Below are 144,179 nucleotides of genomic sequence, written 5' to 3'. Positions count from 1 at the left end.
ACTCTAATATGATTCCAGAAAAAATGAAGTCATTGTATACAACTTAAAGCAAAAGAAAGGGGAAGGATGTAAAGGTGGATGCTTTAATGATAGTCAAGGATGGTTTGATAATTTAAAGCACTTTTGCATTAAAAATGTCAAGATATCAAGAGATGCAGCTTTTGGTTATCAAGAGGCAGCAGATTAGTTCCCAGAAACTATCAAGAAAATCATTGAAGAGAAACTATACTACCAGAACAGGTTTTGAATACAGATGACAGTGTTCTAGTCCAGGAAAAAAAAAAAAAGATGCCAAAAAGGCCATTTATTAGTAAGAAATAGAAGCAAGCACCAGGATTTAAAACAGAAAAGGACAAGCTAATTCTACTGTTTTGTGGGAATGCAGTCGGGTTTATCATCAGGACTGTTCTTATCTATAAAGCTACTAACCCCTGAGCCTGGAACAGAAATGGTAAACACCAGTTTCCAGTGTTTTGGTTGGACAACAAGAATGCATGTGCAATGGGAGCACTTTTTCTCTATTGATTCCATTGATGCTTTGTCCCTGAAGTCAGGAAATATTTTGCCAATAAGGGACTGGCATTCATGATTCTTTTGATGTTGGACAATGCCCCTCAGTACCCAAAACCTCCCGAGTTCAATATGCAAAAGATCAAAGTGGTCTACTCGCCACCATATGAAACATCTCTAATTCAGCCTCTGAATCAGGAGGTAAGAAGGAGCTTTAATGCTCATTACACATGTTACTTTGTGAAAAGATTTGTGAATGCCAAGGAAGAGACCACCGATAGAAATGACATCACGAAAGTCTGGAAGGGCTACACCACTGAAAATGACATCATTGATATTAAAAAATTAAAAGTCATGATTTTGGGTGCAGTGGTATGGGCCTATGATCCCAGTTACTAATGAGGCTGAGGTGGGAGGATAGCTACAGTCCAGGAACTTAAGGCCAACCTAGGCAACATAACATGCCCCCCATAAATTTCTGCTAGAGAAAACTGTTTCCAGAAGTTGTCCATGACTTCACCAGGGTTTATGAAAAAGCCAATCAAGAAAATAATGAAAGAGATTGTGGATATTGCAAGAAAACGTGAATAACTTTAAGATATGGATCTTATACAAATTCAAGAGCTAATTGCACATTAGAGAAATTAACAGAAGAGAACTTGAGATGTGTGCTTCTGAACCAGTTCCAAATGATGAGGAAGAAGATGTAGAAGAAGCAGTGCCAGAGCACAGATTGGCATTATAGTTTGGCAGAAAGATTCTGATTATTCAAAGCAGCTTTTGACCTGTTTTGCAGCAAAGACCGTTCTATGATATGAGCACTGAAACTAAGGGAAATGGTGAAAGACAGATTCGTACCGTCTGGAAAACATTTTAGGGAAATGGAAAAGCAAAAATGTTAGACAGAAATAACTATGCATTTCCACAAAGATACACTCTGTTTGCCTGCTTCTCTTCTGTCCTATTCCACCTCTTCTTCTTCCACCCCTGCCACCCATGAGACTGCAAGACTAAGTCATCCCTTCCTCCTTCTCTTCAGCTTACTCAATGTGAAGATGATGAGGATGAAGACCTTATGATGATCCACTCTCACTGAGTCAACAGTAGATATATTTTCTCTTCCTCATGATTTTCTTAACAACTTTTTTTACTTTAGATTACTTTATATTATAGTATATAACACATGTAAATTAGAAAATATTTGTTAATCAGTGGTTTTTGTTACTAGTAAGGCTTCCTTTCAATAGCAGGCCATTAAAAGTTAAGTTCGGGGGGAGTCAAAAGTTATACACAGATTTTTTTTTTTTTTTTTTTTTTTTTTTGAGACAGTCTTGCTTTGTTGCCCAGGCTGGAGTGCAATGGTGCAATTTCTGCTCACTGCAAGCTCCACCTCCTGGGGTCACACCATTCTCCTGCTTCAGCCTTCCAAGTAGTTGGGACTACAGGCACCTGCCAACATGACTGACTAATTTTTTTGTATTTTTAGTAGAGACGGGGTTTCACCATCTTAGCCAGGATGGTCTCGATTTCCTGACCTCGTGATCCGCCCGCCTCAGCCTCCCAAAGTGCTGGGATTACAGGCGTGAGCCACCGCGCCCGGTCGCAGAATTGCAACTGTATATGCGGGTCAGCACCTCTAAGTATTTCATTGTTGAAACGTCAACCATACATCTCTGTATCTTCCACCTTATATACATTTTCGCAGATTTGTGTGTCTGCCTTTTAATCTGTCCATTATTAAATATAACTAATTTTTGTATTTATACATGCTCTATTTTTATTGTTTCTCAAATTATTGCTTATTGTAGAATAATTACTTTTTGCTCCCTTTACTTACATCCTTCTATATTTGATATAGAATGATTTCATTCTACATTTGATATTTGATTGGTCCAACATCTCAATGTCCTTCAAGATCTAAATTTACAGTCTCTTTTTTTCTGCTGATATGTCCTTATAGTGGCTTGCTTTCTAGTGTATTTTTATACTTCATCTCTCAGTCTAGTTCTTATTTTGAGTGGATTGAAGGAGAAGAATGGCTTCTGTTTCTGCTGCTAGGCAACACACCACATCCAAGACCATGTCTATCCCTCCTTAGATATTTGAGTCTATCTGGCTCCAAGATGAGACTTTCTAACTTGTAGAGGTTCCATGGTTCCGTTATTTTCTATCCTGTTGGTATAGAAATCTGATACAAGGAGACCACACCCCTTCTGGCCACCTTCCTGTCCGTGCAAGCTTTTTACTGCTTCATCCTAGTTCCTTCCTACTCTTGTGCAAATTCTTTCTATAGTAAGCACCAACTCCCAGACATTCTTATCCCTTCTCCTGTCCCCAACACTCAGTCCACTCATGACCCAGCTTCTGGTTCATGTGGGACCAGCAATGCCTCCAAGAACATGTCCTATTAAATTCTGGATGTGGTGGTGCATGGAGTCTCAAGGGGGAGGCTCAGGATGAGATTTTGATTTCATAATCTGGGGTTATTCCAAGTACCAATATTTTTAAATGGTTTGACTGGTGGAACCAATATAGATGAAGCATCTATTACAGGGCCTGGGCCTTGTGAAGCACTCAATATTAAATAGTTACTTTACAAGCATGTTAACATGACTCTCCTACCTAGGAAGCTGCAATCATTTCCTATTGCCCATCTCATCAGTTTAAATACCTTAATGAGGCTGTTATAAATTATCATTGTCTAGATGCATTTAACTCAGAATTTATTTCCCACTGACACAAACAAGCACCTTTTATCTGCTTATCTACTTCAGATTTCCCAGTGGAGTGCCCAGCTGAAGAACAGCACATCATATAGAGCAAGTAATGAGTGAGGTGGTGGGCTGGCTTCTCACCCAGTTCTTCAACTTGTGCTTACCAAGGCATTACAATGATTTTTTTACCTGATCTTCTTACCATAAAATGAAATTAATGCTTATTCAACATACTGAAGTAAAGCATATGAAAAATTTAGAAGTACTTAACCAAAAAGTACATTTTTACATGACCTTGCTTCTGCTCTATAGGTTACGACTACCATAAATGAGAGGTACTGTGGCATGATCTCTACACCTGCCATTGCATCCTAGAAGGTAAGAATGATTAGGAGGTCCCTTCTATACATGAGAACACAGGGGCTGAGAGATGTTAAATAACTTGTCCAAAATCGAATAGCTCATAAACAGAAGTTAACCTCAGAACTATTAGATAGCCAAGTCCACACTGATAAGCTGTGCAGAAAAGAGGAAGGTTTTAGATAAAGAAAACACAAAACAACATGTTATAGTTGATCAGTGCTCTAAGTTGTATCAATCAAAATGTGCTGATAGTCCAAAAATATAAATAAGAAGAGGAGTTGGGTAAGATGAAAGAGTATATGATGTTCTAAGGTTTGGAAATAGGACGGCCAAAACCCAAGCACAGGAATTTTCTGTCTTCTGTGGCAGAGATTCTTATAGTACCTACTCTGTCATGTAAAATAATATTGTTTCACACACTTCACACTGATAGAAGGATTTTAAATCAATACGCACATTTTAAATATTACTTATAGTAGAATTGCTACGTTCATTTAAGATAATTTTCCTTATGTAATGCTATTTTCTGGATACATATTTCAGTCAATAAATTGGTTCCTGTAAGTTATCTCCCCTCTGTCTACCTACTGCCATCCAATGTGGGTGGCGGGTAATTACAGTTCAGTCACTATAAGAAGTGCTTCCTCTTACCAGAACTACGACTAATTTGTGGAGGCTTGAGTGTGTCCTGAAATCAAGAAATAAAATCAAGAAAATCAAGAAAACCAAGAAAAATTTTTATTTTTCCAAATCAGTCTATTATTACTACCACTGACCTTTTTCATTTCAAATTTTAATGTTATTTTAGTATAATTTACATCAAAGAAAATGTACCCCTTTTAAGAATATAAATTGATTATTAATTATATGAGGATATTTAGTATAATATCCCATTTAATAGACAAAGCAATATTGTCACCTCAAAAAGTTTTGTCATGCCCTTTGTTCTCAATTTCCTTCCATTTCCTCCTCTGATAAGTAGTGATTGAATTTCTACAACTATACATTAGTTTTTTCTAATCTAGAACTTTATATAATTGGAATCACAGGATATGTTTTCCTTCCTATATGGCTTCTTTCACTCATAATGAAAGTATAAGTTTTCCATCCATGTTATTGCATATATTAGTAATTTTTTCCCTTTTATGACTGAATAGTATTTCAGTGTATGTGTCTAGCACAAATTGTTTACTTATGCTCCCAAATTGGATATTGAGTTGTTTCCAGTTTTTGACATCTTTCTTTTTGAGGAAATAGGGGGCCTTGCACTCTCATGGCTCAATGTTTACATTCCCAGGACACTAGACTCAAGGTTCATGATTCTACATCCCCATGTATATGGTCTAATCATTGTTTCTGTGTCCTGGATGTCACTTTGGCATGCTTCAACTCAGTGGTTCTTGGCTCTGACTGGTGGGGAGAAACCCTCGTGTGAAACCCTTAAGTAGCAGAGAAAATAAATGAGTCAGTATATAAATTTAAAAGTAAATAAACTAAAGAGAAGTGGTGCACAGACAATGTCTGCTTTCTTCCATGTTACAATTCCTTCCAGTGGCAAGGAGCCCAAGATTTTGTTGCAATCAGATTAGGTCATTGGCAGAGTAAAGACACAAACACCATGAAGAACATCTTAGATTAAAAGCCATGTCATTGTCTTCCTACACAGTCGGTTCTACTTAACCAATGACATTTAAGTCTTAGCCTAGAGCACAGGAAGTAAAACTGGTAGCCCACATGTCAAACCGTAAATATTTTTGTAAATCTGGTCGTTATCCTCCAAAGATAACATAACAGCCCAAGAAAATTTTCGGTAAAAAAAATGATGAATGAAATGTACCGTGTGCATTTTGCTATTAGTCCATCTTCCTTCAAGTTTATTCATGAAATAAATTAGCCACATTGAGTTTATTTCTGGGATAATCAATTGAGCATGTACTGACAAAGGCAGAGACCTCTTCTGGCCTTCCCTGGCTACCTCTGTGTACAATTTTCATGAGTCCTGCAATACTTCATCTCCCACTTCTCCAATTAATTTCTTCTTCTTCTCATTGCTTGGCATATTTTATCATTCTAAATATTCCAGTTACATATTACATACCAGGTTTCATGTTTATCTTTCCCTCTTGAATGTGAGAACAAGGGGGAAAGGATCATAATATGTTTTGACTGAACCCCTGACACCGAGAACCATGTTGTCCACATATATTTGCTAAATGAATGACTGGAGGCACTGCGTGAGGATTCTAACAAAAGATAAACTTAGCTAGATAATCTGCAAATAATCATCCTTGATTATTTTTCTAAACTGAAATATTTGTATTAATTATAGTAATATCCCTCATTATCTGCTTACCATTTGCCTGGCAATGTTCCATTCATTTTTCACATTTTATCTCAATGCTGCTCAAAACTGTGTAGATATGTATACGTACTATTAACAATATTATTTTACAGACAGAGGAACCAATGTATAAAGAATTTCAATATCTTGCCCAGGAAGGTGAGTTTAACATGTTAGATTCGACATTCTGAGTTCAGAGTCTATGCTTTGGGCCTCTATGATGCAATGTCCTTCAAAAGAAAGACATCCAAGATGAGTGAGTGACTCATGGCTCATGCCTGTAATCCCTGCTCTTTGGAAGGCCAAGATGGGTGGATTGCTTGAGTGCTGGAATTCAAAATCAGCCAAGGAAACATAGGGAGAGTCCATCTCAACAAAAAATACAAAAATTAACCAGCCCTGATGGCACTTGCCTGTAGTTTTTAACTACTCAGGAAACTGAAGTGGGAGAATCATCTTAGCTTAGGGAGGTAGAGGCTGCAGTGAGCCATGGGCATGCCACTGCACTCCAGTCTGGGCAACAGAGTGACACCATGTGTGAGAAAACAAAACAAAACAAAAAGCCATCAGGAAAGGAAGAACATTAAATAAGAAAGACTTTAATTTTGGTGAAAAATGTTTACATTTCTTAAAGCAAAATTGCTTTACCGGAACATATATTTCCCACAAGCTTTCCCCAAAGCTGTGAGATGCGGTCAAGGAACAGTGGTTCACATTCTGCAAAGGTTGTGTTAATTTTTTTCCGTCAAGTTTTCGAATGAACGAGAAACTCTTCACTGTGTGAATTTAACTGTACACATACTTTCTCAATCCTGTCTTAATCTCTAAGCCCCATTCTCCTCCTACCCTGATCTATCCAGGGGCTGGTGAAAAAAAATTCCCATTGATACACTCTCTGATGCAGGCTACAATTCTGATTCTTTCTCTGGGAAGAAAAATAAAGATACGCATATGCATGTGCAGTGGGTGTTTTCCAGTATGTGCACACACCCTGCCAAAAAGGAAGGCGAAGCATACTTTCAGTTTCAGCCCACACAAGAAGGGCAGGAGAGAAGAGCCATGGCTGGTGAGTCTTTTACTGTTCCAAGAACAGGTCGCTGGGAAGAAAGAGTTTTGGAAGGTGCTGGCTCTTCTGGAAGCCATAATTAGTATTTGTGGAAGTTTAGGTGAGCAGAAGTGAGGAAAACAGGGGAGAGGGAGGAGAGGGAGGAGAGAAGGAACTAGAAGATTCTTGCAGCCTTTAGAAAGGAAAGGCAAGCCCAGAAAGGTACTGAGGCTTTAGGGGCAGCCTGCTGTCATTTTACAATCTAAATTAAACTCTTACATGTTGAAAGTCTGTGCCAGAATTGGCACAGGAGGAGTACTAGCAGCAGTGGTTCCTAAATGAAATGGGCTATTTCTGCTTCATTACTTTATTATTCAGAGTTAAATAAACAAGGGACATAAGAGGATGATCTTCACTTTCCAGGGACTAATGTGGAAATGGTAAACTCAGTCTTCAGGCCACTCCATGCACATGTATGGAGACTATTGAGGGAAACAAGTAGGACAGCGATACAGTAAGAAGATGGATTACCCAACTGTGAGGAGGGGGACATTTCACTGATGAAATCTAAATGAGGTCACTTTCTGTTGATTACGTGAGAGGAATATGAGACTGTTTTCATGAAGTGAGAAATCCTTGTGCTCCAAACAGACAAGGTCCTGAAGGAGAAGAGAAAGCTGTTTATCGATTCCATGGGTGAAGGTACAATAAATGGTTTACTGGATGAATTATTACAGACAAGGGTGCTGAACCAGGAAGAGATGGAGAAAATAAAACGTGAAAATCCTACAGTTATGGATAAGACCCGAGCTGTGATTGACTCTGTTATTCGCAAAGGGGCACAGGCATCCCAAATTTTCGTTACATACATTTGTGAAGAAGACAGGTACCTGGCAGGGACGCTGGGACTTTCAGCAGGTAAGGGTCAGTGACTCACACTCAAGTTCACCTACGGCCTGTCTTCATGCCTAACATTTGATTTCTTTACTAGTCATATAAACCTGCAGGATATCTTCTTATCTCTGCCTTTCGGTCATATTTCTGTAGCAGGGGCCCTATTGCATGTCCCTTGACTCTCCTTTGATTTTTTTCCTTCAGCCTCAGTGGCCCTCTTCTGATTAAAGTTCATTTTCTGTTCTAAGTACGTGGTAGCTAATTTCCTAAAGGTCATGAGAACTATCTAAAAAGCTTCATACTATATGTTCCAGTGTTCCTGGCAAGGCACAATATTTATTGATTGATTTATTATTTTGTGTCCAGCGTGTCCCTAGGCACTTATGTAGTTGTTTGACATGAGCTTTAGGGTCTGTATTCAAGTACTTTTTATAAATTCTTTTCAAAATTTTGCCCTCTGAGAAGAACAAAGTATATTTAAGTGATGATGATACATTCAGGGAATACATTCAATGATTACAGAAAAGTGAAGATTTCAACCGGACCCTTTCCTCCCATCGCCCCCTTGCATTTTCTTTTGAGTGAGATCACCCACTTGCCTGTTACCAGGCTGCAGATCATACTGGGAGGCCTGGACTTCCACCACTTGCAGCCCTCCTGAGACCTGATACAGTGCTCAGGAAATGAGCTTGTCCATTCTTATAATCCCTTGGACCTACAACATGGTGAGGATCGGAGCTTTGGTGCCCTTGAACATCATTTACTGTCATTTAGTCAGGGTTGTGGGAGGAATTTGTAGTGAGGGGTGGCTTACGCATTGCTGTAAAGTTTTCCAGAGATGATAAGTGGCTGTTTCAATGTTCTTCATCTTTTTATAGGTCCGATACCTGGAAATTAGCTTAGTACACAAGACTCCCAAGGAGGACTTTCTTTCTTCCCAGGTAATGTTGGTTTTAAATGAAGAGCGTTCTTGAACCCCATCTTCCTTAACATTAATTCAGTAGAATGAGTCGTGCTTGAAGGGGCTATGGAGAATTCCCACAGATTTATCATATAATTTTCTTTTTTAATCCATTCTGTTTTTGCAGAAGCTGTTTCCAAAGCTTTACTACTCATATTATACTAACAAATTCTGAATTTGTATCTCAAATTCTGATTACCCAAATAAGTACCAAACTACATTATTTAAGCCTACTGAAATATTCCCCAACATCTCCCAAAGACACCTTTATCTAAACAATTTCAGAGCTGAACATGCCATTCTTCCCCACCCTGCTTCTCTTCCAGTTTTGTGTAACTTGGTTTTTGATGCCACCATCACCAGTTGTTCAAACCAGGAACCTGAAACTCATCTTGGCCCCTTTCCTCTCATGCACCTCCAATATTCAAGCCATGGCCAAGTTTTATGCATTCTTCTCTCAAATTTGAAAATTTCTCTCCATTCTTACTTCTATTATTTTATTAAAGAACTCTTATTCCTTACGTGCCCCCCTTAAAATAAAAGAAACTTACATTTGAAAGCAATTTAGAGGCTAGAAATGCACATTTTTGTCAAGTTCAGATACTACTCTACTGAATTTATTAAGGATGATTACCTGATGAATGCTTTCCTAAATGTTTCACAGCATGGGATACTCACTAAATAACCAAATACTGTATTCTCAAAAATAACTCAAATGCTTTTCTTCAGTTTTTTCCTATTGCTTTCACAAATCTTTACAAAGAAACCAAACGTTTCTTCTACTAAATTATTATTTTATAGTTTTCTCCAACATAATCATTCTAATTAGTTCTTCTCCATGTCCACACACTTCATGCTGCCTTTGTTTATCCGACTGCATAGCAGTTTTTCAAATTTGTTTGCAAAATTAAATATTATTATTTTGCCTTAATAGTTTCTAAAAGATCCTCTGGATATCTAGAACACTCAGTTCTATCTTGAAATGAAGATGACATTAATTTCTTTAACAAGTGCATCACATTGTCAGATTGTGTTGATCTTGTGAGGAAGTAAAAGCCTCAAAGATTTTCTCACATAAACTCTGTGAAAACATTTCCTCGTAGATTTGTGCAAGCAATGTTTAGTGCTATGAATCCATCTAGAGCACACCATGATTTTAGCATTCATCATTCTATTTTATATTTGTTCTAGTTTATGTATTCAATATTCTTGTCCTCCCATATGTATACATTGTAGGAGGAGATGCTGAAGGACGGGAAAAAGGATCATTAAAAAAATATTTCCTGCGTTTACCACTATGTCTATTAGGTAAATAAATAAAAGGATAAACACATCTTTTAAAAATTAATTAATGCTAATTAAGACTCGTTTCCATTAAATTTTATCCTAGGGTTTGAATCTTTTGAAAAGAAATCATATTTTAACAGTTTTATATTATGGATTGACTGTTTCCTGAGTGCTTTATCACGCATGGCCTTGAAAAGCCTTCTCTCTATGTTTTCATCTAAAATGCTTGTAGAAATACTTATCCTCCAATATGAAAGTAGATACTCCCTGTAATGCATACCTAGAAATCTCTGGCTTTAAATGTGCTCCATTAGCAGCAAACACACTCAACTGTGTTAATGATTAGATTAGGATTGTCCTCTAGGAATATATTTCCTCTTTTGTAGCTTCATCCAGAGGTGAAACTATAAGAAGAGGGATGCCACTGTTCATGATGTTCCTTGTCTCTTGCAGCTCCTCAGGCAGTACAGGACAACCCAGCTATGTCCACATCCTCAAGCCCAGAAGGCAGCATCAAGCTTTGCTTTCCAGAAGAACCTCAAAGGATATGGAAACAAAAGTCACAGAGGTGCCATGTTCAGAATACAATAATAAAGTGGAGTGAAAGATACACTTCAGGCAGTTCTGAAATTCAATGGCTTTTTCTTTGAAGCAATTTTATTGAGCGGTTCTGGAGAATCATACTTCTGCTCCCCTTGCATAAAGGATTTCTATATCCTAGAATCCCAGGTTTATGTAAAGAGCTGCAAACTGGAACTCATAAATTATCGTAGTCTTCACCCAGTCTGTCCCTTGGAATTTATTTCCCACTGACACAAATGTCATTTATTTCTCAATGACACAAACAAGCCATTTTGTCTGCTTGTACAATCCAGATTTTCCAGTGTAGTGCCCAGTTGGAAAGAAGCACATCACATTGAACAAGTATTGAAGTGGACTCTGGCTTCTCACTCAATTCTCCGACTTGTGCTTACCAAGAATTGGAGTCAGTTTTTTCTCTTTGTTCCTATTCATAAAATGAAATTACTGTTTATTTAACATATTAAAATGAAGCATAAAAAAATTTAGAAGCACTTTACCGAAAAGTGCATTTTAACGTCACCTTGCTTCTGGGCTATAGCTTATGACTACTATACAGGAGCGGTATAATGGCATGCTCTCTACACCTGGCATTGCATCTTAGAAGGTAAGAATGATTATGAGGCCCCTCCTATATACGAGAACACAGAGGATGGGAGATGTTAAATAACTTGTCTAAGATCCACACCTCATAAATAGAAGTTGACCCTAGGGCTATTAGATGCCAAAGTCCACACTGAAAAGTTGGGCAGAAAGAGAGAGGCTTTTAGACAAAGAAAAAATATAATAACATGTAATAGTTGATGAGTGCTGTAAGTTATATTACACAAAATGTGCTGATAGTCCAAAAACATAACTAAGAAGAGTTGGATAAAGGGTCCATGAACTTCTAAGGTTTGGAAATGGAATGGCCAAAACCCAAGCACAGGAATCTTCTGTCTTCTATGTCAGAGATTTGTATAGTACCTACTCTGTCATTTAAAATGATACTGTTGCACAGACTTCACACTGACAAGATTTTATAACATTATGCACATTTAAAATACTACTTATAATAAAATTTCTAAATTCATTTATTTTGAGATGATTTTACCTTTGTAATTATATTTTCAAGTACATATTTAAGTCAACAATTCGGTTCCTCTGAATTATATCCACTCTGTATACAATTCTCCATCCAACTTGGGTGGTTGGTAATTACAACTCAGACACTATAAAAACCACTTCCTCTTGCCAAAATTTTTACAGATTTATGGAGTGTGTCCAGCCAGAAATCAAGAAAAAAAAAATCTATTATTACAACCACTGACCATTTTTGCTTCAAAATTTTAATGTTATTTTTGCATAATTTACGTCAAAGAAAATGTACCCCCTTTAAGAATACAATTTATTTGTTAAAGACACATGAATATTCTAGTATAATAACATCCCAATGAACAGGCAAACCAATTTTGTCACCCCAGAAAGTTTTGTCATGCCCATTGTTCTCAATCTCCTTCCACTTCCTCCTCAGATAAGTAGTGACTGAATTTCTATCACTATACGTTAGTTTTTCCTAATCTAGAACTTTACATAATTGGAATCACAGGGTATGTGTTCCTTCCTCTATGGCTTCTTTCACTCATAATTGAAACATTTTTTCATCCATGTTATTGCATATATTAGTAATTTTTCCCTTTTATGACTGAGTAACATTTCAGTGCATGTGCGTAGCACAAATTGTTATTTTATGCTCCTGAATTGGATATTGATTTGTTTCCAGTTTTTGACATCTTCATTTTTGAGGAAACAGTGGGGCCTTGGGATCCAGTGGCTCAATGTTTAGCTTTCCAAGACACGAGACTCAAGGCTCATGGCTCTACATTCCCAGATACATGGTCTAGTCATGGCTTCTGTTTCCGGGATGTCACTTTGACATGCTTCAACTCAGTAGTTCATGGCTCTGGCTGGGGAAGAAACCCTCATGTGAAATACTTTAGTTAATAGAGAAAAAAAATGAATCATTTAAAAGTAAATGATTGGAAGATAAGTAATACACAGGCAATTTCTGCTTTCTTCCATGCTACAAATCCTCCCAGTGGCAAGGAGCACAAGTTTGTGCTGCCATCTGATTAAGTCATTAACAAAGTAACGATAAAACACCATGAGAGGTTGGGCATAGTGGGTCACACCTATAATCCCAGCACTTTGGGAGGCTGAGGTGGGCAGATTACGTTGTCAGGAGTTCGAGACCAGTCTGGTGAACATAGTGAAACCCCGTCTCTAGTAAAAATACAAAAAATTAGACAGGTGTGGTGGTGTGTGCCTGTAATCCTAGCTACTTGGGAGGCTGAGGCAGGAGAATCACATGAACCTGGGAGGCGGAGATGGCACCATTGCACTCCAGTGGGGTGACAGTACGAGACTCCATCAAAAAATAAAAAATAAAAATAAAAATAAAAAATGATGTCCTCCTACACAGTGAGTTCTAGTCAAACCCAAACACATTTAACTCTTCACCTAGAGCACAGGAAATAAAACTGGTAGCCCACATGTCAAAAGGTGGATGTTTTTCTAACTCTGGGTCTTTAATCTCCAAAAATATCAAGGTAACAACTCAAGAGAATTTTGGTAAAGAATTTGATAAACATAACATACTGTGTGCATTTTGCTATTAGCCCACTTTTCCTAAAATAGATTTATAAAATAAATTGGCCATATTGAGTTTGTTTCTGGGATAAGCAATTGAAGATGTGATTGCAAAGACAGAGATGTGTTCTGGCCTTCCCTGGCTCCTCTGTCTACAGTTCATGAGTCCTGCAATATTTTGTCTCCTACTTTGCCAATGAATTTTTATTGTTCTCATCACTTGCTACATTTGAACATTCTGAATATTCCAGTTACATATTACATACCAGGTGTATTAGTCTGTTCTCATGCTGCTAAGAAAGACATACCCAAGACTGGGTACTTTATACAGAAAAAAAGAGGTTTAATAGGTTTCATAGTTCCACATGTCTTGGGAGGCCTCACAATCATGGCAGAAGCAAAGGAGGAGCAAGGATACATCTTCCATGGCAGCAGACAAAAAGGCATGTGCAGGGGAACTCCCCTTTATAAAGCTATCAGATCTCATGAGACTTCTTCACTATCGTGAGAACAACATGGGAAAAACCCGCCTCTGTGATTCAATTACCTCCCACCAGGTGCCTCCCATGACACCTGGGGATTATTACAATTTAAGGTGAGGTTTTGGTGGGGACACAGAGCCAAACTCTGTCATTCTGCCCCTGGCCTCTCCTAAATCTCATGTGCTCACATTTCAAAACCAATCCTGCCTTCCAACTGTTCCTCAAAGTCTTCACTCATTCCAGCATTAACCCAAAAGTCCAAGTCCAAAGTCTCTTCTAAGACAAGGCAAATCCCTTCCACCTATGAGCCTGTAAAATCAAAAGCAAGTTAGTTACTTCCTAGATACAATGGGGATACAGGTGTTGAGTAAATACACACATTCCAAATGGGAGAAATTGGTCAAAAGAAGGGGCTACAGTCCCCATGCAAGTCCAATATCCAGTAGGGCAGCCAAACCTTAAAGCTTCAAAATGATCTTTGACTCCATGTCTCATATCCTAGTCATGCTGATGCAAGAGTTGGGGTCCCATGGCCTTGAGCAGCTCCACCATTGTGGCTTTGCAGTGTACAGCATCCCTCCTAGCTGCTTTTATGGGCTGGCATTGAGTGCCTGTGGCTATTCCAGGTGTATGGCAAAAATGTTGGTGGATCGACTATTTTGGGATCTGGAGAATGGTGGCCCTTTTCTCACAGCTCCACTAAGGCAGTGCCCCAGTGAGGACTCTGTGTGGGAGCTCACACCCCACATTTCCCTTCTGCATTGCCCTACTTGAAGTTCTTCATGAGGGTCCCACCCCTGCAGCAAACTTCGGCCTGGACATCCAGGCATTTCCATACATCCTCTGAAATCTAGGCAGAGGTTCCCAAACCTCATTTCTTCACTTCTGTGCTCCCACAGGCTCCACACCACATGGAAGCTCCAAGGCTTGGGGCTTGCACCCTTTGAAGTCACAGACCAAGCTATTTCTTGACCCTTTTAGCCATGGCTGCAGTGGCCCAGGAAGAAGGGCACTAAGTCTTTAGACTGCATACAGCAGAAGGGCCCTGGGCTTGCCCCATGAAAACATTGTTTTCCTCTTAGGTCTCCACTCCTGTGATAGCATGGGCTGCCTGGAAGTTCTCTGACATACTCTGGAGACATGTTCTCCATTGTCTTGGAGATTAATGTCTTGGAGATTAACATTTGGCTCCTCATTACTTCTGCAAATTTCTGCAACTGGCTTGAATTTCTCCTTGGAAAATGGGTTTTGCTTTCCTATCACATCATCTGGCTGCAAATGTTTCAAACTTTTATGCTTTGCTTCCCTTTTAAACGTAAGTTCCAATTCCAAACCATATCTTTGCAAATACATAAAACTGAATGCTTTTAACAGCACCCAAGTCAATTCTTGAATGCTTTGCTGCTTAGAAATTTCTTCGCCAGATGCCTTAAATCATCTCTCTCAAGTTCAAAGTTCCACAGATCTCTAGGGCAGGGGCAAGATGCCACCATCTCTTCACTAAAACACAGCAAGAGTCACTTTTATTCCAGTTCCCAACAAGTTCCTATCTTCATCCGAGATCAGCAGCATTTGGTCAAAGCCATTCAACAAATCTCTAGAAAGTTCCAGACTTTCTTACATTTTCGTATCTTTTTCTGAGCCCTAAAAACTGTTCCAACCTCTGCATTTTACTCAGTTCCAACGTTGCTTCTACATTTTTGGAGATCTTTACAGCAGCACTCCATTACTTGGTATAAATTTACTACATCAGTCATTTCTCACACTACTAATAAAGACATATTCAAGGCTGGGTAATTATATAGAACAAAAAAGAGGTTTAATAGACTCACAGTTCCACATGGCTGGGGAGGCCTCAGAATCATGACAAAAGGCAAAAGAGGAGCAAGGACACGTCTTACATGGATGCAGGCAAGAGGGTATGAGCAGGGGAATTCCCTTTTATAAAACCATCAGAACTCATGAGACATTAATTATCAGGAGAACAGCGTGGAAAAAAATAGCGCCTATGATTCAATTACATCCCACCAGATACCTCCCATAACACATGAGGATGATTACAATTCAAGGTGAGATTTGGGTAGGGAAACAGAGACAAACCATATCACCAGCCTTCATGTTTGTCTTCCCCTCTTGAATGTGAGACCAAAGGGGAAAGGACCATGATATGTTTTGACTGAACCTCTGGCACTTAGAGCAATGTCATCCATATATGTTTGCTAAACGAATGACTAGACGCACTGCTTGAGGATTCTAACAAAATGTAAACTTAGCTAGATAATCTGCACATAATCATCCTTGATTATTTTTCTAACCTTAAACATTTGTATTAATTATAGTAATATCACTCATTATTTGCTTACCATTTGCCAGGCTATGTTCCATGCATTTTCCACATTTTCTCTCACTTAATGCTCAAAACTCTGTAGGTACATACTATTAGTAAAATTATTTCACAGACAGAGGAACAAATGCATAGGGAAGTTCAATATCTTGCCAAGGAAGGGAAGTTTAAAATGCTAAGTTCAACATTCTGAGTCCAGAGCCTATGCCCTGGGCCTCTATGATGCAATTTCCCTCAAAAATAAACCCTCTAGGATGGGTGGATGGCTCATGCCTGTAATCCCAGCTCTTTGGGAGACCAAGGTGGGCACAGTACTTGAGCCCAGGAGCTGAAGACAAGCTTAGGGAGACCCTGTCTCTACAAGAGATACAAGTATTAGCTGGCCATGGTGGCATGTGCCAGTAATTGCAGCTACTTGGGAGGCTGAGTTGGAAGAATCATCTGAGTCTGGGAAGTGGAAGCTGCAGTGAGCCAAGGTTGAGAAACTACATTCCGGCCTGCATGACAGAATGATACCCTGTATCAGAAAAAAAAAAAAAAAAAAAAAAAAGAAAAGAAAAGAAAAGAAAAGAATAAGCAATGTGAAAAGAACCTTAAATAAGAAAAGCTTTAATTCTGGTGAAAAATGTTTCCATTTCCCTTAAAGCAAAAATATTCCACAGGGACATACACTACCCACAATTTCCCCAAGAGCTGTGAGGTGGGGTCAGGGGAACAGTGGTTCACATAATCCAAAGGTTATGTTACTTTTCTCTGTCAAGCTTTCTAATGATTGAGAAACTCTTCACTGTGTGAATTTAACTGTACACATACTTTTTCAATCCTGTCTTATTCTCCAAGTCCCATTCCCCTCCTACCCTGATCTATCCAAGGGCTGGTGAAGAAAATTTCCCATGGATACACTACCTGATGTAGGCTACAGTTCTGATTCTTTAATGGAAAGAAAAATAAAGACATGCATATGCATGTGCAGTAAGTGTTTCCCAATACATGTACAGGCCCTGCCAAAAAGGAAGACGAAGCATACTTTCAGTTTCAGCCACACAAGAAGTGAGGAGAGAAAAGCCATGGCTGGTGAGTCTTTTACTTTTCCAACAACAGGTTGCTGGGAAGAAAGAGTTGTGGAAAGAGCTGGTTCTTCTGGAAACCATAATTAGTATCTGTGGAAGTTTACTCGAGCAGAAGTGAGGAAAAGAGGGGAGAGGGAGGAGAGAAGGAACTAGAAGATTCTTGCAGCCTTTAGAAAGGAAAGGCAAGCCCAGAAAGGAACTGAGGCTTTAGGGGCAGCCTGCTGTCATTTTACAATCTAAATTAAACTCTTACATGTTGGAAGTCTGTGCCAGAATTGGCACAGGAGGAGTACTAGCAGCAGTGGTTCCTAAATGAAATGGGCTATTTCTGCTTCATTACTTTATTATTCAGAGTTAAATAAACAAGGGACATAAGAGGATGATCTTCACTTTCCAGGGACTAATGTGGAAATGGTAAACTCAGTCTTCAGGCCACTCCATGCACACGTATGGAGACAATTGAGGGAAACAAGTAGGGCAGCGATACAGTAAGAAGATGGATTACCCAACTGTGAGAAGGGGGACATTTCACTGATGAAATAAAAATGAGGTCACTTTCTGTTGATTACATGAGAGGAATATGAGGCTGTCTTTATGATGTGAGAAATCTTTGTGCTCCAAACAGACAAGGTCCTGAAGGAGAAGAGAAAGCTGTTTATCGATTCCATGGGTGAAGGTACAATAAATGGTTTACTGGATGAATTATTACAGACAAGGGTGCTGAACCAGGAAGAGATGGAGAAAGTAAAACGTGAAAATCCTACCGTTATGGATAAGGCCCGAGCTGTGATTGACTCTGTTATTCGCAAAGGGGCACAGGCATCCCAAATTTGCATCACATACATTTGTGAAGAAGACAGGTACCTGGCAGGGACGCTGGGACTTTCAGCAGGTAAGGGTCAGTGACTCACATTCAAGTTTGCCTAGGGTCTGTCTTCATGCCTAACATTTAATTTCTTTACTAGTCCTGTTAATTTGAAGAAAACTTTCTTATCCCTGGCTTCAGGGCTATGTTTCTGTAGCAGGGTCCCTATTGCATGTGCTTTGACTCTCCTTTGATTCCTTTCCTTCCTCCTCAGTGGCCCTCTTCTGATTATTCATTTCCTGTTCTGAGTATGTGGTAGTTCCTTTGCTGAAGCTCATGAGAACCATCTGAAAAGCTTCATGCTATGGGTTCCAGTGTTCCTGGCAAGGCAAAATATTTACTGTGGACTTACTTTTATTGAGTGCAAGGGGTCCGTAGGCACTTATATAGTTGTAAAGCCACATGAAGCTTTAAGGTTTATAATCAAATACTTTTTGTAACTTTTCTCTAAAATTTTACCCTCCCAAAAGAATAAAATATAATTTAGTGATGGCGATACACTCAGAGAACATACTGAACGTATAGAAAAGTAAAGATTTCTAGTGGCCTCATTCCTCCAGTTGCCTGCTTGTATTTTCTTTGAGTAAGATCACCTGGTTGCCTGTTACCAGGGGGTGGATCACACTGTGAGGCCTGGAAATTCTCCACTTGCAACCCTCCTCAAGCCCAATACAGGGCTCAGGAACTGATCTGGCCAAATCTCATGACCACTTGGACTACCACGTGGTGAGGATGAGAGTTCTGGTGAATTCCCAGTCACTGGTCTCTGTGGCACTTCCTAAAGCCACCTTCAGAGGGAGATGTTCTTTGAAAGCAAAAGCCTTTTGTTCTAAGGGTTAGGGAAAGGTTATGCCTGTCTAAGTTGACATTGCAGATGTTTCTGTTTTCATCTATATGTAATAAACACGTATTTTTCTATCAATGCCTCTTTCATTTTCTACCTCCCACCACTCTCTAAATTAAAGAACATCTTGAACAATATTTAATGTCAGTCAGTCAGTGTTATGGGAGAAATTTTTAGTGGGGAGTGTTTTACAGATTGGGGTATAGTTTTCCAGAGATGATAAGTGACTAATTCAATATCCTTTATCTTTTCATAGATCAAACATCTGGAAATTCCCTTAATATGCAAGACTATCAAGGAGTACTTTCTTCCTTTCCAGGTAATGCTGTTTTTAAAGGAAAAGCATTCTTTGACCCCCATCTTCCTTGACATTAATTTTGTAGGATGAACCATGGGTAAATGGGCTATTGGGAATTCTCATAGATAGGTCATACAATTTTCTTTTTGTAATCTACTCTGCTTTTGTAGAAACTGTTCCCAATGCTTCACTATCCTTGTTTATATTAAAAATTCTGAATCTGTGTCTCAAATCCTGATTACCCAAATAAGTACCAAACTTCATTATTTAAGCCTACTGAAATATTCACTCCCATCTCCCAGAGACACCTTATTCTAAACTTTCCCAGAGCTAAACATGCCGTACTTCCACACCCTGCTTCTCTTCCGGTTTTGTGTAACTTGATTATTGGTGCCACCATCACCAGTTGTTTAAAGCAGGAACTTGAAACTCATATGGGACCCTTTCTTCTCATGCACCTCTAATATTCAAGCCATGGCCAAGTTTTATACAGGCTTTTCTCAAATTTGGAACCGTCTCTCTATTTCTACTTCTATTATTTTGTTAAAAAACTGCTATTCCCATAGTGCACTCTTAAAAAAAAAAGGAAACTTACATTTGAAAGCAATTTAGCAGTTAGGAATGCAAATTATTTATCAAGTTCAGATATTACTCTACTGAATTTATTAAGGTAGGATATCATGAATATTTTCTTAAACGTTTCACAGCATGGGATATTCAATGTATAAATAAATACTGTATTCTTTACTATGAAAAAATAGCTCAAAAATAACCTATAACTACTTACATTTAGTTTTTTCTATTGTTTTCACACTTCTTTATGAAGGAATCCAACATTTTATCCAACAAAGATTATTCTATAATTTTCTCCAATATGTCTAATTAGTTCTTTTCCACATCAACACATTTCATGCTGCCTTTGTTTATCTAACTGATTGTATAATCGTTTTTCAAATTTGTTTTTAGAATTAAATATTATTTTTTGCCTTAATAGTTTCTAAAAGATCCTCCACATATCTAGAAAACTTGTTTCTATTTTAAAACAAAGGTTACATTAATTTCTTTAACAAGGACATCACATTGTCGGGTTGTGTGGAACCCGTGATGAAATAAAAGCCTCAAGGATTTTCTCACATAAACTCTGTGAAAGTATTTCCTCATGTGTCTGTGCAATGAATGTTTAGTGCTATGAATCCATCTAGTGTGTACCTTGATTTTAACATTTATCATTGTATCTTCATTCTAGTTCATATATTCAATATTAATGTCATTTCATATGTATACATAGAAGGAAGAGATCCTGAAGGACAGGATAAAGATTCATTAAAAAATATTCCTTGTGCTTAATACCATGTATATTAAGTAAATAAATAAAAAGATAAACATATTTTAAAAAATATTTTAGTAGATTTAATTAAGACCTGCTCCCATTAAATTTTATCTTAGGGTTTGAATATTTTGAAAAAAGTTTATATTCTATTTTATCTCACACATTGTTTGTTTTCTGAGTGTTTTATCAAGCACAGACTTGAAATTTTCCCTTTCTATGTTAGTATCTAGAATGTTTGTAAAAAGGCTGATCCTGAAATATGAAAGAAGACACTTGTAATGCATACCCGGAAATCTCTGGCTTGAAATGTGCTCCATTAGGAGCAAACTCACTCAGCTGTGTTAATGATGTAGCTCAGGATTGTTCTCCTCAGAGTGCATTTCCTCTTCTGTTGGCTTCATCCGTAGGTGAGGCTGTAAGAAACACAAAGCAGAACAAACAGGGATGCCACTGTTCATGATGTTCTTTGTCTCTTTCAGCTTCTCTGGCAATGCAGGACAACCCAGCTATGCCCACATCCTCAGGCTCAAAAGGGAATGTCAAGCTTTGCTCCCAAGAAGAAGCTCAAAGGATATGGAAAGAAAAGCCGACAGAGGTGCCATGCTCAGAACACAAGGATAGAGTGGGGTGAAAGATACACTTGAGGCAGTTCTGAAATGCAGTGGCTTATTCTTAGAGTCAACTTCATTGAGCAGTTCTGGAGAATCATACTTCTGATCCTCTTACATGAAGGATTTCTATATCCTAGAATCCAAGGTTTATAGAAAGAGATCCAAATTGGATCCACTTCCTGGGTAAATCACATCAGCGATGGCATCTATTGAATGCTTTTTATGAGTGGGCATTGTTCTAAGCATTTTGCACATGATAATACATAATCTTTTACCTTAAACATACCCCATTTTAGAGATCAAGAAGCTAAGACATGGTATTGTTAAATTTTTGTCAAAGAAAAACAATCAGAAATTGGAACAATCAGCTTTAGAATTCAGTATTTTTGCTTCAAAGCTCGTGCATCTTTCAAAATCCTACCTATCAAGAACAACGAAGTCAGCTCAGCTGCCATCTGGGCATTTGCAATGTTCATGCATACTCCTGAAGCAGCATTCAATTCTGTTCCCCCTTTTCAATGTATGGTTCATAGGCTTTGGTATCTTGATAGGACTAAGGAAGGGGAAGCTGTCATAAACCAGCAATGGAAATATTTAATTGGAGAGAACAAGGCTGTTCATTCAAATTACATTTCCTACAGATTTATCCAATAATGGTCAAGTCAGTCCGCACACGTCTTGCTCTCATTATCTGCAATGAAGAATTTGACACTCTTCCTAGAAGAACTGGAGCTGAGGTTGACATCACAGGCATGACAATGCTGCTACAAAATCTGGGGTACAGCGTAGATGTGAGAAAAAATCTCACGGCTTCGGTAAGTTCTATTATACAACAGAAACAATGGTCATGCCCTTCGTATAACTAAATAATATTAGAAAGCTTGGTTATAAGACCAAGAAATGTCATCTCTTGATAATCTAAAAAACAAACTTGCCTTGAGAGAGTGCTGGATACTACATGGTCCCTTGTAACATAAAAGTCATTCAGCACAAGCCTGGTATAACTGAATTGGGAAATGTTTTATTGACTCAGTAATGCTACTGTCTCTCTACAAGATAACTCTCTGGATGACTTCCTATAACACTTTCCTTCACCTTTCTTGAAATTAAGACTAAAATTTTTTTTGGCACCCCATTGTTTGTCATGGAATCCTTTAAGAAACTGCTTAAGTATTTATTTATTGGCTTTCCAAGGTGCCATGATAGTTAATTACATAGTTGAAAATCAGTGATATGGTCTCTTTCAGGAAATGACTACAGAGCTGGAGGCATTTGCACACCGCCCAGAGCACAAGACCTCTGACAGCACCTTCCTGGTGTTCATGTCTCATGGTATTCGGGAAGGCATTTGTGGGAAGAAATACTCTGAGCAAGTCCCAGATGTATTACAACTCAATGCAATCTTTGAAATGTTGAATACCAGGAACTGCCCAAGTTTGAAGGACAAACCGAAGGTGATCATCATCCAGGCCTGCCGTGGTGGTGAGTGCTGAGGCCTTTGAGAACACCAGACATTCAAATACTACTCTGTATGCATCCAGGAATTTTTGGTTTCTTTTTATTTGTCTTTTAATGTCAAACAACACGTACTATCAGTATTCCAGATTGCAGCTTCTGTGAATTGAATGGCTAGTTGGTAGATATTTGTTCTATATTCAAGCTTGAGACTTTGATGTTTGGAAATTTTTACAATTTGTTTGATGGTTAGAAAAGATAAATATTGTTGAAAAGATTGTAACTGAAATGTATGTGTGTATTTGCATGTGAATTAATGATGGAGCAAACACATTAATAAATATCATTGAACAGAGGCTAGCAGGGAAACATCATCTTCTCAGCCATCGATAGGTAGTAACAAATCAAATTGTGTCTTTCCAGAGAACTATGGTGTGGTGTGGTTAAAAGATTCAGCAGGAGTTTGTAGAAAAATATCTTTACCAACTACAGAAGAGTTTGAGGATGATGCTGTTAAGAAAGCCCACATAGAGAAGGATTTTATTGCTTTCTGCTCTTCCACACCAGGTAACAGGTTTCTATGCAGGACATCTTTGTTGGGGCTATCAATACACAAAGTGACAGTCACCCACTAGAGGTGATGATTAACAACTCAAGACCAACTCAAGCTTTGTTCCAAGTTATACACACAATTCCCTTTATCCAAGAGATCAATTTTACATATCTATTCAATGCATTACTAATTAGAGAAGTCATCTATGTTTCAAAATATTTTTGGCAATTTGAGCGATAACAGAGAATTAAATGGAAGACAGTATGTGCTGTAGTACATCAGAATCTGCCTCTCCATAGAAAACTCCACCATGTTGAGATCGTTCATTCGTCCAATTTGCCCAGACATCAAATACTTATAGGAGAAGAGTAGTAGCAAGGTTCCGAAAAGTAGAAGGGCAAGCAAGGCACTTTAGGGCTCTAAATTTAAGTGGGTTTTACCTGGAAGCATGAAGCATACAAGACAGAATATATTTGAATTTTTCTAAATGTTTAGAAATTTTCTAAATGCTTTGGAGTAAGAATCTTGCTATTATTGACTGACCCAGACATTTAGTACTTTGTAAAACAACTCCACTAGTTCCTCCATGGGCTTTCATTGAATTGATCACTAATATGTGAATATAAATACTATTTTTCTAAGGATTTAATAAATTAATATGCTTGAAATATTGGAAATGACATAAAATAAAGCACACATTAAAGAACTGCTATTATTTAAAATGTATTTATTTGATAACTTAATTCAGTTACTTTTCTAAGCAAGATTTAGATAAAAATTATTTAAATCCTTTCATTCACCATGTTTGACAGTTTCCTGAAAGGACTCCCATTCACTTGGTCACCTCTAGCCCAAAGGCCCTGCCTCTGCTCAAATAGTTAAGTTTTCTAAAATATTTTCTAAAATGAGATATCTTCTTTCAGAAGAGGTTTGGTTCTGTATTGTGTTGAACATGCCCTGATGTAGAACTCAATAATTTTTTTCCTAATGATCAGAAACAATGACAGCACCCAAAAACACCATACATTTTCAGCCTGAGTACATATAGTAGAGTTTAACATTAGACAGAACTGTTACTTAGTATCTTTTGATCCCAGCCTTCCACATGACCTTCACCACTCTCTAAGTAGCTCTTTGCAGGCCCCTGGCTTCTCGTCATCAATCTGGCTGATTTATGTGTCCTTCTTTTCTTTCACTTTCCTTACTCCTCCCTTCCAGATGACTGTCAGAAACTCCAATTTAGTTATCTATAACTTCCATGTTAAACCTATCTCTACATTCTGCTGTGCCAATCCCAACCACATCATAGTGATCTCCTGAAGAAAAATAATTATCTACTTCCTTAATTTCACAAAACATTTGCAGAGACATCTGTCTCCACCGTATCTTTCACTTACTTCCTTTTACTAGAATAAGTCTCAGTTAAAGCCTTCATTTAGCTGAGATGACTGTGTTTCTAAATAGAATTTTATTATCAATATATACTTTATGACCATTATAACTGGCTAAAATGTGTCATTAAAGCATGTGTCTGTCATTATATACAGAGTTATTGCTGCTGTTTTTCTCTTATGCCTTTCTTTGTATAATTTTATGCCTTCATTACTTCTGTGTCTACTATGTAGTAAATTAATATTGCTTTTCTTTAATATTTCTCTTCTTCATAAGAACTTTTTCCCTCCAATATAATACACTCATTTCCTTATCTACTCCTTCTAGATTTCTACTTTTGTTCTGTTTTATGATTTTTATAGTTAACTTTTTGTGTGTAAATATCTTACTGTCAATGTTATTTAATTTTGATTAATTTTTTATGAAGTATATAAATTAAGAATTTAATATAATTACCTGTAGACTGAGTATTGCACATCCGGGGTTATCTCAAACACTTGTGTGACCTCAGGTACCACTTGTGTATGGAATTATTACCGTCCCCTGTACAGCTGAGTCTACTAAATATCAGAATGCATAATTAACTTAAATCACAGTCAGTAATACCACTTTGGAAATGTACATTTAGATATTTTGTTTCCAAATCCCAATCACTCCCCTCTACCGCATTCTGCCTTTTCCTTATTTGCTACTAAATTTATGATTTTAAACATCACTCAGCTGGAGTAGAAATATTAGGGTTTCTTCTCTTTCTTCAGGCAAGAGCTAGTCTTAAGATTTGAAATGTGCTTTATCAACAGATAACGTTTCTTGGAGACATCCCACAAAGGGCTCTGTTTTTATTATAAGACTCATTGAACATATACAAGAATATGCTTGTTCCTGTGATGTGGAGGAAATTTTCCGCAAGGTAGGACTCTAGAGGATGCTATTTTCACTCTACTTCCCTGAATGCTTGACTATTGCAATTGGAAGCATAGAAAGCAGATCCAGACATGTTTATCTTCCAATAATACCCTTTTTTTCCAAAAGAGTTTTGGAGTTCTTTGGAGAGTGGACAAACCTGGGAGCCAGATCCAACCTGTAATGACACCCACGGCCTTGAGAAAACAACCATTTAGTTTCACCTGCTCTTGCCCTTCAGAGACAAATGAATGGACTCTAATTACCTGTGTCTCTCATGGCTATTAGATCCAGCGGCAGATTTAAAATGCCCTGAGGAGGGTCATTCAATGCTTACATACATATATGGCTATACTTGTTGCAGATGGAAGTACTTTTTGTTTTTGTCACTTATTTTGCTATATTTGTTGTAGTTCTTTGGCACAACTCAAGAAGCTCTTGGAAAAAAAAAACTCAGCAAAAAAAATGGGCTACAGACTTTCCTTACTCTTTTAGGTTCGACTTTCATTTGAGCAGCCAGGTGGTAGAGTGCAGATGCCCACCACTGAAAGAGTGACTTTGACAAGATGTTTCTACCTCTTCCCAGGACATTAAAATAAGGAAACTGTATGAATGTCTGTGGGCAGGTACACGTGTATGGTCGGGAGTGTGGGAAGGCTGAGGAAAGGGTACTGACGTCCATTTTAGTCAAGAACTCTAGGTCTACAGACTCAGAATCATTAATCCCAAAATTTGAATTTTGAAATGCTCTAAAATCCAACACTGTGTGAACGCCTGCATGATATTCAAGGGAAATGTTTATTGAAACATTTCAAATTATAGGTTTTTGGATTGAGGATGCTAAACCAATAAGTATACTGCTGAATTCCAATACACAAAAATATCTGAAATTTGAAATATTTCTGGTAGCATGCATTTCAGATAAGGGATAATCAAGCCATAATATGATATACAGAAAATACTGAAGTAATGTCTTTCTTCTGGTCAGTGCAGAGCATGTTCCTCTTCTCCCAAAGTTTCTCATTTAGACCCCTTCTGAGATTCAGCTGACTTTGGTCCACAAGTGGCTGTAAGACTATGAACCCTCACTTTTAGATGTTTCTCTCCTTCACCTCAGCAGGGTATATTTAAACATAGCATGTGGTCTTTCCTTTTAAAATTGTATATGTTCCCATTGGTGGTATAACTTTATAACTTGCATGTCTTTAACACAATGCTTTCCTATGTTTATTTTTTTTTTTATTTCTTTTTCTCATAGGAAGTGAAGAGATTCTTCTGTAAAGGTTTTTGGAATTATGTCTGCTGAATCATAAACTTTTTTTGAGCTAATAAATCTGTTAGAAAAATGAAAACTTGTCCTCAGTTTTCTCCCACACTGAAGAAACCGGGATTGGAACTTAGAGCGACTAAGGAATTTAGAGTGTTCGACTTAATCTGTCAGACCCGAACTGGCTATTGGCACCTTTCTTTCCCAGAACTTAAAGTAAAATAAAATATAAAAATTTAAAAAAAGGAAAATCAGACTTACAAACATAGCAATGTTATTAATTACTTTCTTGAACAAAAATTTATTTTGTGCCATTTTTAAAAATAGCAAAATAATTTGCTGGGCTTTCTGCTTTGGGGATGCGATGTAAGTTACAGCAGGTGTCTGACTTCAAATAATTTAGAGTTCAGCAGGAGAGACGGGGGAAGACAGCTAGTTTTGAAAGTGACAGTGTAATGTGATAAGAAACTTTTCCCAAATCCCAGAGTTTACTACTGACCAATCCATGAACAGAACTTGCATGTTTCTACCCTTTGCAAAAGTATTTAAGACAAAGAAATCAACCCTAGACCCTCAGTAGTTCACAGACTCCTTGAAAAGGTAGGACAGCCATCCAAAATGAAGCACTTGGCAAATGGCTCATGGCACCCTGAAGAAAATCTAGGATACATGGTGTGCACAATGAAGTCCTGGTATGGTGCAGAGAAAATGAGTTTGGGGTGAAATCACTCACTCAGTGATGTTAAGATTTAGGGATGATTCAAAGAACTACCCCTTTACTTGCAAATATGAGTTTTTTCTAGTATTAAACATATTAAATGAGAGTTAATTTTTGACTTTTTAAAACCTTCATAGTTGAACACGTTACAGTCTCTCTCTCTCTCTCTCTCTTCTTTTTTGCCTTTTATTAACTGTTTTTCTGGGCATATTTCTTCTGTACTATCATGCATATTCTACTACAACCTGAGACTACATCTGTATCAGTCTTTGCTCAGAGAATATCAAAAAGCAGAAGTGAATTACCACCTTAAGTAAAAATTAACTGTTAAAGCAGTTTTAGTCAGTAGAAGAACAGCATTCCAGGAAATAGTTAAGAGGATTCCTTCAGAACTATCTCTAATCAAAGGATAAGATGACAGGGAGATGGGGAGGAGAAGACTCCATCATGATTCCTCAGCACAGTTTAAGCAAGAAATACATGTATTGAATAAACAATGCTTTCCTTATTTCTTTTTTGTTGTTGTTGTTGATTTTGTTGAGTGTCAGTTGGTTGTAGGTGTGTGGCTTTATTTTGGGGTTCTCTATTCTGTTCCCTTGGGCTATGTGTCTGTATTTTGTACCAGTACCTTCCTGTTGTGGTTACTGCAGACTTCTAGCATAACTTGAAGTCCAGTAACGTGATACATCCATCTTTGTGAAAAGCAGTTTGGAGATTTACCAAAGAACGAAAAAAAGAACTATCATTTGTCCAAGCATCCCATTACTGACTGAATCCTCAAGGGAAAATATATTGTTCTATCAAAAAGACATGTGCTTTCAAATGTTTGCCACAGCACTATTCACCACAGCTAAAATAATAGAATTAACCCAGGTGCCCATCAATGGTGGACTGGATTTTAATAATGTGGTACACACTTACTATGGAATATTACACAGAGATAAAAATGAAATCCTGCTCTTTGCAGCAACATGGATGCAACTGGAGGCCATCATTCTAAACAAATTAATGCAGAAACAGAAAACCAAATATCACATAATCTCACCTGTAAGTTCTAGCTAAATACTGTGTACACATGGACATAAAGATGGGAATAACAGGCACGGGGAGCTACTAGAGGGAGGAGTAAAGGAAGAGGGCAAGAACTGAAAAACTATGTACTGGGTGCTATTCTCACTACCTAGGTGATAGGTTAAATTGTACCACAAACCTCTGCATCACATAATATACTCTTGTAACAAACCTGCATATGTACCCCTGAAACACAAATAAAAATTGAAATGAAAAATAAAGAAACCCAAATCATACAAAATATTTGGTTAATTCTTATGGGAAGATGTAAGGAAACTAGTTAGATTTTACTCATTCAAGACATGTGTTTTTAGATGAGTAGAGGTAGAAAAACTGACAGATCAGAAGAGAAGGATGAATAGAAGATGTGGGGCTATGGAGAGAAAAGGAAAAAGAAAACCAGGCTGAAGTTTCAACCCACAGAACAATGTTTTGTTATTTGTACTTTTTTCCCCAGGGGAGAATCTAGAGTTCAAGACAAGAAAGCCAATTTGCTGACTACAGGGCACTTTCCAGTAATGAAACTAGAAGTTCCCAGAAGCAGCTTTGTAATCTGTGATCATATGTTCCCACTCCCTGCAATAAGGAAATACCTGGTGTCTTTTAATTCTGAGTCTGAGTCAGTTTCCAGTGCTGTACGAAGAGACAGAGGCTGTTAGCTATGGCTGGTGAGTCTGGGGTCCTTTTCTGACTAGCAGCTGTGGACTTGGGTCTTAGAAAAACCTTGATTTATTGCTGTGTGACAGGCAGAAATAGCAAAAGGAAAATCAACAATAGTGTGCATACTGAATCTTTCTCTTATTGGTGGTATGTAGTTTGAATCATGAGACCCTGTGTTAGAGACACTGAAGAAGAATATGTTCTCTAGATGTTTTCAAGCCAGAAAAAAGCTAATTCCTTTCCTTCAGCTTCTGTTAATCAAAGAGAGGGTAAGGGAACACGGAGTAAGTTATTTGTGTGAGAAAACTCCAGAAATTTCTAAATGCACTCTGAAATCTTCTCTGCTTCCTTTTGATTCCAAATTAATCCTCCAGACTAGGAACCTTCTCTGCATAATCAGATCTGAGAGCCTCTGTGTTCTCAACGTGTTGTCATCTCTTATCTTGAATTACGTTATTGGTCTGTTTACAGTGATTGCATTTTTTCCACCTTTCTGTGTAGTTCTGGTACTAACTATTGTAATATTTCTTAGGTTGCTATCATAGACTTTTAACTGGCTTCCCACTCCCAAAAACTTCACCCTTCAGTCCATACTGTACACTAATTTCAGGCCAACTGTCTTATACACAGAAGCTGAAAAAGCCTATGAGTTGGAGTCTTAGGCTACTCAAGCAGCTGCTATTCCAGCAGGTCATATTGCTTCTTTGGCTTCATTCTCCTCATTGGAAAAAGGAAGAAACTGGAATAGATCAGTGTTTTCTAAACCTTATAACATATATGAATAATCTGCAGTCACATTTAAAAATCAGATTACTACCACCTTCCCAACCCTGAATAGCTCAACCTTTTTTTTTTTTTTTTTTGAGACGGAGTCTCGCTCTGCCGCCCAGGCTGGAGTGCAGTGGCCGGATCTCAGCTCACTGCAAGCTCCGCCTCCCGGGTTCACGCCATTCTCCTGCCTCCGCCTCCCGAGTAGCTGGGACTACAGGCGCCCGCCACCTCGCCCGGCTAGTTTTTTGTATTTTTTAGTAGAGACGGGGTTTCACCATGTTAACCAGGATGGTCTCGATCTCCTGACCTCGTGATCCGCCCGTCTCGGCCTCCCAAAGTGCTGGGATTACAGGCTTGAGCCACCGTGCCCGGCCGAATAGCTCAATCTTTACAGTCTATAGACATTTATTAACCTTTAAAGATCTGCCGACAATTCTTATGAAGCTAGCCTGGCATAGGTTCTTCTGCAGGTTAGCATTATTAGCACAGTTGGTGTCACCTCTCATATGCTAGGGATCTATTAATGTAATTTTCTTACTCAGCAGCATATGTTGACTCCCTATTGCCTTTTTAAAAATATCTAAACTTTCAGATAGGTGTTTCTGTCTTTCAAAATATACTTATTCATTTTTCCATTAATCACTCTGAGGCACGATTTTTAAGTTAATAAGAAAAAAAAGCAAATATTGACTGTATTTTACTTCACTTGTACTTCCTTGCTATTGATTTTCTTTATTCCTTTGATTCTCCTGTAGCTTAATTATCCCCAAGGTTTACGTCTCACCTCACAAATTTTTTTTTTTTTTTTTTTTTTTTGAGACGGAGTCTCGCTCTGTGGCCCAGGCTGGAGTGCAGTGGCCAGATCTCGGCTCACTGCAAGCTCCGCCTCCCGGATTTACTCCATTCTCCTGCCTCAGCCTCCCGAGTAGCTGGGACTACAGGCGCCCAGCACCTCGCCCGGCTAGTTTTTTGTGTTTTTTAGTAGAGACGGGGTTTCACTGTGTTAGCCAGGATGGTCTCGATCTCCTGACCTCGTGATCCGCCCGTCTCGGCCTCCCAAAGTGCTGGGATTACAGGCTTGAGCCACCGCGCCCGGCCTAACCTCACAACATTTAACTGAAACTCCTAAAATGCAGGAATTGCTTGGTTTTAAAATTTTTTTTGTGTATTTTATGATACTAAAAAGCAGTTGGCCAGGGAGGAGTAAGTCAAATTCATAGCCATGGCTACCTCTTTGGCCGGGCAGGCTGACTTTACCGGTCATAGACTGGAGTCAGGAGAATCATTAGATAATAGATAGGAGAAATTGAAGAGTGCTAATCAAAAACAAGTTAAGTGGGTCAATAAATATAAATAACTATGTGTAGTTGGTCTTTGTTAACTAAAACTAGTGAAAAACAGTACCCTATGTAAAAAGTGCAAGAACATCACATCACTTTGCCTAGGACCAAAACTGTTCTCGTTGAATTTGGCCTCTAAATTATTCCATTCGTTTTTATTATCACTGCAACTTCAATTCAGTGATTATTAAAATAACAAAAAATAATCAATAAAAACTTTCAAAAAAAAAATCCTGTGTGATAGGTATCTCATGCACTCTCTCTGACTGAATATTTAAAACCAGTCAGTTAAGTCTGTGCGATTATTGCCATTTGATAGTTGAGGAAGATGTTTAGAAAAGCACTATGAAATTTTCTTTTGGTCTAATGTCTCTTGAGAAGAGTGACTCTAGGCTGGCCTGACTCTTAAACTCGACACTCTAATGTTCTGTCAATTTTCTGCAAACAAACATCTTCTAATGGGGGCCCTATCTCTGATCACGCCCACTTTAGTCCTGGCTGCACACTTCAGTACTTTCTAAAGCCCAGTTCTCCCAGCTTCCTGATTACTTTAGACACCCTAAAATCTTTGTGTTTCTTCCCACACTGCTCTCTCTGTTAGGAGACCAGCCCTCACTTGTCCAAGGGGCCAATTCCTCCTAGTCTTTCAGGTCTCTGTGCCAAGCTCTCCCTTCTCTGGACAACTATCTTCTACCTGAGACACAGTGTGCTCATGCTTTTTTGGGGGCATCTGCTTATTATTTATATCCGTATAATGATTTTTATTTTACTTATTTGTATATCTCTCTTTCCACTTGACTGTAAGCTTGAACGTGTAAGAATACTTCCTCAAAATGGTACCCTTACCACTAGCAGAGTATTTTTCACAAACTTTTGCTCACTAAATTTTCCAGAATGAATATGCCTTTCTTCTGCTTGAAACTTCCAGTGTGTGCTTATTGTCTATTAAATAAAATCAAGCTTACTTACCTTTTATTAAATATTCTTCAAGAGTTGGGCCATACCTAAAATTTATTCATTTGTTTCTACATTCACTCAAGTAGTGATTCAGTAGATAATTATTAGACTTCCCTTGAATGCCAGAAGTAGTGCAGGCCTAGTTTATGGCCACCTGCCCTCACAGAGCATAAAATCTAATGGTGGATGCTGAGAATTAGACTGTAAATCACAATTAAAGGTAAAAAAGTATGCTACCCTAAAGAGAAACAAGGTGCCCCAGGGACATGTACCTCTGACATTGTCTCCCCTCAGAGAATCAGAGTGTTGCTTGAAAAAAAAAATGTCATCCCGTCTTAGACTTGGAGAATAAACAGAAAGCATAGGAGAATAGGAAGCAAGGAGAAGGTAGGAGACTGGACCAAACATTTAAAAAGGAGCAGAATATTTTAATTGTAGTGAGCAAGGTGGGGACAGTATCAGAAGATGAGGCTGAATGAGAAGGCCTAGGTTAGAATAAGCTGAGAGGTTTCATGGACAAATCTAGATATTGGAACACTCTTCATTGTGAATAATAGAATAGTAGGGAGAAAAAGAAGATGTATAAGGTTCTTGGTGTAATTAAGAAAGAAAGGGTGTTGGCCTGAATAGAAGTAATGAACAATTAGAATTAAGAGTAGTGGTCAGATTCTGAAAATGTTTACTAAATAAAATCAGTGCAGTGTGAATTGAGTTGGGGAATAAGACATAAAGAAGGCAGAAGAAGTTTAATATCATAAAGTTTTGCTGCCTTCCTGCACTTGGAAGTTAGTTATTATTTTTTACTGTATGGAGGAGAAAATGAAGGCTGGAAATAGAAGAAAATTAGCAGTTCAATTTTAAAAGTTCAATTGAATGAGGCTGTGGGATAATTTTAAGTGATGTCTCATTGTTGGACATATGGGTTTCCATACAGGATCCACATCTGGGCTGATCTGTAAATTTGAGTAATTTATTTATTATTTTAAACTCATAATTGATGCTATGAGAATTTATAGATTATGAAAAGAGGATCTCAAGTCAAACATCTTGAATTGTTTTTTATAAAAATTATTTTATTTATTTAATCGGAAAATAAATATTTTATATACTTATGTACAAAATGGTGTTTGAAATTGTAGAATCCCTAAAGGGCTAAATAACATATGCATTATCTCATATGCTTATCTTTTTTTGTGATCACAGCACTTAAAATTTACACTGTCAAACAGTTTTCAAGAATACATCACTAACTATAGTCACTATGTGGTGCAATAGATTTCTTAATTTCTTATTTCTCTTACCTAATTGAAATGTTGTTTCCTTTGATCAACATCTCCCCAAACTTCCTGTCTTCTCCTAATCACCACCATTCTACCTTCTGCTTTTATGAGTTTAACTTTTTTAGAGTCTACACATCAGTGAGGTCATATAGTATTTGTTTTTTGGTGCCCACCTTCACTTATTTTATTTAATATAATATTATCCACGTTCATCAATGTTGTCACAAATGACAGGATTTTGTCTTTTCTCTAAAGCTGAATACTGTTGCATTATGGTATTTTCTCCATCCATTCATCCATGTACAGATACTTAGGTTGATTTTATATCTTGCCTATTGTGAATAATGCTGCAATCACAATGGAAGTGTATATGTCTTTTCAACATACTTACTTAATGTTTAAAATATATACTAAATATTTGGATTGCTACATCATTTTTAACATTTTTAATTCATTTTAATTTTTAACTTTTTGAGGAGTTTCCTATTGTTTTTCATTATGACTGTACTAATTTATATTTTCAACAACAGTATACTAGAGTTCCTTTTTCTCTACATCATTTCCAACACTTGTTATCTTTCTTTTTATATAATACCCATTGTAATCACTCTAACAGGTGTGAGGCAATATCTCACTGTGGTATTAATCTCCCTAGTGATCAGAGATGTTGAGCATTTTGTATATACCTGTTGTCCGTTTATGCATCTTCCTTTGAAAAATGTCTATTTTGGTCCTTGATTCATTTTGTAATATTTATTTTCTTCCTATTGAATTATGTTTCTTATATATTTTGAATATTAATGTCTTATCAGATATATGGATTCAAATATTTACTCCTATTCTGTTGGTTGTCTCTTCACACTCCTGTTTCCTTGGCTTTGCAAAAGCTTTTTAGTTTGATGTAATCTCGTATCTTAATTTTGCTTTCTTTTCCCATGTTTTTGGTGTTACATCCAAAAATCATTGTCTATACCAATGTCATTAAGCTTTCCCATGTTTTTGTGTAGTAGTTTAATAGTTTCAGTTATTAGGCTTATGTTTTTAATCCATTTTGAGTTGATTTTTTGTATATGATGACAGATAAGGGCCCAATTTCATTCTTCTGCTCTTGGATATTTAATTTTCCCAACATCATTTATCGAAGAAAATGTCCTTAGCCTATTGTGTGTTCTTGAAACTTTGTCAAAAATAAATTTACTACAAATAACTGGGTTTATTTCTGGCCTTTTTGTTCTATTCCACTGTTCTCTGTGTTTGTTTTTATGCCAGTACTATGTTTGATTATTATAACTTTGCAGTATATTTTAAAGTCAGATTGTGTGCTGCCTCCAGTTTTATTCTTTACTCAAGAATGCTTTGGCTATTTGAATTTTTTCATAATTCCATATGAATTTTAAAGTCGATTTTCCTATTTCTGTAAAAAATGCCATTGGAGGTTTAATAGGAATTGTATTGAATTCATAGATTTCTTGGGTAGTATAGACATAATAATATTTTCCAATTCATGAACACAGGGTATTTCTCCATTTTTATGAATCTCATTCAATTTCTTATGTCTATGTTTTATAGTTATGAGTATATACGTCTTTAACTTTTTGGTTACATTTATTCCTTATTATTTCCTGAAATTTTTTTATAGCCATTATCAATGAGATTTTTATTATCCAATTTTTTAGCTTGTTGTTATTATAAAAATGATACTAATTTTTGCATGTTGTTTTTGTATCCTTCAACCTTTCTGCATTTGTGTATTAGTTCTAACAGATTTTTGGTGGAGCATTTAGGGTTTTCTTAATATATGTAAGATCATGTCATTCATAAACAGGACACATTAACTTCTTCCTCTCCTATTTTGATGTCTTTAAATTCTTTCTGTTGTCTAATTCTTCTGGTTAGGATTTCTAGAATAGAAGTGGTGAAAGTGGGTATGTTTGTCCTCTTTCTAATTTTTGAAGAAAAGCTTTTATCTTTTTACCACTGAGTATGATGTTAGCTGTGTGTTTGTCATATGTGGCATTTATTGTGTTGAAAACCTCTTTAGGTTAATTGCTTATCATATTTCTCCACATATTCATTCAGTCAATACTATATTAGTTTACTAAGCATGCAAATAAGTTAAACAGAACTTCAGAACTCAGATAGAGTAGACATTCCATAAACTAACCTGTGTACTCTTTGCAAATCTTCACATTCTCTGTTCCGACACCTACCTAGCATTTAAAACCAACGTTTTTGTTTTGTCTTCTAAGAAGCCTCTGTAAACTCTCCTCCTGGAATTTTCTCATCTTTTCTGAATTCCTTAAGCATCTTATCTGTGTTCTCTTAAGAAGCTTTCCATCAACTGTCATGTAATGTAGTTTGATGACTTAAGAGTTGGGGCTCTGGATTCTGAACACTTGTACTTCTGTTCCTACTCCGGAGTTACTATATACTTTGTTTTCTTTTCATAAGATTACACTCAATTTCTTAAGTAACTTATCTGTATATGTTTCCTTTTCCATATAAAAGAGCTTAATATACATTTTGCATGGGGTTTTTGTGAAATTTCAGTAAAACACTTGACCTCATGGGGGTTCAACATGTATTAACTATTATTACTGAAAACCTGTCATGGTTAACTCTATGGAATGTGGTGTAAAAATAGTATTTGAAACCTAATTCATGTGATTTAGGGCAACCTATTATTTAAATGATTTATAAAATTGATAAAATAATAAATATTCTACTGGTTTATTGTGAGGGTCCAGTATACTACTATTTGTAAAATACTTAGAAGAGAGATTTGTAAATAATAATGATAATTACTGATGTGATATAATAATAATAAAGATAATTACTGATTTATTGTATCACTTTAATAATGATAATTACTGATTTATTGATTCTAATAATAATGATAATTATTGATTTATTAAATCATTATAATAATGATAATTACTGACACTATTAATAATCGTGATAATTACTCATATGATATAATGATAATGATGATTGTCATTGCTTTATATGAATCCATTTTCAATCACAAAAAATACATAGGAGATGTTACATTTATTATATGCTATTAGGTAACTTTTTCTCCTGTTTTGTAACTTCCATGTGTCTTTCTAATAATGGTTGGTTCATTATTGACATATGAACTCAAGATAACCTGGAAAATGAGTCTGGTACTTCTGGGCCAAAATTTTGTTCAATGTCCTGACATGTTTTCTTTAGAAAATGTATTTTGTGTGAAAGCAATCCTTATATCTAGATGAACTAGATAACAATCTTCATAGAGTTAACTGAGAAGAGAGGAGATATCTGGCTTTTCCACATACAATCTGCTTAAATCATATCTCTTGTATTGAAATAAATGATTTATTACTTTGATATATATGTATATATCATATATATAAGTATATATATGTAGATATATATAGATATATATAGATATTTCCTGGTAAAAATTTGAATTATGCCAAGGAGTAATACAATAACTCAGTGTCATATTAATCTACTATAATATTTGTTAAATATTTTCAGTTCTAAATTTTGGTTTGAAAAAAGACGCTAAAGAATTAGGTATCCAGATGCATTTACCCACTGAATGATTAAGTTGGATGCTTACTTATGTATTCAGCAAGCAGATTAAGTACTTTTAAGCATTTTGAGCAGAAAATTCTTAATTAGTACTATTGGGTATAGCTTGTGTGTTAAAAAATGCAAATTCAAAGATACAGTTATTTCACAAGGAAGCTAAATACAGAGAAAAGGAAAGATCCTACAGTCTAGTAGGAATAATTTACAGTCTAGACAAGAGAATGGACTGTCCTGGATGCACACATTTCAGGTAGATCATCATGAGCTTTGAGCAAGAGAAAGAGAAATCTGAATACAGTGGATGATCAGGAAATTAGCCTTAGGCCCAATGCCGCAGAAAGGAAAAAGACAAGCTATAAAAACCAAATTTAAATGGCAATGAATTGTTAAACACAGCCTGGTAGGAATTTGATGGGTCAGAGAATGCTACGGGTACAAAGAAATAGTGAGTATTTGTTGAAGACATGGTAAGACAGAAGGTATTTTCAAGGATGTTTCACATAACAGAGTTTTGTCTAAAGCAAGGGCAAAACTCTTTAAGCTATGCCCATATTTGAAGGAGTCTTTATATTCCTGACAGAAGACAGCTGCAAAAAAAAAGGCCATAAGAATTTAGAAGCTCTGTTCAAACGTGCCCTTCGGAGTAAATCAGATAACTCGGTGAAAAAAAGATTTCCCAAATTGAAGAAAAAGAAAAAACATGATGCCAAAACTGAAGACAGGCCCCTCGTGACAAACCACATGCCAAAGGACAACATGTCTGGACAAACATCTATGCAGACCCTATCTACTACGAATCAAAAGTCGACCGGTGTAAAAAGTAAGACTGGGTATTTTACAACGGATATCTCCAATGTTTTAGAATCTATTCAATTCTAAGACCCATGTAGTGACTTCTGTGATCCCCCATCCTACCTTTATGAAACTATCATTTTCACTAAACCTATAATTTTTCTTTCAGGGACTACCTTGTCTTTTGTGGGGTGGGATCCAGTTTCCAATTGGCTAGAAGGCTGAGTCCTTGGGTTCAGACTGTGCATGGAAATAATTAATAGTAGAGGCTTGTAGTAAGACATACTCAAACCTAAACCTAGATTCTGTCATTAATCTATGTGACTGCCTGCATGTATCTTAACTTCTCTTGCTCCCGAATCATCAGTCTTACTGCCTATGAAATGAGGACAATTTCAGTACCTTCTCACAAGACTGTGGAAGGTTAGGAACATTGTGCTGGTAGGCATCAACATGCCGGCAACTCCCAAGATGTTAGCTGTCATCCAGAACTCTCCTCTGAGCTCCAGACTCATTTAGCTCTAGATGCATTTTCAACAATTCTGCTCCAGTGTTTCATTGGCTTTATTAAACTAATTAAATACTTTTTCTTCTAAACAAATTTGTTCCAACTTTAACCCCTTTCCATTTTAGTAAAAGAAACTAATATATATCAAATTTCTCCCACCAGAATGCAACTGGTTGCTTTACCAATGACTGGCAGTAATTGGTAGAAGGACAGGCACAACAATTTATCACTGATATCTATATTTTCCAATAAAATTTCAAATTAAGCTAAGGTGTAGTAATTAACCTGATGTCACATAAATTCATCATGCTAGATTGGTTGTCATATTATTTTCAATTTCAAATTTTGATTGAGGAAAAGATGCTAAAAAATTAGGACTGTAGATGCAATCATCCATTTGTTCATTAAGTCATGTATTCAGCAAGCATGCTAAGTACTTTTAAGCGTTTTGAGCACAAAGATGTTAATGAGCACAAAGATGTGGGTATAGGATGTGTGCTAAAAATGCAAATTAAAAGGTATAGTGTTTTCCCCAAGGAAACTAACTACAACAAAGAGGCCAGATTATATAGTTTAGTAGTATTTACAGTCTAGATAAGAGCATGGACTGTCCTGGGAGTGTGCCTTACAGGTAAATCATCATCATCATGAACTGGGAACAAGAGAAAGAGAAATATGAAAACAGCAGGTGACCAGGAAGTTAGCATTACGCCCAATGCCACAGAAGGGAGAAGAAAAGCTATAAAAACAAATTTAAGAGGAAATGAATTGCTAAGCACAGTCTGGTATGAATTTGATGGGTGAGAGAACTCTGCAGGTGCAAAAACAAGGGTGTGTTATTCGTTGGGGACATGGTAAAATAGAATGTATTTTCAGAAGAGTTTTATATTACAGAGTTATGTCTTAGGTGAGGGCAGAACTCTTTAAGCTGTGCCCATAGTTAAAGGAGTCTTTCTCTTTCTGACAGAAGACAATCGCAAAAAAGAAATACTTAAGGTGTTGGAACACCTGGGCAAAGATATGCTTCATGGTGTTTTTCATCATTTGGCAAAACACGATGTTCTGACATTGAAGGAAAAGGAAAAATATTACAGTGTCAAAATTGAAGACAAGGTAGACTCTGTGCTAAAGCATGGCATGGCTCATCAAAGGTTTATCCAAACCCTTCTCAATATGGACCAAAGGATCACCAGTGTAAAACGTAAGGCTACATCTAACACAATAAATATGTTAAATTTTCCAGAATATATTCAACTCCAAGGCCCATGCAGTGTTATCTGTGATCCTCCTACACTTTCATTTCTAAACTCTCATTTTCAGTAAACATGTCATCGTCCTGTTAGAGACCACCTTATCTTTTATGGGATGGGAACAAATTTCCAATTAGCCAAAAATCTGTGTCCTTGTGTGTAGACTGTGCACAGAAATAGTTAATAGGGGAGATTTTTTAGTAGGGGATACTTAAACCTAAAGTTAGATTCTGTCACATGTGAACTATGCAGCTTCAGGTAAGTTTCTTAACCTTCCATTCTCCCTAGTCATCAGTCTTACCACCTGTGAAATGTGGACAATTCCAGTACTTTCTCACTAGACTGTCTACAGCTAGAAACATTGTAATGCCAGGCACCACATGCCAACAACTTCCAAGATATTAGCTCTCATAACTCTCTCATCTGAGCTCCAGACTCATTTAGCTCTAGTGGCATATTCAACAATTCTGTTCCAGTGTTTCACTGGCATCACAAAACGAATACAGCTAAAATTAAACGCTTTGTTTTCCAGAATAAACGTGCTCCACTTTTAACCCTTTTCCGCTTCAGTAAAAAGAAGTAATATGCACCAAGTTTCTGCTACCAGAATGTAACTGGTTTCTTCACCAATTAATAAGAGAAATTAATGGAGATCCTGGCACATAGCAGATACCTAATTAATGTGTGATGAATAAACAAATGAAGTGTATGCATGCAATAAAGAGTGCTTTCTTAATTATTATTTGGGCACCACAAATTAGAATTTTCCAATGCTTACTCATTTCTGTGAGTTACAAAATTATGATCAGGGAACTACTATAAAATGTTTAAATTTTATAACAGTTCAAAACCTTTGACACAGATTGAATTATCAGAATTATTACAGCCTAAATATTCTCAGATTAATGTTTCCCAGGGATGAACTCAATTTACCATAGACTTTAAACTGAAATCTTCAGCCCTGAACTCCTACAGTTTACCAATAATCATATATGATCATGAACACAAAGCAACATAAATTGTTCAAACGTCACTACACTAAATAAACTCCCTTTCTCTATGGGGAAAGTTTCCCCTCAACAAAAACCACATGCTAGTATAGTTGTCCAAGGTTTTAGGCAAGGATGCATTCTTATTAGTATTTAAACTGGTCTTTTGCAAGTATTTTCCTTTTCCTCAAACCTGGAATGGCAGGGGGAAAATATTCGTTTTAAAAAATCAGAGATAATGCAGCAAATAGGAATCATATTTGTAGCAATAAGGGCTTCAAAATGATTTTAGCAATCCCAGATATCATATATGATGAGCACTAAACTATAAACTCAAATAGCCTATCTGATCAGCAGAGGCTGTGGCAGGAAGGAGGCAGCTGCAAATCCCTGCAGCAGGGGTCCAGTGGCTCCCTGCACTCTGTCTGCATTTGGATTCTCCAGAAAGATCGATCCCAGAACACTCTGAGTACACTGGCCCAGCATACCAGGAAGCTGGGTGGGCTGGGCTATTAGAAGAGGTACAGGCCTTGGACAGGTCTTTGGATATGATTGTAATTCTGAGGGTTTCCAGCAGAGCATTGGATTCTGGAGCGCAGGATAAGAAGAATCCTAGCTATTCGTTTGTTATTTAACAAACTGTTGTATGTACACACACACACACTTATGTACACACATATATATACACACACACACATATATACACATACACACACTATATACCAATGATGTGATTTAGTCAGAGAGATAACCATGTAAGTCCCTACGTGATGTGAGAAATTGCTTTTCTGATCCTGTACCACTCCACCACTCCCTTTCTTGTGTCAATGTAAAGAGATTGTTGAGCAGATTCCTGAGAGATTCCTGTTTCATTAAGATAACAGATAAGACTCAAATTGAAATTTTTATCTAAACTCCTGATGTCCATATTACTTCTTGTTGCCCTGTCAGGCTAATAGAAACTCTCTTTGGAAGCAGATTGTACTATAATATATATTATTTTGTAATAAAATAGTATTTTTATACTAATTCTATTACTGGATATAAGATAGAATTTCTGTCTAATTTCTAATTTTACTGGAAAACACCTGTTCTACACACAGACACATAAAAGTCATTAGGAGATGACTGTTAAGTTGGAAGTTCTCCAAACCTTTAAACAGGAAAACATACCCTCAGACCAGGAATATCCCAGGACCCTGGATGTCTTCACATTGGCAGAATTTTCTGAAATGAGAAGAAAAAGCATCTGTCACTGTTTAATCTATGAAAAAATAGATGCTTAGAAGGTTTGGTTTCCTTACACACTTATAACTTATTGTATTCCCAGAACTCAGGCTTTTATCATACACTTTAGCAAGACATTTACTTTAAAATATTTTTTAAAATGAACAGAAACAAATGATAGAAATATAAAAAATACATGAAATATTACAAAACAATGCAAATTTTATACAGAATAATATTACTTTACTGATGATTCCTATGTCTTGGTTGGATCACTTAACCAAGCATAAAAATATGCCCGTCCATTCCTTTTATGAAAAGAAATCTTCTTATTAGATCTTAGTAAACTTTTCTTCTAGTTTGTATATGTAAATTCCTTTTTCTTTTCCAGAAGGAGGGCTCAATAATCTCCCAGTTTTTTGCACAATATCGGTTAAAAGAGATCAATATTACATTTCACAAGGGGATAGATCAGAATTACTCAGAAGCAAACTTATCCAAAAGAGATGTATTATTTCCTCACATTATAAAATATGAGTTGGACAGTGTTGGCTGCTCCAGCAGTTTAGAGACAAGATGTCCAGAGTTATGTCAGAATCTCATACAAATATTTGTCCCTTTGACCTTGGACACAGTACTATTGTCACTAGACGACATTTCTTCATAAATAGGTGACTTCACAATTTGTTGAAAGATAGCTGAAGCCTATTTCCTCTAGAAAAATTAGTAATTAACATAAAGGTTGCTTAAAAAAGACCAGGATGGTACAGAATTCAATATTCTGTTAAGTGTTTGCTGTATGCATATATCTGTATGTAGTGTGAACTAGAAGGGGACTATCACTCCAAAATGCGATGTTGTCCCATCCAGTTTTGTAGCCACTAGACAGATGTAGCTATTAAGTATTTAACTTGTGGCTAGTGACACATGTTGAAATAATAATATTTTGAATATATTATTTAAATAAATACATTATTAAAATTATTTTTACCTTTTGTAAATGTGATATTAGAAAATTTAATATTGCACATGGAACACACATTGCATTTCAAATAGATAGCACTCTGACAAGTATTAGCACACTCTTGCCCCGACACAGCAAAAAGTCCAAATAAATGAATGAGTACCCTAGGGTAAAACCACTGGAAAAATCAAACTGTTTTTCAGAATATAGAAAAGCCAAATTTAACTCTAAATCATCAAGATTTTTTCTCCAGAATAATCAGAATCTATAACTGCATTTTTTTTCTTGGTGGGGTTGGGGGAGATCTGCTTTCTCTGTCAGGGAATTCCCGCAATACATTTCCTTAAGCTGGAAATTAGGTACAGCTATAACCCCTACATACAAAGAAGTCTTTTCCTAAGAGTTCTCTCTCTCTCTCAAAGTTCTTAGGTGATAAATTCGGTCACAGGGGCAGAAGCCATAATTTATTTATAGCCATAATTTTATTTATTATTATTATTATACTTTAAGTTCTAAGGTACATGTGCATAACATGCAGGTTTGTTACATATGTATACATGTGCCATGTTGGTGCTGCACTTATTAACTCGTCATTTACGTTAGGCATATCTCCTAATGCTATCCCTCCTCCCTCCCCCCTCCCCCATGACAGGCCCCAGTGTGTGATGTTCCCCTTCCTGTGTCCAAGTGTTCTCATTGTTCAATTCTCACCTATGAGTGAGAACATGCAGTGTTTGGCTTTTTGTCCTTGTGATAGCTTACGGAGAATGAGGTTTCCAGCTTCATCCATGTCCCTTCAGAGGACATGAACTCATCCTTTTTTATGGCTGCACAGTATTCCATCGTGTATATGTGTCACAGTTTTTTTAATCCAGTCTATCATTGATGAACATTTGGCTTGTTTACAAGTCTTTGCTATTGTGAATAGTGCCACAATAAACATATGTATACATGTGTCTTTATAATAGCATGATTTATAATCCTTTGGGTATATACCCAGTAATGGGAAGGCAGGGTCAAATGGTATTTCTAGTTCTAGATCCTTGAGGAATCGCCACACTGTCTTTCACAATGGTTGAACTAGTTTACAGTCCCACCAACAGTGTAAGTGTTCCTATTTCTCCACATCCTCTCCAGCACCTGTTGTTTCCTGACTTTTTAATGATGGTCATTCTAACTGGTGTGAGATGGTATCTCATAGTGGTTTTGATTTGCATTTTTCTGATGGCCAGTGATGATGAGCATTTTTTCATGTGTCTGTTGGCTGCATAAATGTCTTCTTTTGAGAAGTGTCTGTTCATATCCTTTGCCCACTTTTTGATGGGGTTGTTTTTTTCTTGTAAATTTGTTTGAGTTTTTTGTAGGTTCTGGATATTAACCCTTTGTCAGATGAGTAGATTGCAAAAGTTTTCTCCCATTCTGTAGGTGGCCTGTTCACTCTGATGGTAGTTTCTTTTGCTGTGCAGAAGCTCTTTAGTTTAATTGGATCCCATTTGTCAATTTTGTTGCCATTGCTTTTGGTGTTTTAGACATGAAGTCCTTGCCCATGACTATGTCCTGAATGCTACTACCTAGGTTTTCTTCTAGGGTTTTTATGGTTTTATGTCTAACATTTAAGTCTCTAATCCATCTTGAATTAATTTTTGTATAAGGTGTAAGAAAGGGATCCAGTTTCGGCTTTCTACATGTGGCTAGCCAATTTTCCCAGCACCATTTATTAAATAGGGAATTCTTTCTCCATTTCTTGTTTTTCTCAGGTTTATCAAAGATCAGATGGCTGTAGATGTGTGGTATTATTTCTGAGGACTCTGTTCTGTTCCATTGGTCTATATCTCTGTTTTGGTACCAGTACCATGCTGTTTTGGTTACTGTAGACTTGTAGTATAGTTTGAAGTCAGGTAGTGTGATGCCTCCAGCTTTGTTCTTTTGACTTAGGATTGTCTTGGCAATGCAGGCTCCTTTTTGGTTTCCATATGAACTTGAAAGTAGTTTTTTTCCAATTCTGTGAAGAAAGTCATTGGTAGCTTAATGGGGATGACATTGAATCTATAAATTACCTTGGGCAGTATGGCCATTTTCATGATACTGATTCTTCCTATCCATGAGCATGGAATGTTCTTCCATTTTTTTGTATCCTCTTTTATTTCGTTGATCAGTGGTTTGTAGTTTCCTTGAAGAGGTCCTTCACATCCCTTGTAAGTTGGATTCCTAGGTGTTTTATTCTATTTGAAGCTATTGTGAATGGGAGTTCACTCATGATTTGGCGCTCTGTCTGTTATTGGTGTGTAAGAATGCTTGTGGTTTTTGCTGATTGATTCTGTATCCTGAGACTTTACTGAAGTTGCTTATAAGCTTAAGGAGATTTTGGGCGGAGACAATAGGGTTTTCTAAATATACACTCGTGTCATCTGCAAACAGGGACAATTTGAGTACCTCATTTCCTAATTGAATACCCTTTATTTCTTTCTCCTGCCTTATTGCCCTGGCCAGAACTTCCAACACTATGTTGAATAGGAGTGGTGAGAGAGGGCATCCCTGTCTTGTGCCAGTTTTCAAAGGGAATGCTTCTAGTTTTTGCCCATTCAGTATGATATTGGCTGTGGGTTTGTCATAAATAGCTCTTATGATTTTGAGATATGTTCCATCAATATCTAATTTATTGAGAGTTTTTAGTATGAAGGGCTATTGAATTTTGTCAAAGGATTTTTCTGCATCTATTGAGATAATCATGTGGTTTTTGTCTTTGGTTCTGTTTATATGCTGGATTATGTTTATTGATTTGTGTTTGTTGAACCAGCCTTGCATCCCAGGGATGAAGCCCACTTGATCATGGTGGATAAGCTTTTTGATGTGCTGCTGGATTCGGTTTGCCAGTATTTTACTGAGGATTTTTGCATCAATGTTCATCAGGGATATTGGTCTAAAATTCTCTTTTTTTTTGTTGTGTCTCTGCCAGGCTTTGGCATGAGGATGATGCTGGGCTCATAAAATGAGTTAGGGAGGGTTCCCTCTTTTTCTGTTGATTGGAATAATTTCAGAAGGAATGGTACCAGCTCCTCCTTGTACCTCTGGTAGAATTCGACTGTGCATCTGTCTGGTCCTGGACTTTTTTTTGGTTGGTAGGCTGTTAATTATTGCCTCAATTTCAGAGCCTGTCATTGGTCTATTTAGGGATTCACCTTCTTCCTGGTTTAGTCTTGGGAGGGTGTATGTGTCCAGGAATTTATCCATCTCTTCTAGATTTTCTAGTTTATTTGTGTAGAGGTGTTTCTAGTATTCTCTGATGGTAGTTTGTATTTCTGTGGGATAGGTGGTGATATCCCCTTTATCATTTTTTATTGCATCTATTTGATTCTTCTCTCTTTTCTTCTTTATTAGTCTTGCCAGCGGTCTATCAATTTTGTTGATCTTTTCAAAAAAACAGTTCCTGGATTCATTGATTTTTTGAAGGGTATTTTTGTGTCTCTACCTCCTTCAGTTCTGTTCTGATCTTCGTCATTTCTTGCCTTCTGCTAGCTCTTGAATGTGTTTGCTCTTGCATCTCTAGTTCTTCTAATTGTGATGTTAGGGTGTCAATTTTAGATCTTAATTTATATTTTGTGATATCCCACAGCTCTTCTGCAAATTGAGGCTGGACCACCTGAGTCAGCAGAATCTACAAATACTCTAATACTTTGTCCTCATGAAGAATTCCTGAGACGGTGTAAAGAAAACCATGATGAGGTGCCGTGCTCTCTACATGAAGTGGGGAAAAAGAGAGAAACAACTGCTTTCACTAAATGCACATTTTTAAAAATGGGGTCTTGCTCTGTTGCCCAGCCTGGAGTGCCATGGTGTGATCATAGCTGACCGCTGCCTTGAACACATCGGCTCCAGAGATTCTCTAGCCTCAACTTCCCAAGTAATTAGGACTACAGATGCACACTACCATGTCAGGCTGATTTTTTTTTTTTTTTTTTTTTTTTTTTTTTTTTTTGTAGAGACATAATCTCACTATGTCACCCAGTCTGTTCTCCAAATCCTGTCTTCATGAGCCTTGGCCTCCCAAAGCGCTGGGATTACAGGCTGGAGCCACAGTACCAGCCATAAATGCAGAAATACATAAAGCAGTAAATGATGAGGGGGTGGTGACAGTGGTAACCTTTATGATAGATGCTTTCAGTAGGCAAGGATTCATATGGCTTCAAACAGACACCAATGCTCTTTCAACCCATGATAAAATGTAGCTTCCTCATTTTTATCAATTATTGATTTTTGTATCTATTTGGGATTTACTACCATTTCAGATATAGTCACAAAATAAAAATGTTTATAAGATAACATGGCTGAGTAGTAATTGTTTGTACTCTAGTTGAAAAGCCTAGACATAAAATATATTTGAAAAGTATAATTAAATCTTGAAAATCATTGTAAGTTTATGTTTTTAAAATAGTACCAAAATAATCATAATACAGAAGGCAAAGAATATTTGCTATATTTATTTTTACTGGAGTCAATGACAACATCTCTTGGTTTATATGAAATTTGATTTGAACCTGAATATAAGAAATGTTTGAGTAGGTGGAGAAGAAAAAGGAGAAGGAAGGGGGTAGGAATTATTCAGTTTCCTCAAGATTCTTGAGTGATCATTCCAGATATGTCCCAGTTCTTGCTCTGGGCTCTAGAGAGAGGAAAGTTAAATAATAATTTCAGATATGTCCTGGTTCTTGGTCTGGGCTCTTGAGAGAGAGGGGAAGGCAGTGTCTTCTGATAGAGTTTAGAGAAGGGGGCAGCTGCATGAAAAAAGCAAAATAATGAGGCATATGGAGGTTGAAAAGAGACTCAGGTAATCAAAGTTGCTTCATCTCCATCTCCTGCAGATCTATCCAATAAAAAAGAGAGAGGACCGCAAACGCCTGGCTCTCATCATATGCAATACAGAGTTTGATCATCTTCCACCAAGGACTGGGGCTGACTTTGACATCCTGGGGATGAAAGGGCTGCTTCAGGGCCTGGGCTACAATGTGGTTGACAAAACGAATCTCACAGCCAGGGTAAGAACCCCTAAGCCATCTCACACTCACCCATGGGCAACATACATTCTTCTAATCATTAGTTAGCTTTATAGAAGTTCAACAAGGTTTAACAACCTCTGGGTTCATGTGTGTGTGCGTGCGCACGTACACGCACACATGCACTAGCAAAAGAAACTATTGGATACATAAATCTGTGTCTCTTCTGAGCCTCAAATACCCTCAACTCCATAAAACTAGACAAAATATGATTGGGATGTATTTTCACAATTATTATTGAGTTCCAGTAAGATCAGGTGATTGGGATGTAGTCCCAATATTTCACAGAAAGTCACAGAGTAATGTGTTTTTGGCATGAGTGCACTTTTTTTTTTTTTGAGACGGAGTCTCACTCTGTCACCCAGACTGGAGTGCAGCAGCATGATCTCAGCTCACTGCAACATCCACCTTCCAGGTTCAAGCAATTCTCCTGCCTCAGCCTCCCAAGTAGCTGGGACTACAGGCGCCCGCCACCATGCCCAGCTAATTTTCTGTATTTTTAACAGAGATGGGGTTTCACTGTGTTAGCCCGGATGGTCTCGATCTCCTGACCACGTGATCTGCCCACCTCAACCTCCCAAAGTGTTGGGATTACAGGTGTGAGTCACCATACCTGGCACAGGAGTGCACTCTTAAAACAAATATTAAATCCAAACTTTGGGGCCAAGAGCTTTTCCTGACGCTGTGGATAAGTCTGTAAATGATACAAGAAGCTTCAAATTTACAAGGATCTAGGTTAGAGTGGAGGTAAAATCTCACAATATAAGCAAAACCGGACCAATTTCAGAGAATGAGTGTGTGTATGTGTCTGTATAAGAATAAGAAGAGAATCCAAAATAAGCAAAAAGAAAACTAAAAGGAAACATGAGAGGGAATGTTGGATGGGGTGTGACGTTTTTGGGTTGGTCCAGAAAAGCCTCTGAGGGGAGAGAACATAGGAGTTGGACTGAACTACCAAAAGGAATGAGATGGCTCTGGGAAGATGTGAATGCAGTGCCTTCCAAGTAGGGGTAGCTACCTGTGAAAGAGCTGAGCTGAAAATGAAACTGGCACATGTGAGGCACAAGAGAAGACCAGTATGACTAGAGATTGAAGCAGAACAGACATAATGTAAGGGTAAGAATGGTCAGGCAAGAAGATTGATTTTATTCTAAGCAACGTACATTGGATTTTACAAGGACGGTGGTGTGATGCATTTATAACACATCACTCTTGTTAGGAAAGGAGAGACAAGATTGAGATTTTAAAAAAGTAATATAAGTAACATATAAAAATATACAATATATTAAGAAGACAGTGCATGGTGCATCAGCAGGGAGAAAAAGTAGGAACCCACAGCTCCCCTACGAAGGAAAAAATAAAAAAAACAAAAAACATAAAACAGCTGTCATGACTGAGTAAGCACTATGTGAAGCACCGTGACCCAGATGTCACATATTTTACTTGTTTCACTCATGGTAAATCCAGGACATCCTATTAATTGTGATGCTTCTCTGACTGAAGTTAGACATTGCTCTTTTACAGAAAATGGAGTCAGAACTGAGGGCTTTTGCTAGGCGACCAGAGCACAAGTCCTCCGATAGCACGTTCCTAGTGCTCATGTCTCATGGCATTCTGGAGGGAATCTGCGGAACTGCACATGACGAGAAAAATCCAGATGTGCTGCTTTATGACACCGTCTTCCAGATATTCAACAACCGAAACTGCCTCAGTCTAAAGGACAAACCCAAGGTCATCATTGTCCAGGCCTGCAGAGGCAGTGAGTGCTGGGACTGAACATCTAACAGTTGTGAAGGTGTATGCAGAGGATTTTGATATTTAGTTTATATTTAGGGACAACAGTCTTAGACTCCATCTAGTGCAAATAAAGTACAATGAATTCTAAAGAAACTCTACCTAAGGGTCTGGTATAATGAGAAATTGTCTCATCAGCGGAGAAATTTCTGTACAATTTTATCCACAGTAAGCCGTGAGGGAGATCACCAGAATCCCTAAATCAAAGTTAAACAGAAATACTGAAACTTTGGAATGGAATCATTTTCATGATAGCTTGATTTGTAAATGTTTTACAGACATTTTGACATTATGTGCTTTCTGAAGAATTTGCACTTGAAACTGAAGTTATCATGTGAGACACACACCCTATTTATTTATAGTTGTTGAAAGGAAAATGAGTAGGGAGTTAAGGAAACTTGAGGGGTTTAAGTCAATCTTCTCTCTCTCTCTTTTTATTCCTGACTTCCAATTGCCTCATGACTATTGGGATGTATGTTTTGTTTGTTTTTTAAGAAAGCAGAAATAACTTAACTGAAAACTGGTAATGACATGATAAATTCACTGTTAATTGACACATTGTTGAATGACACTAGAGACGAAGCAAAGTGTGTGTGTGTGTGTGTGTTTGCATGTGTGTGGGTCTGTATATATGTATTAAATTAGTTAAAAGAACACTGAAAAATAACAAGGTGGGCAACTGTGATAGCCATGGTAAGGGAGGCACAGCAGTGTATAAAAAGTTGATGCCTCTTGAACCAACCCAAATGCCCATCAATGATAGACTGGATATAGAAAATGTGGTACATATATCCCATGGAATACGGTGTAGTCATAAAAAGGAATGAGATCGTGTCCTTTGCAGGAACATGAATGAAGCTGGAAGCCATCATCCTCAGCAAATTAATGCAGGAACAGAAAACCAAACACCTCATGTTCTCACTTATAAGTGAGGGTTGAACAGTGAGAATACATGGATACAAGGAAGGGAACATCACACACCGGGGCCTGTCGGGAGGTCGGGGGGAAGGGGTAGGAGAGTCTTAAGGCAAATACTTAATGCACGTGGCTTAAAACCTATATGATAGCTTGATAGGTGCAGCAAACCACAATGGTACACATATAACTATGTAACAAACCTACACATTCTGCATTTCTATTCTGGAACTTAACGTAACCTAAAAGACAGAAAAAAAGAAAAGAAAGTTGATGTATCTTTGATGTCTCTACAGAAAGACGTGGGGAACACTGGGTCAGAGATTCTCCAGCATCCTTGGCAGTCATCTCTTCACAGTCACCTGAGAACCTGGAGGAAGATTCTGTTTGCAGAGTCCACGTGGAGAAGGACTTCATTGCTTTCTGTTCTTCAACACCACGTATGTGTCTTTTAGCAACAGTAAAAAATGTGGGGGTGCTGAGGACACCTTTGAATGATCCTATGAAATCAACATAGGCCCTAGGCAACAATGAGTTGAGAGAATGGTGTGTGCTCTCTATATATTTTGCATGATCTTATGTGTGCTGTGAGAACAGATTCCTTCCCCCTCCCACACACACATTTTAAGAAATTGTAGTTTTATTATAAGTGTTACACTTTACAGTCAAAGGTATGCCAAATATTATAAAGCAATACAATACAAGTAACTGCATTCATCACACACCATGTAAACAGAAATTATGGATTCTGTTTTTTTATCAGATCCATTTAACATTTTGAATATAAGTTTTATGGATCCCAGTACTGGCTGTCTTTCCAAATGAGCAACTTCAAGCCCTCTTCTACATACATTCCACTTGATCCTACAAAGAGCAATGTTATTGAGTGTCCAGATAAAAATGTGAATGCCCTTTAAAAAAAAGTAGGAAATGTTAGGGTGGGGCTAATTAGGTCTAATTACAGGAAACAGTGGTTTGCATTTCACCTCTAGGTAATCACCCTAAAGGTCTTTACATTTTACTCTTTCCAAGTTGTAAATTTTTAAGTCTTATTTTTAAACCACTTTATGGAGGCATAACTGACATACAAAAACTGTACATATTTAATGCATGCAACTTAATAAGTTTGAAGATTAGTACACACCCCTCAAATCATCACCCAAATCTATGCTGTAAATATCTCTGTCTCCTCCAAAAGATTCCTCCGGCTCTCTATTTATTATTATCATCATTCTGCAAGGGTGTGATAAGGATAATTTATATAAGATCTACTCTCTTTACAAATTTTTAAGTGTATAAGACAGGATTATTTACTATTGGCACCATATTATACAGTATTTTTCTATGATATTTTAATCTTCTGTAACTGAAACTTTGGATGTGTTCATCTATTTTGTTTATTGTATGGTAAAAGACATCATGGTGCAATCTGTAAACAATCTTGGAACCAGAAAGCAATTTTTTGTTGCTTCCTCACTGAACCTTTATTCATCCTTCTGGGCTTCTGTTCTTTCCTTTGTAAAGTGGAACAATTCCAGTTATTTCTCAAGACCCCTTTTCTAAGCAAAGTGAATGAACATGAGGTCCATAATAGAAAGTCAGTTCCAAGAATCAAAATACAATCACTATGCAATCTCTTGTAATGTTTACAAGCTGTCTTTTTTGTTCAACCTTTGCCAGCTTTTCTGTTTCCTCTGTGTGAAACCTAAGTAAATGTTAGGTTATAAGGGATTTCCATAAATCTATCAAGTAAATTCCCAAGCTATGCAAAAACAAAAATATAAACAAAAACATAGTGAAAGTCGTAGCCCAAGGTATATCAGTCTGTATCATCATAGATAACATGTCCTGGAGAGACCGCACAAAGGGCTCCATCTTCATCACGGAACTTATCACATGCTTCCAGAAATATTCTTGGTGCTACCACCTAATGAAAATATTTCAGAAGGTAAGCTTCCGTTTCCTTTTCTAGTCATTTATTTATTTGCTCAGAAAGAATTTATCATTATTCCCTAATTGAATGAAAATGACACACTTCTTCAGGCAAGCAAAAGTAGAACGGCACCTGATTTCTGTCATTCAGGTGTTTAAAATCTGGTTTAGAGAAAGAAATTGTCAATATATCCCAGAAGAAGAGCAAAGTAAAACAAAATAATATCAGCTATAAGCTTCACGTTTTGGGTTGTAAGTTATTAAAATTCAGAGAATAGAAAACACTTTGAAATAATTTTGATTAATTTACTAAATGAATAAAAACTGGATGGAGGTGATGGACTTCATCCTGATAACAAAGGGGTAAATGAGGTTTGCATGGCTTAAGACTACCTAGGACTCACACTTTTGTGAGAGATATGGATACTGGAAATATGGGCTGACAAAAAAATGTGTAATTACACATTGTGGTAGAATTCATAAAGGCATGTAAGAGGGAATAAAAAAGAAATCACTCTTTCCATGGAAAAGGGCAGAAGGGAAGGTTTACCATTCCTTGCCCAACTTGGGACCTTCCTTATTCCCCGTCCTTCCTACTTTATTTTCTCCACAGTTCTTACCTCCTCCCACTAAGCATATATTAATAGTTTATTTATGTGTCTGTTTTTTACCGTATTTACTCACTAACATGCAAACTTCAAGAAGGCGGGGATTTGCTCAGCACCTCAATATGCCTGACATATAGCAGACATTCAATTAATATATATTGAATAAATAGATGCATAAATGAATAGATAAATGTTCCTTCTCTTTTTAAGGGAAAATAGGATTGGTATTAACACAGGAAAGTGTGGTTGTTTCTAAATTAAAAATTGTAGAAAACAGTAAAACTCCTGTGGGAAGAAGAATATATACCACTGGCGTTTAAAGAAGATTGTACCATAAATTGAGACAGGGTTTCTGTGAATAGAGAACTGGGACGTTAAGTCCTTTTGGATGATTAGGAATGAGACATTGTACTTTTGAGGGTATTCCTGGAAAAAGACTAGAAATACTGGATTTACGGTAAGCAGGATCTCATTGATCAGTCCTTGCATAAGATTTCAGGGGTCAGCTTGGTGGTGTCGGCATGAAAGTTGTTCAGTGTTCAGGCCTTAAAGCAAGATTCTGGGATTTAATTCTACTTAAATTGAAGAATCAGCCTTGGTGAGGGTTGAAAGTACTAAGTCTTCCATATCCAGTTCTCATGAGCATATCTCAAGGGATATTTAATTGATTTCCACATCTGTAGGTCAAAAATGGAAAATAGAGAAAATGGAGGTTGAAAAGCCTTGACTAGGCATGCAGTGTTTATTCTGATGTAAAGTGTACAGTCTGACATGGGGTGTCAATTCTAAGAGGTAGGGTAGCAGTGTTAAGGAGTTGGAATATCCATGGGCTTGGTCCTATCAACCCTGGAAGCTGTCTTCATTCCAGGTATTTCCTGGTTCATGGTGCAAAGTGTTTTCTGAGAATCCAAAATCCCTTATATCTCATCTACTGTTTTTTCTTTTAGGTACAGAAATCATTTGAAATTCCAAAGGATAAAGCCCAGATGCCCACCATAGAACGAGTATCCTTGACAAGAGATTTCTACCTCTTTCCTGGCAATTGAAAATGTAAGTATTGAGAGTTGTTGGAGGGTGAAATAAATGAAAGAGCTATATTAGTGGTGAAGTTCAATGACCAATGACAGCTGACTACTTGTATGGTCAAGTTAGAGTTCTTTATTGACGCAGTCTGGTGAGAATTTATGTGCTCTTTTTTTATTCTACTTAGATGCATTTAGTTTCCCCCAACTATATAATCAATCAAGGAGGTAAGGAAAATTGCAGCAAAATGTAATACACAATGAAAGTCCTACATTAGTAATTATTAAAATAGTAATGTATAAACGTTACCATTATTAATTATATTCATCGATCTCTCATACACTCCCTCTCTTTGTCTCTCTCTCTGTTTCTCTCCCACCTGCCACACTTAGTTACCAACATTGCATCAGACCTTGAACAAAACAGAGTAAACACAGGAGCTAACTATGGGGAAAGCAGGGCTTTGGTCCTCTGAGTGCACGTATCACATTACTGTTGTTGACTTTCTCCTTAGTTCAGCTAAAGATGGGGTCCTTGTCACACGACCATGAGAAATTAGACTCACAGACAATCTGAAAGGTGAAGACGGCAGGGTTTATTGTGTGAAAAGGAAAAAAAATGGGAAATGGACCCTTCACAGAGCCAGAATCCTGCTAGTGCCTTTCTGCCTTGCAGTTTGAATACCAGGTACCACCCAGGAAGAGGAGGGGCCAGGCTTCTCCCTGCTGCAAATGGCATGGACTTCCCAAGGCTCCACCCCAGTGCACATTCTTCCCAGTGCACAGGCTGGTGGGAAGTTCTGCCAGGGAGAGCTTTTTACTTGGCTCTCTCATTACTGACATTCAGCCACAGTTATTGGACAGTAGAAAATACATGCTCAACTGTAGGTATTTTATTCAGGAAACCTTCCTTGAAATAATGAAATTAGAATAGAGAATGGACAGAGTTGGAGAGTGAACCATGAGGTTCTTATGCAGGAAAAGTGTTCCAGCACAGAATATAAGGGCAAATGCCCTGAGGCAGATAAATGCTAAACATGTTTAAAAAGAACTACAATGAGACAGTGTGACCAAAAGAGAATGCAAGTTAGGGAAATGACAGAGACAAATTAGGAGAAACAGTGAGGAGCCTCATCACATTGTGCTTGAACATCACATGGTAAATCTTTAAAAAAATATTATCTGAGTAGATAGGAAAACCTTCCAGTGCTTTGGAAAAGAGAAGTGACATAATTTAATTCAGGTTTCACAAAGATACTCCTAAGTACTTTTTGCTAAACAGTCACAGAGGTCACAGATGGAAGTCAAGGGAAATGACAAAAGCGTATGGCAGAAGATGGAAGAAGAATCATAATGAGGGATGGGATGAAGGCAGTGAGGGATAACCATCTTGACCTTCTGTCCTTTCTCTCTTCTGCAGGAAACCACAGGCAGCCCAGCCCTCTTCTGTCAACACCAAAGAGCACCTTTACCTGTATAGCTTGCATATTCAACATTTGGTGTTTTGATAAAAGTAAAGATGGTATCTTTTTAGATTGTATGAACTGTATATTTTTAGATTCTCTAATAGACAATATAATTTCCATGAAAATGGTGGACAAGTGGAAATGAAGTGGAAGAAGCTAACTGGATTTTCGAGTTTTATGGCTGATGTAACTTCTATACTTGGCTGATGAAGACGACTGGCTGTGACTTACCTCCAACAATAGGATGAAAGAAGATGGTGTCTAAAAGTATAAGAAAGATACCACCTCATACCCATTAGAATGACTCCCATCAAAACATACAAACAAATAGAAAATAACAGGTGTTTGCAGGGATGTAGAATAATTGGAACCCTATGCTCTGTTGGTGAGAATGCTAAATGGCACCACTGTGGAAAACAGTATGGAAGTTCTCACAAAAGTAAAGCTAGAATTATCATAGGATCCAAACTCCACCTTTGGGTACATACCAAAAATAATTGAAAGCAGGGTCTCAAATATATATTTATACACCCATGTTCATGGCAATGTTGCTCATGTTATCTAAAATCTGGAAGCAACAAAAGTATCCATGGACTGAAAAATTGATAAGTAAAATATCATATATAGATATACTAAAATGTAATTTAGCATAGAAAAGAGGGAAGTTCTGACATATGCTAAAATATAGAGGAACTTTGAGGACATTATGCTAGGTAAAATAAGCCCTTCACGCACACAAAAATACAATATGATCACACTTATATGAGGCACCTAGATTATCAGATTCACAGAGACAGAAAGTAGAATGGTGATTGCCAGGTGCTAGGGCAGGAGAAAATGAAGAGTCATTTCATGGTTATAAAGTTTCAGATTTACAAGATAGAAAGAATTCTGGAGGTAGATGGCTGATTGTTGTGCAAAATTATGAATGTAGTTAATACTATTTGGCTGTACGCTTAAAATTGTTAAGCTTGTAATTTTGTTATGACATTTTACTATGATAAAAATTGCGAAAATATAATGATACAATTGAAAGCGAGAAGGTATGAGAGCAACATTAATCAACTTACATAGAGAAAATTTTAGCTACTGAGCAACATTGCTGAAAGAAGAAATTATGGTTAAATATATTATTGTTTCACAATGAATAAAAGGTTTGAACATCATGACATCATCAAATATTAGGTAGAATAGACTAGATATGTGGCAATGTAAGTGAGCTGCATCTCATTTTTCATATGAGGTAGTCAATGGCATTGTTTATGTTTTATATATCAGGAAACACAGAGCTGTAAGAGTCATTATTGAAAATTCCAAATGTTACTGCCAAACAAAACAAAACAAAAACTATTGAAGGAAATTACATCTAGTGTGTGGGACTGAAGGTGGGAAGAGTTGTACTGGGAAATATGATTTTTGTTGTATTCTTTTCTGTACTACGGACTGTCTCATGAATGTATTACTTTGACAAAACATTTAAAATTATATTGAATTGACACTTTTAATAATTTATAGATGTCCAAAAATCAGATAGTATTGAATTTTAATGTGTTGGATTTTTAAAGGGTTTGTCATATGTTGTGAAGCAAAAATTAAACAAATGGAGCAAATTGTTGATAATATAATATGATACTGGTGCTATAAGGAAAAAAGGTATAGGTAAATATGTGTCTGCCAGTTATTTATTTCTGGGTATCAAAACACCCAAAACCTCAGTAGTTTAATGCAATAAGCATTTACTATCGTTCACAAGGTTACCAGTTAGTTACGTAGTTCTTGACTCTGCTGAGATTATCCATGTGTCTGAGATCACCTGTGCATGGGGTAGGCATCTTTACTGAAAGGCTGGGATCTCTCATATGTTTGGAAAGCACATGGCTGGAAGCTGGTCTAGAATGACCTTGGCTGGGGCAATTAGCCTCTTTTCCACATGATGTGTCTTATCAGCTAGCAATGTAGCTCAGGCTCATCCTAATTTAGTTTCAAGTGTCCACGAGGAAGAAGAGCACCAGGCTTTGTAAAGCCTGAGCTGGGAATTGCACCAGATCCTTCTACTGCATTATGTTGGCCAAAACCAAATCATAAGACTAGTTCAGGGTTGAAGCAAAGGGCAAGGATACTAGGAAGCCAATGATGAAGGAAATCAATAAAATCAGTAATGTATTAAGTGTTTTACAAAAGCATAGAAAAAATTCAGAAAGATGCAAGCTAAACATATAACTGTGGTTACCTTGTGTCAAATTAAAGTGTGTGGATAATCCTTTTCCACTTTACAAACTTTTCTGTTGTTTAATTTCAGTGGCAAACCTATATTTATTATTCAAAAATGATTTAAGTATCAGCCTTTTGTATATTTAATGAACAAAAATACCCAAGTGAGTGTGAGAGATAAACAATACCCCAATAGACAAATGAACAGAACTGGAGAGAGAAGAAAAGAGATCACTTATGTGACTTTTTGAAATAGTGAACGGAGTATCACTGGCAGCCTTGAGTCAGACTCTGTCCCCTCACCTTCCAAATGAGGGATGGGATTGATTTATAATGAGTGTAGAAATATTCCCTCCTCCTCTATGTTTCTGAACAGTTGAGTAGGATTGATACAAGGTCTTCCTTAAATGTTTGGTAACATTCTGCAGTGAAACCAGTAACTCACAAGATTTTCTTTGCTGGAGTACTTTTTATTACAGCTTCAATCTTGTTACTTGTCATTAACTTGTTCAAGTTTCGAATCTCTTTATGGTTCAATCTCAATTGACAGGTTGTATGTGTCTAGAAATGTATCCATTTCCTCTAGATTTTCTATTTACTGGTGTATAGTTACTCGTAGTAACCACCAAAGATCCTTTGAATTTCTGCATCATCAGTTGTAATTTATCTTCTGACCGTTGTATTTATTGGGGTCATCTCTCTTTTACTGTTAATCCAGCTAAAGGTTTGACATTGTTGTTTGTCTTTCCAAAACATCAACTTCTTATTTCATTGATTTTATTCTTTTCTTCTTCATTGATTTTGTTTTTTTCTTCATTCCAAATTTATTTACGTCTGCTCTGATATTTAGTATTTTTTTTCTGTGAATTTTGAGTTTGGCTTACTCTTGCTGTTCTAGTTATTTAAGATGCATTGTTAGGTTATTCAGTTCAAGTTTTTCTTCTTTTTTTGATGTAGGCACTTATAGAAATTCAAAGCACTTATAGCTCAGAATTTCCCTCTTAGTAATTCTTTTACTGTATCACATAGGTTTTAGTATGTTGTGTTTCTATTATCATTTGTTTCAAAAAAAATTTCCATTTCCTTTCTAATTTCTTTGTTGACCCACTGGTCTTTCAGAAACATATTGTTTAATTTCCATGTGTTCGTATAGTTTCCAAAATTCCTCTTGTTGTTGATTTCTAGTTTTATTTTATTGTGCTCAGAGGAGATGCTTGATAATATTTCAATTTTTTTGAAAACTTAAAACGTGTTTGGTTACCTAACATATGGCCTATTCTTGAAAATGATCCTTGTGCTTAGGAGAACAATATGTGTTCTGCAGCCATCGAATGAAGTGTCCTGTAGGTATACCAGTTGCTCTATAGTGCAGATGAAGTTTAATTTTTTGTTGTTAAGTTTCTGTCTGAGAGATCTGTCAAATGCTGAAAATAGGGTGTTGAAGTCACCAGCTATTTTCACATTGAAGTCTATCTCTGTATTTAGCTCCAATATGACTTGCTTTATACATCCAGGTGCTACAGTGTTGTGTACATATATATTTACAATCATTATACTCCATTGCTAGGTTGACCTCTTTATCATTATATAATGACCTTCTTTGTGATTCCTTACAGTTTTTGTCTTGAAATCTATTTTGTCTGACATAAGTGTAGTTACTCCTCTTCTTTTTGGTTTCCACCGGTATGAAATATATTTTTTCATCTTTTTATTTTCAGTCTATGCGAAGTACATTTCTTGGCAATAGATCATTGAGTCTTATATCTTCATACATTCAAGCACTTTATGTCTTTATGGTAAGGAATGTAGTCCAGTCATACTCAGTGTTATTCTTGATAAGTAAAGAATTACTCCTGCCATTTTTTAAATTTGTCTACCAATACTTTGAATGCTTGTTTTATGGTCTTATCTTCCTTTTTTCCTTTCTTCTTGTACTGCTTTTAGCAAAGTTGACCTTCTCTTGTAGTATGATTTAATTTTTTGCTTTTTATTTTTTGTGTACCCATTGTATGGATGCCATGAGGCCTGCAAATACTATCTTATAACTCATTATTTTAAACGGATAACAGCTTAATACTAATTGCATAAACAAACAACCATGGAAAAAGAAAACTAATGAAAAGTGTATACTTTAGTTGCATCACCCCAATTTTTAACTTTTTGTTGTTTCTCTTGATGTCTTAGTGTACTGTCTACATCTTGAAAAGTAGTTGTAGTTATTATTTTTTACTGGTTTAGTCTTTCTAGTTAAGAGATGTTTACACATCACTTATTAATTTGGAAAACATTATTTTACTCCAATTTTTTTATTATACTTTAAGTTCTAGGGTACATGTGCATAACGTGCAGGTTTGTTACATATGTATACTTGTGCCATGTTGGTGTGCTGCACCCATCAGCTCGTCAGCACCCATCAACTCGTAATTTACATCAGGTATAACTCCCAATGTAATCCCTCCCCCCTCCCCACTCCCCGTGATAGGCCCCGGTGTATGATGTTCCCCTTCCCGATTCCTCAAGGATCTAGAACTAGAAGTACCATATGACCCAGCCATCTCATTACCGGGTATATACCCAAAGGATTATAAATCATGCTGCTATAAAGACACATGCACACGTATGTTTATTGCGGCACTATTCACAATAGCAAAGACTTGGAATCAACCCAAATGTCCATCAGTGACAGACTGGATTAAGAAAATGTGGCACATATATACTATGGAATACTGTGCAGCCATAAAAAAGGATGAGTTTGTGTCCTTTGTAGGGACATGGATGCAGCTGGAAACCATCATTCTCAGCAAACTATCACAAGAACAGAAAACCAAACACCGTATGTTCTCACTCATAGGTGGGAACGTAACAATTTTACTCCAATTTTTGACACATATTTCATCCACTGACATTGCAGGTCCCTGGAATTAATTCTGGAGCAATATTTAAACTTGGTTCTATATCATCATCATTGTTATTCTTGTCATATATGAGATTTTCTTGATAAATCTGAAAACAGTGGGGAACTACTTTATTCTGAAATTTAAATATGAAATCAGCAATAAATATGATAGTGCAAAGGTAAGAAATGTGATATTAATAAATAAGTCTGAAACCTAAGAGACTTGGCAAACTGAAGGAACATAAGTACACATTTGAGGAAAGTCTATGTCTAGACAGACATTGAAATAAGAAAAAAGAGTCACAGAGGCAGGGTGACAGTACCCATTCCTCTTCACCTTGTGGGAGACAGCCTTAGACAAATGATAACAAAGCATTTAGTGATAGTGAAAGTATGCAAAGGGTTGTGTAATCAATGGACTTTGAATACTTTCATCCATAAAGAGAAGTATTTCCTTTAAGCTGGAGTTATTAGCTTGATGACATTACAAGCTGATTTATCTAATTCCCCCTCATTTGACTCCATATCCACTTAGCATTCTTCTGATTATACTTTTGGCCAGGTTGCTGAAAGAAAATACCTTACTATATTAATGCAAATATTCTATTTCTTATAAAAGTTATATTTCTCAAAAATAAATTAACATTTTGGACTTATATAACGGTTTCTTAAGCACGTTAAAATCTCCACTGATAATGGGCATATCTTACATTACAGACTATAGTATATTCATTACTAACAAGCAATATCTCCAAAAACACAGTCTACCAACCTTCTTTTAGGTAGAGATGAACATACATTGGGCTAAGAAGATCAAATTTTCTATTTCTTTTGTGTTTTGTTTTTTATAGTTATTTAATTCTTACATTCTTAATTATCATTATCATCAGTAGAAAATACAAGGGATAAGGTTAACAAGAGTTAGTATTTGTTAGTACCTACTATTTTATTCCATTTGGACAGCTAGAACAAAATGCCATAAACTGAGTAGCTTATAAATGACTGAATTTTATTTCTCACAGTTGTAGAGGCTGGGAAGTCCAGGATCAAGGCGTTGGAAGATCTAGATCTGGTGAGGGCCCACTTTCTAATTTCTGTCTGGCATCTTATAACTCTGTCCTCACGTGGTAGTAGTAAAGAGCTACCTCTCTGGGGTCTCTTTTATAAAAGCACTTATTCCCCATCCTGTGTCCGAGTGTTCTCATTGTTCAATTCCCACCTACGAGTGAGAACATGCGGTGTTTGGCTTTCTGTCCTTGAGATAGTTTGCATCAGAACATCACACACCAGGGCCTGTGGTGGGGTGGGGGGAGGGAGGAGGGATAGCATTAGGAGAAAAACCTATTGTAAATGACGAGCTAACGGGTGCAGCACATCAACATGGCACATGTATACATATGTAACAAACCTGTACGTTGTGCACATGTACCCTAGAACTTAAAGTATAGTAAATAAATAAATAAATAAATAAATGCGCTTATTCTAGTTATGAAGGCTCTGCTCTCATAACCTAATCGCCTCCCAAAGGCCCCACCTCCAAATGCCATAACCTTGGGGGTTAGAATTTTAATATATGAATTTTAGGGGGAAAATAAAGATTCAGACAATAGCACCTAGCCTCTACTGGAAAGCTTGCTTCACACAAAAAGGTAAAGAAATGCTGTGCCAAGAAGCATAGGTTCTCATTTTTAGATACATTGATCTGCACTCCAACTTGGGTACTTTCCAATTGTATGATTTCACAGGTTATTCTACAGCCTAGAGTCTTATTTTCTTCCATAAAACAGGAGAAATAAAGGTACTCATCTCATGGGTCTGGCTCTTAGAATGTGGTAGGATTGCACCCATCTCCTTTCAAGGTTTCTATAGCTACATAGCTTACTTTCACTAACGCCACATAAGCAGAGGTAATATGTGAGCCTCTATTTGAGAGAATGGGTTGAAAACCAGAACACCATCTGTTAGTTACCGTTTCTCTGCCATGGTAAAGTCATGTGTCAAAATGGATCTTCCATCATTCTAGTTCTCGAAAAAACTGCAATGATCAGAGCTCCCTTTTGACTACATTAGGCAGAAAGTTAATAGTAAACCTGGTGATATTTGCAGCCTATGTATTTTGATTGATATCCTACTGATAAATAGAACTCCAACCACAAAATTGTCTGATTCTTTTTTTTAAAAAAATGATTTTTTAGTCTCTATATTTTGTCCATTATTAAAAACAATAATTTATTTAAGGCATTGTGCTGAACATCTGCTATACAAATTGAGAAAAATCTCTCTAGTACATGCTTTCATGGTGCTTTCAAACCTCAGAAAAAAATTACATGTCAGAAAGTATCTACCCTCTGGGAAAGAATATAAAGCATCTTTTTATTAAATGGCTTAATCAATATTTACTATAGGAGATCAAATGGAGGGAAATATTTGGATTCAATTCGTCAGAGAAATCTTCAGGACGCAGAGGATTAGTAAATTGTCCTGAGTAACATGTTTTAGATCTTCCATAGCAACTTCTTTGCAGTTGAAATGACCAACTGATTAATCCAAGTAGAGGTCTGAAATATCCTTAAGTAATTAGGCTTGTCCCCTCAGTTTCTGCAGTTGCTATGACAGAAACCTACCAGACTTAAAGGAGAATGAGAGTTATGGAAAAGACGCACTGAGATGACCAGCAAGGGAAGTAAGAGGTTCCTGCAGCTGAATTGTATACCCACAGGTGCAAAATGAGTTTAGTGAAATTTGTCACTGAAATTTTGAGACCATTTGTTATATGTCAGTATTGTGGCCATAACAAACTGATACATTCTGAGATGTAATTTTTGAGGCTTCTAAATCTGTCAATAACAGAACGTGGAATTTTTCCTTGGTACTGAACAAGGCTGAGGCAGATGTTTCTGAAGTCTAAGACACAAATATGGTTTCTGCCAAAGACTCTGATTAGTCTTACGTATAGTTTAACTTGTTTGGGATATTAAGTATCCTATAAATAGGTCTGTATTTTTGCACTTTAAGGCCATATACTTTTTATAAAGAACAAAACGCTAAATGGAAGTGTGGAGCATGGCATACTTACAAAGTTTTTGTGATGGAATTAGTTCCCACAAAATCATTTTATAAGTGTTGAATGTAATTAAGAAAAAAAAAATGCAAAAATTAAAACAAGACAAGCAAAAATATATATTTAGTATCATTTGACTTTTTTCTGATTTGATTCAGAATAACTTTAAGAAAAACAAATATTTTTTAGTTAAATTTTGTGCACTATGGGGGAAACAGGATATGTTTAAATTTACGTAAGTGCTTTTTTAAGAGTACAGTGGCACATACTCTTTAAATTCAATACAATCGCTGCAATAAATATTGAATATTTCAAACAATAAAGGTGCAAAATGAACCAAGTAATGGTCACGTGTCTGGGGACACATGCAAAATGCATCTTTTTTTTTTTTTTTTTTTGAGACGGAGTCTCGCTCTGTCGCCCAGGCTGGAATGCAGTGGCCGGATCTCAGCTCACTGCAAGCTCCGCCTCCTGGTTTACGCCATTCTCCTGCCTCAGCCTCTTGAGTAGCTGGGATTACAGGCGCCCGCCACCTCGCCCGGCTAGTTTTTTGTATTTTTTTTTTAGTAGAGATGGGGTTTCACCGTGTTAGCCAGGATGGTCTCGATCTCCTGACTTCATGATCCGCCCGTCTCGGCCTCCCAAAGTGCTGGGATTACAGGCGTGAGCCACCGCGCCCGGCCGGCGAAATGCATCTTATGTGTGCCATTCGCTCACTAATAGATTTCTTAGGGAAACTAGTACTCTTATCTCGTTTATATAGTTCCTTGAAAGGTATAAAGAGTAGCATTTATGATTTAGCTACCCAAATATCTTCAAAAGGTGACTGTCCTTTATTCATGTAAAAAAGAAATCAAGTCATATAATAATAATTTCTGTGCCTATAGTTTGAGTACTGTTTTTATTCCTTAGAACTATTCTAGTGAATTACTAATAATAGTGTTTTCTAGGCTACTTAAACCACTTTAACATCAAAGACTTGTTGGGCGTCTAGTATTAGTCTAAGTATCTTTGACCCTTCACAAGAACCATGAGACTATATAGAACTCTATAAAAACCAAGTTCCTGTTTTATACATAAAATTTTCTACTTTACCTGTCTCCTTGCATATCTAATTGGTAGCTCAAATTTAAGGAATTTAAAATAAAATTTCTAATTTCTCATTATTTTTCTTTCTCTGAGTCCTTCCAAAACAAGCTTCTTAAGCCCATTCTTTCCCAATTTGATGATGGCATCACTCTCTGCTCAGCTGCTTGAGGAAAACTAAATATAATAATCACATACACAGCAAAACTTTCCATTTGTTCTCTGCTCTGGCTAAACATATTTCTTCTAGTTCCCAACTCAGATAGCTTCCCCAGTTATATTCTGTCTTATTACCCATCATATATTTTCTAGAACTTATCTGAAAGAAGAGTTCTATACTTATAGCTGTTAAAGGAAGCTAAAATTGCATATAAAGCCTGATACACATTCTGAAGGATTGTTCAATTTAGTTGCAGAAATACAGTCTAATAAGCAAATTCCTTTTTTTCATTTTTGTTTTGTACATGTAGTTGTGTGCTAAGACTAGGCTAGAAGCAGGACATATGATGCACAATTAAAGGAGACATGGTTACTAAACCTTATGGTATTTACAGTCAGGCCATAAAGGCAGCATTTATGCTTCTTTATTTTTCACATTTGAAAAATGAAGGAGTGCAAATCAAGGGTAAAAGAGGAACATTCTAGACAAGAGAAGCAGTGTATATGGGGAACTTACAGACAAAACAGAGCTTCAGCGAGAGGGCTTAGTAACTGGAACACAGTGTCAGGAGAGATGCCAGCAGAGAGGCTGGGGAGTGAGGGAGGGACCAGAATATCTGAGGCCTTATATGTTCCTTCATACTAATCATGATAAGAAATTCTAGAGGGCTGTAAGTAATAAAGTGATAAAATTTTCATTTTTAAAGAACCATGCTGAAAGTTCTGTGGGGAATGGATTATAGCACAGCAAGAGTGGATATAGGGGGACAGGTTAAGTGCTAGTACAATATTGCAAACCATAGGTGATAATGGCAGCCCTAAAAGAACCAAGTAATAAATGTTAACTCCATATTATTGTTATTATTATTAATTGAATTTCCACTTTGCTTGCAGTGTAATAGTATACGTCATAGAGATATAGGTAGGGAATAGAGGACATAGTATAGAGAATAGTGAATGGTTGGGACAAGAAATTCACATAGTGAAGTTGACAGCATATTTGCCTGTAACTTTCATGTACATCACAACATTCAACTTATAAAATGATCTAACACATGTGTCTTGAGTCCCTCTGGACCATGGAAATTTCACTAGTTCACTAGAGGGGAGATTTTTAATATCAGTGTGAAACAAATTTGAAAAAATTTCAGAAACATGTTAAGGCAATATTATTGACTTTGCACAAATATCTGTCATTCTAGGATGAAGAACACATTCCTATTAACCTTCTCCTTTAATATAAGCATTTAAATTAAATATTTTATCAGGAAAAAAGGAAAGACTAGTCAAATGCTTTTTCAAGTTTATATAACTTAAGTAAAATCTTTAATAAATAAGCTAGCTTTAAAATTATTGGTAAAGTAAATTAGATTTGACTTAAGAATTGCCAGCATACATTTTTCATTTGCATTTATTAATCAGGAAATTTCATACTTATCCCTGCCAAATACCAGAAGGTATAAAAATTTGGCATAGGAGTTATAAAACTGCAAACCAAGCCCAAAGCAGAATAATCTTTGCTTCCATAATTTTTAATAAATAAGACTTTTATATTGGTTTAATGAAAATAACTGCATCTTAAATTCAGTAATATTGCCATAACTTCTAATCTTGTGGCTTTAGACAATCTAGTTCACAGGCAGTAGAGAGGTTTGTTTTGGGAAAGTGCTATTATCACCTTTGCTTCAAAACTAAACTATAAACTAAGTTCCTCCCAAAGTTCAGGAATGATCAAGGAAAGCTTGGTGGTTAGAAGCAAGATAGAGTTGGTTAGGTCAGATCATTTTCACTGCCCCAGTTATATTTTTGCAGATGGTGATTTTATAACTTTAAATTATGATTATCACAGTTTTCAAAAATCATCTTGGTAAACAATTAAAATAAAATAATTAGGTAAACGTAATGGGATAAATACTTGTAAGCAAACTTGTCATAATTTAGAATATAAAGTTAAATTAAATTATAGATACTTCATTATTTGGGTATTTTCCAATAAATATATATTGTAAGGAAACCAAATATGCTCCTTGAAAAAAAAAAGTTGAACAAGTTTTGTCCAATTCAAAGCTTATATAAAGGTTATGTATAAAACAAGGTAAAAGGAACCAGGAAATAAAAAGGGATGTAAAGAAAGTTATGAAAATAAAGAGGGGTTTTTTTTTTTTTTTTTTTTGGTAAGAAAGCTTACAGAGGAATAATTTTATATGTGAAACTTGTATGATAAATTCAGTCCTAAAATAAAATGACTGGTTGTTTAAGAAGGAGGAGTATTGAAGACAAAATAAAAAGTACAAGTATGTCGTGAATGGCAGTGTAAGTCACAATAAGAGGCTTTACAAGAAAAAAACAAAAATGTTAATACGATCAAATTGTCATATTATTATCAAGTTTTGGATTTTTTTGAAAAAATCTGAGATTAATTTTTTTTTTTTTAGTTAAAGTTATTAGTTCCACTTACCCTTCTGTATGTGCTTTTTAATGTCCTTGTGACATTGAGTTACTGGGCTTTGACTCTTGGGTCTAAAAAGGACACCACATCCTGCTAAATCTTAAACACTGACAGCAATTATAGCCTCATCTGCAGGCCCTATAAAAGATGCCAATAAATATTAACTGCATTCCTGAGACACAGGGTCGTAAATTAAAGACATTCAACTCCTCAAGGCCCAAGAACTCACAGAAGTGGTGGATGCATAAGATTGTAAGGGATGATTTTGAAATATAAAATAAACTCAGTTTCTCTATAAGTTATTCATGAATATCAAGGGCACACTGATACAACATCTGTATATGAATCCCTGTGTAAGAGGAATAAGGTTTTTTTGAAGCATTAACCAATTCCTTAATAAAGGTTATAAAAGAGTTATGAAAGTTATATTTTATGATGGAGATTAAATTTTATAGATTGTTTACAAAATTTTGAAGAACAAACGTAATTGGTTTCATTCTGTTTTTATTAGGGCTTCTTGCTTGGAAAATTAAGTCTCTTGTCTCAAAGAATGATGTTTTTTTCTTTTTAAAAAAATCATTCAGTTATCACTTTGGTTAAATGAATCACTTTACAATGATTTGTAATCCTATTTTGTGATATTGAGTGTTTTAAGCCTTTTATATTTGCCAAACTTTTCAAATCAAATTATAAATTATGTTTTTTCTGACCTAATTAATCTTTTTCAGATATTAGTTACCTGAAATTCCAAAAATGAAATAATTAGGCTTATTTTCTATAAAAAGTATACAGGAAGCATTGTCAAATATGAAATGCTGTTTGGTTTTCTTTGAGCAGTATTTGTATAAATATGGTATGCGTTCCAAAACTGTGGGAAACTCCTATAATTCTAATATAGCTTAGTGTATATTATCAGTAATAATCATAATTGTCATGGTACAATTATTGTGTGCCTCAGTGGTAACAAATTTCCTTGTCATTTGTGTCTTTTGACTATGGATGCCTTAAAATTTTTTTCATCCATGGACAATTGTTGTCTTGTTGTAGTCCTCTTGAGAAGGCAGTTTTATAATCAGTTATAAAACTCTAACCATTGCTCTTAAATACAGATTTCTGGTATCTTTGGAGATTATGACATGAGAATAAAGGAAAAATTTTCAGGACTTGTGGAGAGCTAAAATATTAGTGAGTATCATGCAGAACAGGAATTAACTGCATGGACTTAACTAATCTTTTTAACTTTTTGCTTAAAATGTTTGCTGATTGTTTTGTTTTTCAGAGTCTTAAAATATTTTTTTGAGATATTGACATCTTTTAACAATTTAGTATACTCCGATGAAGAAATTTGGAGTATATTTATTTCTCTCTGCTTGATTTCTCCAGGAATTGGAATCTATTTGTGAGTATTCTTAACTTATGGCAATACATTTATTCTCATAAGTACCATAAGAATCTGTTTTCATTTGTAACAAGACACAATTGGAGGAATTGGTGAGTTTACCAAGGATTTCATTGGGAAGGTGTGTTTTCCTTTAAGGAATCAAACTTGACTTCAGCAGCCAATATGCTCTTTGTTCACACTGACCCTGTATGGGGTTCCTAACCTGTGGTAAGTAAAAAATGTCACTTTCAGACAGGTTCAGGAGCCCTAAGTTTATCTTTGAATCTCAATAAAAGATGATCATCCAACTCCTAGATATATGATGGCACATATCTGTGATTGGGATCAGCTTTAAAATTGTCTTATCTGATATTCCTTCTATGAAACAAAGTTCCATCAAAGCCAATTTTAAAACCTATGTAAAAAGTAATTATTCTTGCTGCATTGTATACAAATAATTAAGCCAAATGTAATAAAGCAAATCAGTCCTACTAAGATTTGTCTTTAAGGACAATGGGAAACTGGAGAGAGAAAAATTATGTTTCAAAAACTAAAGTACAACTGTTGTTAGATTCTAATCTTGCCTAATGTTTTTCAATTTTTATTATTTCTAAAGTTTGGATTGAATTCTAATTTTTTCTTGGCTACAAGTCTTCAAAATAACGTTTTCTATTTTTTTCTTTTTTTCCTTTTTTTTCATTTTTGCTAATTGGAAGTCACTGGAAACTAAGGTGTGCTTTCTTAAAGCCCTATGAATTGACACTAGACAACTTAAACTTCCGAAGAAAATAGCAGTCACCTATTTACATACACAATCCACTTTCATAACTCCCTACTGATGAACAGACTTCAGAGTAATGTGACCTATATCAGTTTTCCCGGAGTGTTCTTTTGTTTTTTGTTGTTTTTCTCCCTTCTTACTCCTGTTTTCTGTTACAGGACATGAGACTCCACAACCTGCTAAAAATGAGCTTTCAGGACATACTGTCTAGGAATGAACCATCCTAACCATAGGATATCAGATGAATTCTAGCCCAGAGACACATTTTCTTCCAAAACGCTTTATCCAAATTATTTCAAAAGAGGAGTGGGGCATGTGAAAGAAAAATAAATCTTGGGGCCCCCAAATCACTCAGCTAAAAGAAAAAGTCAAGCTGGGAACTGCTTAGGGCCAACCTGCCTCCCATTTTATTCAAAGTCACCCCTCTTCTCACTGAGATAGATGTATATCATCTGAGTACCTCCTTAGGAAAGGATAATCAGAAACTCAAAAGTGCAAATTCATCTCTCACCTATCTGTTACCAGGAAGACCCCTCCTCGCTTTAAGTCTTCCTGCCTTTTCTTCACACTGTCCCACATTTCCAGACCAAATGAATGTAATTATTACATATACTGATTGATGTCTCATGTCTCCCTAAAATGTATAAAACTAAACTGTTCCTCGACCACATTGAGCACATATCATCAGGACTTCCTGAGGCTCTGTCATGGGTGTAAGCATCCTCAACCTTGGCAAAATAAACTTTCTAAATTAACTGAGACCTGTCTCAAATTTGGGGATTTCACAAAGCCAAATCTTTTCTTTCCAGATAACCATGGGGTGGTATGGTTACAAGATTCATTACAGGCCTCTGGAAATATATGCTGACCAAATCCAAAAGACTTTCAAGATGATGCTATCAAGAAAGCCTAGCTGGGGAAGCATTTTGTTGATTTCTGCTCTTTCATATCAGAAAATGTGATTCCACACAGGATATCTTTGTTTGGGCTATCGATGCAGAACCTTACACCAACCCAGTAGAGCATGGATACCTGTGTTGAACTTCAGATATGATTTTTGAAGAACGACTAAAGCTTTCCTCCAACTTATACACTCAATTCCCTTTATTAATGGAGACCACATTTACATACATATTCACTGAAGTAGTAATGATTTATCTCTTCTATGGTGCAAAATACTTTCCGGGAACTGTGAGCCATAACAGAGAATTCAATGGAAAATGATCTATACTGGAGTACATTAGAATCTGACTCCACACAGAAAAGGTCTGCAATGGTGGGATCATTCAGCAGTCCAATTTGCCCAGACATCAAGTATTTATAGAATAGTAGGAGCAGAGGACAGAGAAGCAGAAAAGCAAGCAAGGCACATTTGGGTCCTACTTTAAAGTGGGGTTTTCCTAGAAGTATGAAGTATATAAAACAGTATGTCTGAATAATTCTAAATGTAAGCTTTGGTGTAAGAACCTTGCTTTTATACACTACACAGCCATTTAGTATTTGGTAAATTCATTTCACTTATTTAACTTCTCTGGGTTTTCTTTGAGTTCCTTACTAATATATGTGAATATAAATATCATTGTTCTAAGGATTGAATGAGTTAATATATGCAAAATATTTAGCATGACTCAAAGTAAAGAAGACACTAAATAACTGCTATCATTAAAGATGTTTCTACTTTGTAACTTAACTCAGTTACTTTCCTTATCAATATTTAAATGAAAGCCATTGGAATCTTTTCATCTACCATGTTTGGCAGTTTTCTAAGGACTTGCACTCTCATGGTCACCTTGGTCTGAAGGTCTTGGCTCTGCTTAAATAGTTAAATTACATATTGTCTATAATGAAATGCCCTCCTTCAGGAGACAGACTGGTTCCACATTGTGCCGACCATATCCTAAGGTAGAATTAATTTTTTCCATGATAAAAAAACAATAATACCACATAAAAAAACCCATACATTTCCAGCTTGAGTCAATTAATAGGCTGTAATATTAGATGGAACTGTTATTTAAAATCCTTTGAGCCCAGCCTTCCATATGACATTTGTCTATGTCACTATAGCCCATTGTAGGTCACTGATTTCTCAACATCAATCTTGGTGATTTCTGTCTCTTTCTTTTCTTTCACTTTCCTTATCCCACATTTCCAGATGACTATCAGAAACACCAGTTTAGTTATCAATGACTCCCATATTACACCTAACTCCACGTTCCACTGCATAAATTCCAAGCACATCATCGTGCTCTCCTCAAGAAAAATAACCATCTATTCCCTCAGTCTCACAAAATATTTGCAGAGACACCTGTCTCTATCCTATCTCTTACCTACTTCCTTTAATTGGAACAAGACTTAGTTAAAGACTTTCTTTAACTGAGATAGCTAAGGTTCTAAATATAATTTTAATTTATTATTCAATATATTTTATTACTGTCACCTGTGACTAAAAGATTGGATTAAACAAAGTGTTCATGATTATATACAGAGCTATTGCTACTGCTTTTCTCTTACACCTTCCTTTGTATAATATTTATATGTCTTCATTAAAACTGTGTTAAGTACATAATAATTAATCTTTCTTCTTTAATATTTCTCTTCTCCATAAGAACTCCTTTCCCCTAATATCACGTAATTTTTTTCCTTATCAATCTATTCTAGATTTGTACTTTCGTTCTGTTGTACCATTTTTGTATTTAGTTAACATTTTGTGTAAATACTTTAGGTGAATATTATTTAATTCTAAATAAAATTATTTTTGAAGTATGTAAATTGAGAAGCTATTAATAGAATTACTGCATAGAGACTGAATACATGTCCTCTATTATCCTATGCACTTTTGGTGCTTCAGATATATTTTGTGTATAAATTGTTATCCTCCCCTGTATAGATAAGGCCATTGCATTTCAGAGACCATAATTAACTTAAATCACAGTCCTTAAATACCACTCTTGAGATGCACATTTAAGTATTTCTTTTCCAATGCCCAGTCACTCCCCCTACCCCATTTTTACCTTTCTCTTACTCTCTACTAAATTGATGACTTCTTGAACTCAAGGACTACGCCACCCTAATATCTGCACCATATAGAGCATGCTTGTCAAGTATCAGTAAAAATGTACTCACTGAATTTTGAATATATTCACTGGAAAGACAATGTAGTGTATAGAAAACAGAGTGAGTTCCATTACATGCCTTAGCTGACTTTGAAAAAACAGTATTTTGTGCCTTTCTTCAGGCAAGACCCTGTCTTGAGATTTGTGATGTTGTTTATTCACAGACAGTATTTCTTGGCAACATCTCACAGGGGGCTGTCTTTTTACTATGACAGAAGCTCATCACTTAGTGACATTGACAAGATGCTTCTATCTTTTCATAGGACATTAAAAGAAGTAGGCTGTATGAATGTCTGTGGACAAATGTGTGTATGTGTATGTTGGGAGTTTGAAGAGGGAGAGGAGTACTGAAGCTTCATTCTGGTCAAGGTGTCTAGTTCTAAATGTGTTATTCCTCATCCAAAATTTCAAAATCTGAAATGCTCCGAAATCTAAATTTTTTCCTATTACCTCCCACTTTTTTAAATCAAAAAGAGACATTGAATAGTCCTCAATAATTGCTAGGTTTAATGCCTTCATTCCATGAAAGCAGTAAATGTATCCCTTATGGATAGTAAGTTTATTTAAAAAATAATTCCAACTTTTATTTTCCATCAAGGGGTACATGTGCAGGTCTGTGACCTAGGTATTTTGCATAATGCTGTGGTTTCGGTGTCGATCGTTCCTGTCATCCAAGTTGTGAGCATAGTACACAATAGTCAGTTGTTCAACCCTTGACCCTCTACTTCCATCCTCCCTCTTATTGACTCCAGTGTCCATTGTTCCCATCTTTATGTCCATGTGTACCCAATGTGATTATTCATTCCTTTTTTGTACCCATTAACCCTTCCCAAATTCCCCCAACCCCATACTATGCTTCCAAGCGTCTGGTAACCATTCTTCAACTCTCTGTTTCATTGAGTTCAATTATTTTAATTTTTAGCTCCCATGATTAAGTGAGAACATGTGAACCTTGTTTCTGTGCCTCACTTATTTTATTTTATTTAACCTAATGACCTCCATATCTATCCATGTTGTTGCCACTGACAGAATCTCATTCTTTTCTACGGATGAATAGTATTCTACTATGAGTAAGTACCACATTTTCTTCATTCATCTATCTGTTAATGAACACTTATTTTGCTTCCAAATCTTGTCTATTGTGAATAGTGCTGCAATAAACGCAGGAGTGCATATATCTCTTTGATATACAGATTTCCTTTCTTTTGAGTACATACACAGCAGTGGAATTGCTAGCTCATATGGTAGCTCTATTTTTAGTTTTCTGAAGAACCTCTAAAGTGTTCTTCATGGTGGTTGTACTAACTTACATTTCCACCAAGAGTATATGAGGGTTCCCTTTTACCACATCCTTGCTAGTTCTTGTTATTCCCTCGTTAATAGATAAAAGCCATTTTAGCTAGCAAGAGATGATATCTTATTGTAGTTTTGATTTGCATTTCTTTAATGATAATGTTGTGCACATTTTCACATACCTGTTTGCCATTTGCATTTCCTTTTTTGAGAAATGTCTATTCAGATCTTTTGCCCATATTTAAATCAGATTATTAGACTTTTTCCTATAGAGTGATTTGAGCTCCTTATATATATATATGGTTTGTAATCCCACGTCAGATGGATAGTTTGCAAATTTTTCTCCAATCTGTGAGTTGTCTCTTTGTCGATTGTTTCTTTTGCTGTGCAGAAGGCTTATAACGTGATGTAATCTTGTTTGTACATTTTTGCTTTGGTTGCCCATGCTTCTGAAGTGTTACTCAAAAAATCTTTCCTTAGTCCAAAGAACTGGAGAGTTTCTCTATATTTTGTAAGAGTTCCATAGTTTGAGGTTGTTGATTTAAGTCTTGGATTCATTTTTATTTGATTTTTGTATATGGCAGGAGGTAGGGGTCTAGGTTCATTATTTTGCATATGGATATCCAGTTTATTTTCAGTACCATTTATTGAAGAGACTGTTCTTTCACCAATGTATGTATGTTCTTAGCACAACTGTCAAAAATGAGTTCACCAATGGAGGCTGCAGAATAGCAAAGAGTGCTGCCTGCTCCTTCTTCTGGAAGCTTCTTCCCAGAGGGGCACTAATCTGATGCCATTTGGAACTCTCCTGTATGAGGTGCCTGGCGACCCCTGTTGAAAGGTCTAATCCAGTCAGGAGGCCCGGGATCAGCAACCCACTTGAGGAAGCAGTCTGGCTATCCTTTAGCAGAGCTAGTGCACTGGGCTGGGGGAATCCCCCTTGTCTGGATCACTGACACTCTTCAGAGCCAGCAGGCAGGAAGATTGAGTTGACTGAACCTGAGACCACAGTAACCCCTATCCGCAGGTGCTCTGTCCGAGGGAAATGAGAGCTCTGTCTGTAAACTCCTGGCTGGAGTTTCTGGAATTCCTGCAAGGATTTCTTGCCGGGCGAGGAGGGATGGATCTCGGTCCCACCTAAAGAAGCAGTCTGGCCATGATCTGCCACAGTCGCTGTGCTGCACTGTGAAGACTTTTGCCCAGTCCAATCTGCCCAGCCTCCATAGCACTGGTAGGGGAAAACCGCTGATAAGAGCTGCAGTAATGGCAGTCGCCCCTCCCCTGTGGAACTCGGTCATCTTTGGCCCACTCCAGGCTGCTATGCTGGCTAGAGGGGATGCTAATCCAGTGGATCTAAGCTTGCAGGCTTCTGTGAGAGTGGATCTGCTGAGCGAGGCCATTTTGCTCCCTGGCTTCAGCCCCCTTTCCATGGGAGTGGATGGGACTCTGCCTCACTAGAGTTCTGGGAGCTGCTGGACTATGTAAAAACTCCTGCAGCTCAGTCAGTGCCTGCCCAAACAGCCGCCGACCAGAACAGCAGCCCTGGGTCTGCCCAGTTTTGTGCTGAGACCGAAGGCCCTGATGGTGTACACTCACGAGGGGAACTCCTGAACCCTGGATTGCAAAATCCTGGAAAACACAGTAGCCCGGGAGAGCAACACAGTTCCTCACTGTCTCCCTTGCCTGAGGGAAGGAAGTCCCTTTGTCCCATGTAGCTCCTGGGTGAACTGCCACCCCACCCTGCTTTTCTTTGCTTTCTGTGGGTTGCACCAACTGCCTAGATAGTCCCAGTGAGAGGATTTGGGTACCTCAGTTTAAAATGCAAACATCACTCGCCTTGTGTGTTTTTCTCTGTGGGAGCTGCAGACTGGAGCTGTTTCTACTTGGCCATCCTCGCCTTTTTCTTTCTCCTTTTACTAACTGTTCTTCCAGACATATCACCTTTGTAAAATCAAACATTAATTCTACTATAGCCTGAGCCTCCTTCTACAATCAGCTTTCATTGAGGGGATGTCAAAAAGCAAAGGTGAACCTTCACCCTCAGTAAAATTAAATGCTATGGCCACCTTAGGTAGTAAAAGGAAAGCATATCAGGGAGTAGACCACAGGGTTCTTTCACCCCTATCTCCAATAAAAGGTTAAGACCACAGGGAGACAGAGAGGGGAAGACATCGTGACGATTCATCAACACAGTTTAAGCAGGAAATATGAACTATTTGGTTAACTCTTATGAGGAAATGAAAGGAGACTTGTTATATTAAACTCCTTCAGGATTTGTGGTTTTATGTGATCAGAGAAAAAAAACCTGACGGATCAGGAAGAGAAGAGACAGTTGGATAGAAGAAGTTAGAGTGGCCACAGGAAACAAGAAAAGAAACAGGCTGAGGTGTCAAACCACAGGACAATGTTTTATCATTTTCATTTTTTTTTCACCATGTCAGAAACTAAATTCCAGTAACTGCATGCCAATTTGCTGACGAGAAGGCACTTCCTGATAATGAGCCTGGAAGTCTGAACGGCAGTTTCACAATCTGTAATTACATGTTTCCGCCCTTTACAATAAGGAAAGACATAGTTTACTTTCATTTTTGAGTCTGAGGCTCTTTTCAACGCTGTAGAAAAGGACAGAGGCTGTTAACTATGGCGGGTGAGTCCTTTTCTGACTAGCAGCTTGGGAGTAGGATCTTAGAAAACACTTGATTTATTGCTCTGTAATAAACACAAGAAAGGAATTGAGCCACTAGCACACATTCTGAATTCCTTTTCTTACTGATTGTGTGTAGTTTGAATCATGGGACCTGTTGTTAGAGATATTGAAGGAGATCATATGTTTTCCAGATGTCTTCTAGCCAGAAAGAAGTTAATTCTTTTCTTTTAGTTTCTGGTAATCAAAGGGAGGCTAAAGAAAGCCAGAGAAAGTTATTTGTGTGTTCTAGAAGTTTCAAAATGCATTCTGAAATATTTCTTTTGGTTTCAAATTAATTGCCCAGATCATAAACCTTTCTCCCAGAATCAGATCTGAGAGCCTCTGAAGTGTTACCCTCTTTGACATCTCTTATTGTGAATTACATTTTTTTTTCTGTTTAAAGTGATTCAATTTTTTCCCCTTTCTCTTTGTTCCTGGTACTGACTACTTTAATATAATATTTCACGGATTAATATCACTGTTGTTTTGTTTTGCTGTTGTTGTTGTTTTTAACTGATCTCCTTCTCTCCAGGACTTAACTCTCCAATCCATTCTGCACACAACTTTCAGGTCATCTGTCTTATACACAGAAGCTGAAAAAGCCTAAGGGATAGAGTCATGAGTTACTTAGGCAGCTAGTATTCCAGCAGGTAATATGCTTCTTTGGCTTCATTCTCCTCGTAGGCAAAGGGAGAAATTGGACTAGATCAGTGGATTCTAAACCTTCTAACATATCACAGTAATCTGTAGTCATATAAAAAAGTCAGATGACTATCCCCTTTCTCACCGTGAATAGCTCAATCTTAAATACCCTGTGGGCATTTATTACCTTTGAAGATTGCCACATAATTCTTATGAAACTGACTTGACATAGGTTTGTGTACAGATTAGTGTTATTAGTAAAGTTGACCAGTAGTTAACACTCTCTGCTTACCTGCTAGTGATCTATTAATGTAATTAATTAACTTTGCTCAGGGACATACAGTGGCTCCCTATTGCCTTTTTTTTTTTTAAATATTTGAACTTTCAGACAAGTTCTTCTACCTTTTGAAACATGTGTATCCATTTTTTCCATTAATCTTTGTAAAGCATGATTTCAGCTTCATAAAAAAATACTGTATTTACTTCACTCATATTACCTGGTTGTTGAGTTTCTTTACTCCTTTGATTCTCCCTGTAGAACAATTCTCTCTGAGGTTTATGTCTCACTTCACAACATTTAACTTAAGCTCCGGAATCAAGGGATCATTAGATAAAGATAGGGGAAATTGAAAGCCACTAGTCAAAAACAAGTCGTGGTTTGATAATTATAAACAACCAAATGTAGTCAGTTATTGCTACCTTAAACTTCTGAGGAATTGTATCTTATAATATGTTTAAGTATTACATCACTTTACCTGGAACCAAAACTGTGGTACTGATGAGTTTTTCCCTCTAATTGATTCCTTCCATTTTTTTTTTTATCTCTGCTGCTTTCATTCAGTGATTATAATAACAAAAAAAAATCTATAGTAACCGTCTCTTTAAAAAATACTTAGCATATGATAGCTATTCCATGCACTCTCTCTGATTTAATATTTAAAATCAATGAACACAGTTGTGCTATTATTGCCATATTATAGTTGAAGGGGATACTTAGAGAATGCCTTCAAAATATGCTTTAGGTCAAAAGTCTGTTAGGAGGAGTGGTCTCAGGTGGGCATGACTCTCAAACTCTGCTATTACTCTACCTTTCTGCAAACATCTTCAAATACTTGCCCTGTCTCTGATCACTGCCACTTCAGTCCTGGCTTCATATTTCTATTTTTTCTAAAGCCCAGCTCTTCCAGTTTTCTGGTTACACCAGACACCCGCACATCTTTGTGCTTCTTCCTTCACTGCTCTCTGCCAAGAGACCAGCCCCTAGTTTTCCAAGGGCCAAATTCCTACCAGTCCTTCAGGTCTCAGCGCCAAGCCCTGCCTTCTCTGGACAGCTATCTTCTACCTGAGTCACACTTTGCTTATGCTTTTCTTGAGCTTCTGCCAATTATTTACATTCTTATAATATTTTTCATTTTACTTATTTGCATATCTATTTTCCCACTTGACTGCAAACTTTAAAGTGTACAAACATACTTCAAAAGTGGTACCCCCAATACTAGCAGAGTAAGTTTCAAGAATTTATGCTGATTAAATGTACCTGAATGGACAGGGGAATGAACACGCCTTCCTTCTGTTGAAACGTCCAACATGCAACTATTGTCTACTAAATGAAATCAAACTTACCTGATTTGCTATTAAGAATTTGTAATCGCCAGGCGGGTTCACCTTGCCCACTGCTTAGAGCCAATTTATAAAGACAGGGGAATTGCAATGGTGTAAGAATAATTCACACAGAGTCGGCTGTTCGGGAGAGGGAAGTGTTATTATTACTTAAATCAGTCTCCCTGAGCATTCAGAAATCACAGCGTTTAAAGATAATTTGGCAGGTAGGGACTTGGGAAGTAGGGATTATTGATTAGAATCATAGGGTGTCAAAGTGAGATTTTCTTGCTGTCTTCTCTTCCTGGGTACGATGGCAGAACTGGTTGGGTTAGATTACTGCTCTGGGTGGTGTCAGCTGATCCATTGAGTGCAGTGTCTGAAAAATATATTAAGTGCTGATACTACGTTTTAAAAAGTGATATTATCCCTGGGAGCACAAGGGGGATGTTCCGACTCTAGGAGCCAGAGGCTGCATGATCCTTAAATAGTAATTTTTAATCTTGTAGCTAATTTGTTAGTCCTGCAAAGGGAGACTGGACCCCAGGCAAGAAGAGTGTTTTCGAGAAAAGGCTGTTATCAGTTTTGTTTCAGTCAAACCATGAACTGAATGTTCGGCCTATACCCAGGAATGAATAAGAACAGCTTAAGGGATAGAAGCAAGATAGAGTCGGTTAGGTCTTATTTCTTCACTGTTGCAATTACCTCAGCTACAATTTTGCAAAGGCATTTTCAATCCCTCCGTTTGGGTTTTCTAATAGCTTAATCTGAAGGTGTAGGCTATGAAGATGGGAAAAGGCCATCAAACACTCTGGCTTCTTCCTGCTGACAGGGGACATGGTGGAAATTAGAGTGAACCTCAAGGTGAGAAGAATGGAACCACTTTGCAATTGTATGAGCACACTCATGCAGGACTGACTGGGTTTCCAATGCTTGCAATGCAAAAACATTAGTACGCTCCTCTGTAGTTTTACTGTGATATTTAAGCCAATAGCCTCCTGTAAGGTAAATAACAAATCCTAGGATGAAGAGGACAATTCTCAATTTTAAAAGCAAAGGTTTGAAAGCATTAATTTGGGGACTTCTAATCCACAAAGAATTTAGGACTTAGTCCAAACTGTAGAAAAAACTCAAGGACAACTAGCAACAGATGTATTTATATGTTTTCTTTTGAAGCATAATTTTTCTCTCCAGATCCCATTTTTATTAAAAATAAATTATGATAGAACTAATGTGTTTACCAAAATAAGTTTTAGTCTTATTGTAATAAGCTTTAGTCTTATTGGCCCATTTGCATAAAGTGCAATAAGAATAATTATTTTTTATTTAAGCTGTTTATTGTTTAAATTGGCTTTGATGGAACTCTGTTTCATGAGGAATCTCAGATAAGACTTTTTAAGAGCCGATCCCAGCCACACATTTGTACCCTTAAATACCTATGGGTTGGGTAAATTCCTTTTCTCTCAAGGTCCCAAGATAACTTGGAGCTCATGAACCTGTTAGAAAGTGATATTCTTTACTTACTACAGATCAAAAACCTTGTACAAGGACTCTGTGTAGACAAGGTATGAGGCCAGATTCCCCAAAGGCCTTTTATTGACTGTATAAATCAACTTTGATTCTTTAAGGGAAGTGTGCCATTCCAGTCAAAGCCTTGGTAAAATAACCAATTTTTCCAATTGTGTCGTGTTACAAAAGAAAATAGATTTTTATTGTACTTACGGAATTAACCATGTTGCCATAAATTGAGAATACTTACAAAGAGTTTCCAAATTCTGGAGAAATCAGGTAGAGAGAAACAAATATGCTTCAAAATTTTTTCACAGGAGTGTATTTTACCTACTTGTTAAAAGTTGCAAATATCTCTAAAGAAATAAGTTATCTTGACTCTGAAAACAAAAGGATTGGTAACTTTTAAGACATCAGCTCTCTGTAAGAGTCCTGGAAGTTTCATTTTTTTCCTCTATTCCAATAGCACAATTTTTAAAGTTATCTGAGACCTGCACTCAGAGTCCTATATCTGATTATTTACTGTCTTTTGAAAAGGACCAAAGCAAGACAAAATGTCTGTGGATGACAAAAGTCTATAGACCCTATTAAAGCCACAATCAACTAGGAATTTTGCTTACTTCTGTGGCATCCAACAATTTTTACATAACAATAATTACTAATAATGTACACTAAATAATATCAGAATTATAGAAGTTAATATAAATACACAGAAGACAGAAAATTCAGTACTTGAAAGATTTTTTATTTGCCGGTTGTTAACCGGATTACTGGCTTCAGAGGGGAGCCCTCGGAGGAACGAGGCCAGAAAAGCATGCATTTTTTTCCGAGCCAAATAAGTAGCCACGGCTGAAGGCAAAGACAGATCTCCAAAATGAAGGGTGCCATTTTATACTGGACCCTTGATCCCCAAAAGGAGGGAAATATTACTGCAGAAGAGAGCACAGTGCTTCTAACCTGCATTTTATTGCAAGGCAACCTAAAGCCAATCCGCCCATTTTGAAATCAGGCCATCTCCCAAGGAAGTCTCATCTCTCAGTCAGTTATGGGGATGTTTCCATATCTTCCAGGGCATCCAGAGCATGCTTCTCTGATTCAAGTGTGCAAAGAGCCAAGTATCCCTCTGAAAATACTATTAGCCATCCCTTAAAGTATATTTCCTACCTAGTTATTACATACCAAAGCTCTCTCATAATGCAAAGTAATTTCTGATATCCTCAAAACTCAAACTGTCAGACAACACAATGCAAAACAGAACAGAGCCTTTGATTTTGAGAGGGATCCATCTACTTTTAATTCCTTGGGTGTCATGAAGAAAATAGAGGGTTTTTTGTTTGTTTTTTGTTGTTTGTTTTTGACGAAATGGGGTCTGCGGTGCCTCCTCTGGTTTTTCCAAGGAGTCCCAGGCTATCAGAAGTTATCTTAGGGCCTCTCATGTGTGCATTGAGTGGCAAGACAAAAAAATGGAGAAAAATAATTCAGTTGACTAAGAAGAAAAAGACATTTTATGGCTAAATGAGATCCAAGAAGAGAAAAACATTAAAGCCTTTTAAAATTATCCATAACTTGTTTATTCACTTTTAATTAAGCTGACTTTTAATCATAGTGCTCTTTAAAAAATCCTTTTAAATTTCTTATTACCCAACTTTAGCCATGTGGCCAATATTTCTGGCTTTTGAACTTTACCAAAAGTAACCTCCCAGGCGCTTCAAAGACATGGTAAGCAGTTTCTTTTTACAAGATTTAGAATTTCCCCAAGGTAGTTCAGAGAAAGGAAAATTCAAGAGAGGAAATCAGAAACTATCCATGGAGTTTTGGGGGAACCTCATTAAATGGCAAAGTTATGCAAATAGCAAGCCAGAAAGAAATCATTCCAGAAGTCAAGAATAGAACCTGGGCAGCTATTGTTAAAAGGCAAAGTCTTAGCTACTGAGTTACAGTCGTGAGAAGTTTCCATTGCTCTTCCAAGAAGGATACTAGAGAAGCCATTTTTAATGTTACCAAGGTTTTTAACTGCTCAAGAAAAATTTTTAGGGTTGGATGGTGTAAACCAAAAGAAAGTATCCACATTTCGTCACAAGATTAAGATCTTAAGGAGACCAAACAAGACAGAAATTCCATACAGTATTGGTTTCAGGGACCCATAGCAAAGTTTAGAATTGTCCAGCCTGCTGAGCTGGCTTGAAAAGCAGGTTTAAAGGGGTCCTAAATCCATATTATATCCTGCAATACCCCTCTTTCTGTTACAGAACACTGAAAGACAAATTCTTAGCAGAAAATACACCAGATTTGCTACAGGCTAGGACTAATCTTGCAAATTCTTTTTTCTATTAATCAAACCCTTACAGAGAGACAAAGAGTGATATTTACTGTTTACACAGATGGAGAAAGAGAGTGAGACCAGAAACCTAGCTTGTAAGAATTTCTTACTCTTTTTGCTGGCATACCAGATTTCTGGGTTCCCTTCCTCTGCAACTTCCAGAAGAACGGAATGGCTTCTGATCACCCTGCTCACCTCACAATGGTTGTGGGATTCAAGCCACTTTACAAGAGAAAATCACCATTTTCTATTGTATGGAACCATAGGCAAGATTCTTAAAATGCAAGATACTGCCCAACCGGCTGCATGGGGAACTGTTTAACATTTTCCATCCCAGCAGAATTCACATAACAAAACAGACACTAGTCACCTTGTTCAGCACCCAATACCAACCTGGCAAAGCTCAAACATTTTCCTGTTGGTCCCTGTTGTCTTTGATCCACTCCAGATGGGGAGGGATGACCTCAGAACAGTAATTCACAATGGAGTCTCTAGGTAAGGCAAAGAGCAGATAGTCACCATGAGACAGGCCTGTTGAGCTTTCTCCAGGGCTCATCAAATGTAACAGGTAAGAAGAGTTCCCTTGCTGGACTTCCTCCAGCAATTCCATCTGAGATTCCCTCCACATATACAAACACGCACAAAGATGAGACAGACAGAGGGCCTTCCAAATCAGATGATCCCTAACCAGGAACTCTAAGAGTATCCCTTCCAAACTATCCTCCTGTTCTCTGAGAAATCTCAAAATCTTCCTGATTGAGGAGAAGTCTCCTGAACCAAGACTCTTCCTACTAGTTAGAGCCAACTGAGATCCCAGTGGAGCCATACATATACCCTGTGGTGGAGCTACAAAAGATGCCCTGCAATGGGGCTATAGACACCTCATCATATAGCTACAGACCAGTCAAGAGAAGGAAGGAGGCATTAGCAATGCCTAGTATATTCACCAGTTCTGACACCCTGCAATGGGGCTACAGACAGACACCCCACTATGGTGTCACAGAACCAGTAAGGGGAAGGAAGGAGGCATTGGCAGCACCTAGATTACTCACCAGTCCAGACACCTTGCAATGTGACTACAGACAGAAACCCTGTGATAGGGCTACAGTTAGAGGACATCTATCCAGGATTATTTCTCCACTGCAATTAAATGCATGCACACTGGGTTGGCAGTGCCTGCCAGTGGAGACAGTACCAGAACCAGCCCCCAGTCCAAGAGAACTAGGCGGCAACTTGGGCTAGCTTCTGGATCCATCGCTGGACAGGAGGCACCAAACCGCAGACAGGTAGCCACAAAGGCTTTCCCAGTCTGATTTCTTTCACTGTTGTAATTTCCTCCGTTATAATTTTGCAAAAGTGGTTTTCATAGTCTTCAAGAGTTGAACCATACTTAAATTGTATTCATTTGTTCCTACATTGCCTTGACTACTGATTCAGTAAATAATTAATAAATATCCCCTGAATGCCAAAAATAATGCAGGTGTATTTCATGGCCCCTGTCCTCACAGAGCATAAAATCTAACAGTGGATAGTGATAAGTAGGCTGGGAATCACAATTAAATGGAGAAAAGAAAAAAAAAAGGCTGGACGTGGTGGCTTACACCTATAATCCAATGCCAGCAATTTGGGAGTCCAAGATGGGTGGATCACCTGAGGTCAGGAGTTCGAGATTAGCCTGGCCAACATGGTGAAACCCCATTTCTACTACAAATACAAAAATTAGCCAGGCGTGGTTGCATGCACCTGTAGTCCTAGCTACTCAGAAGGCTGAGGCAGGAGAATTGCTTGAATCCGGGAGGTGAAGGTTGTAGTGAGCTGAGATAGCACCACTGCACTTCAGCCTGGGTGACAGAGTGAGACTGTCTCACAAAAATATATAAATACATAAATAAATAAATGGAAAAAAATATGCTACTCTAAGGAGATACAAGGTGCCCTAGGGGCATATACCTCTGACCATGTCTCCTCTGGAAGAATCAGAGAGGATTCCCTTAAGAAAATACCATCTAATCTGATACTTGGAGGATGGACAGAGAACAGTACAAAAACCGGAAGAAATTAGAAACGGGGTTGCTGAAAATATACAGATCCCTAAGAAGAGACTTGATTACCTGGAAAAAAAAGCCATCTAATCTGAGACTTGAAGGTTAGACAGACAGCAGTAGGAAAACAAGAAGGAATGAGAAGGTGGGGGCTGGAAATACAGAGATCCCTAAATAGAAGCTTTCTAGAAACTAAATGAAAGGTGGAACGTTTTGAATGTAATGAGCAGAGTGGGAACAGTATCAGAAGACGAGTGAATGAGAAGGCCTAGATTAGAATAGGCTGAAAGTTTTCATGGTCAAATCTAGATATTGGAACACTCCTCGTTGTGAAGAGTAGAAAGGGTAGAGAGTAAGTTGATAAAGTTCTTATGAATGTATTTCTTCAGAAAGAAAGGATGTTGGCCTGAATAGAATTAATGAACAATTAGAATTGAGAGAAGTGGTCAGATTCCGAAAATATTTAGCAAATAAAATCGATGCAATGTGAATTAAGAAGGGAAATAAGATACAGGGAAGGCCAAAGAGGTTGAATATCACAAGCTTTTGCTGCTTTTTTTGTACATGGAGTATAGGTATTATTTACTAGTATATGGAAAAGAGAATGAAGGATGGAAATGAAAAAACGAACAGTTCATCTTTGTAAGTTGGGTTGAATGAGGTTGTGAGATGCAGTTGAGATACCTCTTTGTATATTGGATGTATGGGCTTCAATACCGACATCCACATCTGGGCTGAATCCATAAATTTGAGGGTGATTTATTTATTATTTTAAGCATATAATGGATGCCATCAGAATGTGCAGATTATACCTCAGGCCATACTTTTAATTTACTTATTTTTTTTATTTGACAAATAAATATTGTATGTATTTTCTATGTGCAACCTTCTGCTTTTATGAGTTTAGCCTGTTTAGATTCTACATATAAGCGAGATAATGTGATATTTTGTCTTTTGGTGCCTGGCCTGACCTATTTTACTTAATACAATGTTCTTCATGTTCATCAATATTGTCAGAAACAATAGGATTTGCTTCCATTTAAAAGCTGAATAGTGTTGCATTGTGTATATAAACCACATTTTCTTCATCTATTCATCTGTCTGCAGACATTTAGGTTGATTTTGTATCTTGGCTATGGTGAATAATGCTGCAATGGAAATAGAAGTTCAGATATCCCCTTGAGACACTTATTTTCAAATTTTTGATGTATACTAAATAGTGGGATTTCTTGATCATATCTTTAGCTCTATTTTTAACTTTCAGAGGTGTCTCCATATAGGTTTCCATAAAGACCATGCTAATTTACTTTTTCTTTTTTTTTGAGACAAGAGTCTCACCCTGTTGCCCAGGCTGGAGGGCAGTCGTGGAATCTCGGCTCACTGCAACCTCCGCCTCTAGGGTTCCAGCCATTCTACTGCCTCTGCCTCCTGAGTAGCTAAGATTACAGGTGCCCACCGCCACACTTGACTAATTTTGTATCTTTACTAGAAGCAGGGTTTCATCATGTTGTCCAGCCTGGTCTAGAACTCCTGACCTCAGGTGATCCGCCAGCCTTGGCCTCACAAAGTGCTGGGATTACAGTCGTGAGCCACCACGCAGGGCCTAATTTATGTTTTTACAAACAGTGTATAAGAGTTTCTTTTTTTCTACATCCTCTCCACCATTTGTTATCTTTTGTCTTTTTGGTAATAGCCATTCCAACAGATGGGAAGTGATATTTCATTGTGGCTTCAATTTCCCTGATGGCTAGAGAGGTTGATCATTTTTCATATACATATTATCTGTATGTCTTCTTTTGAAAAATGTTTATTCTGGTCCTTTGCTTATTTTTAAATCAGTTTATTTTCTTTCTATTGAATTGTGTTCTTTGTATTTTGCATGTTAATTCCTTACCAGATGTATGGTTTGCAGATCTTTTCTCCCATACTGTTGATTATCTCTTTAATCTTTTGATTGTTTCTTTGGCTATGTAAAAGCTTTTTAGTTTGTTGTAATTTCATTTGCACATGTTAGCTTTTGTTTCCTGTCCTTTTGTGTCATATCCAAAAATTATTGTCTAGACCAATGTCATGAAGCTGTTCCCCTCTGTTTTCTTCCAGCAGTTTCACAGTTTGGGTCCTTACATTTATATATTTAACTCATTTTGAGTTTATTTTTGTATATGTTTAGAGATTTTTATTCTTCTGCATGTGGTTATCCAATTTTTCCAATACCATTTATTGAAGAATTTGTTCTTTCCTGATTGTGTGTTCATGAAACCTTTGTTGAAAAGTCAAGTTAATGTAAATAGTTGGGTTTATTTCTAGGTTTTCTGTCCTGTTCATTTGCTCTCTGTTTCTATTTTTATGCCACTATTGTACTATTTGGATGACCATACCTTTGTAGTCTATTTTGAACTCAGGTAGTGTGATGCCTGCATCTTTGTTCCCTTTACTCAAAATAGCTTTGCATATTCAGGGTTTTTTTTTTTTTTTTTTTTTTTTTTTTTTTTTTTTTTTTTTTTTGTGATTCCATATAAATTTTAGGATTTGTTTCTGTTTTTGTAAAAGCTGCCATTAGAATTTTGATAGGAATTGCATTGTATCTTTAGATTTCTTTGGGTATTATGAACATTTTAATAATAGTAATTTTCCCATCCATCAACTCAAAATATATTTCTACTTATTTTTGTCTTCTTCAATTTCCTCTATCAATATTTTATAGTTTTGAGATTTGTTATTATTGTTGTTATTTTTGAGACAAGTTCTTGTTCTGTAGCCAAGACTAAAGTGTAGTGTCACAATTATTGCTCACTATAATCTCAAATTCCTGGGCTTAAGCAATCCTCCCACCTCAGACTTCCAAGAAGCAAGGACTATAGGCACATTGCTACAATGGCCAGCCAACTTTTTACATTTTTTATACAGACAGAGTCTCAGCATGTTGATCAGGTTGGAGTTTTATACTTTTATGTGTACATGTTTTTTTTTTTTTTTTTTTTTTTTTTTTTACCCACTTGGTTAAATTGATTTTGAAGTATTTTTGTAGCAATTTTAAATAGAAATTTATTTATTTTTAAAGACGGTTTATTGTTATACAGAAACACTACAGATTTTTATATGTTGATATTTTTATCCTGCAATTTTCTTGAATCTGTTTATTTGTTCCAAAATATTTTTGTGGATCCTTTAGGGTTTTCTGTATATAAGACCATTTCATTTTTAAACAGGCACAATTAAACTTCTTCCTTTCCAATTTTGATGCCTTTTATTTCTTTTTGTTGTCGAATTGCTCTGGCCAGAACTACGTTGAATAGAAGTGGTGAATGTGAGTATCTTTGTCTTCTTCCCGATCTTAGAGAAAGGGTTTTCAACTTTTCACCATTGAGTATGATGTTAGCTGTGTGTTTGTCATACGTGGCATTTTTTGTTAAAAACTCTTCAATTTTATTGCTTATTATATTTATTCACATATCATTTATTCAGTCAACACTATATTAGTTTACTGAGCACACAAATAAATAAAACAGAAGCCCAGAACTCAGGCAGATTGGATATCCCACAAACTAATCTGTGTATTGTTTGCAGATCACACTGTGTTCCAACATCTGTACATGATGTTGCAAGACTAATATTTTTGCTACCTGTTCTCAGAAGCCTTTGTGATCTCACCTGTTGGAATGTACTAATGTTTACTGAGCCCCTTAAACATCCTGTCTACATTCTCTTAAGAAGCTCTTCACCAACTGTCAGGCAATGTAGTTTGATTCTGAACCCCTAGATTTCAATTCTTATTCCCAGTTACTATATACTCGATGTTCTTTCACATTATTTGAGTTAATTACCTATTATCTTTCATTTTCCATATAAGAGAGGTTAATATATGTTTTACATGGAATTTTTGTGAAATTTCAGTAATGCACTTGGCATGATGAGGGCTCAATGAATATTAACTATTTTAATTGAACCATATTATGATTAACTTACAGAATATGGTGAAAAAAACAAGATTTGAATCCTAATTCATGTGATTTGAAGCAAGTTATTATTTAAATGGTAAATATAAAATAGGGAATGTAATAACTACCCCACTGGCTTACTGTGAGGGTCCAGTATGTTAACATTTGTAAAACTCTTGGTACAGTGATTTGTAAATAATAATGATAATGATAATGATGATTTATATTGCTTTATATGCATTCATTTTTTATTTATAATAAGTACATGGGAGACGTTACCCTTTATTAAGTTAGTTTATGTCAGGTAACTTTTTTCCTGATTTGCACTGTCTAATGTCTTTCTCATAATAGCTATCCAATAAACATTTATGAAAATATTAATTCAAGATAACCCAGACAATAAGGCTGGTGCTTCTGTGCCAAAGCTTTTGTGCAATGTCCTGACATGATTTCTTTAGATGTCATTTTGTGTCAACACTATCCTTACATCTACACAGATTGTATAATTGTCTTCATAGCATTGATTGAGAATTGATAAGATATCCAGCATTTCTCTGTACAATCTGCCAAAATCATATCTGTTGTATTGAAATAAAGGATGTATTACTTTGATATCTATATTTCCTCATAAATATTCAAATTACTGTAAGGAGTAATACATTAACATGGTGTCAAATTAAATTTATCAACTACACTGGAAGATTAGTAATCAGGTTACTTTCAATTTTAAATTTTCATTGACAGCAAGATTCGAAAGAATTATAAGTGTGGATGCACTCATCCATTTATTCTTTAATTTATGTATTTAGCAAGCATATTAAGTACTTTTAAACATTTTGAATATAAAGATGGGGGTATAGGATGTATGTTTAAAAATGCAAATTCCAAGATATAGTTCTTTCACCAAGAAAACTAAATACAGAAAAGAGTAAAAATCATATAGTCTAGTAGGAAGAATTTATATTCTAGACAAGAGCATTGACTTTCTCGGGAATATATATTTTAGGCAGATCATTATCACTATGGGTTGTGAACCAGTAAAAGAGAAAAATGAATACAGTAGATGACCAGGAAGTTAGCATGAGGTCCAATGCCACAGAAGGAAGATGAGAAGCTAAAAGCAAAGAAAAGAAAAAGGAAAAAAAAAGAAAATAAAAAGTATTAAGTGGCAATAAATTGTTAAACAACCGGGTAGGAATTTGATGAATGACAGAAATCTACGGGTACAGGAAGACAGATGGTGAAGTAGAACACACTTTCAGAAGTATTTCACATTGTAGAACTATATCTAAAGTGACGGTGAAACTCTTTAAGCTGTGCCCATAGTTAAAGGAGTCTTTCTATTTCTAACAGAGGGCAACCAGAGAAAAAAGCCACTTAAGATGTTGGAATCCCTGGGCAAAGATTTCCTTACTGGAGTTTTGGATAACTTGGTGGAACAAAATGTGCTGAACTGGAAGGAAGAGGAAAAAAAGAAATATTATGATGCAAAAACTGAAGACAAAGTTCGGGTCATGGCAGACTCTATCCAAGAGAAACAACGTATGGCAGGTCAAATGCTTCTTCAGACGTTTTTTAACATAGACCAAATATCCCCCAGTAAAAAAGGTAAGACTGGGTCTTTTACAATGAATGTCTCAATTTTCCCAGAATCTATTTAACTCCAAGGCTTAAGCAGTGTCTTCTGTGATTCCCTTATCTTTCCCTTCCTCAACTATAGGTTTATTTTCACGAAACCTATCATTGTCCTTTTAGAGACCACTTCACCTTTTGTGGGGTGGAATCCAGTTTACAATCAGATAAAAGGCTGACTCCTTGTGTTTCGATTTTGTACAAAAATAGTTAATAGTTCACACCTTGTAGTAAGGGATACATAGAACTAAACCTAGATTCTGTCACCGGTGACCTATGCGACTTCCTGCAAGTTGCTTAACTTCCCAAGCTCCCTATTTATTAGTCTTACCATCTGTGAAATGAAGACAATTCCAGTACTTTCTCATAAGATCGTCTAGGCCTAGAAACATTATAATGACAGGCACCACATGCCAACAACTCCCAAGATATTAGCTCTCATCTGGAACTCTCTCCTCTGAACTCCAGACTCATTTAGCTCTAGCAGCATATTCAACAGGTCTACTTGAGTGTTTTGCTGGCATCACAAAACAAATACAGCTAAAACTATACACTTTGTTCTCCAGAATAAAACTGTTGCATTTTTATTCCCTTTTCATCTCAGTAAACAGAAACAACATCTACTAAGTTTCTCCCACCAGAACACAACTGGTTTCTTCACTAATTAATAATAGTAATCAGTAGTTTTCTTGGCACATAGTGGATGCCTAAATAACGTAGGATGAATAAATAAATAAAGTGTATGCATTCAATAAATATTAGTTTTCATAATTATTATGTGGATGCTACGAACTAGACTTTTCCAGTGCTTACTTATTTCTGAGAGTTACAAAATATGATAAGGAGAATCTCTATAAAGTGTCTAAAATTTTAAAACTTCTTTTTGGAACTTTCGACCCAGATTGAATTATGTATTATTAGAGGTTAAATATTCTCACACTGAAGTTCACCAGAGACAGACTCAATTCCCCCCCCAGAATTTAAGCTTAAAGATTGAGCCATGAAGTATTACAGATTACCAATAATGATAAATGGTAATAAATAAAAGGAAATATAAATTGTTGAGACCTCACCATATCAAATGAGCTTTTTCAATCAGCACTCCTCTGTGAAGAAGGGGTGTTCCTACCAACAGGGAGCACATGATAGCATGACAGTTGTTCAAGATTATAAGAAGGTAGCATTCTCATTTATATTTAAACTGGTCCCTTCGCAGGGCTTTTTGTTTTTTTGGTTTTTTTCTCAAACCTGGGAGGGCATGGAAACAATCTCTGTTTTCAAAAAGTCAGTGATAGTGCAACTAATGGGAATTAGAGTAGAAGTAATAGAGGCTTCCGAATGGTTTTAGCAAACCCAGATATCACAATGAGCATTCGGTTCTAAACTGAAGTAACCTATCTGATTAGCAGAGGCTGTGGCAGGAATAAGACAGCTGCAGCCCCTCACAGGCGGGGTCTACTAGCTCCCTGGGCTCTATCTTCAGATGGAGTCTCCTAGTGATCCCAGAAAAATTTAGGTACACTGCCAGTGTACCTACAGTGTACCCAGCTCTCTTTGGGCAGCAATCTGTACTATAATATGTACTATCTTGTAATGAAATGATTTGCTTTCATGCTAATTTTAATATTAGATGTAAGATAGAAATTCTATCTAATTTTTAATTTTACCTGAAAACACTGTATCTACACATCCACACATAATTATCATTAGGAGATGACTAAGTTAGGAAGTTCTCCAAACCTGTAAGTGAACTGGAAACAGAAAACTTCGGATTAGAAAACATACCCTCTAACCAGGGAATATCCAAGGATCCAGCATGTCTACGCATTGGCAGAATTTTCTGAAATGGGACCGAAGGTCATATATCACTGTGTAATCTATGAAAAGAGATGCTCGGAAGGTTTGATATTCATACACACTCTTACAAGTTGTTACATCTCCAGAGCTCAGACTGGCTGGCTTTACAAATAGCTGGCTTTACAATTTGCACAGGGATAATTGAAGTTCATTTGTTCTGGAATCATTAAAAATTAACAGCAAAGTTGCTAAAAAATAATGCCTTGAAAGTACAAGATTCAATATTCTGTGGTTTGGTGTATGTATGTATCAGTATGTGTAGTGGGGATTAGGAGGGGATGATTACCCCAAAATGGGATTTTGTTCCATCCTGTATGGGATAACTATTAAGCATTTGGCTTGTGGTTAAAAACCCATGTTAAAATAATACTTTTTATATGTTATGTTAAATAAATGTTATTAGAATTAATGTTACCTGTTTAATTTTACCTTTTACGTGTGATAGTAGAAATTAAATATTGGACATGGAACACACATTAAATTTGTAGTAGATAGCACTCTGACAACTATTTACTCAGTATACTCTTGCACAGACACAATACAAAGTCCACACGGATAAATGAGTATCCTGGAGTAAAACCTTTGGAAAAATCAAATTCTTTTGCCCGTATAAAGAAAGGCCAAATTTAACACCAACATCATCGAAATGTTTTCCCCAGAATGATCAGAATCTATGATTACATGTTTGGGTGGACCTTCTTTTCTATCTTTTCCAGTAGCAATACATCTCCTGATGTGGAATACTAGATATGAGATACCACTAAAACCCCTGTATGTAAAGAAATCTTCTTCCCAGGACGTCTTCCCTCTCGAGCTTCTTAGGTGATAAATTGGGTCACAGAGGCAGAAATCACAATTTATGTTATGTAATATCCTGCAGCTCATCTGAATATGGAGGCTAGAGCACCTGAGTCAGGAGAATCTACAGATGCCCTCAAGCTTTGCCCTCATGAAGAGTTCCTGAGACTATGTAAAGAAAGAGCTGAAGAGGTGCTATGCTATCTGCATTAAACAGCAAAAAAGAAGAGAAATCATTGCTTTCCTTCAGTGCACCATTTCTTACAGCACTAAATGATTGGGGGTGGGGATGGCAGTAACCATTTGCAATACTGCTTTTAGTAAGGGAAAGATTATGTGACTTCACAGTGATACCAATCCTCTCTCAACCCATAATGCAGATCATTTTATCACGAGTTGAGAGAAAATTGGTATTTCTATGGCTCATGTATTTATTCTTGTAATTATTTGGATTTTATGAAAATTGAAAGAGAAGATAGCTGAGTAGTAATTGGTTGCACTCTAGTTGAAAAGTCTAGACATGAAGGATACTTGGGAAACATAACTAAAGCTTGAAAAACAGTATACATTTATGTGTTAAAAATAGTGACAAAATAGCTATGCTTCCAAAGGCAAAGACTTTTGCTGTATTCATTTTTCAATGGAGCCAATGACAACATCTCTTGCTTTGTATGAAATTTGACCTGAACTTTGAACGCTAAGAAAGATTGGAGTAGTTGAAGAAGAAAAGAGAGAAGAAAAGGGGTAGAAATTATCTAGTTTCCTCAAGATTCTCGAATAACCATTTCAGATATGTCCTGGTTCTTTCCCTGGGTTCTTCAGAGAGAGAAAGTCAGTGTCTTTGATGCAAGTTAGAGCAGAAAGCAGCTGCATGAAGACTTAAAAAGCAACATTGATAGGCATAAGGGGGCTGAAAGAAGACTTGAGTAAATTAAATTTACTGCATCTCCATATCCTGCAGATCTATCCAATAAAGGAGAGAAATGACCGCACACGTCTGGCTCTCATCATATGCAATACAGAGTTTGACCATCTGCCTCTAAGGAATGGAGCTGACTTTGACATCACAGGGATGAAGGAGCTGCTTGAGGGTCTGGACTATAGTGTGGATGTAGAAGAGAATCTGACAGCCAGGGTAAGAACCCCTCAGTCGCCACAAACACATACATATTCAACACACATCCTTCTAATAACTACTTAGTTTCAACGAGCTCAACAAGGTTTAACAACGTGTGTGTGTGTGTGTGTGTATGCAAAATGAGAGTACTAGATTGGTAAATCTATGTCTCCTTGGTCCTCCAAATATCCTCAATTCTGGAAAACTAGACTAAACATGATTGGCACATGTTTTCATGTTTCTTATTGAATTCCAAAATCATGTGATTGGGATGCAGCCCCAAGAATCCCCAGAAAATTATAGACTAATGAATGCTAAATGGGAGTACACTTGTAAAACAAATATTGAGTCCTAAACCTGGTGCCAAGAGCTATTCTTAACATTGGGAATAGGTCCGTAAATGAGCCAGGAAGTTCCCAGCCGGCATTCATCTAGGTTACAGTGGAGAGAAACAGTGAAATTTTAAGAAAAGAGACAACTTCAAGCACTAGGTGTGCATGTGTGTGCCTGTAAAACAGTGACAAGACAGCCAAAAGTAAGCAAAAAGAAAAGAAAAATGAAACATGAGACAGAATTGCAGGGTGGGGAGCAATGTTTTTGGGTTGGTTGGAGATGGCTCTGGAAAGACACGAATGCAGTGCCTTCAAAGTAGGAGACGCTACTGTGAAAGAGCTGAGCTGAAAATGAACCTGGCACATGAGAAGCACAAAGAGAAGACCAGTGTGACTAGAGGCTGAAGAAGAATGGACACAGTATGAGGGTGGAGTATGGTCAGGCCAGAAGTTTGATTCTATTCTAAGCATAGTGGGATGGATTTTACAAAGAAAGTGCTGTGTTGCATTTATAACACATGACTCTTGGTAGGTAGGGAGAGAAAAGATTGAGATGGAAAAGAAAAAGTAACACGAGTAACACATAACAATATATAATATACTAAGAGAGTATGTCAGCAGGAAGAGAAAATGAGAACCCACAGCCCCACAGAGAAGGAAAAATAAAACCATAAAACAGCTGTCGTGACTGAGTAAGCACTATGTGAAGCACCATGACCCGGATGTCACATATGTTTCTTGTTTCACTCATGGTAAATCTAGGACATCCTATTCATTGTGATGCTTCTCTGACTGAAGTTAGACATTGCTCTTTTACAGGATATGGAGTCAGCGCTGAGGGCATTTGCTGCCCGACCAGAGCACAAGTCCTCCGATAGCACGTTCCTGGTGCTCATGTCTCATGGCATTCTGGAGGGAATCTGCGGAACTGCACATGACGAGAAAAACCCAGATGTGCTGCTTTATGACACCGTCTTCCAGATATTCAACAACCGAAACTGCCTCAGTCTAAAGGACAAACCCAAGGTCATCATTGTCCAGGCCTGCAGAGGCGGTGAGTGCTGGGACTCAACATCTAACAGTTACGAAGGTGTATGCAGAGGATTGTGATGTTTGGTTTATATTTAGGGGAAACAGTGTTAGACCCCATCCAGTTCAAATAAAGTACAATGAATTCTACAGAAACTCTACCTAAGGGTCTGGTAGAATGAGAAATTGTCTCATCAGTGTAGAAATTTCTGTACATTTTTATCCTGTAAGAGATGAAGGAGATCATCAGAATCCCTAAATCAAAGTTAAACAGAAATACTGAAACTTTGGAATGGAATCATTTTCATGACAGCTTGATTTGTAAATGTTTTACAGACATTTGGACATTGTGCGGTTTGAGAAGAATTTCATTTGAAACTGGGGCCATTATGTAAAACAACATCCCTTTTTCTTATAATTATTGAGGGGAAAATTAGTAAACAGGTCAGGAAACTTTAGAATGTTGTAGTTCAATTTTTCTCCAGAGATTCAATTGTCTCATGGCTGGCTGAGGATGGTGGTTCATGCCTATAATCCCAACACTTTGGGAGGCCAAGACAGGAGGATGGCTTGAGGTCAGGAATTTGAGACCAATTGTCTCATAGCTCATGGAAGCTATTTTTCCAAAGAAAACAGATTTTTTTTTCTAAAAATGGTAAATTCAAGATGATTTCACTATCAGTAGGCACATTGTTGAATGACACTGGAGAGAAAGCAAAGTGGTGTGTGTGTGTGTGTGTGTGTGTATGTGTATTTGTATCTGTGTGGCTCTGTATATATGAAACTAGTAAGAATGAATATTCAAAAAGAACAAGGTGGGCAATTGTGATAGCCATTCTGTGGGAGGCACAGCAGTGTGCAGAAAGTTAATGTCTCTACAGCAAACCGTGGGGAACTGTGGGTCAGAGACTCTCCAGCATCCATGGAAGTGGCCTCTTCACAGTCACCTGAGAACCTGGAGGAAGATGCTGTTTACAAGACCCATGTGGAGAAGGACTTCATTGCTTTCTGCTCTTCAACCCCACGTATGTATCTTTCAGTGGCAGTAAGGGACTTGTGGGCCTGAGGCTACCTTTTGAATGAATCTACAAAATCAAGAATCCGTATGAAACAATGATCTGATAGAATGTTGTGTGCTCTCCACATATTTTACATGATCTTATGTGTGATATGAAAACAGATTCCTACCCCCTCCAAAACACACATTTTTGAAAATTGTACTTTTATTATAAGTGTTACACTTTACAGTCAGAGGCATACCAAATATTAAAGCAACCCAATACATGGAAACCCGTTCACCACTCACCATTTAAACATATGATGAATTCTGTTTTGTTGTTGTTGTTGTTGTTAAGTCCATTTAACATTTTACATAGTGTTTTTATGGATTCCAGGAATGACTTCTCTTTCTCAAATGATCAACTTCAAGTCTTCTTCTCCATATTTCCCATGTGATTCTAAAATGACCAGTGCCATTGCATGCCCTACTAGAACTGTGGATACCCTTTAAAACAAGTAGAAGAATTCAGTGGAATTATCCCACTTTACAGAGGAAGGAATAGAAGCTCAGAAAGATGAAGGAACTCCCCAATGTTCACAGTGAGTAAGCAACAAAAAATTGCTACCAGGCTCCAAAGTTGTGGGGATGATTAGGTCTAATCTCAGGGAACATTGGTTAGTATTTCACTTCTAGGTAATTATCTTAAGGAGCGTACATTTAACTGTTTTTGATTTGTATATTTTTAAATCTTATTTTTTAAAACCACTTTATTGAGGTATGATTGACATAAATAATGGTACATATTTAATGTGTACAACTTTATGAGTTTGGAGATATGTATGTACTCCTGAAATCATCACTACTATCTATGCCATGAACCATATCTCTCTTCTCCAAAAGATTCTTCCACTTCTCTGTTAATTATTATCATCATTCCGTGATTGTGTGTGAGAAGTATACTTAGCATAAAATCTACTCTTTTAGAAAATTTCAAGTACATAAAACAGTATTGGTTACTATTGGCACCATCCTGTACAGTAGATTTTTATCACGTTTTTCATCTTCTATAACTGAAACTTGTCATGTGTTCATCTATTTTGTTTATTATATGGTGAAAGACAGCGTGGCATAATCTGCAAACAACCATAGAGCCTGGTAGCAATTTTTTGTTGGTTACTCAATGTGTGAACATGGGGAAGTTGCTTCATCTTTCTGAGCTTCTATTCCTTCCTCTGTAAAGTGGGATAATTCCGGTTATTTCCCAAGCCCCTATAAAAGCTGAGAGAATGAGCGTGAGTTTTGTAGTAGAAAGTCAATCCCAAGAATCAAAATTCATTCATTGCACAGTCTCTTGCAATGCTTACGAACTGAAACTTTTGGTCACCTTTTGCTAGGTTTTCTGTTTACTTTCTGTGGAAAGTGGGTAAATGTCAGGTTGTAAGTGCTTCCTACAAATCTGTAAAGATAATTCCCAAGCTATGCTTTTCTTTTTAAAAAATTCTCAAAATGAAAATATAAACAAAAACATATTGAAAGTCATAGCCCAAGGCATATCCATCTGTATCATCATAGATAACGTGTCCTGGAGAGACAGCACAATGGGCTCCGTCTTCATCACACAGCTCATCACATGCTTCCAGAAATATTCTTGGTGCTGCCACCTAGAGGAAGTATTTCGGAAGGTAAGTGTCTCTTTCTTTTCTAGTTATTCATTTATTTCTTCAGGAAGAATTGGTCATGATTCGCCTTTCACTTCACAATGACAATCTTTGTCAGGGAAGTGAAAGTAGAGAGGTACCTAGTTTCTATCATTCGGCTGTTTGAAATATGGCTAAGGAAAAGACAATTCCAATATATCCCAGCAGAAGATCAAAGTAAAATAAAAAAAATGTCAACCATAAGCTTTATGTTATGGACTATAAGTTCTTAAGTTTTAGAGAAGGAAAAATATTTTGAAATAATTTTTATTACTTAGTTTATTAAATGAATGAAATCTGAGTGGTCCGCTAGGTCATGGAGTTCCTCCTAGTGACAGAGGGGTACATGAGGCCTACGTGACGTAAACCTATCTTCTAGGACTCACATTTTCGTGGGAGATATGGATACTGAAAATGTGGGTTAACCAACAAATATGTGCTTACAGATTGTGATAGGATCCATAAAGACATGTGAGAGGGAACAAAGTGAAGTCATTCTTTCAATAAAATGTGTAGAAGGAAAAGTTTTCTATTCCTTGCCCAACTTGGGACATTCCTTATTCCCACTACTTCCCATATTATTTTTCTCCATAGCTCGTACCTCCACCCACTCAGCATATATTAATAGTTTATTTATGTGTCTGTTTTTTTTAACCTGTATTTACTCATTAGCATGCAAACTTCAGGATGGCAGGGATTTGCTCAGTAATTCAACAAACCGGGTATGTAGCAGATATTCAACTAATAATTATTGAATAAATAGATCCATAAATACATAGATAAATGCTCCCTCTTGTTTAAAGAGAAAATGGGATTGGCATTAACATAGAATAGGATAAGTATTAGTAAAGCAAAAATTGTAGAAAACAGTAAAACTCCTATGGGAAAAGAAAGATACACCTTGGCATTTAAAGAAGAAATCATCCAGGACCAGCACAGCCACTCATTCCTGTAATCTCAGCACTTTAGGAGTCTGAAGAAGGGTGGAGTGGCTTGAATCCAGGAATTTGAGGCCAGCCTAGGCAACATGGTGAAACCCGTCTCTACAAAAAATACAAAAATTAGCCAGGCATATTGACTAGAGCCTGTAATCTGAGCTACCTGAGAGATGAGGTAGAAGAATCACTGGAGCCCAGGAAGCAGAAGTTGCAATGAGCTGAGATTGCACCACTACCTGCTAGCCTGGACAACAGAGTAAGACCCTGTCTTATAAAAAAAAAAAAAAAAGTACTGAAAGGAGGAGGATGAGGAGGAGGATGAGAAGGAGGAGGAGGAGGAGGAGAAGAAGGAGGAGGAGGATAAAATGCAGCATAAATTGAGACAGAGTTCCTGTGAATAGAGATCTAGGAAGTTAAATCTTTTAAATCTTTTTGGATAATTAGGAGATAGACATTGTACTTTCAAGGATGTTCATAGAAAAAGGAACTGAAAATTCTGGATTTAGGATAAGTAGACTCTTACCAATTAGTTGATGCAGAAAAACTTCAAGATCAGCTTAGTGGTGGAGATATGAAAGTTGTTCAGTGTCTGGGTCTTAAAGATAAGATACTGGGGCTGGGCGCGGTGACTCACCCCTGTAATCCCAGCACTTTGGGAGGCCGTGGGTGGATCACAAGGTCAAGAGTTTGAGACCAGCCTGGTCAACATAGTGAAACCATGTCTCTACTAGAAATACAAAAAAACACAATTAGCTAGGCTTGGTGGTGGGCACCTGTAATCCCAGCTACTTGGGAAACTGAGGCAGGAGAATTGCTTGAACTTGGGAGGCAGAGGTTGCAGTGAGCTGAGGTCGCACCATTGCACTCCAGCCCAGGAGACAGTGCAAGACTTCATCTCAAAAAAAAAAAAAAAAAAAAAAAGATAAGATAAGATAAGATACTCAGATTTAATTCTCCTTCAGTTGAGGAATCAGCTTTGGTGGGCATTGAAAGTACAGAGTCCTTCCTTATCTGGTTTTCATGAACAGTTTCCAAGGAATAACTTATTGTCAGATCTGTAGGTCAGAAATGGAAAATAGAGAAAATGAATGTTGAAAGACGTTGGATTAGCCACAAGGTGTTTATTTTGATGTAAAGAGTGCAGTCTGACAGGGAGTGTTAATTCTAAGAGGCAGGGTGCAATGTTGAGGAGTCAGAATGCCCATGCGCTTGGTTCTATGAAACCTGCAAGCTCTTTTCATTCCAGGTGTTGTCTGGTTCATGGTGCAAGATGCTTTCTGAGACCTGAAAAGAGTCTTATCTCATCTACAGCCTATTTTATTTTTCAGGTACAACAATCATTTGAAACTCCAAGGGCTAAAGCCCAAATGCCCACCATAGAACGACTGTCCATGACAAGATATTTCTACCTCTTTCCGGGCAATTGAAAATGGTTAAGTATTGAGAGTTGTTGGTGGTGTGTGAAATAAATGAGAGAGTGATATTGGTGGTTAGGTCCAGTGACAAATGACAGCTGAGTATTTGGATGGTCAAATTGGTGTTTTTGTTGATATAGTCTGGTGATTATCTGCTACATTTTTTCTGACTTATATGCATTTGGACTCCTCCAACTCTACAATTAATCAGGCAATCAATCAATCAAGGAAGTAAGAAAAGCTGCAGCAGAATGTGATAATGAAAAACTAAGGATAACAATTATTAAAATGGAAACATGCTGATGCTTCCAGTACTATTTATATTCATTTATCTTTCATAGTCTTTCTCTTTTATTCTCCCTTACATACATACACACACACACACACACACACACACAGAGAGAGAGAGAGAGAGAAAGAGAGAGAGAGAGAGAGAGACACACACACACACTAAGTAAGCAAACACTGTATCAAACCCTGAACAAAATGGAGTAAACAAAGGAGCTAACTCTGGAGAAAGTAGCATTTTGATCCTCTGAGTGAGGATGTCACAGCAAATACCACATTACCGACATCCAGGTACCATTACCAGATAGTAGAAAATACATCCTACACTGTAGAGTTTGTGTTGATCTAGGCTCTGGTTCTCAGACTGTTCTCACAATGCAGATCACCAATTACTCAGAGTTGGCTTCTGAATCCTCAATCACAGTCCAGAAGTTCCTTCAAGCTCCCATGTAACTTTTGTTATTATTTTGATTACAATGTTATAGAATGGGTACATTGAGTCTGTACCAAATGATTACTTTCTTCACTCATAACAGCTTTATTTCACACTAGATTATAAGACTATTATCAGTTTCCCTCCAACATGCATACTTAAAATTATATTTTATACTGAATTGTATAAAGTTGTTCTCAATACTTCCAACATTTACTACATAATTTTTTACTCTTGGTTTCTGACACTTTAGTCACAATATTGCATCATTTCAGCATAACAGCTTTCAGTGCCTAATCCATCCAATGGGGCGACATTTGGACATTGAACTGTTTGTTGACCAATATTTGCCAACACTAACTGTGCACCAGGTTCTGTTCTAGATGCTTGGAATATGCCAATTAACAAAGTAAATAGATTTCTTACACTCAGACAGCATATATTCTAGTGAGTAGAATATACTCAGAGTCTATGTTTCAGACTCTGAAAACATAAAGTGATAAATACATCACCGGTCAGAAAGCAAAAAAAGATAAAAGGAAAAATAAAGGAAGAGAAAGGAAAACGCAGAATGATGGATGCTGTACTCCTATAGATATTTCACTCAAAAGCTTTTCTTGAAATAATGAAATCAGAACAAAGAATGGAGAGAGTTGGGGAGTGAATAATGTGGTTCTTATGCAGGAAAAGTGTTCCAGCACAGAATACAGCCAGTGCAAATGCCCTGGGGTAGCAATGCACTAAACATATTTAAATAACTGCAATGAGACAGTGTGATCAAAAGACAACGTTACTGGGGAAAATGGCAGAGACAAATTAGGAGAAGCAGTGAGAAGTCAGATCTCATGGTTCTATGTTATCACATGGTAAACCTTTAAAAATTATTACCTGAGTGAGACAGGAAGCCTTTCTAGTCCTTTAGAAAAAAGAAGTGATATGCTTTAAATTAGGTTTTACAAAGATCACATTTTGGTGAATAGACTAAGATGTCACAAATGGAAATCAAGGGAAGTGGCAAGAGCACATGGAAGAGAATGCAAGAAGAATCATGATGAGAGATGGGATGAAGGCAACAAGGGTGACCATCTTGACATTCTGTTCTTTCTTTCCCCTGCAGGAAGCTACAAGCAGCCCAGTCCTCCTTTATCAACCTCAAGGAGCACCTTCATTAGTACAGTTTGCACATTTAACATTTTGTATTTCAATAAAAGTGAAGATCAATGAATGGTGTCTTTTTCTAACAGTGAATGTAATTTCAATGAAAATAGTGGGTGAGTGGAAATGGAGGAAGCTAACTGGATTTTCGAGTTTGATGGCTCATGAAATATCTATACTTGGCTGATGAAGAAAACTGACTGCGACTTACCCCCAACAATAGGATAAAAGAAGATGTTACTGAAAACTATAGTGAGATACTGCCTCATACCCATTTGAATGACTCCCCTCAAAGAAAACCCCCAACAAACAGAAAATAACAAGGGTTTTCAGGGATGTAGAATAATTGGAATCCTGTGCTCTGTTGGTGAGAATTTCAAATGGTACAGCCACCATAGAAACCTGTATGGTAGTGCCTCATAAAATTAGAAGTAGAGTTATCATATGCTCCAGAAATTCCACCTATAGGTACATAACTAAAGTAATTGAAAGCAGGGTCTCAAAGATATATTTATACACCCACATTTATAGCAGCATTGTTCACAATATCTAAAATGTGGAACTATCCAATAACTGATAAATGAATAAGCAAAATGTGGTATATAAACATAACGGAATTTTATTCAGCCTTAAAAGAGAAGGAACTTCTGACATTTGTTACAATATGAATGAACCTTGACATTATGCTATGTGAAATAAGGCAGCAATAGAAAATTCATACCGTATGATTTCCCTTACATGAGGTACCTAGGGTATTCAAATTCATAGAGACAGAAAGTAGAAGGGTGACAGCCAGGGACTGTGGGGAGGAGGAAATGGGGAGTTGTTATTTAATGATATAGAATTTGAGCTTTACCAGATAAAGAGGAATTCTGCAGGAAAATGGTGGTGACTGTTATATGACATTATGAATGGATTTAGCATCAAATACTACATTTAAAAATATTAAGATGGTCAATTTTGTGGTATGTATTTTTAAGACAATAAGACATTGGGGAAAAAGGGGATAATCGGAGGTGAGAAAAGGTGGAATAAATTGCACCCAGGAAATTCTGATCAACTTACACATAAGAGAATTAAGCTACTATGCAAAACTGATAAAAGAATACATGAGAGTAAATTATAGTATTTATTATTTCAAAATGAATCAAGGAAATAATTGGAAATCACACCAGCATCAAATATTATGTAGAATAGGAGAGAAATTTGGCAGTGTGAATGAGCTACATTTCATTTTTCATATGAGACCGTTAACCACTTTCTGCTGTGATAATCTTAGCAAAACTAGGAGCCCAAGCATATATGTCTTTTTTTCCCCCAGAGTGTTAATCAAACTGAGTTAGGCAACTTTACTTTCACACACCTGTGATGCCTCAGGAGCCACCTCGACATACACATGTCAAGAGAATTATTAATTCTATATCTGACGATGTCTCAATTCCACTTTCACCATACAAAGCAGAGATCAAAGGTATCACTCACAGATACTCATTTATTCTGCCTTAGCTGTTAAATAACTGTCCAGTCATTCATGTGAAGACCCTCTTGTTTCCCAAGTGATGTACGTGGTTTCAAGTGACTTACATCTTGAACAGGATTTATTATCAATCAGTCAAGTAAGTGGAAAAAAATGTAGTAGAGAGTATGCTATTTCAATGTCCATCTTTCTTTAGGTCCACTAGGAAGTTATCTTAACACACAAGACTCTCAAGCAGTGTTTTCTCCTTCCTAGTTGATGGTGCTTCTAAGGAAATAGCGTTCTTTGAATCTCATATAGGATAATCCCAGGGTAAGAGGGTTATGGATAATTCTCATGGATTGACCATATTATTTTTTCTCTTCTTAATCTATTCTGCTTCCACAGAGGCTATTCCCATAGTTTCACTACTCCTGTGTACACATTTATATGAACAAATTTTGAATTTGTGTATTAAATCCTGATTCCCACTTAAGTGCCAGACTTTACAATTCAAGTGTCTACTGAACATATTCACTCACATCTCCCAGAGACGCCTTTGTCTGAACATTCCCACAGCTGAATGTGCCATTTTTCCCCCATGCTGCTTCTCTTTCAGTTTCTCCTATCTTGTTTAATGATGTCCCCATTACCAGTTATTCAAACCAGAAACCCGAAACTCATCTTGAGCTTTCTTCTTACTCTCGTCCAACATTCAAGCTTTTGCCAAGTTTATGGATTTATTGTTCGAATTGGGATCTGTCTCTGCATTTCTACTTCTACTACTATATTTCAGAGCCCCTATTCCTGAAATGCCCTATAATTCCTTAGCCATAACTTTTACTACATGTTTTGGTAATTTAAAAAATAAATTCGGTTTCCCCCATTAGACTTTAAGCTTTAAGATAAAACTTTTAAATGTCTAACTTATTCATAGGTATGGTCTCATCTAACAGTTGGTTGCCCATAGTGTGCATTCAATAAATACTTGTCAAAAGAACGCTTCACAAATTTCATTAGAATTAATATTACTTACTAGGCCACTAGAAAAATAATTATCACATGCCAACTGTATTCTGTACCCTGTTCTATGGTCTAGATAGAAAAAAATGGACACGACAAACAATGTTCCCATTTTTATTGCACTCAAGTGAATACATAAAGCATTAATGAATAGATAATTAAAAATATCCTGAAATTAAAGCATTCCAATAATTTAGAGGTATTAATGAGACTGCACACGCCTGTTTCCGTTAATGCAGGATGTTTTTAAAAGGTGAAACATTATAATGGCTCAGATAGGGTGGAAACTTATTTCTCATTCATGACAATTCTAAAATCATCATTCTTTTCTAATAGGCAGCTCTTCTCAACCCAGAAGCTTAGACCTCTTCTATTCTATGGCTCTGATAATCTGCAACATGACAATGTTAAAATAACTGATGTGTACTAAGAAGAAATCCTAAAGGTTGGCATGAAGGCTCATTAAAACAATGTCTAATGACTGCTATCATGACTAATAAGTAAATAAATAGGCAAGTATATATTTTTTAAGAAACATTTAATTAAGTACTACTTCCATTAAATTGCATCTTAGTGTTTTCTGGGTGTTTAATTTTGCATGGCCTTGAAAAGCTCTCTTTTTCTCTAAAATATTTGTAAAAATGCTGATTCTAAGATAAGAAAGTAGATGCCTGTATTGCACCACTGGAAATCTCCTCTGGCTTGGAATGTGTTCCATTAGCAGTGAATTCACTCAGTGGTGTTAATGACTAGATCAGGATTGTCCTCTTAAGAACGTACCTCTTTCTTTATGGCTTCACACATAGATGATGATGTAAGAAACACAAAGTAGGACAGAGAAGAATGCCATTATCCATGAGGAATGCCATTCTTCCTGGGAGGGTCACAGCTGAAGTTGATGTCAGAGATACAAAGACGCTGGTGGAAACTCTGGGGTACAACATGGATATGAAAGAAAATGTCACTGCTTCAGTAAGTTTTATCACACATAGAGACAATGGTAATGGCTTTCATATTCCTAAATAATCTTAGAAAGCTTAGTTGTATGACCAGGAAATGTAACCTCTTGATAATCTAAAATCCAAACTTGCCAATGGAGGGTTCTGGATGCTATATGTTCTCTTTTAACATAAGAGTCATTCAGCAAGAGCCTGGTAAAACTTAATTGGAAAATGTTTTATTAACTCAATAGTCCCACCTTCTCTCTATAAGAAATATCAGGATGATTTCTGTAACACTCTCTTTACTTTTCTCTAAATTAAGACTAGAATTTTCCTTGCCACTCGCTGTTTGTCATGGAATTCCTTAAGAAATTCCTTAGGTATTTATTTATTTGATTTCTAAGGTGCCATAATAGTGAATCACATAGTGCAAAATCAGTAGTATGGATCTCTTTCAGGACATGACTACAGAACTGAAGACATTTGCTCATTGCCCAGAGCACAAGACCTTTGACGGTACCTTCCTGGTATTCATGTCTCATGGTATTCAGGAAGGATTTGTGGGAAGAAGTAGTCTCAGCAAGTCCTAGATCTATTAGAAGTCAAAGAAGTCTTTCAAATGTTGAATATCAGGAATTTCCCAAGTTTGAAGGACAAACCCAAGGTGATCATCATCCAGGCCTGCCGTGGTGGTGAGTGCTGATGTCTTTGAGAACACCAGACATTAAAATACTGACTTCATCCATATGCATCCAGGATTTTTCCCTTTCTTTATGTTTGATGCTTAATGTGAAAGAACACATACCGTCAGTACACAATAATGTGGCTTCTGTGAATTATATTGCTGGTTGGGAGATGTTTGTTCTATATTTGTATTAGGGTTCTCTAGAGGGGCAGAACTAATAGAATATATATATACACACACACACACCCCATATATATATATATATATATATATATATATATATATATATATATGAGATTTTATGGGATAATTAACTCATGTGATCACAAAGTGAAGTCCCACAATAAGTCATCAGCAAGCTGAGGAGCCAGGAAATCAGTCCAAGTCCCAAAACTTCAAAAGTAGGGAAGTCAACAGTGCAGCCTTCTGTCCATGGCCAAAGGCCCAAAAGTCCCTGGCAAGTCTCTGGTGTAACTCCAAGAAACCAAACATTGAAGAACTTGGAGTCTGATGTTTGAGGGCAGGAAACATGCAGCATGTAAGAAAGATGGAGACTGGAAGACTCAGCAAGTCAAGTCCTTCCAACTTCTGCCTCCTTTATTCTAGCTGTGTTGGCAGCTGAGTAGATGGTGCCCATCCAGATTTAGGATGGGTCTGCCTCTCCCAGTTCACTGACTCAAATGGTAATCTCCTTGGGCAGCACCCTCACAGACACACCCAGGAACAATTGTTTGCATCCTTCAATCCAATCAAGTTGACATTCAATACTAACCACCACAGTATTTAAATTTGAGACTTTGGTGTTGGAATGTTGTTAAAATTTGAGGATTAGAAATGGTAAAATTTGTTGAAAAGATTGTTACTGGGATGTATGTGTTTAGGGGCATATGAATAAATGATAAAGTCAACACTTTAATAAATATGATTGAACACAGGTTAAGAGGAGAATGTGGTTCTCTTGGCAGTTGCTAGTTGTAGAAGACAAATCTTGTATTTCCTGAGAACCGTGGGGTTGTGTGGTTAAAAGATTCAATAGAAGCCTCTGGAAACACAAGTTGACCGAATCTAGAAGACTTTCAGGATGATGCTATTAAAAAAGTCCACAAAGAGGAGGATTTTATTTCTTTCTGCTCTTTTACACCAGATAATGAGTTTCTACACAGGATATCTTTTGTTGGGGTTATCAATACAGAAACACACACTCACCCGCTAGAGCACAGATACTGGTGTTGACTTTAGATAAGATTTTTGAAGACCAACTCAAGCTTGGCTCCAAGTTATAAACTCAGTTCCCTTTATCCAAGGAGATTATATATATATTCACTGAATTAGTAATCATTGAGTTTCTCTGAGGTGCAAAATATTTTCCTTAAACTGTGAGCAACAATAGAGAATTTGGTGGAAAATGATCTATGCTGGAGTACATTAGAATCTGACTCCACATAGAAAAGGTCTGCAATGTTGGGATCATTCAGCAGTCCAATTTGCCCAAACTTCAAGTATTTACTGAATAGTGGGAGCAGAGGGTAGAGAAGCAGAAAAGCAAAATCAGCACATTGGAACCCTATCTTAAAGTGGGTTTTACCTAGAAGTATGAAGTACATAAAACATAATATATCTGAATAATTCTAAATGTGAACTTTGGTGTAATAACTTTGCTTTTATAGACTGACACAACCATCTAGTACTTGGTAAGTTGATTTCATTTTTCTTAGCTTCTCTGGGTTTTCTTTGAGTTCCTTACTAATAGATGTGAATATAGATATCATTGTTCTAAGGATTGAATGAGTTAATGTATGCAAAATATTCAGCATGGTCCAGAGTAAAGAAGGTATTAAACAACTGCTATCATTGAAGATGTTTCTACTTTGTAACTTAACTCAGTTAACTTCCTTATCAAGGTTTAAATAAAAGTCATTTGAATCTTTTCATTCACTATGTTTGGCAGTTTCCTGGGACTTGCATTCTCCTGGCCACCTATGGCCTGAAGGTCTTGGCTTTGCTCATATAGTTAAATTACATATTGTCTATAATGAGATGCCCTCCCTCAGGAGACAGACTGGTTCCACATTGTGCTGACCTTATCCTAAGTTAGAATTAATTTTTTCCACGATCAAAAACAATGATACTACACAAAAGACCAAGACATTTCTAGCTTGAGTGTAATTAGTAGACTTTAATATTAGATGGAACTCTTCTTTAAAATCATTTGATTCCAGCCTTCCATGTGACATTTGCCTCTGTCTTTGAAGCCCTTTGTCGGTCCACTGTTTTCTCAATATCAATCTGGCTGATTTCTGTGTCTTTCTTTTCTTTCACATTTTTTTACTCCTCCTTTCCATATGACTATCAGAAACTCCAATTTAGTTATCTATAACTCCCATATGACACCAAGCTCCACATTCCACTGTGTAAATTCCAACCATATCATGGTGCTCTCCTGAAGAAAAATAACCATCTACTTCCTTAATTTCACAAAACATTTGCAGAGACACCTGTCTCCATCCTATCTCTTACCTACTTCACTTAACTGAAATAAGACTTAGTTAAAACTTTCCTTTAACTGTGACAGACATAGTTCTATACAAAATTTCAATTTATTATTCAATACATTTTATTACCATTACCATTGAATAAAAGATTAGACTAAAGGAGTGCCCATGATTGTATACAGAGCTATTGCCATTACTTTTCCCTTACACCTTCCTTTGTATAATAATGTCTTCATTACTTCTGTGTCAACTATGTAATAAATTATTAATTCTTCTTTACTATTTCTGTTGTCCATAAGAACTTTTTTCCTTCAATATTATGTATTTCTTCCCTAGTCAACCTTTTCTAGATTTTCATTTTTGTTCTGTTGCACCGTTTTTGTATTTAGTTAAAATTTTGTATAAATATTTTTCGTGAATATTGTTTAATTAATTCTAATTAAAATTATTTTTAAGTTGGTAAATTGAGAAGCTATTAATAGAATTATACTGTAGAGATTGAGTATCCCATATACTTGTGATGTTTCAGATATCTTTTGTGTATGAATTATTATCCTCCCCTTTATAGATGAGGCAATTGCATTTCAGAGCTCATAATTAACTTAAATCACAGTTGGTAAATATCACTCTTGAAATGCACATTTAAGCATGTCTTTTCCATGGACCACTTTCCTCTGCCCCATTTTACCTTTCTCTTACTCTCTACTAAATTGATGACTTCTTGAACTCAGGGAATATGCTACTCTAATATCTGCACCACATACAGCATGCTTGTCAAGTATCAGTAACAATATACTCACTGAATTTTGAATATATTCACTAGAAATATAATCCAGTGTCTAGAAAACAAAGTGAATTCCATTGCATGCCTTAGCTGACTTAGAAAAAAAGCAATATTTCTTCTTTTTCTTCAGGCAAGAGCCAGTCTTGGGATTTGTGATGTGGTTTATTCACAGATAATGTTTCTTGCCAACATTTCACAAATGACTTTTTACTCTGACATTTATCAAACATTGGCAAGAATATCCCTTATCCAGTGACAAGGAGGATATTTTCTGAACAGTGGGCTAAAGATGCTTCTACCACTTGACTACCCTGGATGCTAGACTATTGCAGTTGGAAACATAGAAAGCAGATCTGGCCTTCCCTGAAGAGATGGAATGAATGGACTAATTTGCTTGTACCCTTCACAGCTATCAGATCCAGAGCAGATTTTAAAAACCCTGAGGAAGGTCATTCAATACTTAGATATTCCTATTGCTATACTTGTTGCAGGTGCAAGTACTTTTTTATTCTTGTTATTCATTTTGCTGTCTTTGTTGCAGTTTTTCTGGCTAAAGATTCTACATCAGAGCAAAGGTCTACAGGCTTTCTCTTTTTAGGTCTGATTTTCATTTGAGCTTCCAGATTGTACGGCACAGATGCTCATCACTGAATGACATTGACAAGATGTTTCTAAATCTTCCTAGGACATTAAAAGAAGTAGGCTGTATGAATGCCTGTGGGCAGATGTGTATGTGTGTTCAGAAGTTGAAGCGGTTGGAGAGGAGTACTGAAACTCCATTCTGGTCAAGGTATCTAGCCCTAAATGTAGTTATTCCTCATCTAAAAAATCAAAATCCAAAATTTTCAAAAATCTAATTTTTTTCCCATTACCTCCCACATTTTTTAATTGAAAAGTTACGTTAAGAGGTACATGTGCACTTCTGTGACCTGAGAATATTGCATGGTGCTGGGGTTTTGGTGACAATTGGTCCTGTCATCCAAGTCGTGAGCACAGTACACAATAGGTAGCTTTTCAACCCTTGTCTTTCTATCTCCCTCCTTCCTCTAGTAGACCCCGGTGTCCATTGTTTCCCATCTTTCTATCTATGTGTACCCAGCGTTTAGCCCTCACTTATAACTGAGAACACACAGTATTTGGTTTTCTGTTTCTGAGTAAATATGCTTAGGATAATGTCCTCCAGAAGCATTCATGTCACTCCAAAGGATATAATTTCATTCTTTGTATAACTGTGTAGTATTCCATTTGTGTGTGAACCACATTTTCTTATCCAATCCACCCTTGATAACACCTAGGTTGATTCCTTGTCTTTGCTATTATGAATAGTGCTATGATGAGTATATGACTGCCTGTGTCTTTTTGGAAGAATGAGACACTTTCTTTTGAATATATACTGCATAAGAGGATTCCTATATTAAATGATAGTCCAGTTTTTTTTCTCTATCTCTTTAATTTTCCATTTTAGGTGTATATTTATGTGTATACACATAGCATATTTGAGGCTGACATGAGACATTTTGATACAGGCATGCAACACATAATAGTTACATCATGAAAAGTGAGGCATCTATATCCTCAAGTATTGGTGTTTCGTATTACAAATAATTCAGTTATGCTCTTTTAGTTATTTTTAAATGTACAATTAAATTATTATTGACTTTAGTCATCCCGTTTTGCCAGCAAATACTAGGTCTTAATCCTTCTTTTTAACAGTTTTTGGAGGAATTAACCCTCCCCAATTCCCCTGCACCCCACACTACACTTCCTAGCCTCTGGTAACCATTCTTCTTCTCTGTATTTCACTGAGTTCAATTATTTTAATGTTTAGTTCCTACAAATAAGTAAGAACATATGATCTTGTCTTTCTGTGCCTCACATATTTTACTTAACCTAATGACTTCCAGTTCTATCCATGTTGTTGCCAAAGACAGAATTTCATTCTTTTTTTTGTGGCTGAATAGTATTCCACTATTTCTTTATTTTAGGTACCACATTTTCTTTATTCATTTATCTGTTCATGAACACTTAGTTGGCTTCCAAATCTCGGCTATTGTGAATAGTGCTGCAATATTCATAGGAATGCAGACATCTCTTTGATATACTGATTTCCTTTCTTTTGAGTATATGCCCAGCAATGGAATTGCTAGATCATATGGTAGCTCTATTTTTAGTTTTCTGAAGAACTTCCAAACTGTTCTTTATAGTGATTGCACTAACTTACATTATCCCCAACAGTGTATGAGGGTTTCCTTTTTCCAAATCCTAGCTAGCACTTGTTATTCCCTATTAGATAAAAGCCATTTTAGCTAACATGAGATAGTATCTTATTGTAGTTGCGATTTGCATTTCTCTAATGTTGTGCACCTTTTCATATACCTGTTTGCCATTTATATGTATTCTTTTGAGAAATGTCTATTCAGATCTTTTGCCCATTTTTAAATCAAATTATTAAAATTTTATCCTATAGAGTTGTTTGAGCTCCTTATATATTCTGGTTTGTAATCCCTTGTCAGATGAATAGTTTGCAAATTGTTTTGCCCATTCTGTGGGTTTTGTCTTTACTTTGTTGATTGTTTCCTTTGCTGTGCAGAAGGTATTTAACTTGATATAATTCCATTTGTCCATTTTTGCTTTGGTTGCCCATGCTTTCTGAGTGTTACTCAAAAACTCTTTGCCCAGTCCAAAGGACTGGAGAGTTTCTCCATTTTTTTGTTACAGTTCCGTAGTTTGAGGTCTTTGATTTAGGCCTTTGATTCATTTTGATTTGATTTTTGTATGTGGCAAGAGTTGGGGGTCTGGGTTCATTCTTTTTCATATAGATATCTAGTTTTATTTTTCAGCACCGTTTATTGAAGAGACTGTCCTCTCACCAATGTATGAATGTTCTTGGCACCATTGTCAAAAATGAGTTCACTGTGGATGTATGAATTTATCTCTGCGTTTTGTAACCTGTTATATTTACGTGTCTGTTTTTACACCAGTACTATGACATTTTGATAACTACAGTTCTGTAGTGTAATTTAAAGTCAGGTATTGTGATTCCTACAGTTTTGTTCTTTTTGCTTAGGATGGCTTTGGCTATTTCAGGTCTTTTGTGGTTTCATATACATTTTAGAATTTTTCTTTTTTATTCTGTGAAGAATGTCAATGGTATCTTGGTAAGGGCTGCATTGAATCTGGAGATTGCTTTGGGTAGTATGAACAAGTTAACAATATTGATTCTTCCAACCCACAAACAAGGAATTTTTAAATTTTTTTTTCACATCCTCTTTAATTTCTTGCATTGATGTTTTATAGTTTTCATTGTAAGGGTCTTCTACTTCTTTGGTTAATGTAATGTCTAGGTATTTAATTTTATTTGTAGCTGTCGTAAATGAAATTTTTAAATTTCTTTTTCAGATTGCTTACCATTGGCCGATAGAAACGTTACCAATTTTTGTATATTGATTTTTGTATCCTGCAATCTTACTGAATTTGCCTATTGGCTATAATAGATTTTTTGGTGGAGTCCTCAGGTTTTTCCAAATATAAGAACATATAATATGGAAACAATGATAATTTGACATTTTCCCCTCCAATCTGGATGCGCTTTATTTCTTTATCTTGTCTGATTGCTATGCCTAGAACTTCCAACACTATGCTGAATAACAGTGTTGAAAGTGGGCCCCCTTGCCATGTTTTTGATCTTAGAGAAGAGGCTTTCAGTTTTTCCCGCTCAGTATAATACTATGTTTGGGTCTGTTGTATACGGTTTTTATTATTCTGAAGTATTTCTTCTCTACCTGGTTTTTTGAGAATTTTCATGATGATGGCATTTTTAATCTTGTCAAATGATTTTTCAGGATCAATTGAAATGATTATATGGTTTTTGTTCTTTTTTCTGTTGATACAATGTATTACAATAAATTGATTTGCATATGTTGAAGCATTTTTTAATCCCTATGATAAATCTTACTTGGTCATGAGGAATAATTTTTTAATGTGTTGTTGAATTTGCTAGTATTTTCATCAATATTCATCAATCATATTGGCCAATAGTTTTCTTTCTTTTTTTATGTATCTTGGTTTGGTTTTAGTATCAGAGTAATATTGTACTTGTAGAGTGAGTTTGGAAGTGTTTTTTGCTTCTCTGGCAGTTCTGTTTTAAGTTCTTTTTTATTTTTCCAAGCTATTTTAAGTTCTGAGGTACATGTGCAGGATGTTCACATTTGTTACAGAGGAAATGGTGGTTTCCTGCTGAGATCAACCCATCACCTAGGTATTAAGTCCAGCATCCACTAGCTATTCTTCCTGATGCTTTCCCTTCCCCTGAGCCCCTCACAAGCCTCAATGTGTCTTGTTTCCCTCCCTGTTGTCCATGTGTTCTTATTGTTCATATTCCACTTATAAGTGAGAAGATGCACTTTTTGGTTGGTTGTTCCTGTGTTAGTTTGCTGAGGATAATGGCTTCCAGCTCCATCCATGTCCATGTCCCTGCAAAGAACATGATCTCATTCCTGTTTAGGGCTGATTAGTATTCCATGGTGTATATGTACCACCTTTTCTTTATCCATTCCATTATTGATGGGCATTTGGGTTGATTCCATGTGTTTGCTAGTATGAATAGTGCTGCAATGAACATTGCTTGCATGTATCTTTATAATAGAATGATTTATATTTCTTTGGATACAAAAATCTCCAAACTACTTTCCACAGTGGCTGAACCAATTTATGTTCCCAACAACAATGTATAGGCATTCGTTATCTATCTATCTATCTATCTATCTATCTATCTATCTATCTATCTATTTATGTTTGTGATGGAGTCTGACTCTCTCACACAGGCTGTAATGCAGTGATACAATCTTGGCTCACTGCAATCTCTGTCTCCCAGGTTCAAGTGATTATCCTGCCTCAGCCTCCCAAGTAGCTGGGGCTACAGGCATGTGTCACCACTCCTGGCTACATTTTATATTTTTAGTAGAGATGGAGTTTCACCATGTTGGCCAGGCTGGTCTCGAACTCCTGACTTCAAGTGATCCACCTGCCTCAGCCTCTCAAAGTGCTGGGATTACAGGCATGAGCCATCATGCTGGATAGCATTCCTTTTTCTTCACAACCTTGCCACCATTCATTCTGTTTTGACTTTTATTTTCACAAAAATTATGAGAGGAGTAAACACTTCCCACTTTACTTTATGAGACTAATATTTCCTTGATATCAGAACCAGATGAAAATATCACATGTAAAGAATAGTATGGACGATTACTGGGTATATATACCCAGAGGAATATAAATCATTCTATTATGAAGATACATTACATGCATGCTACCAAATTTTGTATATTGGAAGATATGCTTCTTTTCCTATTTGGACGCCTTTTGTTTCCTTCTGTTGTCTGATCACTCTGGCTAGAACTTCCAGCTCTACGTAGAATAGTTGTAGTGAGAGAAGCCATCCTTGTCTTGTGCTGGTTTTCAAGAGGAATGCTTCCACCTTTTGCCCATTCACTATGATCGTCTATGAATTTGGTTATGAGTTTGTCATAGAGGGCTATTTTTGAATCTTACTTTAAGTTTTGGGGTACATGTGCAGTACGTGCAGTTTTGTTACATAGGTATACATGCGCCTGGTGGTTTGCTGTACCTATTGACTTGTCTTCTATGTTCCCTCCCTTTCCCCTCCACCCCCCAAAAGGCCTTGGTGTGTGTTGTTCCCCACCCTGTGTTCATTCATGTGTTCTCATTGTTCCACTTCCACTTTTGATTGAGAACATGAAGTGTTTGGTTTTCTGTTCCTGTTTTTGTTTGCTGAGGGTAATGACCTTCAGCTTCTTCCATGTAAAGGGCATGATCTCACTCCTTTTAATGGCTGCATAGTATTCCATGGAGTATATGTACCACATTTTCTTTATCCACTCTATCATTGCTGAACACTTGGGTTGGTTCCATGACTTTGCTATCATATATAGTACTGCAATAAACATATGTGTGCATATGTCTTTAGAGTAGATTGATTTATATTCATTTGGGTATATACCCCATAATGGGATTGCCTGGTTGAATGGTATTTCTGGCTCCAGATCCTTGAGGAATTACCATGCTGCCCTCTACAATTGTTGAACTAATTTACATTCCCACTGGAAAAGCGTTCCTATTTCTCCACAGCCTCACCAGCATCTATTGTTTCTTGACTTTTTAATAATCGCCTTTCTGACTGGCATGAAATTGTATCTCATTGTGGTTTTGATTTGCATTTCTCTAATGATCAGTGATGTTGAGTTTTTTTTTTTTTTCATGTTTGTTGTCTGTATAAATGTCTTCTTTTGAGAAGGGTCTGTTTATATTTTTTGCTCACTTTTTACTGGGGTTGTTTGTTTGTTTCCTTGTAAATTCGTGTAAGTTCCTTGTAAATTCTGGATATTAGACCTTTGTCAGGTGGGTAGATTGCAAAAATGTTCTCCAATTCTGTAGTTTGCCTGCTCACTCTGATGATAGTTTCTGTTGCTGTGCAGAAGCTCTTTAGTGTAATTAGATCCCATTTGTCAATTTTGGCTTCTGTTGCAAATGTTTTTGGCTTTTTCACCATGAAGTCTTTGCCCATGTCTATGTCCTGAATGGCATTGCCTAGGTTTTCTTCTAAGGTTTTTATTGTTTTGGGTTTTACATTTAAGCCTTTAATCCATATTGAGTTAATTTTTGTATGAAGGGTAAGGGATAGGTCCAATTTCAGTTTTCTGCATATGGCTAGCCAGTTTTCCCAGCACCATTTAGTGAACAGGAGATCTTTTCCCCATTCCTTGTGTTTGTCAGGTTTGTAAAAGGTCAGATTGTTGTAGATGTGTAGGGTTATTTCTTAGGTCTCTGTTCTGTTACATTGGTCTATATATCTTTATGGTATGAGTATCATGCTGTTTTGGTTACTGTAGTCTTGTAGGATAGTTTGAATTCAGGTAGCATGATTCTTCCAGCTTTGTTCTTTTGCTTAAGATTGTCTTGGCTAGCCAGGGTCTTCTTTGATTCCACATGAAATTAAAGTAGTTTTTTTCTAATTCTGTGAAGAATGTCAATGGTAGTTTGATGGAAATTGCACTTAATCTATAAATTACATTTTTGTTGTTGTTTTTTACCCCCTGGAAAAACAGGAGCTGAAACGTAGAACGGGTTATGGATTTAGAGTCTTTAGAGTTGATTCCTAAGACCTGAACTGGCTAATAGCACCATTTTTTCCCTTAATAAACCATTTTCTGGGCTTTCTCCTTTAGGAACACAGATATAAATTACAGCAGGTACCTGACTTCAAAGAATTTAGAACTCAGCAGGAGAGATGGGGAGAAGAAAGACAGTTATGACAGTGGCAGCATGATGTGCAAAGGGGATCTTTTTTTCTCAAATACCAGAGCTTACTATTGAAAAATCCATGAAGAGAATCTGCATATTTGTACCTTTAGCTAAGGGAATTGAGAAATACTAAGTAAATTTTTATTAAACCCTTGATCCCTAATAGCTCACAGTCTCCTTGAGAAGGCATGACAGTCAACAAACATAGAAGTATTAGCAGGCAGAACATACAACTCTGAGGAAACACTACAGTGTACTGAATGCAAAATTATGCACCTGCATCACCTGCATTGTGCCAGGAAAAAGAGTTTAGGGTCAAATCAGTCACTCAGTGCTGTGAAGATTTTGAAGGACTGGAAGAACAACCAGTTCGGTTGCAATCATGAGTCTTTACTAATCCTAAACTCAAAAGAGGTAAGGTGAATTTCAGATCTCTTGAAAACTTTCAGAGTTCAACACCTCACTGTCTTTTACTTGCTCCTTTTACTAATTATTCTTCTGGACATATCTCTTTTGTACAATCACACATTAATTCTACTACAGCTTGAGATTGCTTCTACAATCAGTCTTTTTTCAGGGAATATCAAAACGCAGAGGTAAAGTTTCACTCTTTGTAAAAATTAAATATTATGGCCATATTAGGTAGCTAAAGGAAAGCATGCCATGGAGTAGAGCACTATCTCCACCAGAGATACAAGATAAAGAGGAATTCTGGAGGTAGATGGGGGTGACTGTTATGATATTATGAATATATTTAGTATCACCAAACACTACATGTAAAAATGTTAAGATGGTCAATTTGGGAGTATGTATTTTTACTACGATAGGAAATTGGGAAAAAATGGTGCAGAGGTGAGAAGAGATGGAGTAAATTGTACCTGGGAAACTCTGATCAACTTACCCAGAGGAGAATTAAGCTACTATGAAAATTGATGAAAGAAGAAGTGTGAGTTAAGTTATTATATTTCAAAATGAATCAAGGAAATAATTGGAAATCACACTATTATCAAATATTAGATAGAATAGGAGAAAGAACTGGCAGTGTGAATGAGCTACATTTCATTTTTCATATGAGACAGATAGCATTGTTTGTAATCTTTATATCATGAAATAGATCAAACAGGCATTATTGGTTGTTCCAAAGATTGTCATTAAAAAGTAAGGCAAATAACTTAGAGAAATTACACCTCGTCAGTGGGACCAAAGATAAAAATCATAAAAATCTGATTTTTATTGCAGTCTTTTCTGTACTACTGACAAAACTTTTTAAAATTATAATCTATCCACATTTTAAATAGTATACAGCCATCAAAAATCAGATAGTGTTTGATGTGTTGAGTTTTTTAAATGTTTGTCACATATTGTGGAAGTTAAATTAAGCAAATTATCAGCAATATAATTTAAAGATACTGCCACTATAGAAAAAAAATCTGCAGGTGATTATGTGTCTGTTGGTTATCTAGTGTTGAGTATCAAAATGCCCTGAAATACAGTGGCTTCACACAAGAAGCATTTATTATTGTTACAAGGTGGCCGGTCAGCTGAATGTTTCTTTTCATCACTGCTGGGATTGTGTCTGAGACCATCTGTGTGTTAGGGTAGGCATCTCTGCTGACAAGGCTGGGATATCTCATAGGTTGGGAAAACACCTGGCTGGAGGCTGGTCTAGGATGGCCTTGGCTGAGATGACTGGGCTCTTCTCCACACGAGGTCTCTATTCAGCTAGCAATCTAGACCAGGCTCATCCTCATTTAGCTTCAGGTGTTCAAGAGGGAGAAGGGCACAAGGATTTGTAAAACTCAGGCTGGAAACTCCATCAGATCGCTCTGCGGCATCATGTTGGCCAAAACCTAGTCATAAGGTTAGTTCACAATTAAAGTGAAGGCCAAAAATGCTAGGAGGCCAATGATTAGAGGCATGAATAAAATCAGTGTCATATTAAGTGTTTTATAAAATTATAGAAAAAATTACACACAAAGATGCAAGCTACGCATGTAACTGTGGTTACATTGTCAAGTGACATTAAGGAACGTAGATGATCTTTTTCCATTTTATAAACTTTTCTTGTTTGATTTTAATGGCACACATATATCTATTTCAAAAATAAGTGAGTCTCTTGTTCATTTATTGAACGAAAATACATTAATCTCATAAATAAACAACATCCCAATTTAAAAGTGAGTGGATCTGGAAAGAGAAGATAAGAGATAACTTATGTGGGTTTTTCAAACAGTAAAGGGAGTATCACCATTTGCCAGTCCTCAGTCAACCTCTTTCTTTTACCTTCCAGAATCACACTTCCGGGGTTGAGGAAGTATCAATGAAGCAAAGACTCCTGACCATTTCCAGGCTGATGGCAGCAGAGAGACAAATGGAGGTTTAATTTGATTTATTAACGGGCTAAAAATAGATGAGAAAAAACAGAATGCAGAGACGTGTTCTCGTGCAAGTGTGCATGCTTTCATTCTGATCACTTTGTTATATCAAATACAAAAAACACCTTCTGCTTTCTCTTTTCCAAAAGAAAGCCATTATACATATATGAGATCAGGAGTCTAATTGTATCTTGGCAAAGAGAAAGAGAATTTGAGGACCTGTAGTTTTCCATTTAGGGTGGTATCAACAAGCTGGTCCACTCAGAGGAGAGCAAGCCTGTTGAAATTGCTTTCACTTTCGTAGCTTTTTCCTTTCCAGGGAGCAGTAGCAGCCATGGCTGGTAAGTGGCTTCAGTTTTTCTGTTGTTTATGGTTGTACTTTGAGAACACTATAGTTCAAGGGAAAGAAGAATGCAGAGTGGAGAGGGTTCTCCCAAAACCTAATTATTTTACTCTGGGTGTAGCGGGAGATATGTGAGCTTGGTCACAGCACTAAAAATGCAAACCAAGTGTCTTCATGAATATGTTACAACGTCTCAAATAAAAGAGAAATGTAGACACATCTGGATCTCTGTTCTTAAACTTTTCCTTTGATTTTTAGACTCTTCTTTTAACTCATACTGACCTGCAGTTCTCACCCATTTTATAAGTGTTGTTACGGTGAGGGTGAGAAGCCAGACGGTTGAACAGGGTAACTTGCATTTCCTCCATATTTCTACTCTCTGTGTGAACTTTCAAATACAGCAGCAAATGGGTCAGCTACAATATGTACTCTCAGTCTCGGCATGCCGAGCTTCCCTGTCAGCCTTGATAAAGGAAACAAAAAAGGTGTTATTTTACAGATGAATGCATTTATGTTTTACTGCTGCACATATTGAATATAATGTCTTTTCAAACTAGTTTTTCAAACTAGTTATTGATAAAAGTGAAAGAAAATGAAGAGATTATAGGAGATGCAAAGACTAAACTGAGTCAGCTGTCACTAAGTTCCTTAGCGAATTCACTTTGCTTCTCTGAATCTATTTCACCATCTATGGAAATGGAGAGAGGTGAACAAGACAGGAGCTTCTCCACGTGTGGTCCTTGCACCAGAGGTTTTGGCATCACCTGAGAAACTGTTAGAAGGGAAAATTCATGGGCCCATTCTCACCTATGAAATGAAAATGGTTCGGACTAGGGTGCAGGAAGCGCTGCTTACTAAGCTTTCTAGGTGATTCTTATGCACATTAATATTTGGGAACCACTACCCTAGAATAGGCTAACTAAAGTTCTGTCTATATCTGAGATTCTATCATTCTCACAGATAAGAAACCATCCAAAGATGATCTGGTCCACATGGTGAAGTTGCTGGCCAGGAACGTTCTATATGGCATTTTTGATGACTTGATGGAGAATGGGCTATCTAAAGTTCTGCCTGTATCTAAGATTCTGTCATTCTCACAGATAAGAAACCATCCAAAGAGGATCCAGTCAACATGGTGAAGTTGCTGGCCAGGAACGTTCTAGATGGCATTTTTGATGACTTGATGGAAAACAATGTGTTAAATACGGAAGAGTTACGCAGTCTAGGAAAAGGTTTGAACTTCATGGTGAACAACGCTGGAAACCTAGTTGATAATATCACTGAGAAAGCGCAAATGGCAGGCAAAATACTTAAGGACCGCCTATTGAGTCACCCAAAACAGCTGAGTTTAGGTGAGTATTGTCGTACTAAGAGCTAGTAACTCCTTCTTTCTCTACTGTTCTTATTCAGTTTTTGTCTTCTTTACTTTTCCCTTCTCCAAGTGGAGAATAAACTATCCCCATCTTAGCACCTTCTTCACCTTTTTTTTTTTTTTTTTTTAATTGAGATGGAGTCTCACTTTGTTGCCCAGGCGGGAGTGCAGTGGTGCAATCTTGACTCACTGCAACCTCCACCTCCCTGGTTAGAGCAGTTCTCCTGCCTCATCCTCCTTAGTAGCTGAATTTACAGGCACCCTACACCATGCCTGGCTAATTGGTTTTGTTTTGTTTTGTGTTTAGTTGAGATGGGGTTTCACCATGTTGTCCAGACTGGTCTAAAACTGTTGATCTCAGGTGATCCTCCTGTCTCAGCCTCCGAAAGTGCTGGGATTGCAGGCATGAGGCAACAGGCCCGGCCTCCTGTCTATCATATTTAATGCCACATAATACTCTGATTAACCCCAATTACTTTTACACTGCTGTTTACTTTTTCTTTAACAATCCTCACCCTCATCACTCCCTTCAGTTTACTGATTCATTATAGTATTATGTCTCCCTCTGCTGAAATGTAACCCCCACCATGTGGGGGATCTTTGTCTGCCCTGTTCATGAACATATCCTAAATACATAGAAATGATACCTGACACATAACAGGTGCTCAATAAATATTTGTTAAATATGCATATGGTGCTGGAGACATTATTAAAGGCTGATAGCCTTTAGCTATTCTGGGATACTCTGGTTTCACAATGTGGACTTTAGTGTCATTCCCAGATACAGAATGTACAATAGGGGATATCCATTATCTTTTGCTTAACTGTGGCTTTGCCCCGGAAAGAAATGTCTGGAAATCTAGATTTCTATTCAAGGAAGTAATAGAGAATTCATGGGTTGGTGGGGTACAGACGTTTCTTTCTCTGTGTAGCACGGGTTGTTGCACTTTTGCTTTGAAAGATAATGAATATTTTAATCTTTCTGGACCATGTGGCCTCTGTCATGACTCAAATCATCTATTGCAGCTCACAAACAGCGTAGACCATAAGTACATGATGGGTGTGTTGATGTGTGTCCCAATACAATTTTATTTATAAAAATGGGTGTTGGGCTGAATCTGACCCACAGGCTGTGGTTTGCTGATTCCTATTCCAGACTGTAATATATAAATGAATATATTCCCAATTCTTGGACATGCATCTGGAATTATTTTTGTTGTAGATAATTTTTATACATAGATGTACTTTTCTTTGCTCAGAATGAACAATGCCGTTGCATAAAAACTTTGATTAAAGATTTTGATTATTCATTGAATTCTATAAGCAGACAGATAACAAGCTCCCCTTTGTTTGATAGAAACTCGGCCTCCCTTTACACTCGGCTGAAGGCTACATTCCTCTAGAACAAACTTGTTGCTTAGTGAATGGGCCAAATCTTCATGCTTCATAGAGTAGCCCCATGCTAGCATAGTTATCTACTCATTAGTGAAAGGGAAAGAATGTAAAGTGTGTAAGTTCTTGAAACTTAGTTCTGCGAACAAATCTGTTTTTTATATTGTTTCAGAATATCAACGTGAGATTGAGGACCAGGAACCTGAAGAAAGCTCTGCATCATCTTCTTCTTCCACAGGTAACGGCCTCCAAATGCCAGATTCCAAAAGAAAACTCTTGGGCCTCTATTGTGAGAAGGTATCCCAGTAAAGACCTGGGAAACCTGTGTTCTCAGTCAATTTTCATCCTTGGAAATGGCTTTCAGAGTAGAGCACTGATCCTAAACCTTTTCTTCATTCTACTGCAGAATCTGAAGAAGAAAATGAAGAAAGCAAAGATGAAGAAAGAGCTGCATCAGCTCATTCAATGGCTGTTCCTCCAACAGGTAAACTGCCACCAAAAAAGTGGTTCATGGGAACCCTCAGGCGTCGTTTGGGGGTAAGATAGCCTTAGAATGAGCCCTATATTACAGAGGAAACACCACTGCATTGAGGTTCAGACAACATAGTTATTTCTCACCTCCTGTTGTAACAAGGTGTCTCAAAAGCAAGATGAGCACCTACATCCCTGCTCTTCAATTCTCCTCAGAACCCAGAAATGAAAGTGAAAGTGAAGAAACTGAGCAGAATGCTGTATTGGTCCAAGCATCAGCTCTAACAATGACATGTGATATCTATCCATGGACATATAATGACGTTATTTGAGATAAAGCAGACTTTTTAAAGGTCTTATGGGGTAGTGCAAAGAGAACTGGAATAAAAGCTAAGAACATTGTATATGCTGAGCCCACCACTACCACTGACTATGTGCTTTGATGTAAATATCCCCACCTTTCTGACACTCACATTTTTAAATGGAATTCATCACATCTTTAAAAAATGTGTAAAACTACAGATATACAAGAAACTATTAACTGCAGAAAACAGAATAAGGAAATGGTTAAGAAAAGCACATAAAAAATAATAAAAACTGCATATGAGTCACACATTCTATGCAGTCACCAAGGAAACTGATCAATTATCGAGCTACATTAAAGAATTGTAGTGTCTAGAACGACACGATGAGCATAAATGATAGTATTGTCTTCCGAGTGCCATATTTTCAAAAGTTCTGAACAAACTTAAAAAGGAATAAAAACTTTTCAACCTTTTATCATGGTTTTATCCACTCAGTATATATTAATTGAAAACCTACTGCATGCTGTCTAGTACTGTGTGTATAGCAGTAACCGAGATAAACAAAGCTCCTGCTCTCATGGAGTTTACAATGTAGTGAAGTAGGTATATAAAAGGCATGTAAATAATAAATGGTGTGATTTCAGAGAATGCATAAAATAAAGGAGGATTAGGTCACAGAAAGAGGTGGTTGTGTGTGTGTGTGTGTGTGTGTGTGTGTACGTCGTGTGTGTGTCAGCCAGGGTTGGTCAAGGGAAGACCAGTGAGCCAGGGTGTTTGCTCAGTCATGACCTCTCCTCAGAGGAGGCATTTCAGTACATACATGAGCTGTGGGGAAGGAGCTGTGCCAAACTCTGAAACACAAGTGTTCTCTAGAAAGAGGAAACAGGAGCAAGGACCCTGAGACAGTAACGCTCTTGTTGTGTAAGAGGGTCACAGCCAATCTGACTGCAGAGTAGGAAATTAGGGGTAGTGTAAGTGGAACTATTAAAGATTCATGCCAGGAATTTTATTTGCAACAGAAAACATTGCAGGGTTTTTTTGTTTGTTTGTTTCTTTTTTAGGACAACTGTATATTACTAGTTGACGATCCTTACAAATTCCAGGAGTGTTGCATAGCCTCTGTTCTTCCTAGCCATCTATTACAGTTAACACCCATTCCTAAAATAAGTGCTTAAACTTACATAAGTTTATCTTAGTTTACATAAAATAGTTGACATTAAAAAGCAAAAGCAATATAAATATAATAAATTGACCTCTCTGTGTAAGAATTTGGTACTCCCTTTAACCAAAATGTAAATAAGGTGTTTCTAACTGAGGGTTTTTTAACAGCAACCCTCAAAGTGAAAGACAGCTGTTAATCTCCCACTTTTCTCTCTCCATTTCTTTCATTTCCCCTTTCTTACTATCTGTTTCATTTTCTTTCCATTGAATTCTTTTTCTTGTTCCTCTGTTTTTCCCTCTTCTCTTTTTTTCCTCTCTTTTTCTCCTTCCTTTCATTTACTTCACTCTGTACTCTCAATTCTTCCTTTAATCTTCCTGCCCATGTTGAAATCATTACATACTAATAGAGCCAAGTAAATTGCAACTGCAAGGACATGACCTAATGTCACAGCAGAAAAATGATAAATGATGCATCTTACCTTCATTTACATTACTTAGAAGTTGTTAAACGAGGAGTGATAGGATAAGCATCCCATCAAAAAGGTCAGTTGAAAGCGGTTGAAATATTTCAGTTAGAAAGACAATAGCTTTTAGACTGACTTTACGGCAATAGAATTGATGAAAAGTTGTTAAATTTGAGACCTAGTGTTACGGGGGGGTCCTTGTTCCCAGAGGTCCCAAGAGCAGCGGACCACTTCCAAGATGGTGGCGAGCCTCGTGTTCGCTGACCTGGGGTTCTTGGCCTCACAGATTCCAAGGAAAGGAATCTTGGGCCATGCGGTGAGTGTTATAGCTCTATTAGAAGCCATGGTCATGGAAGAGAACTGTGGAACCCGGCGACTAGTGCTCAGCTCAATTAGGATGAACCCAGGCACTTAGCTGTGCAGGAACAATGGCAAGCCTTTAGCCCCATCGGGAATGGCAATGGGTGCCTTGCTGGATCAGGAGCACAGCAGACAACCTGCTGGATCCAGAGGGATGGAAGTCAGTGACGCGTCTGCAACAGGGGCAAACAGCAGTGGCGGACGGCGAGTGAAGAAAGCTCAGCTTGAGCTGTAACAAAACACGGACCAAAAGAGAGTGCAGTTGCAAGATCTAATAGAGTGAAAACAGAGCTCCCATATAAGGGGAGGAGATCCAAAGTGGGTTGACGTTGCAGGCTCGAATGCCTGGGTTTATATCCTGATCCTTGTCCCTCCTGCTGTGCTCTCAGGCAATAGATGATTGGCTATTTCTTTACCTCCTGTTTTTGACTAATTAGCATTTTAGTGAGCTCTTTGATTGGTCGGGTGTGGGCTAAGTTGCAAGCCCCATGTTTAAAGGTGGATGTGGTCACCTTCCCAGCTAGGCTTGGGGATTCTTAGTCAGCCTAGGAAATCCAGCTAGTCCTGTCTCTCACTAGTTTGGGCAGCAGAATCAATGGAAACTGACGAATGAATTGGATATGGGATGTGAAAGAAAAGAAATAACTAATAATGACTAGGTTTTTGCTTGGCAACTGGGGTGAATGATGCCATTTACTGAGTCAGAGAAAACAGGTGTGCAGGAGACACAGATTTGAAGGAGTGCACAATATCAAGAGTCCTGTTTTGAATGTTTGGTTTGGAACACGTGTTACCTCCAATGGCAGATGTTGAATAGGCAAATGGATGGGCTCACAGAGAAATCTGGACTGGGAAAAATCTGGAGATTCATCAGCATGTAGATAGTATTTAAGAGATTGAGACTGGAAGATGCCACCTGGGAAAGAGCATTGACAGAGAATAACAGAGTGTCTGGCATAGAAAAACACAACTTTTGGAGACATTGTGGGAGAGGAAGAACCAACAACTAAGACAGACAGATTTAGGAAGAATGGCTGGAAAATGCAGCATTCAGAAGCCTAGAGAATGTTTTCTAAGAAAGAGTATATTTTCAACCATGGCATGCTAAGAAATCAACAAATGATCAGTGGTAGTTTTGATAATAAGTATTTTATTTAAGGATTGAGGAAACAGGAAGGCTTTTTTTTAAAAGAAAAAAGTAAACCTTTAAAGATATTAAGGCATGCTGATGCCAATGGGCATAAGTCTGTAGGAAAAGAGAAAGAGATTGATGACATAGAACCTGAGGCAGAATAAATACCTGATAAAAACCCTTGTGGGTAGGAGGGGATGGAATTCAGAACTCAGGTAGGGGCAGTGACCTTTGATAGGAGGAAGGACACATGTTTTATGCAGTAAAAGAGAAAGTAGAAGAGGTGAGCAGAGATGTAAGTAAATTGATGGATTTGATGGTTAAAAGGGGAAATATTTCTTATGCAAAACCATGATAAGATATAGGTTTGTTGCCCTAAGGGAACAAAGAACCAGGGGAGACCTTGTAGCTATTTTCAAGTATTTGAGGACAACTATTCACTAACAAAATTTATAAACTAGCAATCCTTCCAGATACAATTCTATATACTGGAAATACAAATATAAAATTCGACTTCTCTATCCTAATTAAGGTTATAGTAAGTAAACACAATTAAAGTATAATGCAATAGTTGTTTATGTTGAGGGTATTTTCATGTAAGAATGAAAAAATAGGGAAAGACATATTGGTCGTGGAAGAATTCATGGGCTTTTACAGGGAAATGAATTAAATGTTTTCTGTATGATTCTGAGGTGGGAAATACATATCAATACCTAGAAGGTACACATTTTATTATATACATAAGAGTTTAAGAATGCCTTGGAATGTTTTGGGTTCCATGAAAGGGGAGATGTCTCAGAGAATGGTAATAATAAAGAAAGGATATTTCAAGTGACATTCAAATATCTGAGTAGTGATTCCACTAGGCTAAATGAACATTAAACTTCCTTCCAAATCTTAGTTGCTGTATTTATATAATGCAAATGTGTTGGGTCTGAAAGATTAGTCCATGCCATGAGCACTAACGAAAACACCGAAATTTATAACGAGGCAGTAAGAAGCAGAAAGAAAATAGGGATGTACTCAATATTTTTGTTATAGGCATTTTAAATATGAAGCAATTTTCTCATTTTGTAAAACTTTTTCATGGACTGGCAGCAAGCAGCTTTGAGGAATGAGAGCCTAGCAAAAGGGTTTGCAGGGTTGCAAGGCAGCAGACATTACTGCTTAATGAGCTACACAATTTTTTTCTCTTTCAGCTCCTCTGGAAATCCAGGGTGCCCAACCCAGTGGCAGGATAAAGCTTTGCCCTCATGCTCATTTCCATGAACTGAAGACGAAAAGGGCAGATGAGGTGATATGCTTTGAAATAGGGAGACACAAGATTACTCATTCAGACAAGACACTGGGGACTTACTGGGATGCTTTAACTCTCATCACAAAGGCCTTAAGATCAGGAAATGATCTAACTGATTGGTCTTCACATTACATTTTCTATTTCTTCAATCTCACTTTGGGACACAGTCTCAACTCCTCTCCACCACCTAACTGAAGCCAACTTCGTACAGTGAACACTTGCACCTCGTACATGCTTCCAGTCTGGTTTTCTGCCTCTTTCCTCACGACGGTGTATTTTCATGCAGAAACTTTTTGTCACTTGCTCTATATTTACATTGGACTGTTGCATATGAACTTTGGAGGCAAAAAGGAAAAGGCCTGGGGAAAGTCATTCTGTGTGTATTAATTACAGATATATCCAGTGATGGAGAAAGAGGGCCGAACACGCCTGGCCCTCATCATCTGCAACAAAGAATTCCACTATCTTCTTAATCGAAATGGTTCTGAACTTGACCTTTTGGGGATGCAAGATCTACTTGAAAACCTTGGATACTCAGTGGTTATAGAAGAGAATCTCACAGCTCAGGTGATGGCTCCAGAGAGCAGAACAAGCTTTCCATTTTTTTTTCTTTTTTCCTTTAGATAGTTTTCAACCTCTTAATTGGTAGCTATAAGAGCAAGATGTATGATATTATAGGAATTATATTTTCTCCAGAATAGGATCCCGTGGATTTCAGCCTTCTCTAATGCACCATCTATAACATGTACGTGTGTGTGTGTGTGTGTGTGATTAGATAAATTCTATGTAGCAGAGTTTTAGTGAAAATATTAGGTCTTTCTGATGTTCACAATCTGGGAGACTACTAGATGGTCTGGTTAAGACAAAAGCCCCACACCCTGCCATGCTGCCATGTCTGATTTCTCCAGAATTAGCTTGTGAGATTTTTAAAATGTTCATAGCAAGTGTCTAAATGTAAAAGCAGGTATAGGTGAAAAAAATCACACACACACACAAATATATAATGAAAAGGTTGTGATTCTAGCTCTGTTTTGCATGACCTTAGACCATTTTAAACTAACTTTCTGCAGCTCCATAGTGAAGGAATTTCATATTTTTAATACTTGTCAATTTTATCTTTTAAAATAAAAACTTACAAGAACACCATTGTTAAACAGATTATAGCAAAGTGGCCCTGTTGGTGTCTTGTCATCTCATTTGGCCTTCATTTTATTCCATCTCCCAGCATCTTCAGAAACCTAAGGTTTTACTGAAAACCACTGGGCAAGATACTACATAAAAACCCTACTAACTTTAATATTCTATACAGTTAAATTTTCTAGTTTTATGTCAGAACACTATTTATCTTACAATCCCATTCAGTCTAAACCATCTGATTCCTTACTACTGGCTCATTTTTGTGAACCCCACCTGCTATTTGAGTACAAACTGCACACATGTGGAGACTTCCTCGATAGTGACTCAAGGGTCTCTTTCAGGAAATGGAAACAGCCCTAAGGCAGTTTGCTGCTCGCCCAGAGCACCAGTCCTCGGACAGCACATTCCTGGTGTTCATGTCACATGGCATCCTGAATGGAATCTGTGGAACTAAGCACTGGGATCAAGAGCCAGATGTTCTTCACGATGACACCATCTTCGAAATTTTCAACAACCGTAACTGCCGGAGTCTGAGAGACAAACCCAAGGTCATCATCATGCAAGCCTGCCGAGGCAGTGAGTCTCCAGTTAGAAAGCTATAAATCTTGATTTTGAGACCCCCGGGAGTGGCTGTGCACTTTTAAAATTAGCCTGGTGTTTATACTTCATTTTCCTAGGGATGGGCAAGAGGAACAACATTTCAGTACTATTCCTAGGTCCAGTGCACTTCGAAATTGTATTAAGTCCATATCGTTTTTTTAAAGAAACTATAAGTAGAATAATTAGAAACATCCCAATCATCTGGGACGATGTTGTCAACATGGTTATTCTAAACTCAAGTGGGCTCTGTTTTGTTCCCGGTAAGTGAGGCAGTATTTCTAGTAGTAAGGTACTTGCATTTTTAAGTAATGCCATGAGAAAATGTACTAAAGGAAAGGTATTATGGTAAAAGAGACAGTATCGTGTATGTGTATGTGTATGCATATGTGTATATGTGTGTATGTATATGCATATGTGTATGTGTGTGTACGTGTATGTGTATGTGCATGGGCATGTGTGTGCATATGTGTATGTGTATGCATATGTATTTGTGTTTGCATATGTATATGTGTATTTATAAATACCTTATGTTTCATAAGACATAATGTCTCTCCCAGGTGGTGCTGGGATTGTTTGGTTCACCACTGACAGTGGAAAAGCCAGTGCAGATACACATGGTCAGCTCTTGCAAAGTAACATCTGTAATGATGCTGTCACAAAGGCTCATGTGGAAAAGGACTTCATTGCTTTCAAATCTTCCACACCACGTAAGTGATTTCAGAGAGAATAGTTTCTAGATTTCTTTGTAGGTTGCTAGATAGTCGACTTGGCTATGATTATATCTTATCACTGATAAGAGCATTTCTTCTCTAATCACTAGGATATTTTAGGTGGAGAAAAGATTTAAAATGCTGAGACTTTCATAATTAGAAAGCTATAAATCTTGATTTGGGAAGAAACGTTCAAAGTTAACAGGACTTTGGAAGGACTTTGGTGAGCATCCAGACCTGGAATAATCTAACTACAAAAAGTGAGGTGTTATCTGATTTTGTTTTTTGAATGTAGCAATGGCAGAGAAAGGTATCATTTTCTCACAGTGTATCTCCACAGTCACTTACCAGCAATTAAAGAAGCCAACCACTGAAACCATTATGCTTGCTTCACACATCCCAGTAACTCTTGGCCTATTATTATTAATCTAGTTTCAGAAAACTAGTTAACATTTAAATGCCTAAATATTAACTAATTTTGGATAATGAAGTCAATGAATAAAAAATCAGTCCTTTGGCTGGAAAGTCACAATGCAATGTAAAAATAGAGAATATTCTTGACCACTCATGGTCAAAATTGCAGATCTCTTTAACAATCATCCACAATATTATTCTATCAATGATTTGGATAACAGGAGCAATTTTTAAATACTCCTTTGCACAGTTCACAGATCTAAATGCTCTAATTTATGGATTTCAAATTTTAATGAACATAGAAATCACTTGATTTCTTGTTCAGTAGTTTGCTTATGCAGTAGATTTCTTATTCAGTAAATCTGGGGTGGGGCCTGACTTTCTGCCTTTCTTAAAAGCTTTGTTGTGATTAGGGCTGTTGTTTGTGGCTGCATGTGAGAACTGAGGGGCTAGAGGACACTCTGAGTCCAGCCTGGGGAATAAACAACTAAAGTGGCTTCCCTTTGTCATGTATTCGAGTTTTCATAAGATTTTATTTGAAAAATAAGTTCTACACTTACAGCTGTTAAAGGAAGTTAAAGAGGTGTGTAAGGCCTGGTACAAATTCTGAAAGTATATTTAATTTATTTGGGGAAATACAATACAATATGCAAAATCCTTCCTTCCTTCCTTCCTTCCTTCCTTCCTTCCTTCCTTCCTTCCTTCCTTCCTTCCTTCCTTCTTTCCTTCCTTCCTTCCTTTTCTCTCCCTTCCTTCCTTCCTTCCTTCCTTCCTTTTTCTTTTTCCTTCTTTCTTGCTTTCTTCCTTTCTTTTTCTCACTTTCCCTTCCTCCTTTCCTCCCTCCCTCTTTTCCTTCCTTCCTTCCCTCCTTCCCTCCTCCTTCTCTCTTTCCTTCTTTCTTTCCTTCTTTCTTTCTTCTTTCTTTCTTTCTTTCTTTCTTTCTTTCTTTCTTTCTTTCTTTCTTTCTTTCTTTCTTTCTCTCCTTTCTTTCTTTCTTTCTTTTTTCTTTCTTTCTTTCTTTCTTTCTTTCTTTCTTTCTTTCTTTCTTTCTTTCTTTCTTTCTTTCTTTCTTTCTTTCTTTCTTTCTCTTCTTTCCTTTCTTTCTCTCCTTTCTTTCTTTCTTTCTTTCTTTCTTTCTTTCTTTCTTTCTTTCTTTCTTTCTTTCTTTCTTTCTTTCTTTCTTTCTTCTCTCTCTCTCTCTCTCTCTCTCTCTCTCTCTCTCTCTCTCTCTTTCTCTTTCTTTCTTATTTCTTTTGCATGTAATTTTGTGCTAGGCCTGGGCTCAGTGCAAGACATATGATGCACAATTAAAGCAGGTATGGTTACTGAACTTGATGGAGCTTATACCCAGAAAGGCAGGCACTTAACAAGAATAAATAATAATTGTTAACTCTGGTAAAAGCCTTAAAAAATATGTGTTCACATTTGAGAAATGAAGGAGTTAACAAATCTAGGGTAAGAGAGGAACTTTTTAGACAGGAAAGGCAGTGCGTATGGAGAACTTACAGACAAAAAAGAAGCTTAGGAGAGGGGGCTAGGCGGCTGGAACACAGCATCAGGAGAGATGCTAATACAGAGTCTGGAGAGTGAGGCAGGCCTGAAACACCTGAGGCCTTATATGGTCCTTCATACTAATAGTAATAGGAAACTCAACTAGGCTGTAAGCAGTTAAATGATAAGATCTTTGTTTTTGAAGATCATTCTGGAGGTTCAGTGTGGAATACATTATAGTACAGCAAGAGTCGATATATGAGGACAGGTTAAATGCTAGCACAACATATGAAGCCATAGATGATACTAATAGTCTTGGTATGTAATAAGTTCTTGTATCTAAGAAGCAATTAGTATACAAAAGTAATATGACTGACCACCCAGTGGTTTGGTGAAATATGGTAGGTGAAGAATAAAGTGTGATAGAAGTGACTCCAGCATGCAAGTAAATAGTGGGGCATTAGTTAAAATGGGAGTTTTGCAGGAAGTTTTGAGGTGCTTTGGCATATTTTGAGATGAAATGAAGAGTAGGGAGCTGCACAGTTGTATATTTCAGAGGAGAGATTTGCATGTGGGATAAAATTTTGAGAGATGCTGGTCTAAGGATAATATTTAATATCCTAAAAATGGATGAAATCATCTAAGAATTGAGAATTGCATAAGAGGAGACCTTGAAATGGAGGTTAAAATTACCCTAGAGTTCAATACTAGAGAAATAGGAACCAGTAAATTTGACTTGCAAAGTAGAATCAGAGAATAAGAAAGAACATAAGGAGTATGCGTTGCTAGATTTACCAACAAAGAATCTGTTGGAGTTCCAACAGTTTCTGATGTGAATGAAAGATCAGATCTAGGTAAGGGTTGATGAATGACTATTAGATTTAGTAACTTGGAGGTCATGGTGACCTTGGGGAAAGTCATTTGGCAAAGTTGATGTTAGGTGTAGCAAGGAGAAGCCTAATAGGAGTGAGCAGGATAAGGGAAATGGAATGGTGAATATAGACAGAATTGGAATTTTGACTTTAAAAAGTAAGGAGAAATCAGCAGCTGGCTGCAAGTAAAGCAGTAGTTAGAGAAGTATTGCCTTTTTTTTCTAAATTGTAGGAGTAGCTTGGTCATATTAAAATGGTAAACAGAAGCAGTCATTGAAAATATTTTTATACAACATAACAAAAAGTACACAAAAATATATAGTATGAAACAAGTCAGGATGAAGAAAGGGCCCAGAATCAAGGAATGTCAAGGCTGAATTATTTTTCTCTTATGTAGTTAGTGCTGAAAGGACTTACACTCTTTTCCACCACTTGCAAACCCAGAGGATATCACTTCAGTCTAGCCTACCAGAAAAGTCAAGGGGATTTACGAGTGAGGGTCCATGATGGCTTTTTCTGGGTCTGCCATGGAAGCTGGAGGTACCATCTTTATTTAGCATTGGTTTTCCTCTCTTCTCCGAAGAAACAAAATCAGATTTTGTCCCAAAGGTATTGCTCCAGGAATCTTCCCCATGTATAAAAGATCACATCCTCCAATATTTTGATGCCTTTTATTTGCAGATAATGTTTCTTGGAGGCATGAAATAAGTGGCTCTGTCTTCATTTCCCAAATTATCTACTACTTCAAAGAGTATTCTTGGAGTCATCATCTAGAAGAAATTTTTCGAAAGGTAGGGGTCTTCTTTTATTTTCAATGCTATGCCCCAGAAAATTTTGGAGAACCATTTGTGAATTTTTTTAGGAAATCCCAAAGCTCTTAATTCATCTTGACAATCCTTCCTGTATTCCAAGTTTATTCAAAGATGAGGTCTTCCAAAATGCTACATAGAACCAGTGTGGGTTTTCCCAATAACCTGACTGTGATAGATTTGCTTACCCAGGGAATTCTTTTTAGAGTAAGAATTCATTTGTGTATGTGCTATATCTAAGGAAAAGCTAAAAATACCTTCTGTTTACATTACCTAGCTATAGCCTTAATACACATTATGACTTTTCTCACTTCTGAAAGAGTCAGGTTTTCCTTTTAGAACATCTCTAAAGGCTTTCTTTACTACTTTAGGTTCAACGTTCATTTGAGACACCAAATGTAGTAACCCAGTTGCCCACCATTGAAAGACTATCCATGACACGATATTTCTATCTCTTTCCTGGGAATTAAAACTCATAAAAAGCAACTCAGGTAAATATATTCTAGAAGTGGATTTGGGTGCTCCCTGCTCATCTATTCAGAAAGTCTGGATAGAATGGAGAATAATGATGGCATGTCAGCTGCCCGCTAGTTATAGAGGAGGCTTGTGTTATTTTCCTTTTCTTAGTGACCCCCAGTGAAACCCTAGTTTTATATTACATCAGTCATAGCATAATGGTTGTGTAAGTAATGGTAGCCCAATAGCGGTCAGCTAGAAAATCCTTTATGTCTAATTTCTCTCAAGGAACTACTCAGCAAGTGGGGAATATTGGATTCTGACGTATGCGGAAAGTAAAGTCATTGGAAATGTGATGTATATCCAGTGTTTGTCTCTCTTCACCCAAAAGTCGCTTTTACTGCGCCATGTTCTCCTCTGTTTGTGATGAGGCTTTCCTGTACCATATGCTAGACTAGCTGCTAAATCTATGCTAAGGCAATGAGGCCCTAGTACAGATCTTCCCGTTTGGGGATGACAGGTCCGTAGCCCTTTTGTGAAGGTATTTCTCACAGTAGAGATTAGTTATATTTACATCTTACCTCTAATAGCCAGATTACTCATCTTCTCTTCTTCTACTTTTCTCTAGGAAAATGAAGGCATTATGGTGTCTATGAATCTGCTATGTGAAAAGGTCAATTTTTGATTAAGAATATTTTTGTATCAAACTGCTCGCTGTCCACCTTTTGCAAATACCAGGCTAAAATCAATCTCATATTTTTGCTAAATTAATGCTTAATAAATTTTTATTATAAAATTGTGCTTGTTTTCTCATTTTGTCATAAAATAAGTCATGCTTATAGGAGAAAAAATTAAGTATTAAAAATCACAAGAAAAAATTAATGAAGAAATAATCATTTTCAACCTTGTTAAAACTATTCACAAAAACTCAGGTTATTTTATATAGCCTATTTATTTTGAATACGCAATTTTGTGTCCTTTCATTATATTGTTAAAACATTACTACTGGTAATAAAACTGTACTAAACATAACTTTTAAGTTTATAATATTCATCAGGCATATATAGTACATACTATTTAACTTTCACCTGACTTTTAGATGTTGATTTCAATATTCATTTATTTTATTTTATTTTTTGTTTATTTCAATAATTTTGGGGAACAGGTGGTGTTTGGTTGCATGAGTAAGTTCTTTTGTGGTGATTTATGGTGCACCCATCACCCGAGCAGTGTACACTGTACCTAATGTGTAGTCTTTTATCCCTCAACCCACTCCCACACTTTCCCCTAAGTCCCCAAGAGACCATTGTATCATTCTTATGGCTTTGTGTCCTTACACCTTAGCTCCCACTTATGATTGTGAACATACAATGTTTAGTTTTCCATTCCTGAGTTACTTCACGTAGAATAATGGTGTCCAATTCCATCCAAGTTGCTGTAAATGTCATTATTTAATTCCTTTTTATGGCTAAGGAGTATTCCATGATATGTATATATATCACATATTCTTTATTCATTCGTTGATTAATATGCATTTGGGCTGGTACCATATTTTACAATTGCAAATTGTGCTGCTATAAGCATTCATGTGCAAATATCTTTTTTGTATAATATCTTTCTTTTCCTCTGGGTAGATACAAGGAGTGAGACTACTGGATCAAATGGTAAATCTACTTTTAGTGCTTTAAGGAATCTCCACACTGTTTTCCATAGTGATTGTACTAGCTTACATTTCCACCAGCAGTGTAAAAGTGTTCACTTTTACCACATTTATACCAACATCTATTATTTTTTGATTTTCTGATTATGGCCATTCTTGCAGGAGTAAGATAGTATTGTATTGTGATTTGATTTGCATTTCCCTGATCATTATAGACGTTGAGCATTTTTTTCATATGTTTGTTGACCATTTGTATATCTTCTTATAAGAATTGTTTATTCATACCTTTAGGCTACTTTTTGATAGGATTGTTTGTTTCTTTCTTGCCAATTTGTTTAGGTTCCTCGTAGAGTCTCAATATTAGTCTCAATACAGAGTGTGGGTTATTTGCGCGCTCTGCTGATTATTTCTTTTGCCATGCAAAAGCTCTTTAATTTAATGAAGTTCCATATATTTATCTTTGTTGTTGTTGAAGCAAGAAAAAAAATATTTTACATTTGCTTGGTCATAAAGTCTCTCCCTAAGCCAGTGTCTAGAAGGGTTTTTCTGATGTTATCCTTTAGAATCTTTATGGTTTCAGGTCTTAGATTTAAGTCTTTGATCCATCCTGAGTTGATTTTTGTATAAGGTGAGAGATGAGGATCCAGTTTTATTTTTCTACATGTGGCTTGCCAATTATTCCAGTACCATTTGGTTAATAGGGTGTCCTTTCCCCACTTTGTGTTTTTGTTTGCTTTGTCAAAAATCAGTTGACTGTATTTGGATTTATTTCTGGGTTCTTCACTCTGTTCCATTGGTCCATACACCTGTTCTTATATCAGTGCCATGCTGATTTGGTGACTACAACTTTATAGTATAGTTTAAAGTCAAGTAATGTAATACCTCCTGATTTGTTCTTTTTGCTTGGTATTGCTTTGATTACATGGGCTCTTTTTGGTTCCATATGAATTTCAGGGTTTTTTTTCCTAGTTATGTGAAGGAAGAGGGTGGTATTATTATGAGAACGGCATTGAATTTGTAGATTGCTTTTGGCAATATGGTCATTCTTCACAATAATGATTCTATCCATCTATGAGCATGGGTTGTGTTTCTATTTGTTTGTGTTATCTATGATTTCTTTCAGCAGTGCTTTGTAGTTTTCCTTGTAGACGTCTTTTACCTCCCTGGTTAGGTGTATTCTTAAGTATTTTGTTTTTTTGCAGCTACTGTAAAAGGGGTTGAGTTCTTGATTTGATTCTGAGCTTGGTCAATGTTGGTGTATGGCAGAGCTACTGATTTGTGTACATTAATTTTGTATCCTGAAAGTTTGCCAAATTCATTCACCAGTTCTAAAAGCTGTTTGGATGAGTCTTTAGGGTTTTCTAGGTATAAGATCATGTCATGAGCAAATGTGACAGCTTGACTCCCTTTTTACTGATTTGGATGCACTTTATATTTTTCTCTTGTCTGATTGCTCTGGCTAAGACTTCCAGTACTATGTTAAATAGAAGTAGTGAGAGTGTGCATCCTTGCCTTGTACCAGTTCTCAGAGGGAATGCTGAGAGTTTTAATTATGAAGAGATGCTGGATTTTTTCAAAAGTTTTTTCTGTATCTATTGATATAATCATGTTATTTTAATTTTTAATTCCGTTTATGTGGTGTATCACATTTATTGACTTCTGAATGTTAAGCCATCCCTGCATCCCTAGTATGAAATTCACTTGATCATGTTGGATTACCTTTTTGATATGCTGTTGGATTTGGTTAACTAGTATTTTGTCGAGGATTTTTGCATCTATGTTCATCAGGGATATTGGTTTGTAGTTTTCATTTTAAATTATATCCTTTCCTGGTTTGGGTATTAGGGCAATACTGGCTTCATAGAATGATTTAGGGAGGATTCCCTCTTTCTCTATCTTTTGGAATAGTATCAGTAGGATAGGTACCAATTATTTTTTGAATGTCTGAAAAAATTTAGCTGTGAATTTGAATTTGTCTGGTCCTGGACCTTTTTTTTTTTTTTTTTGGTTGGTAACTTTGTAAATTACCATTTCAATCTTGGTGTTTTCTGTTGGTGTGTTCAGAGTCTCTATTTCTTCCTGATTTAGTCTAGGAGGGTTGTATATTTTCAGTAATTTATCTATCTCCTCTGAGTTTTTTAGTTTGTGCATAGAAAGGTGTTCATAGTAGCCTTGAATGATCTTTTGTATTTCTGTGGTATTGCTTGTAATATCTCACATTTCCTTTCTCATTGAGCTTGCCTGGATCTTCTCTCTTCTTCTCTTGGTAAATCTCGCTAATGATCTATCGATTTTATTTATCTTTTCAAAGCAGCAGCTTGTCGTTTCAGTTATGTTTTGTATTGTTTTTATTTCCATTTCATTTAGATCTGCTCTGATTTTTGCTATTTCTCTTGTTCTGCTAGATTTGGCTTCGGTTCTTGTTTCTCTAGCTCCTTGAGGTGTGACCTTAGAATGCCTATTTATGCTCTTTCAGACTTTTTGATGTAGACATTTAATGCTATGAACTTTCCTCTTAGCACCACCTTGACTGTATCCCCAAGGTTTTGATAGGTTGTGTCACTATTATTGCTCAGTTGTAAGAATTTTTTTAATTTCCCTCTCGATTTCATTGTTGACCCAATGATCCTTCAGGAGCAGATTATTTAATTTCCATGTATTTGCATGGTTTTGAGGGTTCTTTTTGGAGTTCATTTCCAACTTTTTTTCTACTGTGGTCTGAGAGAGTACTTGCTATAATTTTGATTTTCTTAAATTTGTTGAGACTTGTTTTGTGGCCTGTCATATGGTCTATCTTGGAGAATGTTCCATGTGCTGATGAATAGAAGTATATTCTGCAGTTGTTGGATAGAAAGTTCTGTAAATATTTGTTAAATCTATTAGTTCTAGGGTATAATTTAAGTCCATTGTCTCTTTGTTGACTTTCTGTCTTGACAACCTGTCTAGTGCTATCAGTGGAGTATTAAAGTCCTCAACTACTATTATACTGCAGTCTCTCTGATTTCTTAGGTCTAGTAGTAATTATCTTATAAATTTGGGAGCTCTAGTGTTAGGTGCATATCTAGTGTTAGGTGTATATATTTAGGATTGTGATATTTTCCTGTTGGGCTAGTCCTTTTATCATTATATAATATCCCTCTTTTGCTTTTGCTTTAAAGTTTGTTTTGTCTGATATAACAATAGCTACTCCTGCTTGCTTTTGGTGTCAATTTGCATGGATTATCTTTTTCCATGCCTTTACCTTCAGTTTATGTGATTCCTTATGTGTCAGGTGAGTCTTTTTTAGACACCAGATACACGGTTGGTGAATATATATTCATTCTGCCATTCTGTATCTTTTAAGTGAAACATTTAGGCCACTTACATTCAGTGTTTGTATTGAGATGTGAGGTACTACTCTATTCATTGTGCTACATGTTGCCTGAATACATTTCTGTTTTGTTTTGTTTCTCATTGTGTTGTTGTTTTAAAGGTCCTGTGAGATTCATACTTTAAGGAGATTCTATTTTGGTGTGTTTCAAGAATTTGTTTAAATATTTAGAGCTTCTTTTAGCAGTTCTTGTAGTGCCAGCTTGGTAGTGGCAAATTCTCTCAGCATTTGTTTGACTGAAAAAAACTGTCGCTTTCCTTCATTTGTGAAGCTTAGTTTCATTGGATACAAATTCTTGGCTGATAATTGTTTTGCTTAAGGAGGCTAAAGATAGGACTCCATCCCTTCCAGCTTGTTGGGTTTCTGCTGAGAAATCTGCTGTCAATCTGATAGATTTTCCTATATAGGTTACCTGATGCTTTTGACTCACAACCCTTAAGATTCTTTCCTTTGTCTTCACTTTAGATAACCTGATGACTATGTGCCTAGGCAATGATCTTTTTGTGATAAATTTCCCAGTTTTTCTTTGAGCTTCTTGTATTTTGATGTTTAGATCTCTACCAAGGCCAGGGAATTTTTCCTCAATTATTCTGTCAAATATATTTTCCGTACTTTTAGATTTCTCCTTTTCCTCAGGAACGCCAATTATTCTTAGGTTTGCTCATTTAACATAACCCCAAACTTCTTGAAGGCTTTGTTCATTTTCTTTAATTCTTTTTTCTTTGTCTTTGTTGAATTGAGTTAATTCAAAAGCCTCGTCTTCAAGCTTTGAAGTTCTTTCATCTGTTGTTCAATTATATTGCTGAGACTTTCCAGCAATAGAATTGCGTTTTGCATTTTGAAATTATCTTAGTGTGCATTTTGCAATTATATAAGTGTGCCCTTAATTTCCTAATATTGTGATTTTTTTTATTTATACTATCTATTTCACTGGAAACTTTTCCATTTATATCCTGTATCTTTTTTTGTTGTTTCTTTAAGTTGGACTTCACCTTTCTCTGACACCTCCTTGATTGGCTTAATAGTTGACCTTCTGAATTTTTTTTCTGGCAATTCAGAGATTTCACTGGTTTGTGTTCATTGCTGGTGAGTTAGTGTGATCTTTTGGTGGTGTTAAAGAACCTTGTTTTACCATGTTACCAGAATCGTTTTCTGGTTCCTTCTCATTCTGGTAGACTATGTCAGAGGGAAGATCTGGAACTCAAGGGCTGCTGTTCAGATTCTTTTGTTCCACTGGGTGCTCCCTGGATATGGGGCCCTCCGCTTTCCCCTAGGGATGGGGCTTCCTGAGAGCCAAGCAGCAGGGATTGTTATTTCTCTTCTGGGTCTAGCCGCCCAGCAGAGGTACTGGGATCTAGGCTGGTAGTGGGGAGTGTCTACAAAGAGTCTGTGATGTGATCCATCTTCAGGTCTCTCAGCGGTGGATACCAGCACCTGCTCTGGTGGAGATAGCAGTGGATTGAAGTGGACTCTGTGGGAGTCCTTGGTTGTATTTTTGTTAAGGGCACTGGTTTTGTGTTGGTTACCCTCCAGCAAGGAGGTGGTGCTTTCAAGAGCACATCAGCTGTGGTAATATAGGGAGAACCAAGCAGTAGGTGGGAACATAGTGCTCCCAAGGGATTGTGTCTTTTGTTTTTTGTTACCAGGGTGGGTAGAGAAAAAACATCAGGTGGGGGCAGGGTTAGGCATGTCTTATCTTAGAGTCTCCTTGGGTGAGGCTTGCTGCAGCTGCTGTGGGGTTGGGGCTGTGGTTCCCAGGCCAATGGAGTCATGTGCCTACGGGGATTATGGCTGACTCTGTTGAATCACACAGGTTACCAAGGAAGTGGGGGAAAACCATCAGTCACAGGCCTCACGCAGCTTCCATGAAGCCCACAGCTCAAAATGCCAGTCTCACTCCCACTGTGTCCCCACAACAGTCCTGAATTTATTTCCAGGCAGCCGGTGAGCAGGGCTGAGAACTTGTCCCCACTATAAGCCTCCCGGCTGAGAAAGCATGCGGACTCACAGTTCCTCAGCTCTCCCACACAGCCTGCAGTAGCAATCCACCTTCTTCAAAGGGTCTGTGGATTCTCTCAGCTTTCCTGGTATGTTCTTGTGGTAGTTCTTGCAGCAAAGTACACGTGGTAGGTCTCCACATGCCGCTCTGTCTGTTATCCTAAGAATTTCTGGAATAAAAATTCCCTTGTACATGTATCTGTAAGTTTCTGTCTGATAAAATTATTGGAATAAACTCTCAGAACTGAAATAACAGAGTCAAAAGCATTACATTTTAACTTTTCTATGTAAGATATTTTAACAAAATTGTCCAAATGGGCACTCTCTGTGAGCAGAAAGTGACAGGATCCATTTATCTATAGTTTCACCAATGTGAATATATAATTAATCCTGTTGATTTGTCAAGCCAAAAACAAAATCACTTTAAATTTTCATTGTTTCCTTTATAAATTGGTTAAGCATCCTTCCATATGCATATTGGTCACTATACACAAGTTACATGTTTGCTGGTGTCTCCTGTTGCCCACAGGTTCTACACATGTTTGCTTTGCACTTAAAGGAACTATCTTCTGGGCTACCTCACCAATTTCAAACCCCACCAAGCTTTTCCTCTTACCTGCTAGGCACATTCTCATTTAGAATTTGCTACCATTACCATCACTGCCCAAAACCCCTTCTCCTCACCATACTCATATGATGTGCCACTGCATTTATTTAAGCCCTTATTGGAAAAATCTGATAAAAAGCTAGCCAGCCAAGGAAAAGTAGGGTTTGCAGAATTCCAAACCTGAGATCATAGAGCAAAGTATGAAAGGGTGAAATTGAAGTTGGTAAATAATTGTATAATGACTGCTGTGTCCTATGTAACTTATCAAAATCATTCTGCTCTTCTTAGTGTTACAGTAGGATTACCACAGAAACAGAATCAGATTGTTTGCACCTGTATCATTCAGAATTTGGTCAGAGAAGCAGAATCCTCTGGAAGCTGTTTCAATGGTCTATGTGAAGCTGATGCTTCTTTGTCTATGACTGGAGCCTGTAGGGTACCTGACAGGGTAAGCAAGAGGTGAGTGAAAATAGACTTGATGGGAAGGAAGCAAGACAAACTAAAACCTGTATGAATCAGCTACAAACCAAAAGACTGGACTAAACTCATTCCAGTCTCTCACTGTTGCTATACTTCCAACTTTGGAGATGGGTGTGTTCTGCAGAAAGAGCTAATGTTAAACTCATACCTGAATCTAAGTAATCATCTGATTGAAGAATTGAGGAAGCTGAAGGAGAAAACTGACTGGACCCACAGGGACTGTGGGCCTGGCTGTTTCTCCAGCCAACCACAGGAGAGGTGACAGACCTAAGTTGCAACATGGCTTGTGTTTTTCACCTGTCTTTCATGTCTAATAAAATATGGTTGCTGCTTTACTCTCATCTTCCAAATCTCAGGAAAATCTCCTGTGACCTAAGCTAACCTGGAACTATGTACAGAGAGGAATTCTGAGAAACTTAGTTTCAACTTAGTTAAGTTGATACAATAAAAAACTAAAACATTGGCCTGCATATAGTACACTATAAATATGTATGTATAAATGGTCATATATATTGATCCACTGACTTCTCTTATCACTTCTACATTATCTTCTTAGATGAAATCATGTAATTGCATTGTATTCAATGTCATCTATATGTCGCTATATTCCCAACTTTGTATATGCTCAATAGATTTGTCTTCTAAGTTTCACATCAATATTTAACAAATTGACAACTGGTATATTTTTGGGACATAATTCCTAAACTGGATTTATATTTATCATGTCCTTCTACTCCTCAATTAACTCTTCTTTCATTGTTCCCATACTTCTTAGTGAGTGATACTTATATAGAACCAAAAAACTTGGAGTTATCCTTGATATCTTTTTCTCCTGCAAATCCCACATAAAATCAGTCACCTAGTTCTGCTAATTTTCTCTCAATTTCATCCATTTTTCCACATCCTGTGTGGTAGGCCCAGGCCAAGGCAAAAATCATCTCTCAATTGAATGATAACAAATGTCTCTTAATTCCTTTTAAAAATGCAAGCTCTCTTGTTTAGGTCTGCAAAAATATTGGGGAATACAATTTACAAATTTTATGATTACAACAGTAATCAAATTAGATGGATTGGCTAATGGCATTATGTAATGGGATTTTGCTGTACTGTGGAGAATATTCAGCTCTGCTATAGAAGATAAAAAACCAAATAAAATGGATGGAATTCATAAGAAGTGCTAAACATGGACAATAATATGCTAGAAAATAAGCATATGAGATATAGGCAAAACCCACAAGATCAGTTTGTTATATATAATGAAAAAGAAGTAACTTGTGAGACATAGGTAGAATTCAGATAATTTGGTAAAACAGATAGTAACTTAGTAACCTGTATGACAACCAGAGAGAATAAATAGAAAACGTGATGGAACAAAAATATGCTGCTTAGATGCAAAGGAAGAAAAGACCCACATCTTGAGAATGCCACTTCTTCTTGACCGAGAACTTTATCAAACCTCAGTTAGCCACCACTTGTTCGCACACAACATGGTTCTATTCTAGCCCTAGCCAAGTAGTTTAAATAAGATACTCAGTATGGTTCTATTCTGGTCCTGCCCAAAAAGTGCAAATAAAACCAAACGCTGTTCAACAAATGAATTGATGCTACTCTTGCATCAAGCACACTTCTCCTGCATCTCTCTGAAAGAGGAGGTTTGTGTCCTTGGCTCAGGTTATCTTCTCCTGTGGCCCTTCTTTGTTCAGACATTAACT

General features: G+C 36.9%; 5 protein-coding genes across 9 annotated transcripts; all 5 read left to right on the top strand.

Moving 5' to 3' along the window:
* Positions 1-6,782: 6,782 nt before the first annotated feature.
* Positions 6,783-10,750, top strand: CARD16 (caspase recruitment domain family member 16). Of its 2 annotated transcripts, none has more exons than XM_073020719.1 (4): positions 6,783-6,994; positions 7,625-7,891; positions 8,746-8,808; positions 10,065-10,562. In XM_073020719.1, the coding sequence occupies exons 1-3, from the start codon at positions 6,880-6,882 to the stop codon at positions 8,763-8,765; spliced, it is 402 nt and encodes a 133-aa protein (XP_072876820.1). In that variant the 5' UTR covers positions 6,783-6,879; the 3' UTR covers positions 8,766-8,808; positions 10,065-10,562. The 2 variants fall into 2 exon arrangements, with proteins under 2 accessions (XP_072876820.1, XP_072876821.1); XM_073020720.1 differs by lacking the exon at positions 10,065-10,562 and adding an exon at positions 10,569-10,750 and having other exon boundaries at positions 6,791-6,994.
* Positions 10,751-17,123: 6,373 nt separating this feature from the next.
* On the top strand, positions 17,124-26,821 carry LOC103248365 (caspase-1). Of its 2 annotated transcripts, none has more exons than XM_073020712.1 (10): positions 17,124-17,222; positions 17,930-18,110; positions 19,184-19,246; positions 21,035-21,150; positions 21,808-21,981; positions 22,414-22,648; positions 23,045-23,188; positions 25,367-25,476; positions 25,965-26,095; positions 26,728-26,821. In XM_073020712.1, the coding sequence occupies exons 1-9, from the start codon at positions 17,139-17,141 to the stop codon at positions 26,061-26,063; spliced, it is 1,206 nt and encodes a 401-aa protein (XP_072876813.1). In that variant the 5' UTR covers positions 17,124-17,138; the 3' UTR covers positions 26,064-26,095; positions 26,728-26,821. The 2 variants fall into 2 exon arrangements, with proteins under 2 accessions (XP_072876813.1, XP_072876810.1); XM_073020709.1 differs by having other exon boundaries at positions 17,148-17,222; positions 17,844-18,110.
* Positions 26,822-37,655: 10,834 nt separating this feature from the next.
* Positions 37,656-57,759, top strand: LOC103248366 (caspase-5; the record flags this gene model as incomplete). Its single annotated transcript, XM_008020690.3, has 9 exons — positions 37,656-37,935; positions 39,383-39,616; positions 46,459-46,568; positions 47,705-47,878; positions 49,421-49,655; positions 50,902-51,045; positions 52,444-52,553; positions 54,093-54,195; positions 55,588-57,759. Coding segments are annotated over 8 exons (1,386 nt in total), but the record flags the coding sequence as incomplete, so codon positions are not given.
* Positions 57,760-76,612: 18,853 nt separating this feature from the next.
* Positions 76,613-102,560, top strand: LOC103248367 (caspase-4). Its single transcript, XM_008020695.3, has 9 exons — positions 76,613-76,710; positions 90,153-90,407; positions 93,169-93,278; positions 94,048-94,221; positions 95,355-95,589; positions 96,446-96,589; positions 98,137-98,246; positions 100,528-100,631; positions 102,453-102,560. Exons 1-8 carry the CDS (start codon positions 76,704-76,706, stop codon positions 100,624-100,626), a joined length of 1,134 nt encoding a protein of 377 aa, XP_008018886.3. The 5' UTR covers positions 76,613-76,703; the 3' UTR covers positions 100,627-100,631; positions 102,453-102,560.
* Positions 102,561-119,809: 17,249 nt separating this feature from the next.
* Positions 119,810-135,138, top strand: LOC103248368 (caspase-12). 3 transcript variants are annotated; one of them, XM_073020690.1, is made up of 11 exons: positions 119,810-119,907; positions 121,010-121,261; positions 122,846-122,911; positions 123,080-123,157; positions 127,766-127,860; positions 128,257-128,430; positions 129,342-129,576; positions 130,158-130,307; positions 133,769-133,878; positions 134,268-134,387; positions 134,981-135,009. In XM_073020690.1, the coding sequence occupies exons 1-10, from the start codon at positions 119,901-119,903 to the stop codon at positions 134,364-134,366; spliced, it is 1,266 nt and encodes a 421-aa protein (XP_072876791.1). In that variant the 5' UTR covers positions 119,810-119,900; the 3' UTR covers positions 134,367-134,387; positions 134,981-135,009. The 3 variants fall into 3 exon arrangements, with proteins under 3 accessions (XP_072876791.1, XP_072876796.1, XP_072876800.1); XM_073020695.1 differs by lacking the exon at positions 134,981-135,009 and adding an exon at positions 134,641-134,747; XM_073020699.1 differs by lacking the exon at positions 134,268-134,387 and having other exon boundaries at positions 134,981-135,138.
* Positions 135,139-144,179: the final 9,041 nt, after the last annotated feature.

Source organism: Chlorocebus sabaeus, chromosome 1, assembly GCF_047675955.1.
Source record: "Chlorocebus sabaeus isolate Y175 chromosome 1, mChlSab1.0.hap1, whole genome shotgun sequence".
Taxonomy (NCBI): domain Eukaryota; kingdom Metazoa; phylum Chordata; class Mammalia; order Primates; family Cercopithecidae; genus Chlorocebus; species Chlorocebus sabaeus.
Note: the sequence above shows the minus strand (reverse complement) of the source record. Positions and strands in the feature narration are given on the sequence as shown.

Excerpts from the sequence above, each read along its gene's own strand:
- CARD16 (XM_073020720.1), top strand. The coding sequence starts at position 6,880 with ATGCATGTGCAGTGGGTGTTTTCCAGTATGTGCACACACCCTGCCAAA. Across the intron at positions 6,995-7,624 it reads GGAGAGAAGAGCCATGGCTG|ACAAGGTCCTGAAGGAGAAG; the intron begins GTGAGTCTTTTA and ends TGCTCCAAACAG. Across the intron at positions 7,892-8,745 it reads GACGCTGGGACTTTCAGCAG|GTCCGATACCTGGAAATTAG; the intron begins GTAAGGGTCAGT and ends ATCTTTTTATAG.
- LOC103248365 (XM_073020709.1), top strand. Across the intron at positions 21,982-22,413 it reads GAAAAAATCTCACGGCTTCG|GAAATGACTACAGAGCTGGA; the intron begins GTAAGTTCTATT and ends GGTCTCTTTCAG. Across the intron at positions 25,477-25,964 it reads TGGAGGAAATTTTCCGCAAG|GTTCGACTTTCATTTGAGCA; the intron begins GTAGGACTCTAG and ends TTACTCTTTTAG.
- LOC103248367 (XM_008020695.3), top strand. Across the intron at positions 93,279-94,047 it reads GTAAAGAAAGAGCTGAAGAG|ATCTATCCAATAAAGGAGAG; the intron begins GTGCTATGCTAT and ends CATATCCTGCAG. Across the intron at positions 98,247-100,527 it reads TAGAGGAAGTATTTCGGAAG|GTACAACAATCATTTGAAAC; the intron begins GTAAGTGTCTCT and ends TTTATTTTTCAG.
- LOC103248368 (XM_073020690.1), top strand. Across the intron at positions 127,861-128,256 it reads AGACGAAAAGGGCAGATGAG|ATATATCCAGTGATGGAGAA; the intron begins GTGATATGCTTT and ends TATTAATTACAG. Across the intron at positions 129,577-130,157 it reads CATGCAAGCCTGCCGAGGCA|GTGGTGCTGGGATTGTTTGG; the intron begins GTGAGTCTCCAG and ends TGTCTCTCCCAG.